Source organism: Equus przewalskii, chromosome 8 (assembly GCF_037783145.1).
Source record: "Equus przewalskii isolate Varuska chromosome 8, EquPr2, whole genome shotgun sequence".
Lineage (NCBI taxonomy): Eukaryota > Metazoa > Chordata > Mammalia > Perissodactyla > Equidae > Equus > Equus przewalskii.
The window spans coordinates 37277944-37422122 of NC_091838.1; the positions used below are offsets into that span (position 1 = coordinate 37277944).

A 144179-nucleotide genomic window follows, 5' to 3' on the forward strand; every position below is an offset into this window, starting at 1 on the left:
CTGTTACTTCATTATTAGAATATAGAAATGCTACTGATTTATGCAAATTGATTTTATACCCTGCAACTTTGCTGTAGTTGTTGATTACTTCTAAGAGCTTTCCAATGCATTCTTTGAGGTTTTCTATATATAAGATCATGTCATCTGCAAACAGCGAGAGTTTCACTTCTTCCCTCCCTATTTGGATTCCTTTTATTCCTTTTTCTTGCCTGATTGCTCTGGCCAGGACCTCCAGTACTATGTTAAATAAGAGTGATGATATAAGGCATCCTTGTCTCATTCCTGTTTTCAGGGGGATGGTGCTCAGTTTTTGCCCATTGTGTGTGATGTTGGCTGTGGGTTTGTCATGTATGGTCTTTATTATGTTGAGGTAGTTCCCTTCTATCCCCATTTTGTTCAGAGTTTTTATCATAAATGGCTGTTGGATATTGTCAAATGCTTTCTCTGCATCTATTGGGATGATCACGTGGTTTTTACTCCTCAGTTCGTTGATGTGGTGTATCACATTGATTTGTGGATGTTGAACCATCCCTGTGTCCCTGGTATGAATCCCACTTGATCATAATGTATGATCCTTTTGATGAATTGCTGAATTCTGGTTGCCAAAATTTGGTATAGAATTTTTGCATCTATGTTCATCAGTGATATTTGCCTGTAGTTCTCTTTTTTCGTGGTGTCCGTGTCAGGCTTTGGTGTCAGAGTGATGTTGGCCTCAGAGAATGCGTTAGGAAGTCTTCCATCCTCCCTAATTTTTTGGAATAGCTTGAAAAGGATAGGTATTAAATCCTCTCTGAAAGGTTGGTAGAATTCCCCAGGGAAGCCATCTGGTCCTGGGGTTTTATTCTTTGGGATGTTTTTGATTGCTGTTTCAATCTCTTTCCTTGTGATTGGTCTGTTCAAATTGTCTGCCTCTTCTTGAGTGAGCTTTGGGAGATTGTAGGAGTCCAAGAATTTATCCATTTCCTCTAGGTTATCCATTCTGTTAGCATAGAGTTTTTCATAGTATTCTCTTATACTTCATTGTATTTCTGCAGAGTCTGTTGTAATTACTCCTCTTTCATTTCTGATTTTGTTTATTTGATCTTTCTCCCCTTTTTTTCTTTGTAAGTCTGGCCAGGGGTTTGTCAATTTTATTTATCTTCTCAAAGAACCAGCTCTTTGTGTCATTGATACTTTCTACCACCTTTTTCATTTCAATAGCATTTATTTCTGCTCTGATTTTTATTATTTCTCTCCTTCTGCTGCCTTCGGGCTTTATTTGTTCTTCTTTCTCTAGTTCAGTTAGGTGTAGTTTAAGATTGCTTATTTGGGATTTTTCTTGTTTGTTAAGATGTGCCTGTATTGTGATGGATTTTCCTCTTAATACAGCTTTGGCTGTATCCCATATGAGTTGGTATGGCATGTTATCATTTTCATTCATTTCCAGGTATTTTTTTATTTCTTCTTTAATTTCTTCAATGATCCATTGCTTGTTCAGTAGTGTGTTGTTTAGTCTCCACATCTTTGTGCCTTTCTCAGCTTTTTTCTTGGAATTAACTTCTAGCCTTATAGCACTATGATCTGAGAAGATGCTTGTTATTATTTCAATTTTTTTAAATTTGTAGAGGGTTGCCTTGTTTCCCAACATATGGTCCATCCTTGAGAATGTTCCATGTGCACTTGAGAAGAATGTGTATTCTGCTGCTTCAGGATGAAGTTATCTATATATGTCTATTAAGTACAATTGTTTTAGTTTTTCGTTTAGCTCCACTGTTTCCTTGGTGATTTTCTGTCTGGATGATCTGTCCATTGATGTGAGTGGGGTGTTGAGGTCCCCTGCTATTATTGTGTTGTTTTTAACATCTTCCTTTAGGTTTGTTAATAGTTGCTTTATCAAACTTGGTGCTCCTATGTTGGGTGCATAGATATTTATAAGCACTATTTCTTCTTGATGAAGTGTCCCTTTGATAATTTTATATTGTGCCTCTGTGTCTCTCTTTACCTGTCTTATTTTGAAATCCACTTTGTCTGATATAAGAATTGCAACACTTTTTTTTTTCTTGCTATTAGCTTGAAGTATTGTCCTCCACCCCTTCACCCTGAGTCTGTGTTTGTCCTTGGGGCTGAGGTGTGTTTCCTGGAGGCAACAAATTGTTGGATCTTGTTTTTTAATCCATTTTGACACTCTGTGTATTTTATTGGAGAGTTCAATCCGTTTACATTGAGAGTGATTATTAATGCATGTGGACTTAATGCTGTCAATCTGTTCCTCATTATCTGGCTTTCCTGCTTTTCTCTTCCTGTGTGCTTTAGCCTACCCATTTGATACTGCAATTTCTTATGCTGGGTTTCTTAGATTTTTGCTTATTTATGTTTTGTGGCTCTGTTCTGTTTGTTAGTTTAGTGGCTACCATGAAGTTTGTATTTAGAATCTCGTGTATAATATAGTCTATTCTCTGGTGGTCTCTTACTTACCTGGTTTAGACTGATTTAGTCCCTTTGCTCTTTCCCTCCTAAATTATTATTTTCATCTCTTATTCCAACTCGTGTTATGAGTTTGTAGTTAGAGTGATAAGATCATCTTTGCTTTGGTAGTTTCCTTACATTTAGCCTAATGCCATAGTTGAATATTTGCTATCCTATTCTGGTTCTCTTTATCTGTCTCCCTACTCTGTGGTTTGTGACCCCTTTCTCCCTTTCTTCTTTTTTCAGGTATGAGAGCCTTCTTGAGGATTTCTTGTAATGGAGGTCTTGTGACTACAAAGTCCCTTAGTTTTTGTTTGTCTGGAAAAGATTTAATTTCTCCCTCATATCTGAAGGATATTCTTGCTGGATAGAGTATTCTTGGCTGAAGATTTTTATCTTTTAAAGTTTTGAATATGTCACTCCATTCTCTCCTAGCTTGTAAGGTTTCTGTAGAGAAATCCACTGAAAGTCTGATAGGAGTTCCTTTGTAGGTTATTTCCTTCTGTATTGCTGCCCTGATTATTCTTTCTTTGTCTTTCGTTTTTGCCATTTGTACTACTATATGCCTTGCAGTAGGTCTTTTAACATTGACAAATCTAGAAGATCTGAAAGCTTCCGCTACACACATTTCTCCCTCAACCCCTAGATTTGGGACGTTCTCTTCTATAATTTCATTAAGCACACCTTCTGCTCCATTTACCTTTTCCACGTTCTCGGGAATTTCTACGATCCTTAAATTCTTTCTCCTCATTGAATCTGCTATCTGTCTAATACTTTCCTCATTCCTTTTAATCCTTACTTCTCTTTCTTTCTCTATCTGGAGGCATTCAGCCTATCTTCAATTATGCTAATTTTCTCTTCTATGGTGTCTACCCGGGCATTCAGGGAATCCATATTCTGTTTTATCTGGTCTATTGTGTTTTTCATCTCTAGCAATTCTGTTGGATTCTTCTTTATAATTTCAATCTCTTTTGTGAAGTAACTCCAGAACTCCTTGGCTTGTTTCTCTATCTTTCTCTCTACCTCATTGAGTTTTTTTACTATAGCTGCTCTGAACTCATTTTCACTTAGTTTACCTATTTCCAAGTCCTCAGGACTTAATTCTGTGTTTTTATTGTTTCCTTCTGGTCTGGGGCTTTTGCAAATTGCTGGATGGTAGAGGAGGGGTTTTTTCGCATGGTGGTAGAATTCGTTTGCAGTTACAGCCTATTGCCACTAGATGGGGGTCGAGAACTGTGGGTTCTGAGCTCTCCGCCTTCGGGCAAGATGGCAGTGCCCAGCCCAATTTGCCAGGGGAAGGGGCAGTTTTTCTCGCTCACCGATCTGGATTCAGATCAGTTCTGTTCTCTGGTCTCCCAGGGCCCTGGGTTTCTGGGGTCCCCGCTCACGGAAGCTTTCACCCGTCAGCGGGTTTCCACTGTACCGGTGGCGGGAGTCCTAGATGATCCCCCGGTCATGTGGCCCCTCCCCTGCTTCTTCTCACACCCGCAGCAGCAATCCCAGACTCTAGGGGAGGGAGCGAAGTTCTCTCCTAACCTGTTCCAGCTCCTCCGAGGCCAGCAGCAGGGTCTCCATCCTCCATCTTTTGATACTGTAGGTCTCTGAGTGCTGGCATTAGGTTTATTAGCTGAAATTCAGGGGTTTTTTTCCAGTCCTTTGTTGTAGTTTGGAGGGGAGAGAGTCCCGGGTCAGCTCACCCTGCCATATTGCTCCGCCCCTGATCTTTTTAATGTATTGTTGGATTTGATTTGCTAGTGTTTTGTTGAGGACTTTTTCATTGATGTTCACCAGTGATATTGGCCTGTAATTTTGTGTGTGTGTGTTGTCCTTCTCTGGTTTTTTATCAGTGTAATGTTGGCTTTGCAGAATGAGATAGGAAGCTTCCCCTCCTCATCAAACTTTTGGAAAAGTGTGAGAAGGATAGGTATTAAGTCGTCTTTGAATGTTTGTTACAATTTACCAGGGAAGCCATCTGGTCCTGGACTTTTATTTTGGGGGAGGTTTTTGATTACTCTTTTGATCTCCTTACTGGTGATTGGTCTATTTAAATTATCTGTTTCTTCTTGATTCAGTTTTGGAGGGTTGTATGATTCTAAGAATTTATCCATTTCTTCTAGATTATCCAATTTGTCGGCATACAGTTTTTCATAGTATTCTCTTAAAATCTTTTGTATTTCTGAGGGGTCGATTGTAATTTCTACGCTCTCATTTCTGATTTTATTTACTTGAGCCTTCTTTCTTTTTTTCTTGTTGAGTCTAGCTAAAGGTTTGGCCATTTTATTTATCTTCTCAAAGAACCAGCTCTTAGTTTCGTTGATTTTTTCTATTGTTCTTTAGTCTCTATTTCATTTATTTATGCTCCGATTTTCATTATTTCCTTCTTCATATTGATTTTGGGCTTTGTTCTTATTTTTCCAGTTCCTTTAGATGCACTGTTAGATTGTTTACTTGAGATTTTTCTTGTTTGTTGAGGCAGGCCTGTATTGCTATAAACTTCCCTCTTAGAACCACTTTTGCTATATCCCATCGATTTTGGCATGTCATATTTTCATTTTCACTTATCTCCCCGTATCTTCTGATTTCTCCTTTGATTTCTACATTGACCCAATCATTGTTCAGTACCATTTTGTTTGATCTCCACATTTTTGTGGCTTTTCTGGTTTTCTTTCTGTAATTGATTTCTAGTTTCATACCTTTGTGGTCAGAAAAAATGCTTGGTGTCATTTCAATCTTCTTAAATTTATTGAGACTTGTTTTGTGGCCTACTGTGGGATCAATCTTGGAGAATGTCCCATGTGCATTTGAAAAGAATGTGTATTCTGCAGTTTTTAGATGGAATGTTCTGTATATATCTACTAAGTCCATCTGGTCTAATGTGTCCTTTAAGGCAAGTGTTTCCTTATTGATATTCTATGTGAAGGATCTTTCCATTGGTTTAAGTGGCATGTCAAAACCCCCTACTAGTATTGTGTTACTGTATATTTCTCCTTTTACGTCTGTTAATAATTGCTTTATATATTTACATGCTTCTATGTTGGGTGCATAGATATTGACAAGTGTTATATCCTCTTGTTGGATTGTTCCCTTTACCATTATGTAGTGCCCTTCTTTGTCTCTTGTTACGCTTTTTCTTTTAAAGTCTATTTTGTCTGATATAAGTATTGCTACTCCAACTTTCTTTTCATTGCCATTTGCTTGAAGTATGTTTTTACAATCTTTCACTTTCAGTTTGCGTTCTAGGTCTGAAGTGTCTCTTGTATACAGCATACACATGAGTCTTGTATTTTTTTCCAATTGGCCACCCTATGCCTTTTGATTGGACCATTTAGTCCATTGATATTTAAAGTATTTAGTCCATTGATATTTAAAGTAGCTATTCTAAGTATGTACTTATTGCCATTTTGTTACTTTTTTTCTGGTGTTTTTGTCGTTCTTCCTTCTAGCCTGTAAGGTTTCTGCTGAGAAGTCATCTTATAGCCTTATGGAGTTTTCTTTGTATGTAATTTGTTGCCTTTCTCTTGCAGCTTTTAGGATTCTCTCTTTATCTTTAATTTTTGACATTCTAACAATAACGCATCTTGATGTGGGCCTCTTTGGGTTTATCTTGTGTGGCATTCTCTGTGCTTCCTGTACATGGATGTCTGTTTCCTTCCTTAGATTAGGAATGTTTTCAGTTATTCTCTCTTCAATTAGATTCTCTGCCCCTTTGTCTCTCTCTTCTCCTTTGGGACACCTATAATACAAATATTAGTGTGCTTGATGTTGTCCCAGAGTTCCCTTAGACTGTTCTCATTCTTCTTAATTCTTTATTCTTTTATCTGTTTAGTGAATTTTTCATTTCCAGTATTGTATTCTTCATTTCTGATTGGCTCTTCTTCATATTTTTCAGTTCTTTGTTGATGTTCTTACTGAGTTCATCCATTCTCCCAAGATCAGTGAGCATCCTTATGACTTTTTGTTTGAACTCTTTGTCAGGTAGATTGTTTATTTCTGTTACACTTAATTCTTTTTCTGGGCCACTGTTCTGTTCCCTCACTTGGAACACATTCATTTGCCTCCTCATTTTGTTTTTCCTTTGTGCTTCTATCTATGTATTAGGTGGGTCAGCTACATTTTCTGATCTTTGAGAGGTGGACTTATGTAAGAGATTCCTTATGAGGCCCAGCACTGTGCTTCCCTCTTGTCACCAGTTCCAAATATTCCAGGAGTGACCCTTGCATGGGCTACGTGTCCTTCTGCTGTAGCAGTGTTGCTTTTTCCATGGGGGCCCAGGGAGTCTAGGCTGTCCCCCTGGCTGACTGGTTGTAATGCTTAGCTGAAAGTGGCTGCTATGGACCCTACAGTCACTTTATTGAGTGTGGGGAGCCCCAGCACAGTTGGCTTCAAGGTCTAATAGCACATTCCTATTGTAGTTTTTCTGTTAGGTGAATAGGTCCCCAGCATGGCTAGTTGCCAGGCTCAGGGGTTTACAATTGCTGTAGGCCTCTGGCCAGCAAGGCTCTTGTCAGCTCTCTCAGGATTGCAGCTGAGTGTGGTTCACCCCAGGTACAGCAGCACCCAATTGTTTCAGGCTGTGGAAGGTGGGGCTGATCCCCTATGAGGCTGTTTGAGAAGCACAAGTCTTCTGCAGCTGACAAGTCTGTCAGCCCACTGGGCCACACACACTATCAACATAGTCCTACCCTGTGCACGCATCCTGACCCCCTGAAGCAGACCCAGTCACCCCACTGCAGAGGCTGCAGACACTCCACCATACCCCACACACTCCATCCACTCCTCATGCCCACCCTGCTCCACAGAAGCAGACCCATTCACCCAGCTGAAGAGGATACAGGCTCCTCACTTTTGCAGGCCCATAGGTTGCCTGAGGGCTTGCTGTTGAGTGGGGCCAGTCCCTAGGGCAGGCTATCTGCCCTGACTGAGCTGGATTGAATCAGCACTCTAGTGTGTGGGGCAGACCTGGGGTAACAGGCCAGGGGAAGAACTCCAATGTTATCTGCCAGTGTCTATGTCAGCAGCCTGTAATAGGTCACTACAATGGCTGCTGCCAATGTCTCAGTCCCTGGAGAGGTCTCACCTCTCACCAAGATGCACCCAGAGCCTATCAGGTGAGTCTCTTTTCACCAATGGACTGTGCACTTTTCTTTCTGGTGATTTTAGCTTGCTTTCCAAAATGAGTGAATTTGTGTATGGGCCCTTTAAGAGCTGTCTTTTTGTCCCTTATATCCGATACCTTTTCTGAGGGTATTTCCCATTGTTGTTAGTAGCCAGCAAAGCCAGATGTTATAAGACTAGTCTCGGTTGTGCTGAGTCCAAAGGATGCTTATAGCAGTAACAGTCCCCTCCTCAGGTCCCCTACTCCCCCAGGGAAGGCTGTGTACCTTAGGTTTGCTCCCGGCCAGCCATGAAGTGCTGCAGCTTGCAAAAGTGGCTTTTCTTCTCTCCAGAAAGGAATTTTTGCCTCTCCCACCTCAGTCAGGGTTGTCCCTTGTTGTGGGGGTTCTTTTTATCCAATTTTCAGTTCTCTCTCAGGGTAGTTGTAAATTGGTTGTGTCCGTGGGAGGAGGTGAGTTCAGAGTGTGCCTATACCACCATCTTGACCAGAAACTATATTAACAGAAGAGCATCCAAGGGTGGAATAATCCTAAGCCTCTAAAGACTGTTCTCTCTTCTCTGGGAACTCCAGGAAGGCAGGAAATACCCTACATGTTTCTACATGTGCCTAGCACAGCATTTTCCCTCAAAAGACACTAAACTAGAAAAAAGAAAATCTTAGAGCAGAGGCATGATTCAGAACTAAAATTAATTAATGCATCACAGTTCATGAAGCACTTCCACAAGTATTATCTCATCATTCCTCTCATAACACCTATGAATGAATAAAGCAAGTTTCAGCAAGGATAGGCAATACGAGTGCTAAAATAGAGACTGGGCTTGAAACCAAGCACTATGCTCTTAACATGTTCTTATATATGTGATGAAGGCTAGGCACACATATTTTTAGAAACTTTGCCCATCCACCCACAAATTATAAATATTATAAACTCATATTATGGTACTCAACTCTTAAAACATTTTATTCCCTCAGAGTGTAGTGGGGTACAGGCTTGACTCACCATGGTTATTGTTCTCTTGCAGCATGCAGGCCCACCAATGGTCCTGAAAGACATAGTTCTCATCTTGGACTTTGTAGCCCTCTCTAAAATTACCAAAAAGTCTCTGGGAACAACTTTTCTTCTATCTATAATGTCAAAATTAGTCCTCTTCTTTGAATTGCACCTTCAAATTACCTCTTTCCATAAGGTTTACCAATCATTTATACTCTGCAGAATAATAGCAATGCAATTCCTCATTCACTACCTCTCTAATAACTGCCACACTTTAGCATGAATATTACTGAATCTCTTTACAGTGTTTCTGTTAAACATTTGTGTGTGTATACATATGTACACTCTGCTATGTCTCCAATATAAGCTTTAATGACTGAGGTATCTCAGGCATTTCATTCAGAAGTATGCATCATTTAAGTACCTAGTAAACAGAAATATACACAATGCATTTATTCTATAGAGTTCATCACCTCATCATAAAGCAAATATAAAGAAAGCTGCAAATTTATGATATTTGGCTCTGACTTTTACATGTATAGGTCCTAGTTTTACTGTAACTCTAGGATACTATACCATGGACTTAGTTAACAAGGGTTCTCTGATGCAATAAACTTGAATTAGACTATCTGGTTTACTCCCAGTTCTATCACCTTCTACTTTAAAACTTGAGGCTAGTCACTCTACTCTTAGATTCAATTTTCCCATCTCTAAAATGGGAATTGTTGAGAACACTTGCCACCATCCCCTCATTCAGGTATTTCCTTCCAGGAGGAGAGTTCCTTCATTGGAACAACACACCCAGCCTGTCAATCCACCATCCATTCCCCCTCCCCGACCAGCCCCAGTACTCCTTCCTAGCAGACAAGGAGTATCTTACCTGACTTGTGAATTTGGGAACATAGTAGCTCATCCCCTTTCTCTTCCCTTTCTCTTTGGAACATTCTCCCCTTCGGAGAGAACATATTCTGCCTTACTCCTCCATGAAATACACTTGACAGGGGCAGGCCTCCATGGGGGCAGGTCTGGGTTTGTCCTTCCTATGATTAAGTGGGTATAGGATTAGTAAGCCCACTTGAACAACACCTCTAAATCATGTTCTCCAAATTTCAGTACAAAGTTGACATTTTGGTCTCAATCTCCACTGCTGTTTTGCTTACTTCTCAGTTCATTCTGAACTTTGATGAAGAATATCATTTATTAGCCCCATCATATCTCAACAGAAATAACAGTTACAACACAACATTGTCTTAATGATATTGTATTTGGTAGAATGTAAAACATTTTTTATGTATAAGGAGTTAGTATTTCAATTTTAACACTTCTTGCATCTATTTCATATTAAATTTTTAAGGAGATTCATTCAATCAGATGACTGAGTTTTGACTAAATCCACAAAGAGGAATAAACAATATCTAATTATGCTTGAAATAAAATATCTTCTTTTCAATGTTTTCAGTTGTATATGGCTTTTAAATATTTAATAACATTAATTTTCTAAATAGGTGATAGAAAATACTACTGCATTGGATACACTCTAAAGTTTAGAGAATTATTGTAATATTGGCTGCAAAGATTTTTTTAAAATCTAATTCTTTTTTCATAACTTTACCTCTGTGAGCTACATTGATTTTTAAACACGAACTTGTAACTTTGAAAAAACAGCAACTTGAAATGAGCACGCCAGATAATCCTGCATGCTTTTAATTCAAGAATTGCAGTCTTCAATTGGCTATCACAACACCCTTCAGAGCCTAAAGCAACAGTAGGTGGATTATTATCACTTTCATTCATTGTCCTAGGCACTGGTGAACAAAACAGATATGGCCCTTGTCTTCATGGTGCTCACATTTGAAACAAGACCATGGATACACAGTTTTCAAATCACTTTTCAATATTTCATAAGCCCATCTTGACAATCATCCCACAAAGTTGATAATTCTCACTTAAACTTAAATTGGCAAGGCCCCAAATGCTTTATTTTGGGAAAAGAAACCAATATTTATTGGGTTTAACCTTGGCACATAATCCTGTTTAATTCTCATAATAGCCTTAAGAAAGGTATTATTATCACTATTTAATAGATGAAGGAAATGAGGCTCACTGAGATTACATAATACCAAAGAGGGCATGTACACTGGTTAATGAAGGAGGAGACTTTTAACTCCATCTGATTCCAAAGACCCCTATTTTTTCCGCTAGAATGGATCAGTTAATGTCAATTATATCCCAAGTCAAAGTTATTATTATAATGAGAAAGATTTTTAAGGAATAAAAATGGTGTATATATAAAGTCTTAAGTCATCGCCTTTGTAGGCAGCAATGTGAGAGAGCTTATTTATCCTTGTGTTTTCTATATCATACACCAAAGAGCCATTCACATCTTAGACATTCAAACATTGGATTAAATTGTTAATATGTATAAGTAAAAGCAAATTACAGTCAATGGAAATTGTTCCATATAGTTTAAGTTATTCTTATCAGTAAACTATTATTAAAGAGACTCACCAACACTTTAAGATTGCTAGACTGAACTTCTTTAAAAGATATACTTGCTCACATACAAAATAACTCTTCATATAGTAGCGTGTTGACCTATATCAATTCATTCACACTCCATCTCTCAGTAGTCTAATACCACTTCACGAACACAGTTGAACAATATAATTTTCTTGGTTCAAATCCTGGCTCTGCCACTTAACAACTGTGGGACCTTACATGAGTAACTAACATCTCTGTGCCTCAGTTTCTACATTTGTAAAGTGAGAATGACCATAGCATCTAGTGCACAATGTTGTTGTATTAAATGAATTATTATATGTAGATTGTTTAGAAGAATGCCTGACACATAGAAAGCATTAAATAAAAGTTAGCTATTAGTGCTATTGTTGTTGTTGTTTTAGAAATTCAGTACTGTATGTCCATATCCCCATAATCCACAAAGAACTTGAAGGATGAGATTATGGCCAGCCAGAATCTCTTCCTCAGGAGTTCTTGGCTCTGAAATAGCACCAACATCACAGACAAACCCCTAGAGTAGTCAGAGGAGCCAACTCTCTGGCTGAGATACAGATAGTAAGAGCTCCTGGCTGGGTAATAGCTGCTCTAAAAACTTGTCAATGTCAAAGACCACCAGGAACTCATCTGCAGTTCTATAAAGCTGAGTTTATTGACTCATGGCAAGGAGAAGAAATGTATACCATGGGGAACCATGGGGCATCTCAGTAAGACATTAGAAAGAACTCATTATAGGACTTGGGTTTGTGTTAGCTAATTTGGGGGAGTAATCAAGGAAAGGGGATCTTCCCTGCATTGCATGCTGTCCAGAAACAGAGACAATTCTCTGATTAGGTATCTTAATAATTCTTATCTATACAGTGAGAGAAACGAAGTTGAGCTAAAGTTGTAATTGGTAAAGCAGCAGCAGTCACTCATTATCTGCCAGGAAAGGGGAATGTTTTCTCATGTTCGCAATTTAGTCAATGTCCTTATTTCTCTCTGTTCAGACATGATCATGAAGTGGTCTTGTTTTTTTCTTGCTCCATTATAGTCACAAAATGGTCTTGTCTGACGTTGGTCTACTATGTGTTTATATTCATCAGGAGAACTTCATAGATTCACTGTGAGCGCCAGGCCAGCTCCCAGCTAACAGGTGCTGCTTTTTGCTTTCTTAAACTAGATAAGAATGTTTTGCTTAAAGGGCAGAGCTGGTCAGAAAAATAAAACTATTATTGTTGTCATTTACACATATTGACAATTTTATAGTCTATAAAGTCCTTTTATATTCATTGTATAACTTGAACCTCTCAGAACAATCCTGGGAGACAAATAGACCATAGGGCACTCACATTTCACAACTCCAGAAACCCCATTCATAGCATATCCCATGTGAATGGCACCTCCCCAATGTGAATAGTGGCCCCCGGAATTGTGCAACAAGGCTGCCTGGCAGGGCAGACATTTCTATTCCTTTTTACAATTATGAAAATTGAGCCAAAGAAACCTTCTGAGTGTTCCCTATTTCCCAATAAACCCTAGCGCTCTCTCTGGCAACCTGTTCAGCTGCTGACACTGGATCCTTGATTCAGTCATAGTTTCCACTTCTAGACAATTGTACCACCCTGCCCTGTTTTAATGTAGACTACATCAACTACTACAATAAGGAAAGCTTTAATTTCTTCCACAACTTTGTCTGCGCCTGCCCAAAACAGGACGCTAAAAAGGGTAGTGAACTTATAACCTCTTTCACACAGTCACTTGCGAAAGCAAAGTTGTGTGCGTGTGTCTGTGTGTATATTGCCTAAAACATTAATATACGTTAGCATATGTTGCTTGTAATCTGGGAGCGACAGATGAAGAAAATGATTTTGAGTTCTGAAGAAATTTTAAAAAGCAAAATATTCCTGCTAAATTCAGGAGCCAAAATTTTTAAATGCTGACTGAGCTACTAGTAACATATTCCACATTCTTGGAAACCTGCCAAGTAAAATGTCAAAGGAAAATGGAATCTCCCATGAAATATTAAATTTTTGTCCAGCATTGTTTTTTTGCAGCTGGGAAATTCCCTCTTGCTACTAAATTTCTCTCCTGAGACATTACACAAAGTAAAAGTGAAAATGGAATACCCCACTGATACATGAAGCAGTTCCCGGAAAGAATATAGGCTTTCATTCAAACAGATTTGTTCAAGAATCCTGTCTCAGTAATTTACAAACTCTGTGACTTTGGGCAATTCAACTAACCTCTCTTTTAGTAAGTTACTATGCATGCTTCTCTCCTCTGTTATCTGAGAGTACCCTGCACTTTCCTACCAGAAATTTATCACACTCCATGTTCAGGTTTCTATCTCCCTTAGAGTACTAAGACCATTGTGAGGGTAGGGGAACATGTGTATTTTGTTATCCTTCTATTTCCAGCACCTAGCATTACGGCATAGAAAGTATTTGTTGCCTTAGGGGAGGTGGGCTGGCGATTCGGAGCATCAGGCAGACTTACTTTTCATTTACATACCTTTTTGTAAGTCTTGAATGTTTTACCATGCCAATTTGATAAATGTATTTCTTTATAATTAAAAATAATATTTACATGAAAAGAAGAAAAGGGAGAATGTGTTTCTTGCACATAAGTAAGTAAATAAATATTTGGTAATGGAATAGTAGGCACTCAATACTGTTCAGCTTCCTTTCTTCTTCAAGCTTGGGGTCAAAGTAGGTGATTTTAAGGCAAATTATTTTCTCCATCTTCTTCTACATAATAAACCACTTGTATAATTTGAGGACTAATTTTTCTTTTATTGTGAAAAAGTGATAGTTCAGCCAGCTCTATCTTAAATCCACAACATTCCAGTTTGAGGTCAGATGGAGGAGGGCAGTGAAGGGCAGGATTCCTTGGGCCTTTTGCCTAGTGATCTAGTCAGCTAATCAGAGCTTTAAAAACATGCTACTACTTTCCCTTCTTTTGCCAAATTCTTGATGTGTATAGCTCTATCAGGGCACCTCATGAAACAAAATGGCTGGAGACTGAGGAATGATGTAGTTACTCCTCAGTCCCTCGTCCAAATGCCATCAAACAGCACCAAAACCCCTAACCCCATCCACTAGCAATTTGCACTTTTTAGCAAACAAGCTTCCCTGCAGGGAACACCTCCAAAGACTTTAGTTGCTGATCATCTTACTCTGAATGGCCACAATAAATCCTTCAGTCTTTCCAAAGGACTTCCGTTTTTTTTAGCTACATAATTCAGATCATGCCGATGTGGAAAGATGTGAGTCAGAATTTATATACAAACTGAATGTTTTCTCCCAGATTATGCTCTATATTTCCAATTTTAAAGGTTTGACAAAAAATAAAATAAAATAAAGCCTTAACGATACAATCTGTTTCAATGAGAAAATAAAGCAAGCATTTTGCCCAGGCTATAATCTAAAAGGTAAAGGAATAATTTCCTAAAGTTTCACAATCTAAGTGAAAAATATTTTCTAGATACTAATTTATCTGGTTAATTGATGAAGAGAGGTCTCTAGTAGTTGTCTCTAGAATATGAACTAGTTTTTTTCTTGTCCACATTTTTGTTCAGTTGAAAATACAGCAGGGAAAGAACACAGCATCTACTGAGTGTATGCCACATACTAAACACTTTCCATACATTATCTTATTTCATATTTAGTAATTAAAGGAAGAGAATACACTTTCCATACATTATCTTATTTCATATTTAGTAATTAAAGGAAGAGAATAAGGCTCAAAGAAGTTAAGCAGGCTGCCCAAAGTTACACAATTCACAAACGATGAAGCAGAACACTGAAGTCAGGTATGTATAATTCCAAACATTGTGCTCCCTGGAAAAGACAGTCCACATAGAAAAACACAGATTTAAGAGAATCATGAAAGGCTAGAAGAATGGACCTACACGGACCTACAAAGATATAATAAAACTTAATGTGATTAAGTTAAAAAATGAACATGGGTCTACAAATGAGCTATTACTACATAGTTTTAGATAGGTAAAATAAAAAATAGTGACAATACCAAACGTTGGTAAGGATGCAAAGAAATGGAATATCTCATATATTGCTGGTGTGAATGTAAAATGGCACAGTCAGCCTGAAAAATAGTGTGGTACTTTCTTAGAAACACTAAACATGCCCTTACCTTATGATCCAGCAATTACACCCCTGGACATTTATCTTAGAAAAATGAAAATATCCACACAAAAACCTGTACACAAGTGTTCACAGCAGCTTTATTTGTAACAGCTAAAACCTGGAAAGAACAAAAATGTCCTTCACTAGGTAAATGGTTAAACAACTTTGGTATCCCCATACCATGGAATACTATTCAGCAATAAAAAAAGAACCAACTATTGATACAAGAAACAACTTGGATAGATCTCCAAGGGATTATGCTGAGCAAACAAAGCCAATCTCAAAACACCACATATTTTCACTAACATAAAATTCTTGAAATGACAAAATTTTAGAAATGGAAAACAGATTAGTAGTTGCCAGGGATTAAGGTTGTGGGGGTGGTGGCAGTGGTGAGTGTGGCTGTAAAGAAGTAGTATGAGGGATATGTTTGTGGTGATGGAATAGTTCTGTATCTTGATTAAGGTGGTGGTACAGGAATCTACACATATGATAAAATGACACAGAGCAATGTACATACATTGGATGAATGCTAAATTATTGGGTTTGATGTTGTATTAAAATTATTTAAGATGTAACCATGGGGAGAAACTGAGTGAAAGGACCTCTCTATATTATCTTTGCAACTCCATCTGAGTCTATTATTATCTCCAAATAAGAAGTTTTAAAAAATTATACCTGAGTGTATTAGTTTCCCAGAGCTGCCATAACAAAGAACCATAAATTTGGTGGCTCAACCACAGAAATGTATTGTCTCACAGTTTCAGAGGCTAGAAGTCCAAAATCAAGATGTTTACAGAGTTGGTGCCTTCTGCGGGCCATGAGAGAGACTGTTCTATTCCTCTCTCCTGGTTTCTGGTAGCCTCAGGCATTCCTTTGCTTGTAGATAGCTTTCTCTCTGTGTCCCTAAAATACCTTCCCTTTATGTGTGCCTGTCTGTGTGTCCAAATTTCCCCTTCTTATAAGGACACAAGTCATATTGGAGTAGGGCCCATCCTAATGACCTCACCTTAACTTGAGAGGCTACAAAGACTCTGTTTCCAAATATGGTGACATTCACAGGTATTCACAGGTAGGACTTCAACACCATTTGGGGTTACAGCATTCAACCCATTAACACTGGGTCAAAAGAATCAACTGCACAAGTATAGGAGAGAAAACCTGATTTAAAGGTAGTTTATATTAAAAACAAAAAAAAGAAACAAGTTAACAAACAAAAATCTCCAGTTTTAGTTGACCACAGGCTCAACCTAAATTAATAGTTTAACAAGACTGCTTAAAAAAATAAATACTGTCTTTCATTGCACTAATAGATTCAGATCAGAGACAGACATAGCCACTCTCCCTCTCACCTATCAAATTTCATACGGAATTGTCTAATCGCTTAGACATAGGGGAATACTGATGAAGTAAAGCAGATTAACAAGAGAACCACCGTGAGTCTAAAACCCAAGTTGAAGTAAATGAGATAAATTAAGATGCCAAAAACTAAAGATAACATAACTTTTCAAAGTATTCATCTTTTAAATCTCTCATACTACCTTAAGTGGTATCCCCTTTCTGTTTGTTGAAGGAATCACAAAGCTTAAATTGTCTAGATAGAAGAATTAGGTTTATTCAATATAGGACAAGCAGGTAATATTAACACCAGAATAACTTCCTAAAATTTAGAATGTTAGAGAATTTTAACAATAGATATCTCTAACCAATGGAAATGGCTTAAAAGCTCAAAATGTTGCAAATTGCCTATTGCCAGGAAATGCTCAAAAGAAGCTCGGCACCCCTTTGCTAGATACACATTTTTATCCTGTTTGTTTGTTTGTTTGTTTCGGTGGTATGAAAGTCACTTTTATTTGGCAGAATGACAAATTAATTTTCAATTTAGTTTTTTGTTTATATTAACATGTCCAAAATATAGAAAGAACTCATACAACTCAGTAACAAAAAAATGAACAACCTGATCAAAAACTGGGCTAGGCATTCCTTAGATGGGAGATTGTACTAGCTTGGTGTCTTCCAGTCTTTCTTTTTTACTTTTCAGCAATTTCATAGGAAGATAAGTTAATTTAACCTTCTTAGGAATTATTTTTAAATAATTTCACCTTTTTCTGAATGCTACATAGTAAAGATGGAACTTTAGATTGAAAAATGTTTGAGAAAAGTGTTATAAAATACTGTATTAAAAGTTGATTTTAATGTTCTTTACTAATAATTCTACTATGAGAAATGTTTACTTTTTAATGTTTAACCTAGCTGAATTATCAGAAAAAGCATCATTTTATCAATTTTAAAATGACTTCATGTTCTTTTAGGGTTGAACACAATTAGAATGGTTAAACGAGAAACATTATTATTCTCATTAACTGTAAAAATGTGTACTTCTCTGCCTCCTCATAGTAGACTGTACGTCATCAGATATATCAGGTATTTTTTGAGATTTTGGGGGGAGAAACAGCACCAAATGTACCCCAAATGTTTTCCCATGCAGATCATTCATTGTTATGTAATTATAGACTTTTGCAACATCTGTGTTTTTAAAACACATTATGTGCTTTTACACTGAAAAATTAAAATATGAGATGTTTGAAATTCTTAGATTTGTAACTTTTAAGTGGTTTCTTTTTCAATTTTTCTGTTTTGTTTCTAATTGAAGAGATATGAGAGATTTCAAGCTGCTGTTTCCTAAAATAGCACATGCAGGTATAAATAACCTTTATTTTCAGTAAATGGAAAGACCAAATCTTAACGTGATTTTAGAAAATTTTCAACAGATGAATTCGACATACAGATATGATGCTTGTGTCTTGGCCTAATTGGTGTAATTACTCTCATTTTTTGTTTATCATTTAGCTGATGTAGTTCAACACCAGTATTCTTTAAGCTTTCTGTCTTTAGCCAATTCGTTACGGGAATTAATTAAACTATACATATATATGTATAGTTTACACATGGTTACATGGGGTTGTGATAAATAAATTGAAGCCAAATATTTAAAAGGTTTGCAATAAAAAGAATCTTATCATTTAATTGAGTTTAGAAGCACTGAACTCCAGGAATCAGTAGACCAACATTGCACTACCTATCTCAAAAGGAAAAGAAAGTAAGCATGAGGAGGCACAGGTATTCTTATTGTCTGCAGAAAAAAATTGGTACAATCTCAGTGAAGAGCAATTTGACAATATAAACCAAAATTACAAATCAACATAACTCTTTGCTTCAGCAATTCACTTTCTAGGAATTACTTATGTATATATACTTGCATATGTATGAAATGACAAATGTAAAGATTATTTATTGCAGCATTATTTATAATAGCAAATATGTGGAAACAATCTAAGTGTCCATCAATGAGGGATAAATTATGGTATACCCCTCAGCCATTATAAAAAAAGCATGAGGAAGTTTCATATGGAAAGATATTCAACATACATTGTTAAACGAAAAACAAGCAAGGTGAACAGGTATATAGTGTGATACTAACTACATGAGAAACATAATATATATACACATATATTTATTTAATATATAAACCTAATATATTTTTATTGAAGTATAATATATACAGAAAGTGCACATTAACTTCAAAGAATTTTCAGAAACTAAACATACTTGTGTACCTGGCACCTAGGGTCTAGGTCCTAGATCAAGAAACCTAACATTACTATCACCCCAGAAGTCTCATCATGTCCCTTTTAGTCACTACTTCCACCTTACAAGAGTAGCCACTATGGGCCCAGCCTGGTGGCGCAGTGGTTAAGTGCGCACCTTCCGCTTTGGCAGCCAGGGGCTCGCCGGTTTGGAACCCAGGTGTGGACATGGCACCGCTTGACAAGCCATGCTGCGGCAGGTGTCCCACATATAAAGTAGAGGAAGATGGGCATGGCTGTTAGCTCAGGGCCAGGCTTCCTCAGCAAAAAGAGGATTGGCAGCAGTTAGCTCAGGGCTAATCTTCCTCAAAAAAAAAAAGTGGAAAAAGAGTAGCCACTATCATGGTTTCTAAAAGCATAGGTCAGTTTTCTTTACTTTTATACTTAATAGAAACAGACTCATACAATATATACTCTTCAGTGTCTGCCTTTTGTCATCCAACATTGTATTTGTGTGAGTCATCAATATTGTCATACACTCTTCAATCTCATTGATGTTCAGTATTCCATTGTGTAAATGTGCCACAATTTATTTACCCTTTCTACTCTTTATGCGTATTTGGGTAATTTCCAGTTTGAAGCTACTATAAACAGCACAGCTATGAACATTCTAGCATATGCATACACATGTCCACATACCTAGGTGAGAAACTGCTGAGTCATAAGATCTGCACAATGGGCAATTTTAATAGCTTACTGCCATACAGTTTACAAAAAGATTGTACCACTTGACACTCCCATCAGCACTGTACAACAGCTCCAACTGCTACAAATCCTCACCCATACTTGGGATCTGTCTTTTCAATTTTAATTATTCTTGCATTTGTGTAGTGATCTTACATTGTGGTTTTAACTTGATAGCTTTAACCCTGATGACTAATGATGCTGAACACATTTTCACCTTCATTTGCTACTTAGATATCTTTTGTGAGGTGTCCAGGTCTTCTCCCCAATTTTCTATTGTATTGTCTGTCTTCCACACTTTTAAATTTTGAAATGTGAATATATTACTTATTTTTTAAAAAGTAAATTTAAAAGTAATGTAATTAAAAATATAAATACATTTTTTTTTTTTAAGATTTTATTTTTTCCTTTTTCTCCCCAAAGCCCCCCGGTACATAGTTGTATATTCTTCGCTGTGTGTCCATCCAGTTGTGGCATGTGGGACGCCGCCCCAGCGTGGCTTGATGAGCAGTGTCATGTCCGCGCCCAGGATTCGAACCAACGAAACACTGGGCCGCCCGCAGTGGAGCGCGCGAACTTAACCGCTCGGCCACGGGGCCAGCCCCAAAATATAAATACATTTTATAGAGTTCTATGCTGCCTGCTCTCTCCTTCTTAGAGATTTACAATATACCAGTATTTTAAAAGCTCTGAAAAGTCTTAAATTTTCACCACCACAGAATCATTTGGAGAAATGCTGTTCCCATTCTTGCATAATTTTTATTTTTCAAGGAATTAATAATAATTGCTTCTTTTCACTTGCTTAGATTTTTTAAGTTCTCTCTCCACATATTTCCTTATATATATCAAACACCTATCAATATAATTTCCCAAATACTCAAAATTAGACAATTTACAAATTCAATTATTTTAATTAGAGTCTCTCTTCTTGGAGTCTGCCATCTTCCTGCTCCAACGAAAATAAGTTGTTCTCTAATTCTGCCACGTATCTTTCATCCTGGGGTTTCCCTTCCCATTTTCCTGGTCCTGTTTGCTGGATCTCATGTCTCTCTCTTTCTCGACTTACTCCTATATTTTGTTGGAGCACATCCTCTAGTAGCTTTCTTAAATTAAAAAAAAAAAAGTGGATGGATGGAAAGTAAATGTTTACATCCTTATATACAGGAAAATGTTTTTATTCTGCTCTTATACTTGATGGGTAGTTTGATCAACTATAGAATTCTAGTTTGGAAGTTCTTGTCCTTCAAGACTTTAAAGAAATTTCACTTAAGTGTTTTAGCATAAAAGTGTTATTATTGAGAAATCCTATGTCATTCTAATTCTCACCCCTTTATTCTCCTTTCTTCCCTCTGAAAACTTTTAGAATCTTCTCTCTATTCTTAGTGTTCTGACTTTTTTAATAATGTGCTTTAATATAGGTCTTTTTTCATCCACTGTGTGTACCTGTTGGGCCTTTTCAATATGGAGACCCCTGTACTTCTGTCCTGGCAAAATTTCTTGAATTACTATTTGCGTCATTCCCTCCCTGCTTACTTTTTGTTCTCTTTTTCTGGAACTCTTAGTTTGTTAACTGAGTGCCTAAAGGAATTAAGGGGAAATGGGATACAAAGTATCCAACCATATCTTAAAAACTATAGCCATTTTATTTAAAACGATCAAAATTTTTAAAAACACTATTTCATTACAAGTTCCCGTTACATATTACAAAATGTAACATTGCTACTCTCATTTCAGGCAATATAAAAATACAGGAAGCATTCATTCTCTGTAAGCAGAAAATCTCCACTCAAGTCAGGCATTCCTTATTACTGTTGCCTTAGAATTCATTAAATGCCTAGTATGGACTTGGTATTGTATATAATATTTTCAGTCACACTCTACAAAATAGTCATCTAAGTAGAAAGATGTTTACAGTAAAAAGCTGGAAATATGTTTGCAGTCTTTTTTTGGTTGGCATTAAACACTGATTGTATTCCTCCCAGACCTATGAGAAATTTTTGCAGTCTTACCTGGAGTCAGAGGGACGGAGTCTCTCAAGGTTATATAATCATGCACATAAGATGGAAGAGGAGAGAGAAAAGTCAATCCCTAGTAGAGGAGCATGTAACAGGAGCTAAACACCTGAACTTGTTGACAGGGTCGAACTCCGACAGCGTTTATCATTTACCCTTCACTCCTTGAAGTAGCTGAAAATGAGGGACAACTGGGGTTGAGGTAGACAGGTGATTTACACCCTACCTGACTCGCCGGCCTCATTAAGCGTGCAGACGACAGAAGTCACCACACTCTCTCCGAGAGCCTCCTGCGCAGGCGCGTAGCCGGGACCTGGCGCTCACCCCCTCGGGGCCCCGCCTTCCCCTCTGGGGTTTGACGATTTCCCGAAGATGCGCGGTCCAGATCCCCGAGTGTTAAGGCCCGCTGACCAATCGCACAGCAGCCAGTAGGCTGCTGAGAGGAACCTTCCCAAAAAGGAAAGTTTACCAAACCTGGGGAGCGGGGTGGGGAGAGAAGACGAGAAGAGCGCTCCCGGCTCCCTTCCCCACCCCTAGAACTCAGTCCGGGCTCCGCTGGGGTCGCACAGATAGTCAGGGCCGCGGCTCGCGACAACGATCTCGGGCCTCCGGCTAGGCGGGCTGGGAGCCCGTCTCCCCGCTTCACTGTCCGCCGCTGACGTCGCTGGAGAAGTTTGGGGAGGGAGGAGCTCCGACGGCCGCGCTCGGGTGGCGGGGCCCGCCGGGGAGGGCCTGGGCCGGGAGAGGAAGCTCCTCCCCGCCGCGCCGCCGCAGTTGACCTCAGTCTCCGGGAAAGCAGACTCCGCTCTGGCTCCGGAAAAACAGCTGCTGGCGTGGGCCGTGCGGGGAATGGGCGGCCTCGTGACCTAGTGTCGGGCAGCAGGGAGAGCCTGGTCAGCCTGCTCGCGCAGGGGCGGATATAGGCGGCCGAGGAGCCGCAGGAACAACTGGACCCGGCCAGCGGCCTGAGCGTCCGCGCCGCCCGCCGCCATGAACGGGGAAGCCATCTGCAGCGCCCTGCCCACCATTCCCTACCACAAGCTCGCAGACCTGCGCTACCTGAGCCGCGGCGCGTCGGGCACCGTGTCGTCAGCCCGCCACGCAGATTGGCGCGTTCAGGTGGCGGTGAAGCACCTGCACATCCACACCCCGCTGTTGGACAGGTAGGGCGCTCCCGCGGTTCCCCGGCCGAGCCCGAACTCTGCTGCCTTTCACTCCCGCCGACACCAGCCCCGGGCAGGCTGGCTCTAAAACCCAAAAGTTGGTGGCCACTTGGGGTCGGCTCCACCCCTCGTCACCTCTAGGCAGTCCTTCAAGGCTTGAGGCTGGCATGGTGGGGAGAGCCGGGTTTTCTGGAGATGCAACAATCGCATTCTTCCCCTCATCTCTTTCCGCTGCCGTCTCCCTCTTACTCTCCTGAGCCTTCTCTCTCCGTACACCAAAAATCAGCAATCACAGCCCAACTCTAAACGTCCTCTTTATTGAAATTGATGTGTGTTTATATAGTGAGTGTGGGTTCTGTTTGCTTTGTGTTTTTTCCTTTCTTTTTTTTTGAAAACGGGCTTTAGGGCTGCACTGTCTGGTAGGTAGCTGTTAGCCACAGGTGGCTATTGAGCGCTTGAAATGAGGCCCTCTGAACCGAAGTGTGCCGTTAGTGTAAAATACAAACCAGATTTCGAGCGCTTAGTACTAAAAAGAAAAAGAATTTATAATATTTCATTAAAACTTTTCTGTCAATAGCATGCTGAGATTTTTTATATATTGGGTTAAATATATTGTTAAAATTCGTTTCACGTGGTTTTTCTTTAATGTTGCCACTGGAAAATTTAAAATTATATGTGTGGATCACATATTTTTATTGAACAGTGCTGCTCTAGAGTCTGGGATGTTTTGGTTTAGGCTTTTGTTGTTGTTTTTGTCTGGTTTGTGGTTTATCATGGGTAGTCATCTAAGTTTAGATATCAAATTCAACTTAGCCGTTTAGTTTCTCCTTTCACTCTCACAGGAAAGTCTGTCCCCAGAGGAAATGTGTATTATTTTTGTTAACAATAGACTGAATCAGAAAACTGTTAAATGACCAAAAATTTTGCTTCTCTCTCACATCCTGGAACAATTTTAGTGCGCTGTACAGGTTTAAAGGGAAGGCTAGTATTAGTTTCTATTTCCAGAAAAACATTTCGATCATATGCCATGGACCTGTGAGTGTATGTATTAGTCGGTGGGACTAGTCACTAGTCTTGTGTATTTTCTTTCCAGTAGGGATTTAACTAGACCCTACATTCACTTCTTAGTGAGTTAACATCCATGATTGCAACATTATCCTCTCCTTGCCCATGTCTAATGTGAAAATACATCATGCTAGGTGCCTAATTGACCAGAGACTGTTAGTATCCGATATCAGACAAATTCCTCAGCTTCAGCCCTGCCAAGGTTAATTGGACTTTCATCTGCCTGTGGCTTTTCTTTGCTGTCTCCTGCTATCAAGCTTGGATGAACTAGATCTCACAGTAGATTTGGAACACCTTTAGGGATTGGTCCCACTTTTTGTATACCACAGTCCAGATCTCGTGACCGGTATACAGGGTGTGGTGTCTGTTTACCCTGGGCCTTGAATTCTGTGGAGCAAGTGCTGGGCAAGTGTGTGTATATATGTATGTAATCGATTTTAAAGAGTGGTGGTTGGTTAGAGAGGGTGGATATATTTTATACTTAAATACAAATATATAGAAAGCCAGCACTGTAGGACCTTTTAGATATTCTAAAGCAAATTGATCCTCCCATTTTGGCTACTGCTTCTCAAAATTTTAATTTGTCTAAGTTTTGTGCCATTTGGGAGCCAAGGAATGAAGGAGTTCCCTTACCATACTCATTGGCAATTTTCATAATCAAAAATTCTTCACTAAATTGGGTGAAGGAAATTAATTCTGTTGTCAAGGAAGCCATAAAAAGCAGTGAAACACTCTAGCATTACTGCGTCACATTCTTTTCTCCCACTTGTTACCTAAGATGTCAACATTAGCACTGTTTATGTAGACTGAGCATACTGAGCATAGGACTGAGCTATGCAGCTGACTCACATAGTGTCTATTTCCTCACTTATAAAGTGGAAATGGTAAATACATGTACTTCTTGGGCTCTGGTGCAGATAATGTTTGCATTGTTCTTTGAGATCACCTGAAAGAAACATAAGTTTATGTGTTGTTACATCTTAAAAATAATTTGTGATTGATGACTTCTGCCCAGTGAGTGGACCTTCCCCAACAATCTCCCAACTCCTTGGGTAGATGAGTCTGATTGGGTGTTCAAACACCCTGTAGATGAAACTCTTTCTTGATTGAAATTTTGAGTTGCGTAATTTTGGTGATATGTCTGCAGAAGCTATAGTTTACATTTTTATTTTTAAAAATTCTTATTTTAAAAAATATAAAAAGTATTTTAAAAATATTTCACATTTTTGCTTTTAAAAATAAAGTCCTATGCTTTAAAATATGCTATATTTTAAAAATATAAAGTGTTTTGGCTTTTTCTGTCTTTCCAGAATCTTTCAGTCTTCCCAAAATCTGACTTCAAGAACTAACTTTCTTCTCTGGTTAAGCAGTGGAATGGAAACAACACAGGTTTCAGAGTCCCACAATTGCAATTCAAATGACTCCAGTTACAACTTATTATTGGCGTGACCATTAGAAAATTAATTTGAGCCCTCTTGTATAAAGTGGGGATAATGAAACCAACTTTAGAGGGCTGATCTTAGAATGATAGTGTATGTAAAGCGGCTGACACATAATAGGACCACAGTAAAAGGAAGAATGCCTCATACTGTTAATGTAAGGAGGAAAGAGTGTGGTATTAAGTATCTCTGAGACTTCCTCAGCATCCCTTCTCTATGGTTCTTTCTCAGAGGATCCAGGAATCTTCAGGTCCATCCTGTCTCCCTGTGAGGGGGCTACACAATAACTGTCTTGTTGACCTACATCTCTTCATGCAAGTACAGAATTATTTCAACTTAAGGAATATAAATTTAATTAAAACAAGTCTCATAAACTGATATAATTGGTTGCCCCACAGTTGAGTATTAAGTGGCTGAATAACAGGGAGAAGGAGAGCAGCTTTCACTTGATGCCCTCTTTTAACTCTTGAATTTTGAAACATATAAGTTTATTACCTATTCAAAACAAAAATGACTAAGATTTTTTGCTTTATTTTGCTTTTTGTTTGTTTTTAAAGCAGGCCTCATAGTCTGGTCTGGAGTGTCTGTTGCTTTCCTTATTTCAACAGCCATTCATCCAGAGCTTGGTGGTTTAAGAGCCAACTAATCATCATCATTCACTAATAGGCTTCACCTGGAGGCGTTTCTATTTCTGTTATTGCTGCTACCAACACCCATTCATCCAGAGTAAAAACTGATGACGTCTTCAATTCTCTTCCATTGCTTTTTTAGTCCCCCTTAGTCGGTCAGTGACCACAGCCTGGGGAGTCTATTCAGCTAGTGTATGTCTTTCCATTTCTACTGCAACCTTTATAGCTTCAGGCTCTCGGTCTTCACATCGTAACTAGTGTTGTACCTCACTTTGAAACTCTTAACTCTTTCTGCTGATCCTACATCCTACTGCCAAGTTAATCCTCCTAAAAGTTTGTTCTGCTCATGTCATTCCTCTGCTTAAAAACCTGCAATCACAACTCAGAGACTACCAAATAAAGTTTAAACACCCTCACCTGGCTTTAAGGCTCTCCTACCCTGATCACCTTCGGTCCTTTTACATACTCAGTTACATAACCTGATTCATATTAAACAATTTGCCATTTTCTAAACATAGCTTTCATTTTAATTTCCTTGAATACATTTAATACATCCCTTTTAGACGTCAGCTATGTGCCAGGCACTGTTCCAGGTCCTGAGGGTACAAAGATGAAAAAGAAAGGCAAGATCCCTCTCCTCTTGGAGGCCACATCCATCTTGTATGCCCTTTTTCCAGTGGTTGAGATTCTATCCATCCTTCAACGATAGTTGAAATCCCAGCTCTGTAAAGACTGGTGACTCCCCTAGCCCAAAGTTTACTCTTTTCTCTGAGCTCTCCATTTATTCTCTATTTATTTACTTACTTATTCTTTTTTTGGTGGTATTTATCACTATTTGCCTTATATTTTAAGTATTATTTTCTTTCCTTTTTTGTTTGCTTTCTTTATTTTTTTACTTTATTGAGAAAAAATTGGCAGATATAATTGTATATATTTAAAGTGCACAATATGATGATTTGATATACATATTTATCGTGAAATGATTACCAAACTCAAGATAACTAACATATCCAAAGAACACATACAAACGGCCAACAGATATGTGAAAAAGTGTTGGCATCACTAATCATCAGGGAAATGCAAATCAAAACCACAATGAGTATTTTTCTTAAAAGATTTCTGGGAGGGGCTGGCCGGGTGGTGCAGTGATTAAGTTCACACATTCCACTTCAGTAGCCTGGGGTTCGCCAGTTCAGATCCCAGGTGCGAACATGGCACCACTTGGCAAGCCATGCTGTGGTAGGCGTCCCACATATAAAGTAGAGGAAGATGGGCATGAATGTTAGCTCAGGGCCAGTCTTCCTCAGCAAAAAGAGGTGGATTGGTAGCAGATGTTAGCTCAAGACTAATCTTCTGAAAAAAAAAAAAGAAAAGAAAGATTTCTGGGGAACTTGAGGACATAGACTATGTTTTTTCATCTTTATATTCTCCATAATGCTGAGCACAGTTTATTCATAATAAAAGTTCAATATTTATTTGTTTTATGTACGAATAAGCAAATGAACCTGGAATCCAAAGTCACCCCAGCAATCTGTTATAAGCATTTACTTATTCTCAGTGTTCTTTTTCTGAATGCCAGTGTGTAATTTCTAAGCGTTTTTGACTCTTATGCAACTGTTATCATCTAGTCATTTAAACCTACAATATTTAGATATTTTAATATTCAGAATATTTGGAAAAATTTTATAAAGTATTAAACCATAAAATTTAATATAATATTCTAATCAAATCTAGTCACTTTAAAACTACATAAACTTAATAATTTAACTAGTTCATGCACCAATCATTCTAATATAGATGGACTTTATAAACTTAAACATTGTGTTCTCTTTCCTAGAAAAGTACAATAATAATAACTTGTGTGTAGCACTTTTTTCTATCAGTGGCTTATAGAAGTTATTTTGGTCTCTAAATAGACTTGTGGAATATATAGGGTAGACATTATCCCTACTTTAAATATGATGAAACTAAAGGACAGAGAAGTTGCATAATTTACATGAAGTCAAAAGCTAATGAGTGAAAAAGTCCAGGCGTAATTAGTACTATGGACATGATAATTGTGTATTTTTCATTTCTTTGAAATAATTATGATTTTCTTTCTTTAGTGAAAGAAATGATGTCTTAAGAGAAGCTGAAATTTTACACAAAGCTAGATTTAGTTACATTCTTCCAATTTTGGGAATTTGCAATGAGCCTGAATTTTTGGGAATAGTTACTGAATACATGCCAAATGGATCATTAAATGAACTCTTACATAGGGTAAGTATTGTATATTTTCAGGGGCTATAATTCTGTTATTCAAGCTATATAATGCTTTGGTTTTACATATGATCGGATTATTTGGGGATATATAGATGAATCAAAATAAGAATAATGAAAAACAATATCAGTGGTAAAGTTTCACCATATGTGGCTTCTTTTGTGTTGTTGAAAATACTGTCGAGTCAGGCCCGGTATTCTCAGGGACCTAGATTATTTTGCTTAGGTTACTGTTCCTGAGTTTTACACTGAATTCCAATATCCACATGTATATATACTCAGGCATAGGAGAGAGAAAAGATAAACTCTGCATACCTACAATTCACTCTTAGGCCAAATTTTATTTTATGTTAAAGACAATTTAGGATTCATATTAAATGTTAATAATACCAGTGCATAAAGTTCTGAGTTAATGGGCCAAATAAATCTATCTCTGAGTACTAAATACATTAGCCTTTCCAATAATAGACAGTGGCATGAGCCATTTGATTTTTTTGTCAAGGTACCTGTTACTCTGGCTTTGACTATGAATCCCATTAGTAAACAAAGTTGGGGATCATCATTCTCAGAATATGTGTATTCATCTATTGTTATTTGCTTGAGCTTATATTATTAATGTTATCTCCAACCTACAGTTTCTCTTGAGAAATCTTTTTAAACCACTCAGTTTATTTAGTGAGGGTTGGGTTAGTTAAAACTGGGTAATATCTGTACAAACCAATTGCTGGATGCATCTAAATTCTGATACATCACAGTGTTCTGTAAGTGATCAAGGGAGAGTGGATACATCACATTCTATTTATTATGTGACCATCTGAAGCAAAGATGGAGTAAAGTAACTAGTGTCAATGTATAAGATTTGTGTAATCACCACAGCAATCAAGATACAAATATTAATTAAGCATAGTTTGGTTTTTTTTTTTGAAAAATGAATATAATAGAAATTATAACATTTTCTTCCCATACTCCAGCACTCCGGTAGGTACGCTGGCACCCAAATTTGCAGCCCAGCAGAAGTTTTAGAGCCTGCTTCAGGGGAATTGCTAACTCCTAGAAGTAATTATAAAATATAGAGTGGGCACTTCTTTACCTTCGTCAAAAACTTCCAAGTAATACTCTACTGCAGAGAGGCCTCATTACCCCTTTAAATTACATAATTTTCAGAAAAAGTTACCTTTTTACAGATGGACGGGGGTCTGTATATACCAGAGGAAGTAATGGTCAAAATTAGTGTTATGTGTTTCCTTTGGTTTCCTGTATTGCATTATTAGGGTGGGATTTATCTTGTAGCACCCTCTTTCAACCTCACAAAAGATTGTTGGAAAAAATCAAAATACAATGTAAACACAAAGTATTTTGAGCCACTCCCTTGCTGGATTGATCACTGAACTATAAGCTGATCCATTTGCAGAAAAAATTCTCAAGAACAGTTGTGAGCTTTCATTAGAAGCATACTTTTTCATATCATATGGAAAAAGGTATCCAGTGACATGGTGCCTTGATGATTGGCTGTCAGATCTTCCCAGATTATCTTATTGTTCTGAGAATATTCATTCTCCTGGGAAGCTGCATTAACTTTTATGTTCAGAAAACCTTTATTTTACAAAAGTTCAGATGACTATCACTTGTAAGTACTAAGAAATATAAAACATGGGGCCGGCCTGGTGGTGTAGTGGTTAAGTTCACGTGCTCCACCTCAGCGGCCTGGGGTTCATGAGTTCACATCCCAGGCACTGACTACACACCACTCGTCAAGCCATGCTGTGGCAGCGTCCCCTATGCAAAATAGAGGAAGATTGGCACAGATGTTAGCTCAGGGATAATCTTCCTCACCAAAAATATATACATATAAAACATCATGTTTTATATATGTCTATATTATATACACTTTCGAAATGAAGTTGATCTTTGTCTCCTTCACAAAAACAAAACCCCCAAAGGCTAATTTTTCCAGCTGGAATGTAAGTAAATTAAGTATATGGTTAAAAGTACAAGATATTAATGCTTACTCAATAAATATAATGGTCATAATTTTTAATTGATGCAATGATTATTATAAGAAAGTGGGGTATTAACAGGAAAATTAAAATATAAATTTTGAATGAATGGTTTGGTATGTACTAGAAGCAAATTGTGTGTGTGTATGTGTACGCACAAGTTTCTGGATATGAGCCGTAGAACGGGGAGATGGATATGAGTATAGGTATATGTGTCTGGGTATTATACAGATGAAAAATAATGGAAAACTCGGTCAACTGAAGAAAAAAAACTCAACACCATGTAGTTGCATTGCCAGTATAAACTAAAAGGAAATATCAGTACTATAAAGTTATTATTTCTTCTAAAAAGTGAAGAAAATAAGATAGAAGGATGTTAATATCAAATTGATAACTGTAATAAAAATGAGCTTGTGTTTTGACCTTAGTTTCTACTGTATTTCCTCTTGGAATATTTAATTTCCTAAGTGGAAATTTAATGAAATTTGGCCACTGATTTCGGGTTTGTTTATTTCCATATGTATAAAGAAAACTGAATATCCTGATGTTGCTTGGCCGTTGAGATTTCGCATCCTACATGAAATTGCACTGGGTGTAAATTACCTGCACAATATGAATCCTCCTTTACTTCATCATGATTTGAAGACTCAAAATATCTTATTGGATAATGAATTTCATGTTAAGGTAATTACTTTAAAAACAAAGTTTATTTGCTTCCTTGTGATTAATAGCTTTAAAAAGACTGTTTAGTTATTTCTTCCACCTAGCCAACTTAATATCTCCCCCTTTTCCGTAGCCCGTAATTCTTGTTTTCAGTGTCCCTTCTTCGTGCTGCAGTGGCTTAGCTATTCCCGGACCTCAAGACCAAGAATTTGACATTGATACAATGCATGTATGTAGTTCTGTGTCACTTTATCACATGTATAAATTTATGTAACCACCACAGCAATCAAGATACAGCACTACTCTATCATCACAAAGATATCACTCATGCTACTCCTTTATGGTCACAACTGCTTCTTCCCTTCCACCATCCCTGATCTCTGAAAATCACTAATCTGTTTTCCATCTCTGTAATGTCATTTTAAGAATTCTGCGTTGTAAATGGAATCATACAGTATGTGATATTTGAGATTGGCTTTGTTCACTTGGCATACTGCCTTTGAGATCCCTCCAAGTTGTTGCTTGCATCAATAATTGGTTCCTTTTTCTATTGCTGAATAATATTCCATGCTATGGGTGTGCCCCAGTTGTTTAACCATTCACCCATGTTGAGGAACATTTTGATTATTTCTAGTCTTTGGCCATTACAATAAAGCTTTTATGAACAAACCCATGCAACTTTTTGAATAAACTTAAGTTTTCGTTACTCTGGGATAAATACCGAAGAGTGCAATGCTAGGTTAAATGATAAGGGTATGTTTAGTTTTTTAAGAAACTACCCACCTATTTTCCAGAGTGGCTATACTGTTTTTATATTCCACCAGCAGTGTATGATAGACCCAGCTTTTGCACATCCTCACCATGTTTTGTATTATCACAGTTTTTTATTTTAACTGTTCTAATAAATGTATAATATCATCTCATCATGGTCTTACTTTACGTTTTCCTAATGGCTAATGTTTTTGAACACCTCATGTGCTCCCATTTGCCATCTATATATCCTTTTCGGTGAAATGGCTCTTCATGTCTTAAGCCCATGTTCTAATTGGATTCTTTGAGTTTTTTATTGTTGGAGTTAGAGAGTTGTATATATTTTATAGATATGAGTCCTTCCTCAGACATGTAGTTTTCAAATATTTTCTCCCAGTCCTTAGTTTGCTCTTTTCATATTTTTAACAGGGTTTTTCACAGAACAGAAGTTTTTTTTTGTTTTTTTTTTTTTAAAGATAGGCACCTAAGCTAAGAACTGTTGCCAGTCTTCTTTTTTTTTTTCTTTCTGCTTTTCTCCCCAAGTCCTCCCAGTATATAGTTGTATATTTTAATTGTGGGTCCTTCTAGTTGTAGTACGTGGGACACCACCTCAGCGTGGCCTGATGAGTGGTGCCATGTCTGCGCCCAGGATCCAAACCAGAGAAACCCTGGGCCATCGTAGCGGAGCACGCGAAGTTAACCATTCGGCCACAAGGCCCACCCCAAAACAAAAGTTTTAATTTTGATGAAATGCAACTTTTTTTCTTTTATGATCATACTTTAGCTGTCATGTCTAAGAACTGTTTACCAAGCCATCAATATTGAAAATTTTCTTCTAAAGGTTTTATAGTTTTATGTTTTTAATTTTATTATTTTATTGTTTTTAATTGTATTATTTTGAATTAATTTTTATATAAAATATAAGATGTAGGTACCTAAAGGCACCAGATGTAGTAGTGATTTCACAATTCCCCTATATCTAACTGATGACAGGAAATAAAAAGTAAAAATAAAAAGTAATTAATACTAAATGCAACTCACTCAATTTTTATATATTATTTTGCTACACTTACTATAATAATATACATAATTATTATAAATATCAAAAAATGTTCAAATAAGTAATAGGGAAGTGGAACAATAGATAAATTAATACCAAAAAATATGAGAGAAGTTCAATGAAAAAATGAATCTTTATTGAAGACTCTTCCTCTCCCTAGAGTAAAATGGGAGAGGAAGAGAGATGGAAGCAAGCTGCTGCTTCAGTATTAATAAAAAGAGACACTCATCTATAACATCAATTAGAGAACCATACAAGTAGCAGTACCTTAATGGAGAGCTAGTCCCCTCAATCCTCACTGCAACTATCCCCCGTCTCCCAGGGCAGTTATCCTATGACAGGGGAGTCTTAACATCCATACTTAAATGACTGTGACACTTTCTTAATGTGATCAGTTAAAAATCCTTCCGTGTTGCTTCCACCCGTTTGTCCTCGGTCTTTTCTTCGTGATAAACTAAGTCCAATTTTACTTCCACGTGACAGCCCTTTCAATATTAGAAGATAGCCAAAATCCCCCTGCCCCTCACGTACACTTGTGTTTTGTTCTTTTCCCTGCTAAACATCCTTAGTTCCTTCAGCTAATTTCCTTATTACATGGGTTTTATTCCCAGGTGCTATCTAGATGCATCTGTGTTTAAGTCTCTTTTAAATTTTTTTTTTTTTTTTTTAAGATTGGCACCTGAGCTAACCTCTGTTGCCAATCTTTTTTTTATTTATTTTTATTTTTTCTTCTCCCCAAAGCCCCCCAGTACATCGTTGTATATTCTAGTTGTGAGTGCCTCTGGTTGCAGCATGCGGGATGCCGCCTCAGCATGGCCTGGTGAGCGGTGTCATGTCCACCTCCAGGATCTGAACCAGCGAAACCCTGGGCCACCAAAGCAGAGCATGGACATTTAACCACTCTTCCACGGGGCCAACCCTCTTTTAAATTTTGATCCTCAAAACTGAATAAAATATTCTTGATATGGTCTGATAAATGTAGAATTCAATGGTCCTAAATACCTTTCTTAATATTTCCTTGATAATTCATCAACTTTTGGGGGGCAGCCATATCACAACATTCAAATGGGGCTAGTGTCAACAAAAAGCCCTGAGAGGGGTTTTTTTCATGTATTGTTGCTTAAGCCACATCTCCTTATCATGTACTTTACAGAATACTTTCTGGACATCAGCAAATGTTATCTTGTTAGATTTGGTTGATCACTTCAGCCTCTTAACACCGTTTTGAACGTTATTTCTGTAGTCCAAGGTTGTAACTTTCTCTTCTAGCCTTGTGTCATCCTAAAATTTAAACAGCTAGTTTTTTGTATTTTCAAGTCATGATTAAATGTTAACCAGTAGAGAGCTCAGATCACAGCTGCCACGTGGTGCTGAGAACCTCTCTCCAGGTCACTATCAGTCCTTTTGTTCATCAGCAGTATTGGAGAATAATCATACAGTTTGCTTTGAATACTTCTAAAAGAATATTACTTCCATTTTGTCCATAAGAATATATGAGAGTCCTTGCTTGGCTGCTTTCCCAGATATCCTCACAGCTTACTTTCCTCACCTTCTTCAGTCTCATTATCAGAGTGGCTTTCCGTGACCACCCACCCAGTTCTTCTTTATCCTCATACTTTGATGTATGCTTCTTCATAGTATTTTTCACCATAACACATGACATTGTTTTATTAATATGTTTGTTGACCATCTCCCCCAGTTAGCATATAAGCTCCATGAAGACAGAAATTTAGTCTAGTTTATTAACTGCCACATGCTCAGCACATGCCATGTGGAAGCATTCAATAAATATTTGTTGAATGAACAAATAAATGAATTCCAGATCTTCTATATATACCAGATAGACCTGTTGTCTTTATAGTCAAGTATGTTATTATTAAAGTACTGCAAAATGTTTTATAATATGCAAACTGTTTTTACATTTACTCTTTTGCAATAGTAATTAACTGTCAAAAAAGAAATGAAGTCAGTCATTCCTTTATTCAGTAAGTATTTGTGGAACAATTATGGTGTGCTAGGCATTGTGCTTGGGATATAGCACATGAGGTCTGAAATTGACCACTGATCTAATATAATTTGTTTTTCATCAATTCTTGCTGGTTCTTTCATTATTTACTCATAAAGTATCCCTTCTATAAAATTTTCTAAATTTTTTTAACCAGGAATTAAGGATAATCTCCTACCAGTATATAGATTTTCAAAATCAACATTTCTTTTTCTTTTTAAAAATAAGAATGACATTTACTTTTCTGATATCCTATAGTACCTCTCCATTCTATCCCACAAAGAACACTCATAGCACCAAGAAGGTATTTGCAAGTATTCTCAATAACCTGAAATACATATAAAATAACCTGAGACTGACACTTTATAAACCTTTTAACCTCATTTTCTTTATCTCAGTCCAGAAATTATTATTGATAAAGAAAACAGAAGCAAAGTAATAGGTGATGATCCCTACTTTCTCTTTTTCATTTGTCAACAGGGTACCCTTGGTCTTTCTTTTATATCAATAGAATTTAAAATAGCCTGGTTTTGTGTATTTTTTGTAATTCTTATTAATTTTAGCACATACAGGTACTATTCTTATAAATTAGCAGTACTCTTTTATATGCATCCCATGTATCTCCCCTTTTTACTTTATAAATGTCCCTTAAAAGTCAAAGTTCAGCATGCCCAGGCAGCAGCCCTAAATCTCTGCTATCATATATTTTGGATACTCCTATGCCTTTGTGGTTGATATGCCTTTCAAGCCAGCAGCAGAATGACTGTTCCAGCAGTACATGCACAAACCACAAATTAAAGCTTCGTTATTATTTTTAAATCAATTTGCTTTATCACAATTTATTTCAGGAATGCTTTTGTCAGGAAAATAAAAGGAAGAACTATTAGTTTCTTTAACTATAATTTTAACTGTTGTAAAATTTGGGGTGGCTGTTTTTAAAACTTTAAATTTGTTGTTATCTGTGTAAACAAAGGTTATTTTCAATTGTAATGATAAATTATTTGAAGAAATTATCCTTAAAAGTCATGCCTAGGAATTGTGTGTACATTTAACCAGAGAATAAAAACTAATGTTCATGGGGGGGACAAAAAAGTCAAAGTTCAGGCTGGCCCTGTGGCTGAGTGGTTAAAGTTCTGCATGCTCCACTTCAGCAGCCTGGGTTCACAGGTTCAGATCCCAGGTGCAGACCTACTCCACTCATCAGCCATGCTGTGGAGGCATCCCACATACAAAGTAGAGGAAGGTTGGCATAAATATTAGCTCAAGGCTAATCTTCCTCAACCAAACAAAAGAGGAGGATTGACAAGGGATGTTACCTCAGGGCAGATCTTCCTCACCAAAAAAGAAAAGTCAGAGTTTATCAGTGATGCATGAAAAAGTAAGGATTATTTGATCTACCTGTCTTCTTGGAAGGTTCTTTAAATAAAGCACAAAACATCCTTAAAAATACTTAATGAAATTAAATGGAAATTCACACCTTGCTACAGGTTTTTGAAGTAATTTTTCTTGCTGGAATGCTAACCAGAAACATAGTATCTAAACGAAAAATATTTACTACCAATTAAAGATCATTTGAGACTTTTCTCCTTTAGAAAGAATACATTCAATTTGGTTATTTGTCAATCAAGTGTCCATTAGTGCATCTTAGATACAAATGAACCTGTGATAAACTTCTTGGAAAATATTTTTATGTACCATATTTACTTTCTCTGCTATTGTCAGTTTTGTGAGAAAACCAGAATATTTAGAGGTTACTCTTCTTAGCTTTTTCCTGATGATAACTGGATAGTTTTACAGTATGGATAATACATGTAAATGAAAGTAGCTATTCTAGTAGGGTGATAGGATTATGGATGTCTTTGATGAGTAGTGCATTTTAATTTCCTCTGATTTTTTTTACCATCTTTTTTATTAAAAAGAAAGCTTTTACCTTTAAAATGCATGTTAAGATCTTGTCTAGAATGGAAAAGTTCCTATCCTCTTGTCTTTATTGTTGAATGATAAATTTATCAAGATCCTCAAGAAATCATGGAATTCTTATTCCTCCCCTCATGTTCTTCACTTTTTTCCTTCTATTGAAGATACAGATTTAATGAATCATGTCTTTTGTATATGATATTGTTTTTAATAGAAGAAGGGGAGAAGTATGGTTCCACATAAAAGCCAAATTATATCATCAAATAGAGGAAATTGTGGTTAAGGTGTTTAGGCTAGGTTTGAAAATGCAAAGATGAAGATCTTAGGTGAAGTAAGAGGAGCACATAAGGAAGCAAGCTCAGGAATACGTTTTCTCCAACAGTAAATTGTGGTTCAGGCATAAGATGAGATCACACCCCAAGTTTTTTTTAGGATTTTTCACTGTGGGACAAGAATAAACTTTATTTATTATACTAATGCTTATTATCCTGGCACATGTGCAACCAGAATACTGATTTTGCTTTTAGAGGGTGGGTGGGAGGAATAGAGCTTTCAATGCCAAGTAGGAGTAAGTGGGATATGCAGTCTCTAGAGTCTTACTACCACCCAAAAGTGATCAAGGCCCTGAAACTTCACACTGTCCTTGTTGGTATTGTATGAATAAGAGCAACCTTTAGAGATTTATTCCTGTATACAAAACATTAATAATAGTGACACATCTAGATCACTTATTATGTACCAGATGCTCTGAGTGCTTTGCTTAGAATAACTCATTTAATTTTCTCAATACAGCCCTATGATATAAATACTGTTATTATCCCCACTTTACAGATGGTCAGTCTGAGGCACAGAGAAATTTAAAAACTTGCTCAAGGTCACACAGCTAATTAAGTGGTAGAATTGGAAGATGAATCTAAATAATCTAGGCTCCAGAACCCATGTTCTGAACCACATGCTGTATTGCCTTTTAAAGTCAATCCAGCTTAGCTCTTCATGTCCTGGCACCATGTTTTCTGTTGGTCTTTTCTAATTTTTTTTACTTAGATGTACCTTTTTATTATAATAATGTATGAAAGATTCATATAGTCCACTCCCTCCCTTTTTGGAGTGGGGCCATAATTTTTTTTATCTCAAATTCATCTATACACTAAACAAATTTCTTCTGTTAAAACTAGTAAAGATATGAGAGTTAAATAATTGAAATACACGTAGTGTACTATATGGAACTCATTCCACTCTGTTGACTTAGAAATTATACAGTGTAAAGGTCCAAGTAATTTAAATTAAATGTCTTTAAAGTTTTCCAATACTCTTTTGTCCACTAAATATTATTCTATTCTTACATTTTATCTTCTGTTTTTTTTTAAATAAGGAACCTTTTGAATATTTAGAGAGTTAAAATATTGTATAACATCTGCACAAGATTTACAAGTGAAGTAAAACTATAAAGGACATATCAAAAGTACAGGATGTTTGTCACTGATAATTCTTTAGGCCCTCATTGTTATGGATGTAAATAGACTTTATATACTAACTATACTGTTGCCAACAGATATGATGCTTTTAGTGGTAGACATAAACGATATAATAATGAGCTTACTATATTGGGATTTTGCTTATTTCAGAATTTAAGGATTCTATTTTTAGGGCATTATAAATAAGAACATTTAACCTGAGTTGTTTGGCCAGCCCTGATGATGGCCTGGTGGTTAAAGTTCAGCACTCTTTGCTTTGGCAGCCCAGGTAGAGCCACACCTCTCATCTCTCCTGGGTGCAGAACCACACCACTCATCTGTCAGTAGCCATGCTGTGGCGGTGGCTCACATAGAAGAACTAGAAGGACCTACAGCTAGAATATACAGCTATGTACTGTGGCTTTGGGGAGAGGGGAAAAAAGAGAGAAAGGAAGATTGGCAACAGATGTTACCTCAGGGTGAATCTTTCCAAGCAACAAAAACACCTGAGTTTTAAACAATACTCAGTGACAATCATAAGAGATATGAGTAGTTTAGCAGTTCTGTGAGGTGTAGGTGAATTTGAAGAGCACATGCTATACAGCTGCTGGTCATATAAAGTAGTGTTCAGTGTATACACTCATTCAAATTATAAGGCAAAAAATACCCCTCTTTAATTTTTCGAAATTTAGTCTCCCTTTTAAAATTTGTAATAACATGCTAAACTTTAAATCAGTATGTATTGCTTCTAGAGTTATTCGCTCAACACTATGGAATCCAATTTGTTAAGAAACTGGTGGAATATAGAGAGATAAAGTATTAATATATATGATATATCCTCTGGTCTCAAATACAACGCGTATAAAAAAGACAGTCAATTCTTGGATTTTTTTAAAGAGAATATTTTTAAATTCAATTATTTATTCTTTTCCTTTATAGATTGCAGATTTTGGTTTATCAAAATGGCGCATGATGTCCCTCTCACAGTCACGAAGTAGTAAATCTGCGCCAGAAGGAGGGACAATTATCTATATGCCACCTGAAAACTATGAACCTGGACAAAAATCAAGGGCCAGTGTCAAGCATGATATATATAGGTATAGTATGTTACCTTTGCTCAGAGTTAACTTGTCTGAAAAAACAAGATTAATCAATCAGAATTTTGAAGCTACATTTTAAAATGTGATTTTTATTCTTCTCTCATAAGTATGGTGAAAATAAAGACCAGAGTGACTAATATTTTTCAAATTAAAGATGCCTTACTCTAAGCCACTGTTATATCCTTGAAGAAATTTATAGTGTAATACTTAGAGTTTTTATCATATGTGACTTTGATGGAGGGAGGGAAACAGTGTGCCTAACACATAATACTACCAAAGGCGGTAGTACTCACACCAGAAAAAATTCAGTAGAATAGGGCTACGTAAGACAATTTTTTTTATTGCTCTTTATTTATTTATTGTGAAGAATAAAATTATGTCATTAGAGGGCACAGCTTATCTAAGTCTCCAAGAGTGATTAAATTATCCTCAACAAGTTGGCCTTGCATATAACTTCTTCTTCTTCTTCTTTTTTTTTTTTTTTTGAGGAAGATTAGCCCTGAGCTAACTACTGCCAGTCCTCCTCTTTTTGCTGAGGAAGCCTGGCCCTGAGCTAACATTTATGCCCATCTTCCTCTACTTGATGTGTGGGACGCCTACCACAGCATGGTGTGCCAAGCAGTGCCATGTTGGCACCCAGGATCCAAACCAGCAAACCCCAGGCCGCCGAGAAGCAGAACGTGCAAACTTAACCACTGCGCCACCAGGCTGGCCCCTAACTTCATTTTTATTGCAGTAATTTCTATTTTTTCAATTTAGGGTTAATTCCCTTTCAAAACAAAACTGTATATGAACATTCATCATCTTGGCTGTATATGGTGATTCTTTATACAGCATTCCACTACCTTAACACTTTCAAAAATGGTGTCTCCAGGGGCCAGCCCCATGGCCAAGTGGTTAAAGTTCCGCAGACTCCACTTCGGCAGCCCAAGTTCGTGAGTTCGGATCTCGGGTGTGTATCTACTCCACTCATCAGCCATGTTGTGGAGGCATCTCACATACAAAATAGAGGAAGATTGACACAGATGCTAGCTCAGGACTAATCTTACTCCAGCAAAAAAAAAGAAAAAACAAGGAAGATTGGCAATGGATGTTAGCTTAGGGCGAATATTCCTTACCAGAAACAAAAAATGGTGTCTCCACAGTCAGCTCTTAAATTTAGTGCTATTTTAGATTATTATTCAAGTTAGTTTATAATGTACTATATATATATTTTTTTATCTTAAACAGCTATGCAGTTATCACATGGGAAGTCTTATCCAGAAAACAGCCTTTTGAAGGTAAGTGTACTTTGATTTCCTTATTCTAGATAACATCATGTTGGTAGGCCACACTCAGAACTATCTAAAGCTCATCTTATTTTAAATCTGCCTACCATTCATTTTGTGGCAAACACACTGTAAAACCAACAGTTTATCAATTGTGAATCCACTGTATCTTGGAAAGTGTACTTGATTAAGGATCATAAAGATGTAGATTCTAATTCTTACTCTGACAGTAATTAGTTCTATGATCAAGCCTCTAAATCTTGAGTCCTCATCTTTTGCATCTGTAAAATGAGAATTTTGAATGCTATTTCTGAGATTCATTCCAGCTATGAAACTCTTTATATGAAATTTTAATTAGTTCTCCTTCCAAAATGACTGACAAACAAGAATAATTTTTAAATTTTCTGATAACATTATTTTAAGGTTTGCGTTACTCAGTTTGCTGTGTAACAAAAAACCTCAATAGCTTACAAAAGAAACATTTGTTTCTTATTAACATTAGATATTAGTTGCTATGGCCCTTCTGGCTCTGCTAAGTTCTGCTCAGCTCTGCTCTACTCACATTCCATTAACAAAATCAAATCACTTGGCTAAGCCAAAATTAATAAGATGAGGATATAAACTCCTCCCACAGGAAGCAGACAGATCTGGCAGTGGCTGGGATATATATATTCCTTTAACAAAAGGGGGGTAATGAATTATTTCTAAGATTCCTTCATTTTCATTTGGGTGGGTTTAGACTGTATTTAATATATTGAATCATAAAATATTTCTAATGAAGGAAATATATTTGTTTTGACAGAAGTCACCAATCCTTTGCAGATTATGTATAGTGTGTCACAAGGACATCGACCTGACACTAATGAAGAAAGTTTGCCATTTGATATACCTCATCGAGCACTTATGATCTCTCTGATAGAAAGTGGATGGGCACAAAATCCAGATGAAAGACCATCATTCTTAAGTGAGTGTACAATTTTAATCTGGACTTTTTGAATTACAAAAATAGTGTGTATACTGTGAATAAAATATTCCTTGAAAGATTACACAAGTTAGATGAGAGACTCGAAGTTGTTTTTTTAATTCTCTTCACTCTTGTCATTCATAGCATTTATAAGAGGGTAACTGCTTCTAGAGCAGATTTGAGAATTCCTAACAGAAAAGAGAAATCATCTGATATGAGTAATAATTCCATTCATGTATTCAACAAGTATTTATTGAACACCTACCATGTGCTACATACTGTGGGGAGCACGGGGAACAGAGTAGTGAACAAGACAGTCTAAGTTGCTAAATTCCTGGAGCTCACGTTCAAGTTGAGAAGACAGGGAAAAAACAAATAAATGAACAAGTTATAAATTGTGGAAGTCCTTTAAGGAAATAAGCAAGATAATAGAGTAGTTAAAGGAGGGGAGGAAAGCCCTTTACTTAGAAACAAATGTTTGAGCTGAAATTTTAAGCTTGAAAAGGAGCCAGCCATTCAAAAAGTAAAGGAGTATTTCAGGCAGAGAAAACAGCAAGGGAAAGACCCTGAAGCTAGAAGAGGAAAGTTTGGTATTTGCAACACACAAAAAGAAGTCCTGTGAGCTGGGATATAGTGAGCAAGGAAGAGAATAATATGAGGTGAGACTGGAGAGGTAGAAGAGGCTGTTGGCTATTATAAAAGGTTTGATTTTTATTCCAAGTACAATGGAAAGCCATTAAATTGTGTTTTGCAGGGAAATGCCATGATCTAATTTAAGTTTAGGAGAAATCACTCTTGCTGCTATGTGGAAAATTGTTTGGAGCAAGAGTGGAAGCAAAGAGACCAGCTAGGAGACTCTTGGCAGGAGTTTTCTAGTTAAGGTGGTAATCCTAGAGTAGAAGAATTAGAAATTAAGATTTATTTCAGAGGTAGAACGGATCATCATCTCAATGCAAAATAGGAGAAAATCTTCATGACCTTGGGGTAGGCAGAGAGTTCATAGATATGACATCAGAAACAAGATCCTTAAAAAAATTGATAATTGGGTGCAGCATGGCCTGGCGTGGAGGAGCACAGTGACCCCGAGCCCACCCCAAGCTGCAGCAGTCTGGGCTTAGGCAGCGGTGGCAGCAGTGCCCACTCATGGGCCCCCGAAGATGCCTGGATGGGCACCCACCCTAAGTATTTAGAAATAATGGAATTAGATATAGGAGATGCCACCCAAGTTTATATAGCATTCTTGATTTACCTGGGCCTCATGGAGAGTAAAAGTTGGCATGAAGTAAACTGTGTGGGATTACCAGATCTCCAGCTCATCTGCCTTGTCAGTACTGAGATAGAAGGAGAAGGGTTACAGACTGTGGTGCCCACAGCCATCAGTGCTTCCCTCAGCCATAACAGGATAAGGGAGATCTTGAAGGCATCTCGAAAATTGTAAGAATATTTCTCTTAGAAGATGACACCTATACTTCCTGATGCTTGCTTTATTCATTCAAGATTGGATTTGAGACCTATGAGCCTGCTTCATCTTTTATCTCAGAGATAGTCAGGGTTGACTCAGCTGGTCATAATCCGTAAGTTTTCTTTTTGAAGAATAAAGTTTTCCAAGATAGAAAAATGTTTTTCTGTTAAAAAATTTAGGGTAGTTGCTCTAGAAATTTCTTATCTAGAGACAGTTTAATTACAGTTGTATACAAGGTTCTGCCTAGGATGTGTTCAGAGGGATGGAGCACGTGTGTTTCTTCTGTCATCCTGCACCCACAGCTGCCTCATTGTTCACTGCTGCCACTACTAGACTGTTGAGACTGCCACCTCCTTCCCTTACTCAGCCCTCCCATTGCATTATGGCCACTACAGCTAGCCTGGAATGGCATTGCATACACCTTGACACCTGGAGAGTTTACTTCAGTCTGCTTTTTCAGCCCCAGTAGAAAGTAAAAGATTTCTTTCAATTGGTTTTCATGTTGCAATTACTGTTACTTCCCTTTTTGGTTAACTTTAAATCAAAACTAAAAATATGCTCATCCAGAGTGTAAAAATACATATCTAGATTAATAGGGACCAGAGAAGTGCTACCTACAGGAGTACTGGGCCATCCTTTCCATTCTTATTACCACCACTCTTATTATATCATAGCTAGAATGTTAGAAGAGAGACAGTGGGGGACAGTGTCAGCCTTGAAAACATCTTTATTAAGTAGACTCAGTTATTCTACTTTTGTTAATACCTCCCAATTAAGTTGCCTAAAGTACAAAAAATTATATGCACAAAGATGTTCCAAGTGGCATTACTTGTAATAGCCCGAATTATAAATCACTTAAAAGTTTAAGTCAGGGATCTGCAAACTTTTTCTGTAAAGGGCCAGAAAGGAAATATTTTAGGCTTTGCAGGCCCTAGTCTCTCTCACACCTTTTCGACTCTGCAGTTTGTAGTATAAAAATAACCATGTAAATAAATGGGCATGGCTGTGTTCCAATAAAACTTTACTTACAAATGCAGAGCCATAGTTTGCCTGGTCTGGAAATAGTAAACAGATATATATAGCCAATGAATGGTACATTATGTATTCATTAAAAATTAGTAATGGATATAATGAAAAACATGAGAAAATATTTAGTAAAAAAGCAAGGTACAAAAATGTCTAAATGGGTATGATCATAGCTGTAAATAATATACCAAGCATATAAATAAAAAGATGGCAAACTACTGTAGTTATAATAGGATGGCAGGGCAGTAAATGGATGACTTTGTCTTTCTTCAATATTTCAGTTTTTGTTTATTTGTATTACTTATATAATAAAAGTGTTTTAAAATTTAAAAAACTTGATAGTTGGACTTCAAAAAAATTGAAAACTTTTGCATGTCGAAAGCTACTATTAAGAAAAAATAAGACAAGCCACAGACCGGGAATCTTCATTTCAACTAAAAAAATGAGGAAATATATTTTCCATTCAAAATTTATGTCCTATACTCATCAGCATTATATTTAAAAAATCAAAAGTTGCTAAAATAGTGGATTCACATTTTATCTATTTCCCATAACCATGTGGGAGGGTATATATTTTCTTTGTCTCCAATGCCCCTTCCAAATAGTTTCTTCTTCTCCATTCTCTAAAATTTCTAGCTCTTTTAAAGATCATGCCATTAGGCAATACTTGCTTCCCTACAAGCTTAATGGTTTTTCCCTATTGTTCATTGAAGACTTTGGCCTTTGGCTTACTGACTTCTCCACCCTCCATTGATGAGTGCTGCTGAATACTTGAGAGGAACCCTCTGCGGATCTCTAGAGTTCTCCCTCTGTACACCTCTCTCCTCTCTGGTACTCTGTCCGATGAAGTCTCCCTGCCTTTGTCTACTCACACTCTCAGCCCCGTCTCCTCAACTCTGAGTGTCCACCAGGCTCTACCTCACTTCCTTCTCTCTGTGGGAAACTGTAGAATGCTAGAAACTCTCAAGGCAGTGAGCCTGGGCAGTCGTAAGGCTCACCTCGTTTGTTTCCCGTCTCAATGATTGCTGTCCTTTGTTCCCTGATATCCAGTGTCTTGAAAACCACTGTTGCATATATTTTGTCTGGCTTTTTTGGTTGTTTCAGGCAGGAGGATAAATCGGTCATTGTTAACTGCATCTTGGCCAGAAGTGGAAGTCACTGGTTTCTCTTTAAATTAATGGCCAAAACTGGCACTAAATACTACTTAGCAATTCTATTATGCTTCTCAGATACATCTATTGTTCCATTCTGATAGATCAACTGTTCTTAAGGTGTGGGGTGGGGTTGGGGGATTGGTCCCTGAGACTCTTATAAGAGGTTCACAAAATCAAAATTGTTTTCAAAATAATAAATATTATTTTCCCTTTTTACCATCATCCTCTCAAGAGTATATAGTGGATTTTTCCAGAGGCTAAATAAGGTGTGATGATATCATTGTTCCAACAAATAATGGAATTCGTTCTCATATACTCTTATGTTTTAAATTTTTCTCAGTTTTAATTTCTAATGTAGTAAATATCAATAGCTATGATCCACATATACAAAAGCTCTTTGGGGTACTCAATAATTTTGAAGAGTGCTGAGACCTAAAAGTTTGAGAATTGCTGTCTTAGATGATCATCTTGTACTGCTGGAGGAGGCATGCAAGTCCCATTTTTCATGTTTCCAAAGCAAAGATGAAATTCCATTTCAATCCCCAAGAAGGAATGTATCAGAGGAATGTTTCCAGCTTCTATCTGTTCCTCAGTCATTTCTCCTCAGACTTACCTCGTTTGTTAATTTTGGAGAAAAACTGAGCATGCTTATCTGGTCCCCTCTCAGTTTTCTTCTTCCTTTAGAAGTCAGCCTGTCTAAAGGATGCAGACATTTTATACTCCCCCATGTGGAAGCTGGGTGCGGCCTGTGACTCAGTGAATATAGCTGTCAACTTGCAGGAGTAAAGCATTATCAAGCCCAGTGGCTCCAGATCTGAAGGTACATTCTCAGTTAGCTTTATCAGTAACAGAGGTGACATTTTGATCACCATCTATCTTTATTCTATGGCTTTTCTTAAAAGATTCTGAACTTAGCAAGAGAAGACTGAGGTAATGCACATTATACTTTATCCTCTCTTCCTAAATCTCCTACACCCCATGCTCTATCTTTCCTTTGAGCTGATCACCGTTCTCACACTACATGAAGAAAATAGAAACCATGAGAGGGAACTCCCTCCTGGTTCTACTACCAGATCTACGGATCCAGTTGTGCTTGTATCCATGTTTCCTGCCTTATCTCTTTTACAGTAGAAAAAATGTCCACATACATATACAAATGTAAACAGTGTCAGTCGTGTTCTGGATACCATTCTCCTCTCCAGCATTCTGTTCCTTATATTCTCTCTCAGCCCTTGCATTGCCAATCTCTGCCTGTCTACTGGATCATTCTACTATCATACAGATATGTTCTATTATTATCTCCTACCTTTATCTAGGAAAAAAATCTTGACTCCATAACATCCTTCAGCGACTGCCTCATTTTTCTGCTCCCATTCAGAGCTAAATACCTTGTAGGAATTGTCCATACTTGTGGTCTCTATTTCTTTCCCTGTAATTCATTTTTTAGCATACTTACGTCAGTCTTCTGTTTTCATATCTCCACTGAAACTACATTTGTTCTGGTTACCAGTAATGATGATGGTGGAAGGTCCTGCTTATCTTACTTGACCTCCTGGCAGATTAGACATGACTGGCAATTCCTTCCTTAGAACTTTCCCTTTGATGGCTTCCAAGACACAAGAGACTACTATCCTCTCTCCCTCAATCTCTTTCTCTCTTCCTCTAATCAATTTCTGACTGTTTCAATGCCTCAGAGCTCTAATATGGGTCCTTAACTTTGCTGTGTATACACTCTTCCCAGATGATCCAGTCCAAACTGTGGTTTTACATACCATCTGTATGTTAGTGACACTCACTTTTATCTCTGGAGCCCTGGCATCTTCCTTGAACAACAAGTTCATTTATTGTTGTAGTAGTGGTAGTATTTATGATTGTTTCTACTTGTTGGCTATTATGAATAATGCTGCTATGACTGTTCATATGCAAGTCTTTATGTGAACACATGTTTTCATTTTTCTTAGGTAACTACCTATGAGTGGAATTGCTGGGTTATATGGTAAATTTATCTTTCATTTCTAAGAAACTGCCAACCTGTTTTCCGAAGTGGTTGCATCATGTTACATTCCTACCAACAATGCATGAGGTTTTCAATTTCTCAATGTCACTGTCAATACTTGTTATTGTCTGTTTTTTTAATTATAGCCATTTTAGTGAGTATGGAGTGATATCTCATTGTAGTATTAATGTGCATTTACTAATGACTAATGATGTTAAACATGTTTTCATGTGCTTTTTAGCCATTTGTATATCTCCTTTGGTAAAATTCAGTCTTTTGCCCTTTTTTTAATTGGGTTATTTGTCTTCTTATTATGTTGTCAGAGTTCTTTATATATTCTACATATAAGTCCTTTAGAAGTTACATGATATGCAAAAATGTTCTCCCAGTCTGTGGCTTGTCTTCATTTTTCTTAATAGCCTCTTTTGAAGTGCAGAAGTTTTCAGTTTTTTTGAAGTCCAATTATCAAGTTTTTTTTTTTTTAATGGATCCTGTTTGTGATGTCATATCTAAGAATTCTTTGCCTAACCCAAGGCATGAAGACTTTTTCCTATATTTACATTTAGGTGTATGATCTATTTCGAGTTAATTCTGTTTGTGATGTGAGGGTAAGAGTCTAAATTTATCTGTTGCCATGTGAATATCCACTTCTTTCCCCATTGAATTGCCTTAGCAAATTTGTCAAAAAGCAGTTGACCATAATTGTAAGGGTTTATTTTTAGACTCTCAATTCTATTCCATTGTCTATATGTCTATCTTTGTGCCTGTAATAAAGGCTCTTAAGACAGCTGAATGTCATCATTTTGGGGGAAAATTGACTTAGGGCCTTATCAGTTAAATATTAGCACTTAGATTTTTCAATTTAATGATTAGAAACAATATGAGCTCAAATTGTATTTTTTTCTTATGTAGAATGTTTAATAGAACTTGAACCAGTTCTGAGAACATTTGAAGAGATAACCTTTCTTGAAGCTGTTATTCAACTAAAGAAAACAAAGGTAAATTGCTAAATGAAATGCTAGAAATTAGAACTTCAAACAATTATATATTAGTCATGGAGATTTTTAGTTTAATTTAGTTTTTATCTATATACTTTTCACAGATGTAGGCTATAGTATTGGAGCAGGGGCGTTTACCAGAGACTATGAATACTGTCTGTCCTTTGTCACCAAAGAACTTTTCCATTTCATTCAAATGGCCACCTCCAGATTTCAAAGAACTCCCGTGTAGCAAATGTAAATTTAAAATGTGTAACAAATGCCAATTGTGTACAATTGAATGCCCTAAATCACTAGGGGTTTTTTTAATCTACATTTATTTCCCTAAAGTTTTAATTTATACTGAGTAATAGATGTCAGGGCTCTTGCACTTCTCTTTATTCAGTGTACTTGGGCTTTTCTGAGATTTATTGCCAAGTTAAGTTGTAGAATTTTTATTAATAATTGAGACCAAAACGTGTATTTTTTTATTTTTTCATTTTCCCACTCAATCTCTCAATGTTGCATAAAGCAAAGTAGGAGTTGATATGAATTACTTAAAACAGTTGTCTTGTTTACTCATTCTGGCTCTTGTAGATCAGAACAATTGAAGGGACTTATTACTGCAAGGTTTTCTTAATATCATCAAAAGTTGTTTATGAAGCACCTACAGTCCTTTAGGGGCAAAGTAAGCATAGTTTAGCACTTGCTGGGTTTCATTAAATTGCATTTGAGATGTGATAATAAAAATCATTAGTTATTATGCAAACTCTTGGATAGTAAACAGGCATAAGCTACAGTTACTTATCACTAAATAGCATTGCTACTGGCCTGTTGTGGTTTATTGGATCTATTGACATACCTTTGCTTTAAAAGGGAAGCACATAAAGGAAACAACTACCCTTTACCAAAGTAAAAATTGATGGTGGCAATATTAGTGCCTGAGTTTTTTAAGGAACTAAAAACTGTGTTTCACTTCTTTTGATAACTTATCACTAACTTCCTTACTTCTGAGTAGGTACAGTGTTTTCCAGAACTTTCCAATTTCTCTACTTCTTAGTAGATACAACCTTCTGATAACATTTCTTTTTGCTTTATCTTTTCAGTTCCCTTTCTCTCCTCACAGTGTTCTCTTCTTCTGAGCAAAAGTGGGTAGAAAAATTTGCTTTGTTGGTTATAAAATGGAAGAGAACCATACCATTTAATAATAGCATTACTTTCTTTGGTGTTTTTAAGTTGCTATTGTTTTCACTTAGAGTTGTTGTAGTTCCTTTTTTCTCTTTTTAAATCCTTATATAAATTCTTTGAAACTAGTAGGTAAAGAATATCATCCCCATTTTATACATGACGTAGAGTATAGATGATATAGATTACATACACAGATGATAAGTAGTTTTTTCCTCCTAAATTTCTTACCCTTGTAATGGAGCAGACAGTCATAAGTATGGGTTCTGGAGGGCTGGGTGTGGAACCCACCAATTTCTAAAGTTCCACAGAGCAGTTAGCATTATGTTGGTTTGGGAAAGAACAGCAGACTGATAGGTTTGTTTTTAAATCACTCAATAGTGATGGTAACTAATCCAAACATGCTTTATAGACAGGAGTAAATCACTTAATGGTTTTAATACAAAAGTGTAGCATTTAAGTAAATCATCTGCTTAACAGCTAAAATTTATTGAATGCTTACTAAATAATCTTAGGGCCTTTGAGTATATAGTACTTCTAATCATCCTTACAATAATCCTGCAAAATAGATATTCTTTTTTTTTTTTTTTAAAGATTGGCACCTGAGCTAACAACTGTTGCCAATCTTTTTTTTTAATTGCTTTTTCTCCCCAAATCCCCCCAGTACCTAGTTGTATATTTTAGTTGGGGTCCTTCTCGTTGTGGCATGTGGGCCACCACCTCAACATGGCCTGATGAGCAGTGACATGTCCGCGCCCAGGATCCTAACTGGCAAAACCCTGGGCCACCGAAGCAGAGCATGCAAACTTAACCACTCGATCACGGGGCTAGCCCCCAAAATAGGTATTCGTATCCCCAGTTTATAGACAAGTAAGTTGAGATTGTCTCACACCCAAGGTCAACAGTTAGGTATCCTATGATTCTAACCCAGATCTGATTGGCTCCATGACCCTCATCATTCCGTTAGGGCACCTTGCCTCCTTTACTTAGTCCAGCCCTGGTTTCCTATCTATAAAATGAAGATAATACTAGTACTTATTATTAAGCACAGTGCCTAAAATATAACAAATGCTTAATAATTATGGATAGACACACACACACCCCCAAAATTTATTAAGTACCTAGTTTGTACCAAATACTTTATATTTATTATCTCACTTAATTACTAGAACAATCCTGCATGTAGGTATTGATCTGTTTTTAAAGATGAAGACTTGGTAGATCAATAATTTGCTCGAGGTAGCAAATTGATATGAGGTGGGTTTCAAAGTCTGTGTCTCTAAAGTTATTGTCCCTGTTCTACACCGTCTCTATCTGTAAATTATATACTATATCATCAAACTGATTACATTCTCTTTCCATTGACTTTGCATAAATAAAAAAAATGTTAAGTAGACTGTATTTTACTCATAATTTCCTGATCACCTCCAATTAAAGTTCATATATGTATTCATTCCAGTTACAGAGTGCTTCGAGTACTGTTCACTTATGTGACAAGAAGAAAATGGAGTTATCTCTGAACCTGTCTGTAAATCATGGTCCACAGGAGGTAAAACAAATTATATTGATAAACTGAAAATGTGAGAAAATATGAAAAATCATTTAGTCTAACTCCTTTTATAGATGGGAAACTAAAGTTCAGGGGGTTCTAGGATTTGTTAGGTAGCCCATGGCAATCTCCAACTTGAAATCCAGCTCTCCTGATTCTCAGTTCATTGTTCATCTCATCAAATCACAGTCCTTGCTTCTTTGTTTGGCATTGACTTCTATACCTGTCATTGTTTTATATGATGAATGGTGTTACAGGGTAGTACTAAATAAATCATTGATTACAGTTCTGCCACAATATTTGTGTCTTCTTATCCAAATATAAAACAGCTATAATATCTGCCTTGTTCTTATTTCTTACAGTGATTAATAAAAGGAAAATGCTATTTTTGTGGCTCTCCAGAAAGAATGATTTCTTTAGTAGCATTCTTTCAGACTTATGTCATATTAGTCATTTCTTTTAAGAATATATATGTTCATGTATATATATTCATTATTTATATGTTCATCTGAACATATTCATATGTTCAGTAATAATATGTTCAAAATGAACCTTAAAGCACAGAACATAGTTTTTGAATCACCTTTATATACACTGTTTCATTGGATCTTTGAGCCCATACATGCACATTGTTAGACACTACAGAAAAGGAACTTGAGAGCCAGAGAGTTTAAATGCCTTGTCGAAAGTTAGTCAATAATTCCATGACAGAGCTAGAAGTGGAGCCAAGGTCTATATTACTTTTTTCATGGATTCCTGCCCCTTCATGTTGAAGGAACCTGAGGCATTGAGAATAGGCATTTGCTCTAAATCAATAGGTAACCAGAGTTTCAGATTTCAAATTTCCCATCCACTAGGCAGAGCCTCTGAGATAATGTAGAAAATATTGAAAAAATAATGATTTCCAAAGTATTTAATTATTGCCCTCTCTCTCCAATTAGAGTTGATAAATAAAGTTCATTTTTGTTAGTTATTTTATATATGTGTTTCTTTAATTTAGATATAATTTGTAGTAGTTTTGATTCTTCATTTATCATAAGCCAAAAGCAAGAACTATTTAGAAATTAAAGCTGTATGACTTTTTTTTAAATTATGCTTTTTGGTGAGGAAGCCTGGCCCTGAGCTAACATCTGTTGCCAATCTTCCTCTTTTTTTTTTCCCTCCCCAAAGCCCCAGTAAATAGTTGTATATCCTAGTTGTTATTCGTCTTCTGTGTGGGATTCTGCCACAGGATGTCTTGTTGAGCAATGTGTAGGTCTGCACCCAGAACCAGCAAACCCCGGGCCAATGAAGCAGAGTCCATGACCATAACCACTACACCACCAGGCTGGCCCCAAAGTTGTATAACCTATTAAATGATTTTCCATTAACCTAAATCATTTATCCTCTCTTTATTTTAGGAATCGTGTGGATCCTCTCAACTCCATAAAAGTAGTAGTTCTCTCAGAACCTCAAAGTCCCTCTCAGCTCAAGACAATGATTTTTTATCTAGTACGTAAATTTTTCAATCAGCATTACTCGCAAGTTTTCCATTTTGTTTCAAGACCATATTCTTGGCAAGCAATCATGGTTTGTATGGAACATGTCTGTCATTTGCATTCATAACTCATTTTTAAAAATTGACAGTCTAAAGATGTACAAGTAGTAGTGGGATGTTCAACAAATACATTTAAGTATTAAAGGCATTATGTTAGACACTGTGGAAAGATACAAAAAAACCTCTTCTAAGAAAGGGGAGAACTGTTTCTAAGTAATCATAGTTTTAGATAGAAAATGATGCATTGTAAGAGATATGGATATAAAGCTAAAGCATTACAGTGGAAGTGTAACATTTTTTACAAAGTACTTTCCCAGCAACCTTGTGAGGGAGATTTCATCATTTTAAAGACTTAAGATCCAGACTTCTGGCTCATATAGCTAGTAGCTGGCAAATCCAAGACTTGAAGCCAGGTCTTTTGATAAATATTTTCATGTCACTCCACTATACCATGTTGTCATCCTGAAGAAATTATTTCTGGCTGGCTGGAGGTCGGATATAGTTATAAAGGATGGTCATTCCAGGCCAAGGAACAACATAGAGGCACAGAAGCAACATGAGAACAGCAAGTAATTGGATTGAGCTGGTAAAGAGATTAAATGAAAAGAGAGAGAAGATCAGGAGGGTGGAGTCATACCATCGTGAATTCTAACAAACACCAGGCTAAGCTATTTGGGTTTTTTTACTTGGGTAGGGAGCAAACTATTGCAAGTTTTTAAGCAATGGTATGACATGATAAAATTTTTTGCTTTAGGAAGATTCATCCTGGCTGGAATATGCAGCATATTTTAGAAGGAAAAGGAGACTCAAGGTGGGGAGAACTATTGGTCTATTACTGTAGTATAGGTCAGAGATTATGAGACCTGATCCAGAGTACCAGAGGAAAGAGTGGTATGAGTGATGTTGTGGAGGACACACTGAAAGGACGTTATAACTTTTCACTTGTAGGACTAAAGAGAAAAGATAAAACCAAACAAGTTGTTAAGCCTGGTGACTGGGGGAACATTGGTGCTATTAACAGAAATAGGAGTTGAAACAAATTTTAGAGTTAAGATGAATAATTAAGTTTTTAATGTTTTTTTAATCTGAGGTGCTTAGCCGCACATATTAGGGTGATGTCCAGTGGGCTGTTGAACATGTAAGATTAAGATTCAATGAAGAGAATTTAATTACATGGATTTGGGAAGAGGTAGTAATTGAGGCCCGGAGGTTAAAAAGGATTGCCAAAAGAGAGTGTAGAAAGAAAGACATACATAGATTTAGAGGACACATTTGAAGTGCAGGAGGAAGATGACACAGAAGAAGAAATAATGGGATTATGTGAAGAAGTAAAATTCTATGATTTATAATTTACATAGGACAAGACAGAAGTATGGTAAAAACATTCAGTATAAACCCTTTTTTGTTCTAAAAAATATTTACTTACAGAATTCGGTTTATGAACCAGCTTTTTAATAACAGTGAAAAATTAAAGACATTGAGTAGTATCCTCTGTGTGACCCAGATGTTGATGTCTTAGCTAATAGGAATATCTAAGGAATATTCTACTTCTAATGAATATGTTGTGTTTTATAGGAAAAACTGAAGACTATTCTGTGCTGCATCACTGTCCAGTAAATCACAGTTGTGATAGTAACATTCCTGCAGCTCAGAGAGCAACATTCTGTGATCACAAGACCACCCCATGCGCTTTAGCAATAATAAATTCACTCTCAGCTGAGGGAAATTCAGGTAAATATTTACTATGAGACACTTTATAAATGCGGTCATTTACCTCACATCTATGTGTTCAGAAGATTTGCCATACAGTAAGTTTTATTTGTCTTTATTTCCTCAATATAATAAATAGATACCTTCTTAGGTAGGAAAGCACTTCCAATCCCAGAAGGTATGACTGCTGACGTGTGATAATAGGCCCAAATGGTATTCTATGAACATTTGACTAGAAAGGAGTGCTGAGAGGAGATGTGACTTAATATGTTACTAAAGGTAAAATTATTTTTGTTTATTTAACAAATGTGCAGATATCCTTTATATTAAAAAAGAAACGAAAAATAAAAATAAAATAGTTTTTGCTCCATGATTTATAGCATATAAAAAGGCAGTGCTTTTTCTGAGAGGGGAGGGGAAGAGGTAACCCAAATGTCTGAATGTTTCCTGAAAATTAAGAGCATGGCCCAAAATACTGGTATTACATATTGACACAATCATAGGAAAATTAGGTTTTATGCAGTATTTTTTTAATGTAATTTTACTCATAGCTGTATATCTGTCCTCACCTTTTTAATTGTCATCCCTTACTCTTCTGTAGAGCGATTACAACCTGGTATAGCCCAACAGTGGATCCAGAGTAAGAGAGAAGACATTGTGAACCAGATGACTGAAGCCTGCCTTAACCAATCGCTAGATGCCCTTCTGTCCAGGGATTTGATCATGAAGGAGGACTATGAACTCGTTAGTACCAAACCTACAAGGACCTCAAAAGTCAGACAATTACTGGACACCACTGACATCCAAGGAGAAGAATTTGCCAAAGTTATAGTACAGAAGTTGAAAGATAACAAGCAAATGGGTCTTCAGCCATACCCAGAAATATTTATGGCTTCTCGATCACCATCTTTAAATTTATTTCAAAATAAAAGCTTATAGGTGACTCTTTTTCAAGAGGAAAAGTGAGTCTATGAAAGGGTACTGTTCAAGGTATTTCAAGAGGAAAAGTGAGTTTATGAAAGGGTACTGATCAAGGTATTTCTGTTGCCTTGATCATATTGTTTTTATAAAATCCTTATGAGAACTGGAAGCTTAAAGAAGTTTCTTCTTCAGGTAAATACTAGTTTCCTTCCATGACGTTACAGGTTTTTTTTAATTAATATAAGTAGAAACTGGCATTTTGCTACATAGTTCAATTTTTTGTCTCTTTGGTTAATTGAAACTATTTTTTAAAGTGTAATAATTATATTCTTCTTATACATAACAATGCCTTAAGGTATCATGTGTTTCTGATGGAAGCCGTTATCACATTCACTTTCTTTGTGGATTATTACTCGTCTGAGACATAGTTTGGCTTTTCCCCCTTTCTCTCTATATATTATAAAAAAATAATTCTTTTGAATCTTGGTGGCTTCAGAATGACTTTTATATCAATTTGATGGTGTGGTAGATCTGGATGGGTAAAGTGAACACTACCCTGTCTTTTCCACTTTCTGCTTAGATCTAAACTCACAGCTCTCCAACCAGTCTGTATGCTTATGGCTGTGTGCATTCCAGTCACTTTCTCCCGTGATTTAATATGAGGGAGGCACACGTAGGCATCATCATTACAACTCTGCAAACTTTTTCTGTACAAATGATAACAATGTGATGAGAATAAAATATTGGTGTCAGGGATCAAGATGAATCTGCAGTAAGCCTCATCCCCAAGAGAACTGTTACAATCTCAGCAGCCAATTTTCATTATAACCCGTATTTAATAACACAGGGATGTTTAGGGGAAGGTGCAACAGAGTATGACCAATCAGTATAGAACAGGGCCTGGCACTGAGCAGATACTTTCTAAATCTCTCTCTAATCGGTAGTCCAGTGGAATGGAAGCTGGAGAAGGAAGGAACAAGTTTCCTTTAAATCAAGTTTCCCAGGAGGTAGTGCAAGTATAGCTAGTAATAGATGGGATTGTTTTAAGTATATTTTAGTTCAGCACTAAATAACATTTGAGTCATATAATAAGGAAGTCCTTTTCAGTTCTTCAGCCTTCTAATTAAGTAAAGGAGAACGTCACAATTGTGCTTTCATCTTTTAATCCCCCTGGTTAACAAAAAGAATAGGCTTCAGGCTCAAAACTTCAGGAACCATATTTAGCAAGAATTTTAGAATTTTTTAAATTCATTTGAAATGACATTCTAGATATGACAAGTGGTACTAGTTTTCTGTTTATAATATATAAAGTTTCACTTTATAATAATAAAAAGAATTAGAAGTACTAAATTATAGATAGTACATGAATGACAACAATTATACAAGTAGTAGGAGAATGACAGATTAAGATTCAGTCACTCTAGGAAGGGACCTAATAATCTGTAATAATATGTTTTTTCACTGGATAGTACTAGATAATGCTAAAGAAGGCCTTCTTTGCAGTGTTTTTTAAGACAGTGCTACCCAGAAGTGAGTGTAGTCCACAGAGCAGCTGCCTCAGCATCAACTGGCAGTTGTTAGAAAAGCAAATCCATGGCCCCAGTCTCACACCTTCTGAATAGATCTCTGGTGAGGTCCAGGAATCTGTTTTAACAAACCCTCCAGGCCATTATGTATGCTGAAGTCTGAGGCCCTTTGTTTTAAGAAACATGATAGAATTGTACATAAAATAATGTCTCTTGAGGTTCACAGATCTGTTTTCCTTATGTCTGATTGCCACACTCGTCTTCAGAATGTACAGTCTCAGAACTGAGATTTGATTAGAAAATTTTACTTCTTTTTGCATCTAACTTGAATTCCTAGAACAGTTTTAGTCATGTTTTGCATTGTGGAAAGATCACTTCACTTAAACATGATAATAAGATCAGTAGATTAGAATCTAGAACTCAGCTCTTTAAGGAAGAGCTTCAGATGGGACAAACAGTTGAATTATAACAGCAGAGCTGTTATATATAAAAGCAGAGCTGATACGGGACAAGAAGCAAGACTAAATTGTCCGTAAAGTTACGCTGTACTAAAGAAAGGGGCACAACTTGGAAAGACTGGGGTGTTGCAGCAGCAGTATCAAGCTGTGGGGGCTGGGTTTTGTTTCCCTCCTTTGTCATTAATCCTCTGCCCACCCTCACCCCCTTCAGTCAAATACTCAGTTCCCTAATTTATGAAGAAAAATTATGACCAGGTAGGAGAAAAGCAAAGTCAGTAAGCTTTCATGTTTAGCCATTCTCACAAACATCTCATTAGTTTCAGAAATATGTTTCTCCGCTAAAATTGTACCTCCCATCTCCCGAAGAGACTAGTTCCCAAACTGCCTCCTGCTTTATCTCTTCTTCTCCAATGAGTCATTTTTGCCATATTTTCTTTGAAAACAATCTTCCTTTGATGTGTCTATCCATTCTAGTCCTTGTCCTGGAAAATTTTTCTACACTGCCTCTACTCTTGTTACTAATTTCGTTCTTAATCATGTAATTTAATGTCATAGAATTAACAAATCTTTAGGTTGAAAGGGGCAGTTATGCACTGGATGCCTCAAATTCCTTACAATAAAGACGTTAAATAAGGCAATATCTCATGATCAAAAACTTCCATTGATGAGGAGGAAACTTATTACCTATTCAGGCAATGTACTTCACCTCTAAACAGTTCTATCAGATAGTTCTTTCTGTCTATGAAAATAATCCATAACCAATCTATAAATGAAAATTTGGGGTGAATTTATTCTTAGCTAAAATGTGAGGACCATGGCCCGGGGCTTTCTTCCTAAAGGAAGAAGGGGCACCAAAGAAGTGGGGTGTACAGAGTAGTTATATACCCCCAAACAGGATGTTTCACATCTGATTGAAATGTCCTTTTACAATAGTCACGAGACTGCTCTGTTGGCACAGCCACTGATGGACACAGCAGGTAGATCTGCTGTCTTGGTGAACACAGCAGGGTGGCAGGTCTGTTGTCTCGTCTCAAGCTGCATGGTCACAGGTGAGCTGGGTGATCAAGGGCGAGCACAGCAATCAGTTCCTAGCCTAAGGAAAGATGCTTATCCTTAAGGAAATGCCAGTGTGGGGGAAGTTGCACCTTTATCTTAAGGCCATTTGTTCTTGCCATAGTAAATGTTTAAAGCAGATATACAGTACATGCTCAATGGCTATGTCAGGCCCTTTTGGAAAAACAAAGTCAGGCCAAATTAGGTTTACACCAAATGGCTTCCTCATATACTCCAATATATTCTATTGCTTGCCATTTCTATTTGTCATTTCGTAAATTGATTTAAAATCTATTTCCCTATAGTATGTATCTATTGGTCTTTGTTCCAAACCTTAGAATAATATGTAGAGTAAATCTAGTCCCTCTTCCATATGACAGCCCTTTATAATATTTCCAGACAGCTCTTCTGTTCTTGATGACTTTTTTTTTTTCTGCTTTGGAGTAATCCCTTCTTCCTTCAATGGCTATTTAAGAGGCATGATCTTTATTCCTCTTAAATTATGGTACCCATAACTGTACATGATGTTCCTAGTTAGGTCTTACCAGCATAGTTGGGCTATTTCCTCCTTTATAATTAATATACTAAAAGCCCATTTTTGCCAGTCACATGTCACTGTTGAATTGATACTTAACTATCAGCTAAAGATCCTGTCTTTTACATCTATGCTGTTTTGTCTTATTTCTCTATTTTTATACTCACAGTGTTTGAGGCCTATACAGAACACTTTGCTGTTGTCTCTTAAATAAATTTTTCTAAAATCAACCCTAGTTCCAGTCATTCAATATAGTTTTGATGCCTAAAAATGGAATCTCCCAGCTTATCACCCACAAATTTGACAAAGTTGCCTTTTGTAATTTCATCCAAATTACTAAATAAAATGTTGACTGGTACTAGGCCAAGGATAATGTCTGTAAAATGCCACAGGCTTCCTCCTTCAACTTGACAAAGGTCAATTAATCATCACTATTTAGGTACAATTATTTACCTAGTCACTAGTGAATATAATTGAAATACTTTTAAAGTATTTACTTACTATTTATCATAAAAGAATATGGAATCTACAAGTTTAATCAAAATGATCTCTATTTCCAGGTCAGTTTTAAATGTCTTGTTTTTTCATCTAAAATGTGTAAGTGTAAGCATACTTTTTTTTTTGCGAGTATATTAAAATAGTTAAAGGGGCTGTCTCCTGTCCTTAACATAGAAACAATATGCTATTGTTCAGGCTCTACTTATGAAATCTAGGTGCAAGGCACGGTGCCCACCAAAATCTCATGATTTAAGGATACCAACTTTAAAAAGAATCCCCAAATTCAACATCTGAAGGAAAAAACCTAAGAAAATTATAGACTAAACAGAAGACAACTGTAAAATAAGTATAAATAATATCCTTGGAGAGATTTGAGTGAATCTATCTTTAAAACTAAATATTACTGTGAAATAGAAACAACTATAGATGTAGAACAATTTTAAACTGTTGGCGGTGTTCAGGGCAGACCATCCCAAGATGAGCCAGTCTGCTATGCAGATTATTTCGAGCTAAAAACAACCAAGGCTCAGAAGATGCAGGAAGAACCTTTGACCTTCCCCCAAACTGCCTAAAAGAATTTAAGATAGAAGGCCTGTCCCAGGAAGAAACTATCACCATAATAACTCTAGTATAATGTGAAGTAGGTGTGGTAGACAGGCAGAAACCAGCAAGACTTATTTGATCAAAGTTCTCTCTTGGATCCCATTGTCTTCACAAGGCATGGCAAACATTTGTTTACCAAATATTAACTCTTTTCACCTCCTGTAAGTTGCTTTCACCCCCTTTGAAGTCTCAGACCTCTATCTCCTTCTTCTTGGTTCAGAAAGACTTATATACTTCATTTTGCCTGACTGTCTTTTAAATGCTTCGTGCTTATGTGAATTCCCCATGGGCAGTGTCAACAAAACTCTCTGGAATACAAGAATTTAGTAGGAAAGCTTTACTGCTCATACAGTTTCAAACCCAGAAGACGTGGCCTTAGGCAGCAAACCAAAAGTATGCGCCAGGAGAACAAAGGAAGAGGGCTGTCTCAAAAAAAATTTGCCATCGAGTTTCCCACTCAGGTCTGCTTATGCAAATGAGGGATGCAAGCCTCTTAGTGATGATTGGTTGTCGCAGGTCACCGTTTTATTGGTTAGGCCCAGGGGGCTGTTTGGGGCTTTTGTAAAATAGGAACTTTGGCAGCGTCAAAGCTTAAGAACGCATTCTGTGGTTTTCCTGAGAACAGAGTATGTGACTGCATCCCAGTCCCATCATGGCCACTTGACTCAATTTTGATTTTAGGTTCTGGTTAGCCACATAGAATCCATCTAGTTCTCAGGAGTTGTTTTAATTTCATTTTATTCCACAGCACATATTAAACTTTGTTTTATTTTCTCCTATTAACCTGCCTTATGTCATTTTAATTTTTCAACCTGCCATAAGAACCAGAAGGGGAAAGGGGGGGAATTCTACCCTCCTCACACTATGGCCCTCAAAATAACAACCTAGAAACTGTTCATTCTTGAAAAAAATGTGCCACTTCTCATTCAACTACTGGGAGTTCACTATAGTAGATAACCAGTCCAAAGCTCCAACTTCCATAATCTTTGGTTGATTCCTTTTTGAGGATATTTTGAAACCTTGAGCAAACAGGGACACTACCAAGAAAATCGCTGCAAGTACTTTTCATTTCGTTTGAAGCCTCTTCCTCTTACTAAAGTCATACAGTGCTGAGCTCTCACCTTCTCCCTCCCTCCCTCACCTTTATTTCTGACACATTCTCCAAGTAGTTTTCAACACTGAATGAAAAATGTTGAAGAGAAAAAGACGTGCTCATTAAGACTCTGGGCTGGCAGGATAGCCACCACCCCTGCTTCCACATCTGCCCCTTAGCAGAATGGTACAAAGTTTAAAGCATCAGGAAAATTTTTAAAAGATTGAAAAATTAACTCTTTCTAGTTTTAGGGGCATAACCTTATCACAAGCAAATGAGAGATATTTCACCCAGGCCTCCCACAAAGATTACAAGGACTCAAAATTCTAAATTTCTTTTACTCACAGAGATGAGTTAATAGTTTTAGAATTTTAGGCTCCTTGTGGGCCATGGAGCTGAATCTCCCCTAAGGGAGGAAGCTGAAAAGTAGTACTGGGAGGCTGGCCCACTTGTCTGTTAAACACTGTAGGCACAGAGCCTGGGGCCCATGAAAATGTTTTAAGTTTAATTTCTCTTAAAATTAGAAGGAAAAAAATGAATATAACAACAACAAATACAGCTAGGATTATAGCAGTCTTTATAAGAATGCAGTTGTAAGATATGATTTTTAAATGTGTTTTATGGAGGAAGGAGACCACCAAAGTCCTAATGCAGCCCTGACTGAGAAGCAGCTTTCCTGATGCTCTAAGGGTGGACGGTGGTTTTGGAGGTCTTCATTGGTAGTGAACACTGGACTCAAGAAGGCATAGCACTCCACAGGTGCCAGGATGGGGGTCAGAGGCAGGAGGAGTGGATAGCAGCAAGTTGGGCTTGTCCACTTCAGGCAGGACCAGCATCCAACAGCACCTGCATGTAGCAGAAGGAGCAAGCAGAATGACAGTACCGCAAGTTAAAGGTGTGGTCCTTGGAGTATGAGACTTCTCCACATTCCACCTGCCAGGTTGGGTATAACCCTCAGGACCCTGAAGAAAGAGCGAGATTCAGACTTCCCACCAACTCTATCAGGTAAGAGCCTGAGCCAATTTAATTAACTTAGAAACATAAATAGATGCATCTTGTTCCTGAGCATTATAGGAAAAATCATTCCTGAAATACAGGCTTATTGGAGAAAAGTTTTCTTTTAAAGAATAACGTTTCATCTTTTATGTCAGTAAGAGACAGTTTTAAAAGTAAATAGAATTCCTGGGGAAGAAACATCTCTCTTGCAAGTTCTTTGTAGTCTTTGACAGCATAATCTCAGGAAGTGGTTTTCCCTCTAACGATATTGTATTTAGAGGGGAAAAAATAGTTTTGCAATTCTAAGCCTGCAGGAAATGCGGACTTCAGAGGCTTCTAGTTTTAGTCTGATAGGGTTCAGGACACACTACTACAAAATATAACATCTTGGCATATTGAATATCTTAAGCTGAAGGAGTTTGAGAAAACAGCAGAAGCAGGAAGATCACTGACCTCTGCCTATCCCTGAAACAGGTCATAAAAACTCCCAGAAGAAAGGTACCCTCCCTGTACCAGGAGGAAGGAAGACATTCTTCTCACCAGAGACCAGGAATTTGCAGCCAAGATATCTGTATAAACAAACCTTATTAAACTAACCTTTATCGTCTTAGTTACTAATTCATCATTTACTACCCCTAGGCCAAACCCCTCTGTCTTGTCAATTCTTCACAAATGTATTATTTTTTTGTCTAAAAGGTGTAAAAGCTCCCCATTCTGGTCACTTTTTCAGGTCTTCATTCTCTTGTGAAGGCTCCCATGTACGTGTAAAAATTCAATAAAATGTGTATGCTTTTCTTCTGTTAATCTGTCTTAGTTTAATGTTCAGACCCAGCCAGGGACCCTAAGAGGGTCAAGGAAGACTTTTTCCTTCCCTATAAGACATTGATTGCAAAGTTCAATGAGATCTCCCAGTTACTTTTTTTTATAAATTAATGGCTATCTGAAGGACACTATTTCTTAAGCATTGATCAACATAAAACTTTTTTTTAATTACTTCTCTTTTTCTCCATTATAGGTCATATTGATGCAGGGTTGGCGAGCTGAAGAGTCAAAAGAAAGTTTTCTTAGACTCAAGGTCTGGCAGCAGTGCTCTTTTATTCAGAGAATAGTGTGGAATAGCATGGGGACGGGACCCATGAGCAGTCAGAGCTGCTGCTGCATGGGGACAGGACCCATTGGCAGTGAAGAGCTACTGCAAACCTGGGTTGAAGGTAGGGCTAAATTTAAGGCATAGGTATGTGAGTTATCTCTTTACAAGACAAACGAAAGAATATGGAAAAAAAGTTGTTAAAATGGTATCAGTGCAGGTGGGTTCTGGTTATTGGGTGGTCCTATAGCTTTAGATAAGAATCAGACCAGATTAAGTCAGGATGTCCTATGCTTCCCAGAGGATGTTGGTGGTGGGAGGAGTCAGCTACGTGAGGTTACCAGACAAGCACAATAAACAAGACTTAAGTCCTTGCGGTCCCCATTAAGAGTTTCTAGAGATAAGGTCATCCCCTCTTCCTCCTGGTGCAGAGAGGGAGACACCCTCACAGATGGAGACTTCCTTCACAAATGCAAATGTCTCTTAACAAAGGGTAAGTAAATTCTACTCCTCAGAGCTTCCTTCCTGTCTGCAGTTTTTAAATTTTCTTTTAAAGCTGTAGTATACAGTACATATTGACACAAATGATTTTATTTTTTCTTTTTCTCCCAAAGCCCCCCAGTACATAGTTGTGTATTTTGAGTTGTGGGTCCTTCTAGTTGTGGTATGTGGGATGCCACCTCAGCATGGCCCGATAAGTGGTGCCATGTTCGTGCCCAGGATTCAAACTGGCGAAACCCTGGGCCGCCAAAGCAGAGTGCGCGAACCTAACCACTCAGCCACGGGGCCAGCCCCCCGTCTGCAGTTTTTAAAAGTAACCAGCCTAAAATAACCCTCATCAATATTATCATTCTTGCCACAGTCATTGTGTAAAGAAAATTACACTGAATTAAAAGAAGAAACTTGGGGCCGGCCTGGTGGCGCAGTGGTTAAGTTCACACATTCCACTTCTCTGCGTCCTGGGGTTCGCCGGTTCCGATCCCGGGAGCAGACATGGTACCGCTTGTCAAGCCACGCTGAAGCAAGGGTCCCACATAAAATAGAGGAAGATGGGCACGGATGTTAGCTCAGGGCCAGTCTTCCTCAGCAAAAAGAGGAGGATTGGCAGCAGTTAGCTCAGGGCTAATCTTCCTCAAAACAAAAAGACTAAAAAGACAAACAATAACTTAGTCCTCAAGTAAGAGGACTTGACAGCTTTGTTTGTCATACATATTTCATCCTAGATTCACCTGGTAATTGGGGTAACCATCTGTGTTAGCTGATTGCCTTTATCCAAAGGACAAATAAACTTTTCATATCTTTATGACACAAGGTAGTTTTGCAACTTGGAGCTAGATCCCCCACCTCGCTGCCCCCCTAAGTTAGCCTTCTACCAGGATCCCATAGAAACCAGGAGATGGCTATATTCCTTGATGATTACATTTCAAAGAGATGGCTCCCAGGTCTTGAGAAAGACATTTCTGTGCTATAAAGTTGACCAAAGTCCTGTCTAGTCTCCAAAAGGATTTATGTACATTCCAAAGAGATGAGAAAGTACTTACAATTAAAGATTTTCTAAAGGAAATGTTCTGAGGAGAATATCTTCAACAGGGAGAAGTAACCCCCTCATTTTTTATTTGTATTTGTCTTTACACTGATTACACAAAATTAGGCTTTTTGAAAGCCTAGAAACTGGGCTAGTTGTTTCACGATGTGCACATAACTTTTTCTTTGTATATTATCATTTTGAGGAGGACTCTATCCTCAAGGAAATTACTTTTTCATGGCTAAGTAAAACAATGATCCAGTAAACAAACAAAAAAAGAAGGTAACTAAATGAACAAGGTCTCGTGACAGAGAATTTGTATGTGAAGTGGAAAGAATTAATTTGCTTGGGGTGGTAGGAAACACCTCTCTTAGCAAGTGACTTGACAATGCAAGATTATGGAGGATAAGGAGGCAGCCATGCTGAGGGGTGGGAGGAGAACTTTCCAGGCAAGAATAAGAGGTGGGGGGCCAGCCTGGTGGTTCAGCAGTTAAGTGCACACGGCAGCCCAGGGTTCACCGGTTCAGATCCCGGGTGTGGACATGGCACTGCTTGGCAAGCCATGCTGTGGCAGGCGTCCCACATATAAAGTAGAGGAAGATGGGCACGATGTTAGCTCAGGGCCAGTCTTCCTCAGCAAAAAGAAGAGGAGGATTGTAAGCAGGTGTTAGCTCAGAGCTAATCTTCCTCAAAAGAAAAGAAGAAGAAGAAGAAGAAGAGCCAGGGGCAATACAGCTAGAAGATGATGGAGGAGGATGGTGTGAGATGGTCGGAGAGATAAATACAGTCCAGAACTTCAAGTGTATTTAGCGGTTTAATTTTATTCTAAACATGATGGAAAATAGCTGAAAAGTTTTAAGGAGAAATTTATACCCACTGATGGCGCTGTGAAAAATAGATATTGCTGAGGGGAGAGGCAAGAGTAAGACTCCACTTAGAAGGCCTGCGCTAGAGTGGAGCAGTTTAGACAGAGAGAGGAACAGATTCAATATGCGTTTTAGAGTTAGAGCCAACACAATTTGGTAATAGATTAGATAAGAGGGAAGGGAAGGATTAAGGATAACTTCGAGGTTTTGGACCTGAGTAATTTAGTGGATAGGAAAGAGAGTAGAAACAAGTTTTGTTTTGATTCGGTTTGGTTTTGGTTAATGTTTGTTTTGGGGGAGTGGAAAAAGGAGATCCGTTTTGGATGTAATAAATTTGAGAAAACTTTTAGACATCCAATTGGAGATATCCCATAGGCAGCTGCCTGGAGATCATGAAAGGGCACCAGACCAGAGATTTAAATGTGTGAGTCATTAGCAGAGAGATGATTTTTAAAACTGGAATTGGTTAATAATAATACAGTAGCTAACATTTTTTGAATGCTTACTCTCTACGAGGCTTACCCTGTCAAGTTGTTTTGCAAATTTCACTAATTCTGAAAACATTATTATCCCTACCATATAGACGAGGAAACTGAGCTTAGGAGAGTTTATTGAGGTGTGATTTTCTCTAGGTCACCCAGCTGGTAATTTGCAGAGTCTAGGAAGAACACTGCTGATTCTAACGGCATTGCTTTAACCACCCTGACCTTCTTAATCAGCTCTTGAACTCTTTCTATTACTCAATTGGTTCTTCCTCTTTCATTTGCCAAATTCCTGATGACACATTTGAACAGCTGCTATAATGAAACCCGACATTGTATTCTTTTACACCAAAAGAAACGTCATCCCAACCAAAAGGGGGAAAACCAGCTATGAGCAAGGCTCACAGATAAATCAGTCATGGATAATATCAGAATTAATCTGTCTTTATTAGGCCCCTTGTGTAGAAGTTTCTGTGTTGGGTCTATGTAGCCTAGAAAGAATTATGATGTGGTCCTATGTTCTCAAGTTGCCTAAATTCTTGTTGTAGAGGAAAGTGTATACATACAGGACAGTTTAAAAGGATAGATATGGGGCTGGCCCAGTAGTGTATGGTTATGTTTGTACATTCCACTTTGTAGGCCTGGGGTTCACAGGTTTGGATGATCCCAGACACAGACGTACACACCACTCATCAAGCCATGCTGTCGTGATGTCCCACATACAATATAGAGGAAGATTGGCACAGATGTTAGCTCAGGGACAATCTTCCTCACCAAAAAATAAAAATAAATGATAGATAGATGTAGGTAGATATATATATGTATATGCCAAAGAGTGTATATATATATATGTGTCTATGTATGTGTGTATATATATATACACACACGTATATATGCCAAATATATATATATATATATATATATATATATATATATCTATCTTTCCCAAAGATAGATATATATATATATATATGCCAAAGAGTGGCAGAGACGAATCATGGATTTACTAAACAAAATTTCCTGAAATCCTCTGTATGCCAGGCACTGTTCAAGGACTCGGTATACACTACATCAGGAAGCAAAACAGACACATGCACACATCTCTTTAGTCTTTTTAACCTCTGGCAGCCCACTCACCCCTCCAAGGTCTTTTACATGCAAATCACACAGCTGTGTGATCTCAATTTCAGAATAGTCTTCACAGGCAAAGAAATTGGCTGGCAAAGTACAGTCAGAAAAGAGGGCCCTTGGGCTGGCCCAGTGGCGCAGCAGTTAAACTCGCATGTTCTTCAGCATGCAATTCCGGGCTGAAGCGGCCCAAGGTTTGCTGGTTCGGATCCTGGGTGCAGACCTACACACTGCTTGTCAAACCATTCTGTGGCAGGTGTCCCACATATAAAGTAGAGGAAGATGGGCACAGATGTTAGCTCAGGGCCAGTCTTCCTCAGCAAAAAGGGGAGGATTGGTGGCAGATGTTAGCTCAGGGCTAATCGTCCTCAAAAAGAAAAAAAAAAAGAAAGGAGGACCCAGATTATATCTTCTAAAACCAAAATTACTTTTGCATTATTCTCCAGTTTTTGACTGGCATGATCTTGTTTTATTATTAATGCTCCACAAAATGTGTCAAACAGTGGCCTTAAAAAAAGATATGTTGAAGTCCTAACTCCTGGAACCTATGAATATGACCTTATTTGGGGGGGGGGGGGCAATCTTTGCAGATGTCATTAAATTAAAGAAGTCAAGATGAGGTCATCATGGATTACGTGGGTGGTCCCTAAATCCAATGACAAGTGTCTTTATAAGAGACAGAAGAGGAGACGACACAGATGGAAGAGGAGAAGTTCCATGTGAAGACAGAGGCAAAAATTGGAGTGATGCAGCCTTAAGCCAAGGATTGCCAGGAGCCACCAGAAACTGAGAGATGCAAACACGGATTCTCTACCATAGCCTTCAGGGGGACCATGGCCCTGTGGACTTCTGGCCTCCAGACCAATGGAGAATAAATTTCTGTTCTCTTCCTAAATTACCAAGGTCATGGTAATTTGTTAATGGCAACCCTAGGACACTAATGCACTCCATTTTTAAAAATAGACTTTATCTTTTAGAACAGCTCATGATTGCTAGAAAAATTGAGAAGCTAGTACATAGAATTCCCATATACTCTGTACTCAGTTTTCCCTATTATTAACATTTTACATTAGTATGGTACATTTACTACAATTAATGAACCAATATTGATATGTTATTATTAATTAAAGCCCATAGTTGATTCAAATTCCCTTAGTTTTTACCTAATGTCCTTTTTCTGATCTGAGATCTCATCCAGAATACCACATTACACTTTGTCCTGTCTCCTTAGCCTTTTGCATATTTTTTGATTCAGCAATTCAACATCCAAGAATTTACTCTAAGGTAATAATCATAGGTGTATGTAAAGATTAATCCACAATGATTTTTACTTTGGCATTACTTAAAAATTATTGAGGAAAACAGTATGGAGATTCCTCAAAAAATTAAAAATAGAAATACCTTATGACCCAGCCATCCCACTACTGGGTATCTATCCAAAGAACTTGAAATCAGCAATTCCAAAAGTCCCACGCACCCCTATGTTCATTGCAGCATTATTTATAATAGCCAAGATGTGGAAGCAACCTAAATGCCCATCAACTGATTGGATAAAGAAGATATGGTATATATATACAATGGAATACTACTCAGCCATAAAAAAGACAAAATCGTCCCATTCACACCAACATGGATGGACCTTGAAGGTATTATGTTAAGTGAAATAAACCAGACAGAGAAAGACGAACTCTGTATGACTCCACTCATAGGTGGAAGTTAAACATAGAGACAAAGCGAATTGATTGGTGGTTACCAGGGGAAATGGGGGGTGGGGGGAGGGCACAAAGGGTGAAGTGGTGCACCTACAACATGACTAACAATAATGTACAAATGAAATTTCACAAGGTTGTAAACTATCATAATCTTAATAAAAAGTTAAAAAAAAAATACACCCAATTAAAATGTATGATTCAATCACCACAAAAAAAAAAAATTATTGAGGAGCCAAAGAGCTTTTGCTTATGTGGGTTATATCTATCTGTATTTGCCACTAGAAATTAATTTAATTAATTTAATTAAATAATAGATACACCATTTTTTATTATAGAGATGTACTAATATCTATTTCCTATTGAAGAACTTTTTTTTAATCTTTTTCCCAAAGCCCCCCATTACAGTTGTTGTCTCCAGTAGTTGTTGGTCCTTTTAGTTCTGCTATGTGGGATCCCACCTCAGCATGGCTTGATGAGCGTGCCAGGTCCATGCCCAGGATCTGAACTAGTGAAACCCTGGGCCGCCTAAGCAGAGTGAGTAAACTTAACCACTCTGCCACAGGGCTGGCACCTGAAGAACATTTTAATTTTCCAGATTTCTGCTGTTAGAAACAATGTGAAAAGGCACATATATTTCTGCATACTTTTTAAGTATTATAGCACATGTCTAGAAATTGAACTACTTGGATCAAAGAGTACAAATGTTTTAAATGTTAGTGCGTAATGGTCAAGTTCCTCCTAAGAGTTTGTACCCATTGATACTCCCACCAATAGCTTAACAACGTTATGGCCAGACTTCTTGAAAGAGCTGTCTATAGCAGTTCTCACTTTTGCACCTCCCTAGTTAACTTCTAGTCACTCCTCAGCCCATTTACTCTGGCTTCTGTCTGAACCACTCCTCTGAAATTGCTCTGGCCAAAAATGACTAACACAACCTCTAGTTTCTAAATCCAGGGGAAGTTTTCCTTCTTCTGTTTCATGTGGCTGACCATGCTCTCACTTTCTCTCCTTTTCCAATGGTTGTCTTCCGTTTTGTCACACCACACATCCCCGTTTTTTCTTCTACATTTGGTCCTCTCCTGGTCAAGCATCTTAGTCCAGGTTCAGTTCAGTCTGCATCTTCTTATCTTCTTATTCTATACCCTTTCTCTGATCTACCTCATCCCCCTCCATGGTCTTGATGTCGTCTAGACATCAATGACTCCCAAAATTAGCTGTCTCTCCTGAACTCCACGTTCACTTCATACTAAACCTGCCCACTTGAATATTCCACAGGAAACTCCACATTCCAAACTCACCTTTTCATTCCTCACCACCATGCTCACTCTAAACTTGCTTTCCTCGTTGTGTTTCATATCTCAGCAAATAATACCACCACCTATCCAGATAAGCTTGACCCTCTCTCCCTTGTGTCCTCCTCCCTCTACTCTCAAACTTCCCACCATTCATTTCTAATTAATCACAAGTCCTGTCAATTGTATCTCCAAAGATATATTTTCAATCTGAAAACCTTTTCCACTCCATTGCTCTATCACACTTCAGATCAATAGCATCCCTTTACACATTCACCTGGTATTTAAAAAATAAACTCAGCCCAGTCACCCTCTGGCTTAAAACACTTCAGTGATGTCTCATGCGTAGAAAAAAATCTACAAGGTCTGACTCTGCTGATCTCTCTGATCTCATGTCACACCACTCTTCCTCCTGGCTCCCCTGCAGTCACTGGCATTCTTTTTTTTTTTGGTGAGGAAGCTTTGCCATGAGCTAACATCCTTGCCAATCTTCCTGTTTTTTGTTTTTGCTTGTGGAAGATTAGCCGTGAGCTAACAGCTGTGCCAGTCTTCCTGTATTTTTTATGTGGGATGCCTCCACGGTATGGCTGATGAGTGGAGCAGGTCCATGCCTGGGTTCTGAACCTGTGAACCCAGGCCACCAAAGCAGAGTCATGGAACTTTAACCTCTCGACCAAGGGACCGGCCCCCTGGCATTCTATCTCTTCCTTTCACAAGTAGTATCTTCCTTGATAGGAATCTTCTCCTGGCTTCTTCTCATTCTTCAAATCTCAGCTGAGATCTCATTTCCTCCGAAAGTTCTTCCCTGAACATCATATCTAAAGTAGGGTCCTCAGTTATTCTTCCTCACATCACCCCATGTATTCCTTTTATACCATTTCTCAAACTGTAAATAATTGGTTTGATTATTTAATGTCTATTTGCTTTATTCCAAGTAAAATAAATTCCAAATGGGTCGGTGGAAACCATACTTATTTTAAGTACTTTTATTTATTTATTTTTTTATGTACTTGAATTTTTTGAAGAAGAAGAAGAAGATTAGCCCTGAGCTAACTACTACCAGTCCTCCTCTTTTTTGCTGAGGAAGCCTGGCTTTGAGCTAACATCCATGCCCATCTTCCTCTACTTTATATGTGGGACGCCTGCCACAGCATGGCGTGCCAAGTGGTGCCACGTCTGCACCCAGGATCCAAACCAGAGAACCCCAGGCTGCAGAGAAGCGAAACGTGTGAACTTAACCGCTGCACCACCCGGCCGACCCCTTTAAGTACTTTTAAGGCCTAGCATTTCCTAATAGTTTGAAAAAATATTTGTTGAATATTGAATGAACAAATGATTGCTACTTTCCTCAGTATATTTTCCACACTGAACCAGCATTACCTTTCTAGAGCACAAAATGAATCTGTCCCTCCCTCTTTTAAAACCCTCTAATGGTTTTCCATTACCCTAGGACATAAGCCCTTCAAATTCTAGCTTCTGCTTGCCTTTCTTTCTTCTAACCGCCCCAAATTCTTCTTGTTCAACTTGATCTACCTAAGCTATCAGCAGGCCCATAAACCCCAGCTGTCCTCAGCTTTCTCTGGTTCCTTCTACTTTAATAAGACCATTCTTCTCTTTTTCTTTACTGGCTAATCTACATTTTTCTGAAAGGTCTCACCTTTGACATTTACAGCTGCACTCAGCCTACCTTGACTCCTAGGTATGGGTCTCTTCCCATGGGCTCCCCAAGCTATCTTTACCCACTGCTAAATTAGTAGCTGCCAAAGATTTCCAGATTCTAATCCATGTGTGAATATTACATTATATGACAGAAAGGACTTTGCAGATATGATTAAGTTGAAGATCTTGAGATGGAGAGATTATCCTGGATTTTTGGAGTGGACCTTAAATGTAATCACAAGTGTCTTTAAAGAAAGAGGGAGAGGGAGAAGAAAGAAAGCATGCAACCAAGGAAGCAGCGAGAGATTTGAAGATGCTATGCTGCTAAATTTAAAATGGAGGAAGGAGCCACCAGCCAAGGAATGCAAAGAATGCAGCTCTAGAAGCTGGAAAAGGCAAGAAAATAGATTCTCCCTTCAGAACCTTCAGAAGGAACCAACTCTGCTGATACCTTGACTTTTAGCCCAGTGAAACTGATTTCAGACTTGTAGCTTCCAGACCTGGAAGAGAATACATTTGCATTGTTATAGCAGCAAAAGGGAACTAATAAACCCACCCCTGTCACAGTTTTAGCTCCCTTCCTTGCAAGTGCCTGGCTCTTGGTCTGTATTCACCACGAGACTGTAAACTCTTTGAGGACAAGCATTATGTCTTATTCACAATGACTTTCAATGAGTCTAGCAGAATGCCTGCCACGAATGTGCTCAATTGATATTTCTTGAATATTGTTAAATAAATTATGGCATATTTTCATAATAGAACATGTATATACCATTAACATGGACCTGTAGAAAAATATTTAATGTCATTACAAAGTGAGAATATATCTCGTGAAAATTGTGTTTCTTAAAAATATATATGCTATGATTCAAAATTTATAAACTATATATGTACTTATGTGTAGAATAGTCATAAAGATTAAGGACACAGATCTCTAGGTGTTGGGATTATGATTATTTTATTTTAACCATCTAAACTATCTGTATTTAAATATTTTTCCACAATAAACATATTTATTTGTAATAAAAAAATATGATGCTTTAAGAAGAAAGATCTCTAATGATATTTAAGCTGGCCATGAGTCAGTAACATAGTGTTGCTACTAAAAGGTAAACTCTTGCACAGGATATGAAATTAGGAGCATACTGTATGTTCAAACTCAAAATAGTATTACTCATTAGACAATAGTGCTAATTAAACGTCCTTTATTCAGGTACCAGGAAATCTTTTCTGGACAATATCACATGTTCCTTGGTTCCATAATCAAAAGAGATGACTATGCATTGCTTATATAAGCACAGCATGGTGAAAATGTGCAGATGTTGGAAAATTCAGACCAAAATTACTATGCTGAAAAATCAGACCAAATAATACAAGATTTTGATGTGAAGTGGGGTTGCTAGTATTATTTCTTAAGAGAGGTTTATTGAGTGCCTGTTACTTATTAGTAGGTCCTATAGTTGTGATGGTAGTAAGGAGGCATCTCTGTCCTTAGAGAGCTTATATTATAGTGGGGCAAATAGACAATAAACAAAATAAATATATTAAATAATTACAGATTGTTATTAGAGCTTTGATGACTAAAAGGAAGCAATAGTAGTGAATAACAGGGGAGACTTACACTAGGGTAATTAATAAAAAGGTGTCATTGAAGTTGAATCCTAAATGAAAAGCAGGCTGGGGGCTGGCCTGGTGGCACAGCAGTTAAGTTCACACATTCCACTTCTCGGTGGCCCCGGGTTCTCAGGTTCGGATCCCGGGTACAGACATGGCACTGCTTGCCTCACCATGCTGTGGTAGGTGTCCCACATATAAAAAGTAGAGGAAGATGGGCATGGATGTTAGCTCAGGGCCAGGCTTCCTCAGCAAAAAGGGGAGGACCGGCAGTAGTTAGCTCAGGGCTAATTTTCCTCAAAAAAAACAGAGGGGGCCAGCCCCGTGGCTGAGTGGTTAAGTTCACGTGCTCCGCTGCAGGCGGCCCAGGGTTTCGTCAGTTTGAATCCTGGGTGCAGACATGGCACCGCTCATCGAGCCACGCTGAGGTGGCGTCCCACATACCACAACTAGAAGGACCCACAACTAAAAATACACAAGTATGTACCTGGGGGCTTTGGGGAGAAAAGAAAAGGAAAAAAAGAAAAAAGAAAGAAAAGCAGGAACCAGCCTTACAAGGACATGACCATTTAGTCTGAGAGAACAAGAAATGCAAAATCTCTGGGATGGAAAAAGCATAGCTTTCTCTGAGCGATGGAGAGGAGGCCAGTGCGACTGAAACAGTGAACAGGAGGGGGTAGGGAAGAGCGAGATCATACAGGCCACAGGAAAGAGTGTGTGTGTATAATCCCAAGTGCAAAGAGAACATTATGGAGGGTTTCTGGAAGAGTAGTCCTGTGATGACTTGCAGTTTTAAAAATCACACAGGCTACTACATGCAAATATGAATTTTAGGAACTCAAGAGTAGAGAAGGGAAGACCAGTCAGGTGGGAGATTGTGTGACTTGGACGAGGGTCTTGGCAGTGGAGATGGAGATAAGTGGCAGAATCAAGATATATTTTGCAAAAAGAACTTGCCCACGTATTGGCTATGGAAATATGGGGATGGGGGAAAAGAAGAGTCAAGACAACACCCAAGGTTTAAGCTTTAAAATGTGGTTGAATAATATTATCAGTTTCTGAAATAGAAAAAACTGAGAACAACCAGATTTGGGATGAAAAATACCGAAGTTCAGTTTGGGGTATGTTAAGTTTGAGATTGCAATGAGAAGTCTAAAATATCAAGCACCAGTCTGTGATCAGAGAAATATGAACTGGATAAATAAATTTTGGAGTCATCAATAAATAGAGAGCATATAGACGTTATTTAAAATCATGAAAATTGATGAGATCATCAGAAACAAGAAAAGAGAAGACTGGATAAGTAAAACTTTGCTGAAATACAGTAAATAGATGGTGACTATCAAAAGGATAATAAATGGAAGAACCTTAAAAATTTTTAAGTTAGTAATGATTCTGGAACTATATCAAGAAATTTAAAAAGTAGAATGATGTTATTTCTAACAATTACTCTTCATAAGAAAAAAAATCTATGTAAATGAGGAGACATTAATTTCCAGTGGGAAAAAAGGAGATGAATTTTGAAAAGCTCAATTTTTTTTCAGTTCTCTTTCAAATACTTTGCATGGTCATGGGTGATGGGCAATGAATGAACACATCCTTACTAAGATAATTTAACAATTCTACCAAATGAAGATCAAGTAGACACGGTAGTTTCTTCATGGTGAAAAATGACCAATGCCTATTATTTCTAACCCTTTCAGATTAACTCTTTAAGAATTAGTATCCCTTTAGCAGGAGGGAAAAAGAAATCTCTTCAACTGAAGTTATTTAAAGAGTCTTCCTCTTTGCTCATATCTCTTTTATCTTGTGCATATATAACATAAATAGTCATTAGGGAACAGAACTAGTCCACTTCAGAGTAAAATGCCCTTGAGCAATAATAGTCATGTTTAACAGCCACTAAAGGAGCTTGGCTTCTAGAAGTCAAGGTAGTGGGACTAAGACTGAGCTAAAGCTCCAGAAAGACAACAAGGAAGTCAGTGCACTGTCTGTCAGGTAAGGAAAGAAGATTTAGATTTCCAAGGAAATGATCTGACAAGTGCTCTTCTCCTCACGGGTAAGATCCTTCCCTAACCAAACAGTTTCCGTAGGGAAAAATCATATGTTCTTTCTTGCTTTCTTACTTCCTGTCCCAAATCACAACCACCTTCTCTCACCTTGTCTCCTAAGTATAAATGCAAGAATCCAAAGCTCTGTTTTATTAAGACACTATGGAGCAACAGGATACAAAGCTCTGGACTTTTCCTACAACATCATGGGCAGAACCTGTATTTTTCTCAGGTCAAGTGTGAGAAGACATCTCCACTTTAGTTAATTGGAGAACTTTCCTGTTGACACATGACTGCTATCTGACTCTGCTAATGGAATTCTCAAACTACAAGGGGCACGAGGGGCAAGGCTGGATTTTCCCAGGAGAAGGAAGTTTGACTGTTTCTATCAGTTACCAGTCACAGCAACATAACTCTTTGATGGCTTGAACAGAAAGGAAAGTACAAGGGGTTATACCTTGTCTTTCTGGAATTTCTAATAGCTTTTCTTAAAAACCAAGTGGCACGTCCAATGTATTTGCTCTGTGAAACCTTCATTTTTCTTTTAAATACATGGTTCTTTATCGATTTATGATGTGGTTAGAGTGAGAGTGTGACTTACATGACCAGATGTTGTGATTGTTCAGAAAGGAAACAAATGGATTGGATGGACTATGGATTTATTTTCCTGCACCTTACCAATCAGAAATTAAGTTCCATCCTGTGGACCCTGTGTTCTTATTAAGATAAAATCAAGTAACCTCATGCTCTGAATTTTCCTATCATACCACCAGAGAACCTGTGCTTTGCATAGGCTATCAAACTTTAATTTTTCTCTTTTCCCCACATATTTATTGGGTTTTTTTTCTTTTTCTTTTTTTTTCTGATGAGAACACTTAAATTTTACTCTTCACAAATTTCAATTATACAATACAGTTTTATCAACTATAATCATCATGTTATATATTAGATCCTCGGGCCTTATTCATCCTATAGCTGAAAATTTGCACCCTTTTACTAACATTTTCCTATTCCCCCACCCCCTAGCTCCTGGCAACCACTTTTCTCTTCTCTCTGTTTCAATGAGTTTGATGGTTTTTTGTAGATTCCACATATAAGTATTCGTACCACAAATACCACGCAGTATTCGCCTTTCTGCATCTGGCTTACTTCACTTAGCATAATGCTCTCCAGGTTCATCCATGTTGTTGCAAATTGACAGGATTTCCTTTTTTATCATGGCTCAATAATATTCCATTGTTTATACATACCACATCTTCTTTTTTTTTTTTTTTTTTTTTTTTTAAGATTTTTATTTTTTCCTTTTTCTCCCCAAAGCCCCCCGGTACATAGTTGTATATTCTTCGTTGTGGGTCCTTCTAGTTGTGGCATGTGGGACGCTGCCTCAGCGTGGCCCGATGAGCAGTGCCATGTCCGCGCCCAGGATTCGAACCAATGAAACACTGGGCCGCCTGCAGCGGAGCGCGCAAACTTAACCACTCGGCCACGGGGCCAGCCCCATACCACATCTTCTTTATCCATTCATCCACTGAGAGATACTTGGGTCATTTCCATATCTTGGCTATTGTGAATAAAATTTTTCTGTAAATAAAATACAATAAGAACTATGCCATTTTCTGTATCATTTCTATGCCATTTCTATACAGTTTTGAAAATCTTTTTACTGCTGTGATTTGCTTCCCGCTATCTTTCAGTTCAGTGAGTTTCCAATGACTCATGGCATGTCTGGTCTGGATGAAAGCATTTTAGAGCCTAATTCACACAGATCTTTTTCAAGGACTCAGAGAAAACCTTTCATATTTTTGCTTCCAGAAAAACTCAGATTTTGGCATAGTTATACTTCAGTTAAATGACAGACAATTAAAAACATTTCCTTAAATATTCTTTGAATTTCAGAAATAATAAAATGTTTAGTGTGTTAATATGGAAGAAATACAATATCAGTGAATGAATTGTAGTGAATATAGTCCCATTGAAGGGAAAATGTCCTTTCCAATGTAGCTACTAAATACTCTACAATTCCTATCAAAAGCCAACTTATCCTTTGAGATTATAAAAGTTTTTCACTGGAAAACAGTGCAGAAACCCCCAGTGGGTTAGTAGAAGGAGAAAAGATTTACAAGTAGTGGCTTAGCTGACATCCTGGGCACATTCTGCTAAGAAAAAAAAACACAATTGTCTAAGATAGCATCATCCACATTGTTAGATTTCTTGACATCTTGCTGATGTACCCTCTCCCTGACAAGGAATTTAACGGTGAAATTACTATTCATTCATTCTAGAAATCACTAGCGAACACTGACCACATGTTGGAGAGTAGAGATGCAATGAGAAAGATAAAATCTCTGTCCTCAAGGGATTTATATTCTAGTAGAAGAGGAAGGCAATACACAAACAAGGAAGAATTACACAAATTTATTTAAGTGAATAAGATCATATCATGTTATTGTGAAGAAAATAAATGATAGTGGGTTTCAGAGGGATCGAGGAGAAGGACCTACTTTAGATAAAAAATGGTTAGGGTACTTTTTTAAAAAAGCAAGCTTTGAGAGATTTCTGCCAGTGAAGAGGAGGGGCATGTCGGATGAAGATCTGGAGGAAGAGTGCGGCCAGTGTTATTGGAGGGTGGTGAATAAGGAGAAGAGAGCTGTGAGCTGAAGCCACAGTGGTAGGCAGAGGCCAGAATAACATAGGGTTTTTGGTAAAGAGTTTGGAAATCATGTTATGTGTAATGGAAGCCATTGGATAAATTTAAACTGAGAAATGATATGATAACCTGTGATTTGTATGTTTGAAGATTACTTACCGAGGCTGTGTAGAGGATGACTGGAGAGGAGCAAGAACACGGAGAGCCATTTCAGAGACTGTCCTATGGTTGATGCCTTCAACTGTGATAGGATGTGATAAATTTCTTAAATTACTTTAGGGAAATGCCGTCATTCCATGCTAGATTTCTTTCATCTTTCTGAAGCAGACCCTATCTTGCTGCATCTGTTTAATCTTTGAAGGTCCCCAAATATCCACAGGATAGAGGGCAATCTCCTTATGGCAAGAAAACTTTTGAAGTTTGCAGTTATGTACTTTAGGCTCTGCTGCTAGCACCACCCTTTCTATACCTTAAACTTCAGCTGTGCCAAACTACCCAGTCTCTCTCTTTTCTTTTTTTTTTAGGAAGATTAGCCCTGAGCTAACATCTACTGCCAATCCTCCTCTTTTTTGCTGAGGAAAACTGGCCCTGAGCTAACATCCATGCCCATCTTCCTCTATTTTATGTGGGACACCTGCCACAGCATGGCTTGACAAGCAGTGCATAGGTCCACACCGGGGATTCAAACCAGCAAACCCTGGGCCACCCAAGCGAACGTGCGCACTTAACTGCTACGCCACTGGGCCTGCCCCATTGGTCTCTCTTTTGTCATTGTCTTGCACATGCTGTGAACCTTACTTATTCCTCCTGTCATGCACCTAGGAACTCTGAGTCATCATTCCGATCCCAAAGGACACTTCCACAATCCCAGAGACAAGTTAATTGCTGCTTCTTCCAGAGCTCATTGCAGCATGAGTGATCTTTTACATTATGTTCTAATTTTTCTCATCAGACTGAGATCATGGGCAGAGATTATGCTTTATCATTTGTATTCCTAGAACCTCTGTCTCCTGAGTTCTTTACCTTCGCATGGAAATGAATAAATGAATGGGTGGATCATGTTAAAAATAAAGTCATTCGGTATATTCATTCAGTGACAGCATTTCAGAAACTTCTCCTGAGTATTCTTTAAACATTCTTCACATTTACTGTTGGCTTGAGAGTTGCCAAGAATTGTTTTTTCCATCTTCTTGTATCATCTTATGAATAGCATCTTTTTTCCCTCTCATCCACCCACAGGTGTGATTCCAGCACAAGATGGCTGATTCTTTTTCTATATGCTGTAGTAAACATGTCACACACAGTAATGGAGAACTAGCAGAAGATAAGCAAGACAAGCAAGACAACCTTCTTGGACCAAGAAGGAAAAATCTGAATGAAGCAGAACATAACCTTACTGAATGGCATCTCTCTCACAGTAGAGCGTATAATTAGCTCAGGCATATTTGTATCCCCCAAGGGAGTTCTGATGCATAGTTCCTCTTCTAGGCTTTCTCTGATTATCTGGGCCATTGTTGGACATTTTTTTACTGTTTGGGGCTTTATGTCATGCAGAACTTGGAACCTTCATTCCAGAAGTGAGGGGCAAGCTGTGCATACATCTTGGAAGCATTTGGTGGATTTACTGCTTTCATCTGACTTTGGTCATCTTTATTCCTCATTGAACCACAGAACAGGCCACAGAGGCAATCACATTTACAAAACATGTTATTGCATCTCTTTGGCCAAACTGTGAGCCCGCATATGAGGCAGGGAAATAGATCTTGGCTCCCTGCATATGTAAGTATTCTACTTTGCCCTTCAGACTCTTAGAATCTAACTTTAATCAAGGAGACTTCATAGGCTATTTTTAAAGCCCTATCAACCTAATATTTCAAATTTAGCTGAGGGCTGGTCTATTTTGGGGAGGTAGCCATTTGAATTTCTAATACTCAATTTTTAAACTTAGGACCTTTTATCTATCTGAAAGTTGCATTCATTTATTTCATATTGATTTTACTTACAAATTTTATTAAAAAAATAATTGGTAATTTCGTGTTTATCACTCAAGAACAGTTTATTGTTTGTGGATGATGAACCTAGAATAGGGATCTAAGTCTTTATAGTTTAATTCTGTTCCATTCCACTCAGTTATGAATCTTCTATATGTTAGAAACCTGTGGGGACATAGAATAAAGTCTTGCTCAATTAGCTTATACTCTATAGAGAGTATAAAACACATATAAATAATGGCATAGGCAAAAATGATATTCCAGGGCCAGTCCAGTGGTGTGATGGTTAAGTTTTTGCACTCTGCTTTGGTGGTCCAGGGTTCACAGGTTTGGATCCCAGGCATGGACCTAGCACTGCTCATCAAGCCACACTGTGGCAGCAACCCACATAAAATAGAGGAAGATTGGCACACGTGTTAGCTCAGAGACAATTTTCCTCAAGCAAAGAGAAGAAGATTGGCAACAGATGTTAGCTCAGGGCCAACCTTCCTCATACACAAAGATATTCCATCAGAAATGTATAAACAAATATTATAATAGTTCAAAGGTGAGAGAAATTATATTTGAATTGGGGATCAGAAAAAGTTTCTTAGAGAAGGTGACTATCAAGATAGACTCTGAAAGACTGGATTTTGACAAACAGAAATATAAGGGAATATACAGTAGAACATTCCATGTGTAGAGAATAGCATGAGCCAAGATATGACCACAGGAAAATAAGAGATGTACTCTATGTGAATGGTGTCCCTGGATTTGTGCCACAGGGTGGACTTAGTTTTCTCTACATAAGTCCGAGAGATGTCTGGTGAGATCCAGCTCAGGCATTTGGAACTAACTGTACTTTAGGATCGCTTTCAGAACTCATCAAGCCACTCTAATCATAGCGTGAGGAAGGGTAGAAAAAATAAAAGCAGATGAAGCTTAAGAACTACTACACAAAATTTGTTTCTTTTTCAAATATAAAGTGGTTTCATTTTCTTAAATGTAAGATTTCTATTTTTTAAACAATGGACTTTCATCCTATTGCAAGTTCTTCCTGAACACTGGCTCTTGCAAGAACCTATTCTTGTGATATAATTAGCATAATGCTGTATTTTGCTTACCATATTCATTTTCTCTACAGGCGCCTTAACATTAGTTAAATGCATGAGTGTAAAGTGGGGAACCACATACTCTCATCTTAATTATATCCATGGGTGACCGTTTCATTTTTAAAGGTAAGACCAAAAGCTGGGCATATGTAGGTAAATAAACAAAAAATACCCATGGAGTAGTTAAATTAACATTAACTACTACATTACATGAATATTAATCTGTAATATAATTCCTAAAGACTAAGCTAGACAGTTTAGTAGGCTCTAAGTTAGTTAATATCACAGTTTAAAGAAAATTTTATGGAGTCTCAGATATAGCCATTATTAAATGTTCTAACCATGAAAAATTAAATCTATCTGGCTTTTCAGTTTTTAGTAGCTTTCTCCGCACAATTATTTCACTTAATCCTAAAAACCAACCTGTGTTACCTAATGGCTATTTTAGGAAATCCAAAGATAGTTTATTCATAAAAGACATTTTAACAGTTTTTAAAAAAAATTTTGACTATGGGGTCAGAATTTGGGATAGGCAAAATGAAGAATAGTTATTTAGGAAGACAAGATATAAATATTGAAAGATAAGAAATATTTACAGCAAACATTGTTAAAATACACAGCAATAAACAACAATGGTTATTAGAAACTTTCTTTTCAAGAGTAAGGAATCTTTTTTTAATTGAGAAGTAATTGACTTATAAAATTATATTAGTTTTAGGTGTACAACATAATGATTTGATATTTGTATTTATTGCAAAATGATCATCACAGTAAGTCTAGTTAACATCCATCACCAGACATAGTTACAAATTTCTTTTCTTGCAATGAGAACTTTTAAGATGTACTCTCTTAGCAACTTTCAAATATACAATACAGTATTATTAATGATAGTCACTATGTTGTACATTACATTCTTAGGACTTATGTAATTTACAACTAGAAGTTGGTACCCTTTGACCCACTTCATCCGTTTTGCCCACTCTTCATCTCTCACCCCCTACCACTGGCAACCACCAATCTGTTCTCTGTATCTATGAGTTAAGTTTGTTTGTTTGTTTGTTTTAGATTCCACATATAAGTGACATCAGATGGCATTTGTCTTTCTCTGTCTGACTTACTTCACTCAGCATAATGCCCTCAAGGTCCATCCATGTTATTGCAAATGGCAAGATTTTGTTCTTTTTTGTGGATTAATAAATATACTATTGCCTATATATATATATACACTACATTGTCTTTATCCATTCATCCACATCAATGGATACTTAGGTTCCTTCCATGTCTTGGCTATTGTAAATAATTCTGCAATGAACAGGGTTGCAGATTCTTTTTGAGTTAGTGTTTTTGTTTTCTTCAGCTAAATACCCCAAAGTGGAACTGCTGGATCATACGGTAGTCCTATTTTTAATTTTTTGAGGACCCTCTGCTTTTCATAGTAGCTGCACAAATTTACATTCCCACCAACAGAACACAAGGGTTTTCTTTTCTCTGCATCCTCACCAACACTTGTTATTTCTTGTCTTTTTGATAATATCCATTCTAACAGATGTGAGGTGATATCTCACTGTGGTTTTGATTTGCATTTCCCTGATGATTAGTGATGCTGAGCACCTTTTCATGTACCTGTTGGCCATCTATCTGTCTTCTTTGTAAAAGTAGGGAAGGTTTTAAAATATGATTTGAGAGTATGTCAAAAAGCACCAACAGTTGTGTGTTACCAAAAGGAATTTCTACTATTGGGGGCGTAAAATAAGTTAGTCATTTTACAGAAAAAAAAAAGGCTCAAGTCAATTTTCAATTTTTATCAACCGTTAAATGAGAGTGGCGCTGCGTTGGAATTCCTAAGGACCTGTCAGTATCAAAAATTCAATGAAATGTAGAGCATTAAGAGTTGGTACTTAAAGGTGCTCTGTCAAAATTTATACTATCACGTGATGAACATACCTTTTCTTATGAGCTTGCTACTTTTGTAAGATAATCACTTTTTAAAAACATTCTGATAATAGTAGTTGTTTTATTTATTATTAATGTACTTTTATGCCCTACAAATTAGTGCCACCCAAAGTTCATATACCTCAAATTAAATCCAAACCTTCACAAAATTATTTTTTCAACAACCATGTATAGAATTCTTAGAGGAGAAAAAAATGAAAAAGCAGCATTGTTGCCCTTAAGGAGGTCAGATTAGGGACAAAAGGAGAAAACCAAAATATAAACAACTATCCATAACATCCATGTGTACTAAAAATAGTCAGGCCTTTGGTGGGCTGGAAAATCTTCACTATAACACAATATGGAAATGAGAAAGAAAACGACACAGTTGAAGTGAGAGTATAGCCAGGAGAAGGCTAGTTGGCCATTTTCTAAGATACCTGACAGGGTGTTTTTCTCTGACCCTTTGCCAACTATTATAATTGGTTCATTCCTTATATATGAACTAATATATGAGCAAACTTGCTCTTTTTCTTTTTCTTTTTTTTTTTTTTTTGAGGAAGATTAGCCCTGAGCTAACTGCTACCAATCCTCCTCTTTTTGCTAAGGAAGACTGGCCCTGAGCTAACATCTGTGCCCATCTTCCTCTATTTTATACGTGGGACACCTGCCACAGCATGGCTTGACAAGTGGTGCCATGTCAGCACCCGGAATCCCAACTGGCAAACCCCAGCGCCACCAAAGCGGAATGTGAACCATCGGGCTGGCCCCTTTGCTCTTTTTCAAATTGTGAAATATCTCAAATGTACAGAATATAACAAAGATTCCATGTATCACACATACTAGGTACTATATTTGTTTATGACTTTTTTTAAAGAAATAAAACACTATCAATAGAACTGAGGCTTCATCCTTTTATCTTCCTCCCATCATCACCACATTTTTCTTCCCAGAATATATTATTACCCTGCGGTAAAGAGAAATCATCCCCATGCACTTCTTAAAAATCTTGTACATATGAATATATCCACAGTAGTGTCATTTCATCAATGATACTACACTATACATATCCATTAGCAATTTAGGGTTTTCTCTAAAGATACTTTTTTTTTTTAAGATTTTATTTTTCCTTTTTTTCCCAAAGTCCCCTGGTACATAGTTGTGTATTTTTAGTTGTGGATCCTTCTAGTTGTGGCATGTGGGATGCCACCTCAGCGTGGCTTGAGCGGTGCCATGTCTGCACCCAGGATTCAAACTGGCAAAACCCTGGGCTGCTGAACCACTCGGCCATAGGACCAGCCCCTCTAAACATACTTTTTTGAGATATAACCAGATTGATATATGTAGCACTGCATTTGGCATAGCACACCATAGGAGAAAGTGGACTTATTTATTTTATTACATATTTTATTTCTCTACCTATTAATGTAAGTACTTATTTATTTGTTGTATGTTTGTAGGTCAGAAGTCTGACACAGATCTCACTGGGCTAGAATCTAGGTGTGACCAGATCTGCATTTCCTTCTAGAGGTTCTAGGGGAGAATCTATTTTCTTGCTCATTCAGATGATTGCCAGAATTCTGTGTCTTGCAGTTGTAGGACTAAGGTCCCTGTTTCATGCTGCTGTCAGCTGAGGGTTGTTCCAAGGTTCTAAGGGCTACCCACATTCCTTGGCTCACAATCCCCTTCTTCCATGTTCAAAGCCCCCAGGATGAGTAGAATCCCTCTTTACACCTTCCATCTCTCCTGCCTCTCCTCCAAATAATCCAGGGTAATCTCTTTATTTTAAAGTCATCTGATTAGCAACTTTAATTCCATCTGCAACCTTAATTCTCTTTTGCCATCTATGCAACATATTCACAGGCATAACATTGGATTTAGAGCATATGGGCCAAATATCCTGCCTGCCACACCATTAACGCCTCAGAATTTCATCTTTCATCACCTGCAAGGATAAGGGAATGCATTTTCTGCAATGGGAAGCTTAATGACTCTCCTGTAGCTATAAATATGCTTGTAAGGAGAATGTATATAATTGATTTTTTCAAAACAAAGACCACATAAGTTTATTTATTTCAGGATGACAGTTTCTTAATAAATTAGAAAGAGAGAAAGAAAGATGTCTTGGAGAAACTGCTCTAAACTCTGAGGAGAATCACCATCTCTGGTCACAAGAAAATTTTCCATTTGGATGCAATTCTTGTGTTCTTGGGTTCCTTTCCAAATGTTCAAACAGTAAAATATCTACTGCATTTCTCTTCTTAGGAATCTACCATTGGCCATTTCTGTGTCCATGCCCATTGCGTCTGTTATTTATTTGTTGACTAATGTGGCTTATTATGTCATCCTAGATATGCCTCCTCTCCTGGCTAGTGATGCTGTTGCTATGGTGAGTTTGAAATGATCCACTGCTCTTTGCCCCCATTGAGACTTTTTTTCATAAGGGGAAAATATGAGCAATTTGCACCTCTCTGCGCCACATTCATTGTTGAAAAAAATTAGGAAAATAATATGGAAGCATTGTGAAAATCAAATGACTTAATCCATGTAAAGCTTACAACAAAGCTTGGTGTAGTAATTAAAGCTCACTCTCCACTATTCTTGTTATTGCACTATGTTCAGATCAGAAATATCAACTAAATGTAAAAGTTATCAACTAAAGACCACAGTATGCATACCAGCTGCATCAGGATTTGTTGTTCTGATTCCCCATGGCAAGTTAAGACAGACCCACAAAAATAGACATGGAATTCCATAGTCTAACCTGCTCTCAGCCAAGGTGGTGAACACTGACCAAATGGGAATTTCCATCATGTTTATGTTACTATATCCATGACCTGAGTGATTTTCAAGGGGCTTGAGTTAACTCATCCAGTGTGCTGCCCAATGAGCTAAGACTGTGTCTATAACAAATTCATATGAGTAGGTTGGTTGATAAGACTTGTGTCAGGAATTGATTGTTTCCACAATGTCCTAATATATAGTCTGACTTCACTCCTTTTCTTTTTAACCTTTTAGTGCCACATTTGGAAACACTCCTGGATAGATATCCCTAGGTATGATTCCCAATTTGTCACATTTTTATGAATAGATATATACCTTTTTGTAAAATCAAGAAAAAAAGAGGGAAGAAAAATATTTTAAGGCCTAATATGACAGTACAGTTTGGCCTAATATGCCTTTATAAATTTAGCATTAGGTAGTTGAGGGGAACTGAATCTAGAGAAATGTTTGTAAACATGGATCAGGCATGTATCAACTATTTTTATTTTAGGTTAATTGACTTAGAGGTCATTGATACTTCCCTACACAGACCATAAGGATCGTCATCACAGGATGAGTTTTGATATAATTTCTACAGTTTATCAGTTTCTTAAATAGCCACGAGGCCATGCCATTTTATTCCAAATCTCTGTACCGTGAGATTAGTGTTAAAAATAAACTGTAAATGCCCAGTAATGAGGTTTTTTTTACTAATCATTTTCTTTTCTTATTCCCCACCCCTAGTTATTTGGTAATAAGTTCTTTGACCATGTTCAGGGACTAATTCCTATTAGAGTGACCATGTCTTGTTTGAGCGGACTGAACTCAGTAATCATTATAGCATCCAGGTCAGAAAATCAAATGTGCCATGGGCTATTGATGTTTTCAAAGCTCAGCTAAGGGAAATCGATAGCTTCTTATGTCCAGTGGCTCTAATGAACAATAAATAGCCAAGCTTTCTGATTACCTCTTGGTCTTCTATTTGTCATAAACCTATTTCAGGGATTTCAAGTGCTAAAATAGTACTCTGGTTATCTTTGTTTCACTAGTTACGCATGAATATGGCCCATTTAAAATGGACTTTAAAAAGAGCCATGTCTTTTGCAGGACGTGGGAAAACAGGCTTCGCAGTCATACAGCTCAGTAATGTCACATACTGCACATAGTTATTGGTGAGGATAATTGCAAAGCACAGTACAAATACGGGGAAGTGTCGAGTGAATGAATACAAAGGGAAAGGAGCCAAATCATGAGCACAGCAAAACAGGCTATGAAAAAATCAATACCGGGGCCAGCCGGTGGCTGGGTGATTAAGTTCCTGTGCTCCACTTCGGCGACCCAGGGTTCGGATCCTGGGTGTGGACGTGACACCGCTCATTAAGCCATGTCGAGGCGGCATCCCACATGCCACAACTAGAAGGACCCACAACTGAAAATATACAACTATGTACTGGGGGGATTTGGGGAGGAAAAAAGAGAAAGAAGATTGGCAACAGTTGTTAGCTCAGGTGTCAATCTTAAAAGAAAAAAAAAATCAATACCAATACACACCCGCTTCCCCAATGTGCTTAAAGTTCTCTCCCATCTACCTCAGATATCCTGAGCTGCCCTACAGCTGGCTAGAATAATGGTGGACAATCAGAAAAGGACCAGCAAACTAATTACAGAGAGAGAAGAGGAGATTAGGATGTGGGTGCGCTTGGAAGAAGATTTTAGGGAATTGTTTCTAATTTGGGATGGTGACTGGTAAGGATGGAGCAGTTCCCAAGAACATTTGAGGCTAGCCTATTTTTATGGAAATGATAATAAATTAGTTTTGCTAATCTTATCTCATTTACTAAAACAAACCCTGTGAAACTGTTGCTGACGATGGTATCAATATCTTCGAGTTGAGCAAACCAGCTCATTCAAAGTGACCTAATGGATTTATCCAGGATCCTATGCCAGTAAGTAGCAGAACTCAGAACTAAAATGTTTTCTAGCCCCAGCCTCCTCCACTTCACCATGCCTCCTCTTGCCAGGGGTGACTGAGGTCTACTTCTGCCCAGTGAGAGAAACGATTTGGCTAGAGTTTTCATTTTCTCTTGGTTATGTTGTTCAGTGGTTGCACTAAATCTGAACTGGCAGCACCTGGTTCTGTTTTCCAGTATCTCACCCTTCTCCCTACTCCTCATAAGTGACTGAACAAAATGGCAAGTACAAGGGGCTTTCCAGTCCTACTGTCTTGTTTCTGTGTGGGCTTTGATTTTTCTGGAGTAATCAGAAAAAAAACACATCATTACATGTGCCATCTGAATTTTTCTCTCTTTCTTGCCATGCATATTTACATTAGAAATACCTGTTGCTGTGTTTGCAGAGCATCTAGCTGATTACAGCTAAAGCCTCTCAGTCTTCACACTCATTTTCCAGCCTCTTTTATGTAGGCTCAAGAGAAGGGCACTTCCACTGCAGTTTAAGCATGAACCATGTGGAATAATTCACACTGGTCCCTGCATTTCTCTTCAATGTAAGTAAATCTGATGTGTATCTTACAGAAACTGTTATTAGCAAGAACTCCTCTCTTGTCCCAGTCATTTTCTATAGTCATTTATTTGAGAATATTCACAGATCTTCACTCAGCTTTAAAATAAGGAGTGCAGGGGCCTATGTCTTGCTGAGTCCCAAGAAAGCATCTTAAAGCATCTTAATCTATGAGGGGGCTCTAAGATCCTGGGCCAGAGACTGACCAGAGACAGGCAGGATGTGGATTCTGAACCAACACATGCCTTCCTCAGGTCGCTGCCCTCCTACACCTTTGATGGGACAGTTAGGAAGCACAATCACCTCTGTCCTTCTCGAGCTCTTATTAGGATTTTAAGAGTTTTGAGTTTGTAACCTTAATTATAGTATGGCCATGCCAGCATTAATTTTTCTCCAGTAAATAACTGTGAGTGAAAATCCTTGTCTTCCCCTGCCTGTGAACCCATTACAGTAGCACTATCTGTTCTGGTTATACTTGCTTTTTTGTTGCTTTAGGAATTTTAGAGTGGGGGAAGGGAAGTGGGTATAAGGATGCTGATCTCTCCTCTATGCCCAGAAAACCATTCACCTTGCTCTTTTCTAACCACAAAAGGGGACAATGCAGACGTTCATTTGGCTGAATTCCTAACTTCCCATATGGCTGTCCATGTATTCAAAAACAAAAATTAAAAAGTGTGTGAACATCCTAACCTTCATTTCAGTCTCTTTGGCCTTTCTTGCACTTCCAGATTTTAGGGACGGATCATCTACTGCAGCTAGGGAAACTCATCTCTACCTTTTTACGTTTGCACACCATCACCCAAATCACTGCCAACCAAGTAAAAGAGAGATTGCTCTTAGCAACTGTTAAAAAGAGGCTATTGGGGTTTTGGTTTTTTTTTAATGTATAGGACTAAAGTTTCTGCCTTATCCAGTTTTTCACATATAAAGACTTATTTCTATGGATCATTGCAAAGATAAAAATATACTTTCTGATTGAAAATTATTCGTTCTTTGGAAACACTATAAATGGAGGATTTAATATCTTTTCTACTAATGTAGCTTGTCTTTATGGAAAACATGCTTTAAGCATCTCAGACTCATAATAATTTCCCTTTTTCAGTATTTTCTATGTGCCAGACATGGTGGTAGGGACCAGGATTTTAGAAATAAGTAAGACACAATTCAGTCCTCAAAGAACTCATGCTTAATGATAAAAACAGGTTTAATGTGGAAGTAGTTGGAAGCCAATTGTTAGTGCAAAATAAGAATTATCTGGAATGAACCTATAATACTGTGAAGGGGGTGCAGAGTTGTTTTGGGATGATTCAGGGAGGTTTTCTAGAAAGGTCATCCTCTCTTGAGTTGGCTTTAAAGTTGGGTAAAAGTGATGAAATACACTGACAGTTAAAGGCAGTTTAGGTGGAACAGAATATGTGCAGATCATCTAACATAGTACCTGAAGATTAAGTGAGAATAAGAAACAGACCTTGCTAAGCACTGTCTGGAAGGAGAGACATAACTTAACCCACAAGTGCAATAAGGCATGACCAGTATTACAACAGAGTGAGCACAAAGTCCAAAAGCTGCATAGAGGAGGGCGCTTCACTCAGCTCTGCAGTTTAGGAAGTTTTCCCAGAGCAGTAATGCTTTAGCTGAGTTTTAATGAATAGGAATTTCCAAGGCTGTCAGGTAACTGGGAAAAAGGGACAGTTAAGAAGGAGAGACTATATAAGAGAAGATACTGGACATAAAATGGATAATTTGTACTTAGTTGTTCAGTGTTTAATGCGTGCCAGACACTGGATGTCATCATGAGATGAGATAGAGATTGACCTCCAACAAGACATATATCAGCCAGATGGTCTTTTAAAAAAGTAAATCACATCATTTCACTCTCCTATCCAAACTCCTTAACATGACCCACTGTGCCCAACATGATCAGGCCCTGACAATTTCTACAAGCTCATCTCCTGTCACATCTACTATACTCCAAGTCCCTCTGGCCCTCCTTCTGTTTTATAGGACAAACGTTTTGCTTCCCCATGGTATTTGCATATATACTGCTCCATGGACTACTCATTCCTCAGCTTTTAGGTCTTAGCTCAAATACTTGGATAATTCTGTCATTACCATCCTACAATAGTAGCCCTCTTTCCCCACTCTACTGCCCTAGACTATCTCTGTCCCTTCTCCCTGTTTCACTCTCTCATGGTATTTATTACAACCTAAAAATGTCTATTTGCTTTGTATTATCTGCCTCCTTCAACAATACTGTAAACTCTTTGAAAACAAAGATCTTATCTGTCACTTAGACACTGCTCTATTCTCAGCATCTAAAAGACTTAGCAATTGATAAATTAATGAATAACGATCATGAGAGTGGGTAAGTTGAGGAATGTTCAAGATCAGAAGAAATGAGATTAGTTTAACAGGCTTTACTGAGTAGGGTTTTCCAGAGCAGAAAATTTAAAAGTTGAGTTGATGAAGACATAAATAATAACCCATGAGGAACTGTATTATAAAGGGTTCTTTTAAGAAGGGATCTTAACATAGTAAGCATGACTGTATTTACTGTGGATGTATTCATTGTGAAATCCTGGAAATTTATACCAATGAATTTAAAATTTCATCTGTATAACACTATAAATACATTCTTTGTTTTGGTAGGGTGTGGCAGCTATGATGTATCTTCTGGTGGAAGACATCTTTCAACTTCAGCTACTGGTTTTGTCAGGCTCTCGATTATAAGATTAAGGCACTTACGGAAAATGTAGCCTGAAAGACCAAGGGCCAATCAGAATAAGTGAAATATACACTATCTGGAAATGCCTCACGATGTTGCTCAAGAATTTTCCAACTAGTTTATATTTATGCATTATTTCTATGGTTTCTTGTTAAAATTTTTTAAATAAAAGAAATAACCTATAAGAAGCAAAGACAACTTTTTTGTGTGTGAGGAAGATTCACCCTGAGCTAACATCCATTACCAATCCTCTTTTCTCTGCGTGAGGAAGATCAGCCCTGAGCAAGTGTCTGTGCCAATCCTCCTCTACTTTGTATGTGGGATTCCTCAACAGTGTGGCTGATGAGTGGAGTAGGTCCACACCTGGGATCCCAACCCACAAACCCTGGGTCACCGAAGTGGAGCACGTAGAACTTTAACCACTCAGCCATGGGGCTGGCCCCACAAAGACAACTTTTTAAAAAATTCTTATTTACTCAACACTTAACATATCTAGGAATTTATCCTGAGGGTAAAATTTAACAGAAATAGAAAAATATGTATGACAATGTCAACTATACCTTTATTCGTAAGAGCAAAAACAAACAACAGCAAAAGAAAATATTCATCAACTTGATGGAGAATTGTATAGCTAGTAACAATGATATCCATATAAAACACAGAGAAATATTTATGGCAAAATATTTAAATGAAAATAACAATACAATATAGCACTAGTAGTACAGTATGTTGGGTCACAAACAGACTTTGGAATATGACAATGCTGATTCAAATCACATTTAGTTATTAATGAAACCACATGACCTTGGGAATTTCCTTTAATCTTGCTAAGCTTCTGTTTTATCATTTGTAAACTAGAAATACCAATTGCACCAATTCTGTCTCCTGAAAACAATTTTTTATTAACTGGAATTCACTTAGTATGAAAATTTTATTGAAATTTCCCCATTAAAAATACTGATGTACGGGGCCAGCCTGGTGGCGTAGTGGTTAACTTCATACACTCTGTTTTGGCAGCCCAGGGTTCGCGGGTTTGGATCCTGGGCCTGGACTCACATGCCACTCATCAAACCATGCTGTGGCAGCATCCCACATACAAAATAGAGGAAGATTGGCACAGGTGTTAGCTCAGGGACAATCTTCCTCACCAAAAAAAACTATATATATATTCATGTGAAAGTCAGTTGCTCTCAAAAATCATCACCTTCTTTGCAAAACACTTTACATTTTAGCTTTATCTTTTACATCTCATCACTGAAATAACCAACAGAACCTGCTGCTGTGTTGTAAAGTGTTTTGCAGGACTTAATACCCATACCATCTTCCAGGTGAGTGATACATAAAAATTAAGAACTAAGACCAAGCAACAGAAATAAAGTGCTAATCACTTAGAGAAGTTATAGCTCTCATGTTTTTTTCTTGCATATCATTATTATTTACCATCATCAGCCATTTTTCTTAAAAAGAAAGTATAATGAAGTTTCATTTAGAAACTTAAAAGAGGTTGAACTATTAATAGAGTATGAAAAAGAAAATAATAAACCACATAGAAGAGGAAAAGAAAGCAAAATGAATAAAGAGTTTTTGTAAAGAGAACAGACGAAATGGCCTGATGAAATGGAATAATAAATCTGTGTATAATTTTCACAGATGGCTGTGATTCCAGTGATGCGATATGATATTTATGAGCAGCATATAATACACTCAGTGGTTTCTTTTCAATTCGGCAATTCTAAATCAGTAACATTTAGAAACGCTGAGATATGGCTTGCTGTTTCTGGCTCACAGATTTGCACTGGAGGCTGTGATAGAACATACTATACCAAGCTTAGTACATTGCCCCCTTACTCTGGTGATAGAAGACTGTGGATGATACCACATTTGGCTACAAATACTAACTAGCTTTTCTGTTCCTGCATCATTGGCAGCACTCAATGAATATTATAAATACCAACAGTCATTTTTATTGTCTCTTCTGTAAGTTTATTGGGAGATTTATGCTCTGCTAACTAAAGATTTTTTTTTAAATAATTGGTGTTATAAATTTGAAAACTTGCAGTAATATATCCCAATCTATTTCAATCCAGATAATTGAGGGTGGGAGTGAACGTGTTTCTTTTTTTAAAGGAACCATTTTGAAATATCCCTGAGTATTATTTTCTTTTTGTTTTTCTTCTTCTTCTTCTTTTTTAACGTATGCTTTTTTGGTGAGGAAGATCAGCCCTGAACAAACATCTGTTGTCAATCTTCCTCTTTTTTTTCCTCCCCAGAACCCCAGTGTGTAGTTATATAGCCCAATTGCAAGTCATTCTAGTTCTTCTATGTCGGATGCCACCCAGCATGACTTGATGAGCAGTGAGTAGGTCCACACCCAGGATCTGAACCAGTGAACCCCAGGCCACCGAAGTGGAGTGCACAAAATTAACCACTCAGCCATGGGGCCAGCCCCGTGAATGTGTTTCTTAAATGTAAGGCACAGATAAAATAATTTTGGTTTTCCGTTCTCTTGATGCTTTTCATGAGCAAATGAAGATTGGGCTACAGATCTCCATGTTGGGGAATTCCCATAGACAGTCAAAAGTCATGTCTTCACATGGCCCAGTTTTCCTGAATTTAGGGTCATCTTAAATGTCACAATCAGCTCTGAGTTTATCACTACATAAGCAAAGCTAAATCTATAATTCTGGACCCACTGCCTTCATCACTGATGTGAGGTGCAGCCATGCAGTGCAGCAGAACAAGGGACACCACCTGGAGCAGTTGGAAGCATTTTACTTGGAAAGTAGAGCTGGTGGAATAAGAGCAAGTGTCAGAGAGAACAGGCCAACTGGTAGCTCCTATATTTACATGATCATTTATTTTTGTTTCCTTTTATCCCTAGCTAAGTCTCTTCTTTCCTGCCATTTATCACTTGGGTACATTCTCCTACTGATATTCCCTCTCTACACTGATACAATCAACTCCTTAATTGAAATTGGAATTTTTCTGTCTGGGATTCCTGCATATTTCTTAGGAATCTATTTACCAGTAAAAAATTGAGCTTCAAGTTTACAAAGACTCTATGGTAAGAAATCCAAACTCAATTTTCTTCCCATTGTACTGTTTGACTTACAGTGCTAACCAGGCAAATGGAGTAAATGCTTGTATGTGTAAAATGCAAGGACATTCCTCGTTCACTTCCTTCCAAAACCCATGCAGCCATACACATCTGAAAGCATTTTTCAATGTGTCCACCACAAAATGGGCACTTATGAATGTTACTTTCCCTTTCTTTTGTGTAGGACTGTGTGTTAGCCACCAAACATTGTTTTAGAAAATTAGTGGGTAAAGCAAAAGGCAGAAAGAAAATAGCTCAGTGGTTAGAAATATGAGGTTTGGTGTCAGACCTGGTTTTAAATTCTGGCTTCACCATTTAGCAGCTTTCTATCCTTAGGAAAATTACTTAAATTCTGATTCTCAGTTTCCTCATGTGCAAATAAGGATAATACCATTTACTCCATAGGATGGTTGTTAAAAGTAATGAGCCATTGTGAGTAAAGCACTTAACACAGTGCCTAGCACATAATATACATTCAATTATAAAAATAAAACATTTTAAATAAAGAAAGGACATACTCACTAATCATTAGAGAAATGCAAAACAAAACCACAATGAGCCATTAGGATAGCCACTTTCAAAAAAACAGAAAATAGTAAGTATTGGCAAAAATGTAGAAAAATTGAACCCTTGTGCACTGCTAGTGGGAATGTAAAACGTTGCAGCCACTATGGAAAACAGTATGGAGGTTCCTTAAGAAACTAAAAATATGGTCTAGCAATCCCACTTCTAGGTATATATCCAAAAGAATTTAAAGCAGGATCTCGAAAAGATATTTACACACCCACGTACATTGCAGCATTATTCTCAATAGCCAAGAGGTGGAAGCAGCTGAAAGTCCATTGATAGATAAATAGAAATATGTCTTGTATACATACAATGGGATATTATTTCACCTTAAACAGAAAGAAATTTTATCACATGCTACAACATGGATGAAACTTGAGGACATTATGCTGAGTGAAATAAGCAAGACACAAAAGCACAAATATTGTATGACTTCACTTACATGAGATGTCTAAAGTGGTCAAAACCATGGAAATAGAAAGTTGAAGGGTAGCTGCCAGGGACTGGGGGAGGGTGAAATGGGAAGTTGTTTAATGAGGATAGGGTTTCAGTTTTGCAAGAAGAAAAAGTTCTAGAGATCTGTTACACAACAATGTGAATATAGTTAACACTACTGTACACTTAAAAGTGGTTAAGAGACTACATTTTATGTTATTTTTTTTTTTTACCAAAGTCGAAAAAAAATTTAAATAGGTCATACTAGCAAAAGAGTGTTTTGTAAGGACATGCTCTCCAGTCCTTTTCTAATACTAGAATAGAGAAAGGGGAGGAGAGATGAAGGTGAAGAAAGAAAAGAATGGCTTTCAGCTATTAAAGTCTGTTTGTGGTGTTCCTTCAGCTTATGGGAAGAGGAAGGGCTGGATCACATAGAAAAGGCTGATCAGAAGAATCCTTTCTCCCTCAGCCTTGAGGATACTTAAAAGAGGAGACTAGAAACAACCTATCATGGATAAGCAAGTATCTGTGAATGTATTTGTATAAATGCTTTGCCTCAGAATTGGAAATGAGAAGTGTTGAGAGGAAGGAAACAAAACTTGAAAAGGAGGGAAGGAAGAAGGCATTGTAGAAAAAGCCTGTAGTTTGGAGTCAAGATGATGAGTTGACTCATCTTGCTTATCTTTCCTGGGAATCAATTTATTCATCAGTAAAAATAGGGATGATTATGCTTTTCTAACAAGAGTGTTGTGAGAGTTAACCCCAGATATTGTGTTGGAAACATTCTTTTTATCCCATGAAACACAATGCACATTTCACTTGTGATTTTTACAGATAAGCAAACTCTACTATAATGACCACAACAGGGAAAAACAGTAAATAATTTCTACATGCCTATTCATGGGGCTAATTATTTATTATTCTGATATCTACTGTTAGTCTTGTTTATGAATGTCAATATTAATTCAGTACAGGCAAGTGTGGGACAATTCTTATAATCAAAGTGAAAATGTGACAACTTACTCCTGTGCATTACAATAAACCAGAGGCTCTTACTTAAAACAAGGAAATAGTTTAATGTACTTTAAGGGCAAATGATTGTCTTGAACCGTGGCTCAAGAAAGTGATTCCATTCATTGTTCTCCCTTTCTATAAAGATAATTTTAAATTTTTACTAAAGGTAATATCCAGATTCTTTCTACTTCCAATGAGAAAGAAGGAAATTTCACCATGTAAGGTGGGAGATGAAAGAACTTTTGTACAATAAAGTTAATGTGATAATGGATTTTTTCCCCCGAAGGGAAATAATGGAATCTTTTCCTTCATATTTTAATTAAAAGTCTCCCATATCTTAAAGTATGATGGGGAGAACATCCACTGATATACCTGTTGGAGCCATAGTTCATGATATTTAGAGTTAATATTTCCCCTAATTGTGTTTCATCAGTGTGATTTCCCATGTTTTGTTTTTTTATGTAAGTTGTCTTCACCACAAAATACATTCAGTTGCTGTGCTACTCCTCCCTAAGGGATTTGGATGATGAACAAGGAAAAACCAAAGAAAAATCTAAGTAGAACTCAATGGGTACTTACAACCCTGTGCCATTTTCTAAAATGGCTTGGATTTTCCGTAGCCTAATTTCTTTATCAGTTTCTTTTTTTATATTATGATAACCCTTTCTTTGCTGGAGTTGGTTTACTTACTGCTGGAATTTTTTAAGTATTTCATTAAATATTTTGGATCTATATCTGTTTTGCTTTATTTTTGCATGAAAATTCTCTCGATATGTACAACTTGGGCAGGAAGATGCATACCTAATATCAAGGACATAGACTTATGATTTTAAGGAATTCACTAACAAAAGTTAGTAAGTAGTATTACAGTGGTAAAAGTAAATAAGTAAATAAAAGTATAGCTCTACCCTGAGTAGTCATTGCTTTCAGTAGCTCACAGTGAACCAACGTCAGGTGTTTTTGCTAACATTTTCTGAATAATAATAGTAATGACATTGTTCCACTGGTTTCCATTCACTGCTCTACTCAATTCACATCGACTGTGACTCTTTCCACTTAGATATCTCTTTGAACTTCCTCTCAACATATCCTGTTTCTGTGCAGACACTAGGGAGAGAGGAACTTGCATGTATATATGGGCAGAAATAGAAAGATGAAGAAATAAAAGGTTTTCAGGAAAGTAAAAATTTCTATGAAAATCCCCAGCGCATTTTTTTAAAAAAATACTACCAACAAGCTTTGTGAATCATCCAATCTGACTGTTAGCCGTCATACAGCAAATTCTTTAAAATGAGGAACATTTAAATAAAACTAAATGACATGTACTTTGTCAAGTTTCCTTACTTTTCTTTTTTTTTATAAACTTTTTTTTTTTGAGGAAGATTAGCCCTGAGCTAACATCTGCTGCCAATCCTCCTCTTTTTGCTGAGGAAGACTGGCCCTGAGCTAACATCCGTGCCCATCTTCCTCTACTTTATATGTGGGATGTCTGCCACAGCATGGCTTGATGAGCGTGTCATGTCCACACCCGGGATCCGAACCAGCAGACACCAGGCCGCTGAAGCGGAACGTGCACACTTAAGTGCTGCACCATGCCCCTCCTTACTTTTCTAAGTAAACCAAGAGTCTGCCATGGAGATTGTTTTTCAATTAGGCTTCACACCCATAGCATTATGATTTAGAGGAATAGCACTAGAACTGGAGTCTGGATTCTAGACCTAACTTTGTCCAGTGATGTGACCTTGGGCACTTTTCCTTAACTCATAGGCTCTACTTACTCTCTGAAGCTGCCTAAAATTTCCACCATTAGGAATTGGGGAATATTGCATTTAACGAGAATTCAAAAGTCCCAACATCATCTAGATGGAAAAGAAAAAAACATGCTCGCTCTGGGCTCTCATATGAAGATATCAGTTTGACTTGCCTTTATTGGATCAGGAAGACACAGGAAGTTTTGCTGGGAGGTGTGGAAACAAAGAACAGATACAGTTGGTTGAGGTTGAGCGTATCATGAAAGGAGAGATGCTGGTGTCCTTATGCTCTCCTCTTTTCCCCAAGGTCACATATGTCTGAGAGAACTGGGAGTAACTGGCTTGAAGACAGGTTTTTGAGGAATGGAAGGAGGACAATCGCCCAAAAAGTGTCACCAGGAAGCTAGGAGAAAGACACAGCCCTGATATAATACGTGCACATTGTGGAAAAGCTAAAAGGTATGGATAATCACAAAATAAGCTCACTATGTATAAGAGCAAAAATAAGTACTATTAGCATTTTGCTGTATATCATTCCAGGCTTTTTATATATAAATCTATACATAAATATATACCTTTTAAAAATAGGCATATTCAAAAGTGCCATCAAATTTTAGGTTCAGTAGAAATTGCATTATGTTGATAAGAGGTTTGTTTGCTTTTCAAGATACACAATAGACTTTAAATTTAGGAGCCTCTATGTCATTCAAATGTGTACTTCTGTACATGTGAAAAGTATCAGATTCTACTATCTGTAGGTTGTGCTTGCTATACAAGTCTTAAGTTGTGTATTTTTAAAATCAAGGCTGTATAATTTCTTGTAGATCATTGTAAAAGGGTCAAGAAATGATGACAGTTGTTTCTCTAATTTCCATTTAAAATCTATTATTTTCATGTTAGTAGAACCATTAAGTTGTTACCAAGAAAAACAGTATTTAAAACAAAATTTAACACTATTTATGGCCTATATATATATATATTTAATCCTGGTTGGAGATAAAGCTTAATAATGCTGTTTAATTCATCACATTAACCAGCTGTAAAACACAGACCTTTATCTATAGCAGGCAAAGCATTTCAGGATTTATATACAAATAGCCTATAAAGTTATGTAGTTTGAAAAGTGTGTTTCATTGTGAAGAACTCTCAAGTTGCTTGTAAGGCTAATCCAATCAAAAGGACATATAAATATTCTTGAAAAAATGTCCTCTTCTCTACGAGGCCTAACCATCCTTTTTAATTTTGCCTGACCTTTCCCCCTTTGCTAAACTCTTGATCTCCTTTATACTCCTCTCTACTATTTTTCCACAGCACCTATCACCTTCTAACATACAGTATAATTTATTTATTTCTTATATTTACTGTCTACCTCTTCTCACTACAGTGTAAGCTTCAGGAAAGCAAGATTCTCTTTCAATTTTGTTCATTGATGTGTCCCAAGTGCCTAGAACAGTGTGTGGCCCATAATAAATATTCAAAAATATTTGTTGAATGAATAGAAGTGGGAAAGGAAATGACTCACCACCAGGGATAGATGCAGATTTTATGAGATCTGAAGCTTATAAAATTTGGGAGGGCTCTCTTTAAGAAAAAATTAAAATATCTTATGTCTGCAAATTTTACAAAAACATATGAACAGGTTACGACATTCACAGCCTGTCCCAGGGTGTGTGAGTGGCCCTTAAGATTAAGTTTCATTAGTTTCATGATAATGAAAGCTAGAGTTTTGAGGATTATCGATTTTTTTATGTTGTAGATGCTTATTAATATCAAAGGATATTAATAATATTATTAAGTGAATATTATGTGAATTTAACAATATTAATATGTGAAAGAAACAGATTAAAAATAGAATTATAACATGATACCATTTGGTGCAAAATGAATGGAAGGATATACAAAGGATATCTCTGGGTGATGGGATTACAAGTGTTTCTTTCTTTCATTTGCTTGTCTGTATTTTCTAAAATAAATGAATATGGATTGCTTTCATCCTGAGAAAAAAGTTGCAGTTTTGAAGTATAAAAACATAACCAATTGCAATTAGAAGGATGTGTTCCAATTCTTTTTAAAGTATTGATATAGGGTTCACTAAGTTATTTATACTATTTTCCCTTTTTCTGCTGAAAAAATGACGTATTTTTTTAAAGAACTGGTTAAGATTTGAGAACAGGCTGTAACTACAACCACTGCTGCCCTAACCCTTCCTCCAATCCACGCACACATCTCTGTTCCCATCTCCTATGCCTACACTTGCTCTAAAAAGTTAAGCAGATTAGCTAAGTGGCCCATGGGGTGAAAACAATAAAATTCATTTCAAATGAAATTTTAAAAGAGTTAAAATATATACAGATATTAGATCTGACCCTTTTATGTTAATTTTAAGATGGACATACAAGACTTCGGGGGAGATAATGGTCTACTATTTGCGTATATCCAGGTAGTTCTTCACATTTCCAATTAGACTCCCTAATTTTATTTACAAATGGTTGTTATTATTCTGAATTGTATTCGCTAATTAAATATAACAAAAACGTTTTAAAATACAATTAGAAGTAGGTTTTAACAGATTTTAAATGGATTAGTAAAAGCACCAGAGCATTTCTGCTATTTACTAAGAAACCACTATGATTTTGGAATTCTTTTTTTTTGTTTGTTTTTGAGGAAGATTAGCCCTGAGCTAACTACTGCCAGTCCTCCCCTTTTTTGCTGAGGAAGCCTGGCCCTGAGCTAATATCTGTGCCCATCTTCCTCTACTTTATGTGTGGGACGTCTACCATGGCATGGTGTGCCAACCGGTGCCATGTCCACACCCAGGATCCAAACCAGCGAACCCCAGGCCGCCGAGAAGCAGAACATGCGAACTTAACCGCTGCGCCACCAGGCCGGACGATTTTGGAATTCTGAAGGACTACCTCAGCACATTTTTAATCCATCAGGCCTTTGGTTACTTTTCTTTCTTTTCCAATTCCAGTTTTCATTTTGAATAACCTAAAAGTAAACTGTTTCTCAGATGGTAAAAAGAACATTCTAGTTAAGTTCCGTAAAAAATATCATTTTGGACGTTGCAAGCTTTTTGCCTTTTCAAAAGGATTACAGTTTTTAATGGATGAAAAGAAGTGGAGGCAGCAAAGGAGATTGAGAAGGGCCAGAAAGGTCAGAGGAAACTCAAGCCAAGGAAAGTTTCAAAGGGAGAAAGAGTGGCCACAGAAAAAGAACCAGGATGGAGGATATTTGCTTCATGTTCCCATCTGATGACTTCACCTCCTCCTCTCCCAACTCCTTCCTCTTGCCTGAATGTATAGTCAGTTCTTCCCTGGCTACTAGCTCCCTCCTTCCTTTCAAAGGACTGTTACGAGAATGGAAAGGAAATTGAAGTGCAACAGCATATATGGAAGAACTTTGTAATCTGTAAAACACTGTGCACATGATGAAAGTCAGATGAAAATCTGCTGTCTAGATGACTCACACACATCTTGTCAACCGAAAAGAGTTATTACAACACAGGTCAGAGGTGACTGATGGAATCCACCACCTCAGCAGGGGCTGTTATATGCGAGGTATTTCACCAGATATTTCACGATATCTTCAGAATTTGCTATTCACACTGCCTGTATTTCATCACCAATGATTCACCCCTCATTCTCTGACCTTTAGTTTCTCCCTCTACCCTAATGCCCCTAAACCACTAACATGGTGCAGGGAGTTATTTCAAACATTCAGACTTTAAAAGGACAGGTACAGTAGCAGAGGTATAAAATCAAGAGAAAATTTAGAGTTTTGGCTAGATCTCTATGAATATGCCAGGAATGCCTGAGCTTAAATGAGTTTTGCCCTGAGAAAAAAAATTAAAGGTCAGAGAGAATAAAAACAAAAGAGCTTCCTTATCCTCAGTGAGAGTGGTGTAATGTTCAGCAGGCAGGGAAAAAATTGTAGAACTATGCAACTTCTGTCTGACTTTCTTCTTTCCTATCAAGAAAAAGATCTTCAATGAGGGTTCCAACACTTGAAAAGACAAATAAAGCACATTTAAGAAGGAACTGAAGTCCTTTTGATAGGTGAGGAATGATAAGACCATCTAGTTATTTTCTTTTTTTTCTTTTTTTGAGGAAGATTAGCCCTGAGTTAACATCTGCTACCAATCCTCCTCTTTTTGCTGAGGAAGACTGGCCCTGAGCTAACATCCATTCCCATCTTCCTCCACTTTCTATGTAGAACGCCTGCCACAGCATGGCTTGCCAAATGGTGCCATGTCTGCACCCGGGATCCAAACCAGCGAATCCCAGGCTGCCAAAGCAGAATGTGTGAACTTTACTGCTGCACCACCAGGCCGGCCCCTATTTAGTTATTTTAAATGTTCAAATGAAATATTTTCCAGAGTACAAAAATGAGTTGTCAATGCCAGCAAAGAACCACTCAGTAATCTTTGAAAAATTGCAGAGAATGGGAGAGATGCGAGAGAAATAGATATAGTCATGACCTAATTTAAGAACAGAAAGGGCCATCCTTGGTGGCCTAGTGGTTCAGTTCAGCATGCTCCACTTCAGTGGCCCTGGCCCAGTTTCCAGGAGCCGACCTACATCACTCGCCTGTCACTGGCCATGCTGTGGAAGTGGTTCACAGACAAAAACAGGAAGGTTGGCAGTGGATCTTAGCTCAGGGTGAATCTTCCTCAGCAAATAAAATAAAATAATTAAAGAACAGAGAAAAAATTTTGTCTTCTAGAAACCGTATGCTGGGCAAGTTGGCTGTGATTCCCAGTAGAACTTTCTAATAACTGGTTACCATAGAAAGGGGTGGGTGGCTTCCCACCAAAGCTGGCTGACTGTATACGTGCATTTACTTCTCTTTCCAAATGCCATAGAAATGTCAGAGCAGTAAAATTAAATAAAAATAAGTCTAAATAAGTTTTAGAAAATTCAGAAGGGTGTTACTAATAGACAACCTGAATAGTAAGAGATTTATGCAATATATTGATGCTGAAATGTAACAGAGCTAGGTAACCCACAAGTCCAGACTCATGAAAGAGGACTCCAAAAATAAGTTTCCTCAGCAGAATTCTGCAAAAGTCTTCTAATCAAAATAAGCAGAAGCTTCCTGAAAGAAGTGAGCCCTAGACAAGGGCCAGGTAAATAGCAAAGGCAGTGCTGGTCCTAGTGCCACCTAAGAGCTGGTGCCGATGTGTGCCCCAGGCTGTGTATAGTGAAAGTTTTTACATAAAAGACTCTGAAAATGGAGACCAGATCCAGAGAATCAGGATCTTGTCATAGGCAAAGGAGAGCTGCGTATCCTTAAAACAAACCATACTCACATCTTAACAGAAAGCCCACCCTCCCTCTGCCATGTATAGTCACTTGAGTCAGAGCTGATTTAATCCAAACTTGAGCTGCTAGCCAGGAAAACAAGAATTCTTACCCTGTCCAGATACCAATACTGTACAAATTAAGACCATGCCTACAAATATGAACAAACAACAGGGATAAGGGGAACTAATCCCTGAGAAAACACAATATAGGGCACAAAATGAAATGCTAAAATAAGCATATTTAATGTCTTCAGAGAGATTCTAGGGAGTTCTGAACCTATGAAAAATGAAATACACATGGCTACTAAACATTTAAGAAGAAATTTAAGACTACTTGAACTAGAATAAAATAAGAAAGACGGGGATGGGGTCGGCCCCAGTGGTGCAGCAGTTGAGTTCGCATATTCCGCTTCTCGTTGGCCTGAGGTTCGCTAGTTGGGATTCCAGGTGCAGACATGGCACTGCTTGGCAAAAGCCATGCTGTGGCAGGCGTCCCACATATAAAGTAGAGGAAGATGGGCATGGATGTTAGCTAAGGGCCAGTCTTCCTCAGTAAAAAGAGGAGGATTGGCAGTAGTAAGCTCAGGGCTAATCTTCCTCAAAAAAAAAAAAAAAAGACAGGGGGGAAAAGGGAAGCAGTGATCACTCCAAGTCAGCATGAACTCATGAAATGCAAGTCATGCCTTAATCACTTCATTTCCTTTTTGGAAGCTCATCAGACTGGTAGACTGGGGAATGCCAGTGACATGGTGTGTTGGTCTGGACTCTAGCAAGCCATTAAATAAATTGTTTCATAATACGATAGCCAGGAAACAAATTATATCCCACCAGTGATTGATGGTACAACAAGCTAATAGAAGTTTGTACCACCTATTAAGGAAATTTCTTTCTTTTTTTTTTTTTGAGGAAGATTAGCCCTGAGTTAACATGTGCCACCAATCCTCCTCTTTTTGCTGTGGAAGACTGGCCCTGAGCTAACATCCATACCCATTTTCCTCTACTTTATATGTGGGATGCCTACCACAGCATGGCTTGCCAAGCAGTGCCATGTCTGCACCCGGAATCCAAACCGGCGAACCCCAGGCCACTGAAGCAGAACATGGGAACTTAACCACCACACCACTGGGCCAGCCCCAGGGAAATTTCTAATTTAATGGTCTTTTACTCTAGACTGTAAACTTTTTTTTTTGTTAAAGATTGGCACCTAGGCTAACAACTGCTGCCAATCTTCTTTTTTTTTTTTAAGGATTGGCACCTGGGCTAACAACTGTTGCCAATCTTTTTTTTTTCTGCTTTATTTCCCAAACCCTCCCCCCCAGTACATAGTTGTATATCTTAGTTTCAGGTCCTTCTAGCTGTGGGATGTGGGATGCCACCTCAACGTGGCCTGATGAGTGGTGCCATGTCTGCGCCCAGGATCTGAACCCTGGGCTGCCACAGTGGAGCATGTGAACTTAACCACTTGGCCACGGAGCCGGCCCCTAGATTGTAAACTCTTGAAGGAACCATTTTTCATTATTTTATTCTCCCTATCCTCATTGTCTAGGGGCTATTTAGCAAATGACAGATTCTCAAGAAATGTTTATCGAATAATAATTAAGTTTAATAGTAATTGACTCAAAATCAGTGTTTAAAAGTATGTATGGGATCTCATCAAGATGGCAGGGTAGGCAGATTCTGAACTCACCTCCTCCCATGAACATAACCAGGTTGCAACTATTCTTGAAAAAATTACCCTGGAGAGACAACTGAAAACTGGATAAAAAGAACTCCCACAACAAGGGACAGTCCTGACAGAGGCAGAAGAGGCAGAAATTCCTTCTTGAGAGAAAAAAACCACCTTCATGAGCTGTGGAGCTTCACAGCTGAGCAGGAGCCACCCTAAGGTATGCAGACTTCCTTGGAGAAGTGGGGACCTTAGTGGGGGCACATTACTGCTATAAGCATCCTTCAGACTCAGCACATCCTTCAGACTGAGACAAGCATTGTGATATCTTGCTTTGCTGGCTATTAACTAAAACAGTGAATACTCCCAGAAAAGCTATCCAACATAAGTTGAAAAAAGCCGGCTCTTACAGGTCCTACACACACATTCACCCATCTCAGAGAGGAACCTAAAATCACCAGAAAGGAAGATGCACAGTCCTGTGGTGAAAAGACACTCACCTGGTAGGCTCTGGGTGCATCTCAGGGAGGTGAGACCTCTCCAGAGACTGAGACATTGGCAGCAGCCACTGTTGTGACCTGGTACAGGCATGCTGACACAGATACTGGTAGATGCCATTGGAGTTCTTCCCCTGGCCTGTTAGCCCAGGGGTCTGCCACACCCACTAGAGAAAAGATTTAGTTAAGTTAAGCCAGGGCAGGCAGCCACCCTAGGGAATGGCCACACCCAACAGCAAGCCCTCAGCCTTATGTTGCCTGCATAGACTGGGCTTCTCGACCCTCTACAGGCAGGCAAGTGTGTCTGCCTCTGTGGGGTAGGGCCTGTGTGAGGAGCAGGTGAACTGTGGGGGGCATTGGTGGAGAGTGTGGGGGCCTGTGCAGTGGGGCGACTGGGTACACTCCAAGGGGTCAGGAAATGTGCATGGACCAGGACTGTGTTGATGGTGTGTGTGGACCTGTGAGGGGTGGGGCTTATCAGTGGCCGAAGACCTGTGCTTCACAAACAGCCACAAAGGGAATTGGCCGGCCTGCCAAAGCCTGAAACAATTGGGTGCTCCCATGCCTGAGGCCAATCCCACTCAGTTGCAATCCTGAGAGAGCTGACAACAGTCTTGCAGGCCTGAGGCCTATAGCCATTGTAAGCCCCTGAGCCTAGCAACCAGCCACACTGGGTGCCTACTCAATTAACAGAAAAACTGCAACAGGAGTGTGCTATTAGACCTTGCAGCCAGTGGTGCTGGAGCTCCCCAAACCCAATTTGCAAACAGCTGGCCAAGGAGAGAAAACCTAGGTTCCCTGGGTACCTGCAGTTAGAGCAACCCTGCCACAGCAGAAGGACATGCAGCCCACACAGGTGTTACTCCTGGGACATTTGAACTGGTGATGAGAGAGCGGCACACTGCTGGACTTCAAAAGGTATCTCTTACACAAGGCCACCTTTCCAAGATCAGGAAACATAGGTCACTCACCTATTACATAGATATAAGCACAGAGAAAGAGGCAAAATGAAGAAGCAAATGAATATGTTCCAAGCAAGAGAACAGGACAAGACTCCAGAAAAAGAACTAAATGAAACAGAAATAAGCAATCTACCTGACAAAGAGTTAAAAAAAAAAACCTCATAATTATGCTCACGGATCTTGGGAGAAGACTGGATGAACACAGTGAGAACATCAACAAAGAATTGGAAAGTATAAAAAAGAACCAATCAGAAATGAAGAACACAATAATGGAAATGACAAATTCACTAGAGGGACTCAATAGCAGAATAGGTGAGACAGAAGAATGGATCAGCAAGCCGGACAAATGACTAGCGGAAATCACCCAACCTGAACAGAAAAACGAATTGAAAAGAACAAAAACAGTCTTAAGGGAACTCTGGGACAATGTCAAGTGCACTAACTTTCATATTATACGTGTCCCAGAAGGAGAAGAGAGAGACAATGTGGCAGAGACTCTAACTGAAGAAATAATAGCCGAAAACTTTCCTAACCTAAGAAAGGAAACAGACATCTGAGTACAGGAACCACAGAGAGCACCAAGCAAGATAAACCCAAAGAGGCCCACACCAAGACACATTATAATAAAAATGTCCAAAATTAAAGATAAAGAGAGAATTCTAAAAGCTGCAAGAGAAAGGCAACAAGTGGCATACAAAGGAAAGCCCATAAGGCTATCAGCGGACTTCTCAGCCAAAACCCTACAGGCTAGAAGGGAGTGGCATGACATATTTAAAGTTCCAAAAGGAAAAAACCTATGGCCAAGAATACTCTATCTGGCAAGGTTATCATTCAGAATGGAACGAGAGAGAAAGAGTTTACCAGACAAGCTAAAACTAAAGAATTTTATCACCAAGAAACTAGTTTTACAAGAAATGCTGAAGGGACTTATTTAGGTGGGAAAGAGAATACCACAGATAGGGATAGAAAATTATCAAAAACACGACAAAAACAAAAATAGGCAATCAAATCACTGGTAAACACAAAAACACAGTAAAGGTAGCAGATCAACCACCTATGAAGATAATATGAAGGTTTTAACTTTAAGATCTTTAACTTGAAGACTAAAGTACTAAAATTGCCTATTTCAATGATAAGAAGGTAAGGGATAGACTCACACGAAATAAGAAATTAGATATATCAAAAACATACAATGTGGGAGGAGGGGAGTAACAGAGTAGAGCTTTTAGAAAGAGGTCAAACTAAAAAGATCAACTTAATATACATTGCTATATACATAAAACATTATATTTGAACCTCATGGTATTCACAAACCAGAACATTCTCCAGGATTGATCACAGATTAGTTCATAAAATAAGTTTCAATAGTTAAAGAAGATTGAAATAATACCACACATCTTTTCTGACCACAAAGGTATGAAACTAGAAATCAATTACAGGAAGAAAATCAGAAAAGCCACAAAAATGTGGAGATTAAACAAAATGCTACTGAACAATGATTGGGTTAATGAAGAAATCAAAGGAGAAATCAAAAAATACCTGAAGACAAACGAAAATGAAAATATGACATGCCACAATCTATGGGATACAGCAAAAGCGGGTCTATGAGGGAAGTCTATAGTAATTCAGGCCTACCTCAACAAACAAGAAAAATCCCAAATAAACAATCTAACAGTGCACCTAAAGGAACTGGAAAAAGAAGAACAAACAAGCCCCAAATCAGCAGAAGGAATGAGATAATAAAAATCAGAGCAGAAATAAACGAAATAGAAACTAAAAAAAATAGAAAAATCAACGAAACCAAGAGCTGGGTCTTTGAAAAGATAAACAAAATTGACAAACCCGTAGCTAGACTCACCAAAAAAAAAAAAAAGAGAGAAGGCTCAAATAAATAAAATCAGAAATGAAAGAGGAGAAATTATAAAGGATACCTCAGAAATGAAAAGATTATAAGAGAATACTACGAAAAGCTATACACCAACAAATTAGATAATCTAGAAGAAATAGATAAATTCTTAGAATCTTACAACCTTCCAAAACTGAATCAAGAAGTAGAGAATTTGAATAGAATAATCACCAGTAAGGAGATCAAAACAGCAATTAAAACCTCCCAAAAAATAAAGCCCAGGACCAATGGCTTCCCTGGTGAATTCTACCAAACATTTGATGACTTAATACCTATCAGTCTCAAACTCTTCCAAAAAATTGAAGGGGAGGGGAAGCTTCCTAATTCATTCTGTGAAACCAACGTTATCCTGATACCAAAACCTACAAGAACAACACAGAAAGAGAAACTTACAGGCTGATATCACTGCTAAACATTGATGCAAAAATCCTCAACAAAATACTAGCAAATCAAATACAACAATACATGAAAAAGATCATACATTACAATCAAGTGGGATTTATTCCAGGGGTGCAGGGATGGTTCAACATCCATGAATCAATAAATGTGATACACCACATTAAGAAAATGAAGAATAAAAATCACATGATCATCTCAATAGATGCAGAAAAAGCATATGACAAGATACAGCATCCATTTATGATAAAAACTTTAAATAAAATGAGTACAGAAGGAAAACACCTCAACATAATAAATGCCGTATATTTATTGCATAGCTAATATCATTCTAAATGGAGAAAAACTGAAAGCTATCCCTCTAAAAACAGGAATCAGGCAAAGATGCCCAGTTTCACCACTCTTATTTAACATAGTATTGGAAGTCCTAGCCAGAGCAATCCCGCAAGAAAAAGAAATAAATGAATCCAAATTGGAAAGAAGAGAAATTGTCATTATTTGCAGATGAAATTATTATATATATAGAAAACTCTAAGGAATCTACTAAAAAACTTTTAGAAATAATAAGTGAATACAGTCAAGTATGCAAAATCAACATAGAAAACTGAATTGCATTTCTATACATAAACAATGAAGTAGCAGAAAGAGAAATTAATACTACAATCCCATTAACAATTGCAACAAAAAGAATAAAATACCTAGGAATAAACTTAACCAAAGAGGTGAAAGATCTGTATACCAAAGCTGGAGGTATCATACTCCCTGATTTCAAACTATACTACAAAGCTGTAGTAACCAAAACAGCATGGTACTGGCACAAAAACAGACACACAGATCAATGGAACAACATCAAGAGACCAGAAATAAACCCACACATCTATGGACCACTGATTTTCGACAAAGGAGCCAAGAGCATACAATGTAGAAAGGAGAGTCTCTTCAATCAATGGTGTTGGGAATACTGGACTGCCTCGTGCAAAAGAATGAAAGTAGACCATTATCTTACACCATGCACAAAAATCAACTCAAAATGGATTAAAGATTTCAATGTAAGATCTGAAACCATGAAACTTCTAGAAGAAAACATAGGCAGTACGCTTTGACATTGGTCTTAGCAGCATTTTTTCAAATACTATGTCTGACTGGGCAAGGAAGACAATAGAAAAAATAAACAAATGGTACTACATCAAACTAAAAAGCTTGTGCACAGCAAAGGAAACCATTAACAAAACGAAAAGACAACCTAACAACTGGGAGAATATATCTGCAAACCATATATCAGATAATGGATTAATATCGAAAATATACAAAGAACTCATACATCTCAACAACAAAAAAACCAACAACCCAATTAAAAAATGGGCAAAAGATCCAAAAAGAGATTTCTCCAGAAAAGATATACAGATGGCAACAGGCACATGAAAAGATGTTCAACATCATTAACTATCAGAGAAATGCAAATCAAAACTACAATGAGATATCACCTTACTCCCGTCAGAATGGCTATAATTAACAAGACAGGAAACAATAAGTGTTGGAGAGGATGTGGAGAGAAGGGAACCCTCATACTCTGCTGGTGGGAGTGCAAACTGGTGCAGCCACTATTGAAAACAGTATGGAGTTTTCTCAGAAAATTAAGAATAGATCTACCATATGATCCAGCTATTCCACAGCTGGGTATTTATGCAAAGAACTTGAAAACACAAATGCATAAAGATACATGCACCCCATGTTCATCACAGTGTTATTTACAATAGCCAAGACTTGGAAGCAATGTAGGTGCCCATCAAGGGATGAATGGATAAAGAAGATGTGGTATAAATATACAATAGAATACTACTCAGCCATAAGAAACGATGAAATTTGACCATTTGTGACAACATGGATGGACCTTGAGGGTATTATGCTAAGTGAAACAAGTCAGAGGGCGAAAGTCAAATACCACATGATCTCACTCATAAGTAGAAGATAAAAACAACAACAAATAAACACATAGCAACAGGGATTGGATTGGTGGTTACCAGAGGGTAAGGGGGGAGGGGGAGGGCAAAAGAGGTGATTAGGCACATGTGTGTGGTGATTGATTGTAATTAGTCTTTGGGTGGTGAACATGATGTAATCTACACAGAATTCGAAATATATTATGATGTACACCTGAAAGTTATATAATGTTATAATCCAATGCTACTGCAATAAAAAAAATTAATTAAAAGTACGTATAAGACGAAAGAGAAGAGCTAGCTTCTCAGTTCATTTGGAAATGTAGGTGTTTTTGTTGATTGCTTGCTTAATGTTGTCAACATTGTGACATGTCTGATAAAAGAGCTACAGAGAAAAGGCTATAGTAATGGACAAATAGTGAGGAACTCAGAAGAGTTTAGCTGGTTGTATTTTCCAAAGATGACCATAACAATATTTCTCATTCCATATGCTCTTTTTTTACAATGTGACTTGCACTTTTGACACTCTTCCCATTGAGTGGTGGGGAGTATGTTCCCTCCCCTTGAATCTCAGTGAGTTTTTTACTATGGCGAAATACCACCATGTGACTTCCTAGGCTAGGTCATAAAAGGCAATACAGTTTCTGCCTAGTTCTCTTGGGACACTCACTCTTGAAACACACTCCCAATCTGTGGACATAACAAAGTAGTTTTCTACTAAGTAGTTTAACTACTAAGTTTGGGATGGTTTGTTACATAGCCATCAACAACTGTAAAAAGAAGAAAATGGGCATGCAAGTTGTGATTTATTTACTCAATGGAATATTATGATGCCACAATAAGAAGCTTTCCTGGGGCCAGCCCGGTGGCACAGTGGTTAAGTGTGCACGTTCCGCTTCTCGGCAGCCCAGGGTTCACTGGTTCGGATCCCGGGTGCGGACATTGCACCGCTTGGCAAAAGCCATGCTATGGTAGGCGTCCCACACATAAAGTAGAGGAAGATGGGCATGGATGTTAGCTCAGGGCCAGTCTTCCTCAGCAAAAAGAGGAGAATTGGCAGTAGTTATTTCAGGGCTAATCTTCCTCAAAAAAAGAAGCTTTCCTATTGAAATAGAAATAAATGTTTATTATCGTTCATTTACTCATTCAAGAAATTTTTTTTTTTTTTTGAGGAAGATTAGCCCTGAGCTAACATCTGCTGCCAATCCTCCTCTTTTTGCTGAGGAAGACTGGCCCTGAGCTAACATCCGTGCCCATCTTCCTTGACTTTATATGTGGGATGTCTACCACAGCATGTCTTGCCAAGCAGTGCCACGTCCGCACCCGGGATCTGAAGCGGTGAACCCCAGGCCACTGAAGCGGAATGTGCACACTTAACTGCTGCGCCACTGGGCCAGCCCTCAAGAAACATTTTTGAGCCTACTATGTACTGGGCGCTGTTCTGAGGATGCAACACTAAACAAAACAAAGTCTTTACTCAAAGTCCTCTGCCTGGCCTGTGTAATTTGGTGTCAGTCATTGTTTAGTCTTTAGTTCTCTTGGTCTGAACCACTGATGATGTCCAGAATTCTATCTTCAACTCTATCTCTATCTTGAGCTCCAGACTTACATGTTAAATGCTTACCTGCTCTCTTGAACTGGATATCCCACAGGTATCTCGAACTTCTAATTAATACCATAATACCTACACATAGTCCTGAGCCAGAACTTGGGAATCATTGGGGATTTCTCTCTCTCGCTGCACCTCCCACCACTTGACAACTCTACCTCTACAGTCACAGAGGTCGCTGAGTGTACCTCCATATCATCTGAATCCATCCCTTTTTTCCATCCCACCACCACTGCCTGGTTCATGTCATCATCATTTCTTCCCTAGGTTCTTTGGTCTTCCTGACACTATATTACCTCAAATTCAAACTATATAATACTGGGTTTTTTCATAATGTACAAATATGATTATGTTACCTTCTTAAAATCTTTCACTCTTCAGAATAATGTCCAAGATTCTTATCGTTGATATAAATGGAGGGAAGTTACAGAACAACGTGTGTAGTGTGATCCTATTTATATAAATGTATGTACATGTATTCATATGTTTATATACCTACAGAAAGACCCTAGATAGTCAATAAAATGCAACAATTGTAATCTTAGAGTGAGGAGAGTACAGGTGATTTTTACTTTCTTCTTTGTACTTTCATGTATTGTTATAATACATATAATATCAGAATTCTTTTAAAAAATTAAACACATTTCATCTTTACAGAAACAATAAAACACTGAAAATGTTAAATAAGGAGACTCTTCATTATCTAGCCTTGGCCTATCTAGCTTTGTCATTTCTCCTCTCTCTCCTGGTCCTTACCCTAGCCCCTGCCTCAAGCTATGCAATTACTTGCATTCTCTCAGCACACAATGCTCTTTCCAGCCTCCAAGCATTCACACATCCAGTTTCCTTTGCCCAGAAGGCATTTTCCTGCCTCTTTGCCTATCTGATCCCTACTTATTAGGGCTCAGGTCAGGTATTGACTCTTACAAGAGGCTTTTCCTAACCAACCCCTTCACCAAGCTCCTATGTTAACTTCTTCTACCACATATTACACTGCCACATAGTCCTCTGTTGGCCTCCATCTTTGAGGTGTCCTACACACCAGATATCCACAGAGCCCATACAAGGCTGTCACACTGAAAGCATTTAATACAATGTTTTCCAGGTCTGAACCTGAGAAAATTCCAAAAGCGCGGTTTGGGGAGACAAGAGAGGTTAGGGGCTAAGTTTTGGTATTCTGCTCCATGGGTTCAAATTTCCAGTTCTGTCACTTGCCAGCTGTGGAAATTTAGACAAATTACTTAGCCTTTCCGTACCTTAGTTGCCATATCTATAAAGTGAAAATAATACTAACCACATCCTATGATGTTTGTTAGTTGTTGCAATTGTTTGTTGCAACAATTACGTAATGTCAAGTATAAACAAGTCCCACACAAGGGTAAGCATTTAAAAAATGGCTATTATTATTATTTTCTGTCCTCTATTGAGACAAGCTCTTTGAGAGCAGGGGTGTGTTCTTTATGACTGCATCCCCAGAATCTGGTACATAATAGATGTTTAATTAAAGTTTGATGAAACTTATATGAACCGGTATATTCTTGAATCTTCTGAAAAATATCTTTCCCTTATTTAATAATTACTTCATGATTATTTTCTCCCTGAAATCAATTCTCTACTAGAGCAGCAGGAGAGAGCATGCAGTGCTGGAAGAACTGTCTCTTTCCTAAGGTTATACAAGGCCCAAGATACCTATACCCAGCTTTGAGGATGGCTGACTGTGTACTTCCCTTTCCTTCCTTCAGAATGTCCTTTGTTTTCACACTTTCTGGTGTGTATTATATTTTCCTGAATCTGGAGACCTGTTTCCCTGCCTTCCTATGTTTTTCCTCCTCTGCCCATACCCTGCATCTTTGATGATAGTTGTTGAACAATAGCAAAAGGAGTCATACAGGAAGGTGCAGAGATATCGAATCTAGTCCTGGGTTCCTGAAATAAGACCTTCCTTAGACCTTTCAAGGTAAATAATGATTCACATAGAGCCCGATGAAAGGATCTCTATTCAGTGGCTCACTTGTACCCACAGAAAGGAGAAAGCTAAGTATGCTTCTCTACTTCTCATTCCTGGTCACTTAAAGTCTATTTGAAAAATAATTCCTGCAAGTTTATCGGGAATATAAAATGAGATCACATATGTGGAAGGGCTTTAAAAAGTTAAAAGGTGTAAATTATCATATTAAATTATGGGGATAAACTCTCCATTTTGTGTATTCAGTAACAAAATTGGCAATTTTTACCAATCTTAATTTAAATTTTTTATTTATTTATTTATTTATTTATTTTGAGGAAGATTAGCCCTGAGCTAACATCTGCTGCCAATCCTCCCCTTTTTGCTGAGGAAGACTGGCCCTGAGCTAACATCCATGCCCATCTTCCTCTACTTTATATGTGGGATGACTACCACAGCATGGCTTGCCAAGCAGTGCCATGTCCGCACCTGGGATCTGAACCAGCAAACCCCAGGCCGCCGAAATGAAATGTGCGAACTTAACCACTGCACCACCTGGCTGGCCCCCAATCTTAATTTTAAATGCTAAATTTTCCTAAATTAAACATGAGAAAATTTAAAAATGTTTCCTTGTGTCATATTCTTAGAACCATTAGGGCCTATTAATTTTGGCAAAATCAGAGACCTGGGAAATATTTACAATAGCCAGGCAACCTCTGTTGATCAGTGAGCCTCAGCGTCCCTTCTTCACCACAGGAGCAACCACAAGGGTGAGAGAGCTAGAATACTTCTGCTCTCCATTCAGTGGCAAGCCCATAAGCGTGTTCTGCCGAAGATACCCCAAACCTTGTGCATCACAATATTTTTAAGTTACTTACTGAAGGATGCATATAATATACTTTATACTCTACAATAATTTTCCTGAGCTAAATGTCTGCTAAGGAAGTGATGTTTGAGTTAATCCTTAAAGATAGTGATAGGGAGGTTTGGAATGCATGCCCATCTAGAAAGGAAAGAAAGGAGGGAAAGTAGGAAGGAAGGAAGGAAAGAGGATAGAAAGGAAGGAAAGAGGATAGAAAGGAAGGACGGAATAAAGGAAGAAGAGAGACAAAAGAGAGAAGGGTATGTGTGAGGAGAGTGCATAAACCAGTTTGGTAACAGTGAGGAATTTATATTCAAAATAGCAGGGTGTTAAGTTTGTAAAAGTGGGTCTCAGAAAGATTGTTGAGAGATTTTTGCCATGTGCAAAAGAATTTAGACTCTACTGAGCCAGCAGGATGAGGTAGGAAAAAACATGACTTTTGCTATTGAGGAGACCCTAACAAGCCTCATTCTTCAAATAGAAAAATACTATTTGAGAAAGCCTGGTGATGAGAGACCTGTGTAAAACAAGCAGGCCAGGAACTAGCCTCTGTCTTCTTTATCAGAGAGTATAATATATTGGGTGCACTTTTCTATATGTCAGGGGCTTATTTAATCCTATGAGGTAGGTACTGTTACTATTTATCTTCATTTTGCAGACAAAGTTAAACAACTTGCCCAAGATCACCCAGCTAGCAAGGGTCAGAGCTAAGACTTGAATCTCAGCAGTGCGATTCCAGGTCCCAAGCTCCTATCACTGCACTGTGCCTCCTCCTTCAGGACTGAAGAACATTAAGTAGGACAGTAACAGGATCAGATTGGGGCTTTTGAAAGTCACTCTGGCACTAAGGTAGGGGAGGGACCGGAGGGAAACAGCAAGTGTACATCAGATGTTTCAGTTCCAGTAACTATTTTGGCTTCAATTTTCTTATATTATTAATACAAAGTTTGAAAATAGTTCATATGTAAGATGAGCTGTTTTGGTCTAGAAAAGCAAAACTTACAACCAGTACCATGTTGATCTCTTTGAACTTTTAAAAATATATTAAAAAGCCACGAACATAGCCCTAATGGTTCATCAGTAAGACACGCTCACATGCTCTCTGTTTCATTTTTCCAGTAGTAGTAACCAGTTATTCCCTCCATATTCATGGAGCAACCCTCATCTTACCCTCAGCATGTAAATGAAGAAGACCCCTATCCAACAAATGGGGAAGGTGTTGGGCATCAAGGTGTGTGTATATTGGAACAGAGCTGGTGTGCACATGTGGGTGTTGTGAGGTGGGGTTTATCTTATACAAACAAACTGAGCTGAAATATTGTCTTTTTCACACTATGCTATAATCACAAGAAACATTTTTGGTTATCATGATTTCCATTTTCAGTGATGTTTTCAAATTATAGTTTTATGAAATGTTTCCTTAACAAATTTCAGACTCAAGAAATATCTGTTGTTGTATAAAATAAAGTGGAATGGAAAGTAATTGAATTGAATGGGATTAAAAATAATTGAATTGAATTGCAAAATATGTACAAGTATCACAGTTCTTAAACACATCTATGTTATTGTCACTAGAGGGAGCTCAGCACTTAATTTGTATTCTGAAAGAGTCCAGCACTTTGGCAATCACAACATCACAAGTGCAGTTTGCATCCCATTGCTCTGTGTGTGAAAGGGCTTTCAAATAAATAAACACCATTATTTTTGCAAGAAAAGGAAAGAGACTGAAAGCATTACCTCTCATGCTTTTCATGGTATTTGGAGCAAGTATAAATGCTTTCATCTCTGTGGCGCCACTGTCAAAATAACACATACACTTCATTGAATGCCCTTCTGAAATGGCTCATGGTCTTTGCAATGGTCCAAAATGGAATGGATGAGTAAAGATTGTAATATGATGCATGAAATGCGCTTCAGCACATTGTCTCAGGAGGAGAGTCTATGCGGGGTAGTCAGCACGATAGCCACAGGAACAAGATGTGGACCTCAGATGATGCTCCACCTTTAAATCTGCATTGTTATATGTGAACTGCCCTTGCTCACATCATTAAATGTGAACTGCTCTTGTTCACATCACTTCTTGTGATGGATGCATTTTTTAAAAACAAGGGACACTTCTATTATGTCACCATCATTTATGGGCAAAAGCCACTGAACTTTGGACTCAAGCTGTTTAAAAAAAAGATTGGGTGTGACTTTTAGAAGACAATAAACATTTACTAAGTCCTGCAGCTGAGGGATTTTGAACAAAAATAAAAGACAACTCTAGGCCTCATAGAAATAATTGAATTGAATAAGCCTTGTAGATGAGAATGAAAAAATCACTTATTTTTTCACAAGCCTGCTTTCTAGTGAAGAAATACAACATAATAAAAATAAGAGATCCAGGCAAAAGCCAGTAAATATGAGCCTGAAGTCACTCAGGACATGGTTATTTTCACATCCTGGGGGAAATGCTGAAGTTCATAAAATCACAGATGCTTAAATTTGGAAGGAACTCAGTCTACCTCTTACCTCCACAGAAATCCTTTTGCTTCCTCTAGTCCTTTGTGGTGCTCAGGAGTGGGGAGGAGAGCCCACCACATGTTAAGGCAGCCTCATCTCTTATTGGATGGCTCTAATTCTGTAAAAGAAACCCTTCTGTCTTCAGAACTTCAATTTTCTACTGTATAACATCATACTCTTATTCTGATTCTGCCCTTCAGCTGAAAATAAAAAGTCTTTTTTCTTGTTCTAAGGAAAGGCATTGAATCTAAATATGGATATCATTTCCTCTAACGGCTGCTTTCTTCTTCCCCAGCCCCATGTCCCCTCCCATCAAGACTTTTTATATCAAGCCCAAATATTACAAGCTTGTTTACATCTTTATTAAAATGCACTTTTATCATTCTTCCCTTGAGATAAAACTTTGTAGAAGTGTTAGAAGATTCAGACATGCCAGATGAAGAAAATAACCTTACTGCTCAGAAATGATCAATTTTTCTGTCAACATATAATTCTTCATGAAATGTCTTCACAAAAAATAGGATATCATTCATTTTGTTTAGTAAACTTTTTTCCATGTAACCAACTAATAAATCATCTACAACAGCATTTTTAAAATTGAATAGTTCTCCATTGTGTTTGTGCCATATTTATTCAAATAATTCACTATTGTTGGATATTTAGGTAGTTTTGCATTTTGGCTATGTGGGGGACTAGAATTGGCCACCCCAAGATATGTCTCTTTGGCATATGGATTATTTTGGGCTGGTTACTTTTAAAAACTGCAGACATGAGAGAAACTCTGAAAAGCAGAATTTACTTACTGTTTGTTAAGAGACATTTACATTTGTAAAGGAAATCTCCATCTGTAAAGATGTCTCCCTCTCTGCACCAGGAAGAAGGGGGGATAACCTTATCTCTAGAAACTCTTAATCAATGCGGAAGGCAAGGACTCAAGTCTGCATAATAACCCTGCCCTTGTTTACTGTGCTTTTCTTGTAATCTCCCATAACTGACTCCCCCACCTCCAACATCCTCCTTTGTCTGTAGCTGAGGGTAGTATTTAAGGTAAGAGCTTCCCCCATTTTCGTGAGTTACTCAGTTTTTCTGGGTCTCTCTCATGTATACACGTTATAAAGCTTTGTTTAATTTTCTCCTGTTATTCCGTCTCATGTGAATTTAATTCGTTGTCTGGCCAGAAGGACCCAGAGTGGGTAGAGGAAATGTCTTCCTCCCCTACAGCTATTAGAACAATCACTATAAAATTCTTGCCTATTAATTTTTGGCAAGACGCTTGTATTATTTTCTGAAATTTTATTTTCTTATTTTTTAGAAATTAAGAATTTTTAATTCTTTTAAAATTTATTACTTCAAAAGTAAAATATGCTCTTTACTTCCTCAATAACTTCTTATGAAACACTGTCCAAATTCATCATCATTCCCACCAATCTCAAAATAGAGAAATTTACTTCCCTCTGAACATTTTTTTCTGAAAAGCTGCTCCCTTCTCCCAATGTCATTTTTGTCTAGGAGAGTTCATGAGCCTCTGGTCTAGGTTAGGTCTCTGTTATAATGTCTCATCATACATTTTACTTGTCCTTCATAGTATTTTTCATGATTGTAATTATATAGTTGATTGTATGATGATTTGTTTAACTCTGCTGACCTGTTAGAGTCACAAGGAGAGAAACTCTGTCTGCTAATTCAGCACAGTGTCTATGGTAACTGACTGACTAACACAGTGCCTAACAAAAAACATGTACTCAAAATACTTCTTGAATAAATGGAAAGATTTGTAGATTTTCGGTGACTGTGGACCAACAAAGTCCACCATTTCAAGTGGGCAAGAAATATGATTTACTTTTCTATATTCTGAGTCCTTTTTCTACAAGGCTGGAAGAAAACTTATCTCAGTCATATTGAGGGGTTTCTATATCTGGCCCACCTCACCACCTGCTGAGCCATAGTTACTGAGTTAGACAGGCCAAGGCATTGGTCATCTGTCCAGACGTTATCTGCCCACTGTTCCTCTCTGCATGGCTTCTTTAGGTCTGTGGCTCTTCTCAGATTCTGTGCCATGTCTAGGACATGTGAACTTTCTCATGAGGCTGCCTGCACAAAGGTCTGCATCCACACTCAGCCATTACTCTTTAGTCCTCGCCACCTTCACAGATAGTGACACCAGCTCAACAGAAGGTTGACATAAGGGAAGCCGTATTGTAGAAAATAAACCACATTGTAACTTTGGATAACCTCTGATAAGCTAACTCAGACATGCTCTGTAGAATTTATGGCCCCTCCCAGCTGCTATAAGTTGATAACTTTGTTCTTTTGAGCTCCTTAGGAATGTGATGACCCCCAGGCAAAGAGTCTGTGCTGATGGCCATCATCAATGACAACTGAAAGATCAGGGTATAGGGCATTGCTCCAGTCTCTGATGCATGGATATTACTAAAACAAAAAGACTATCAGGAACTGAGACCAGATGTCTGCCCCTACCTGGAGATCAGATGGAGGCTGCACTGGGATTAGTTCTATTTTTCAGGGACTGTTAAAATTTGGGTTGTCTATACTTCTTATCCTTCTAGTTGGACACTTGATTATAAAATGTGCTTTTAGATGTTCCAAAATTGTTGAGCAAGATACAAAATTTAATAATACAAAAATGTCAACCTGAAGCTGGAACAAGAGAATATTTCCAAATGAGTGCTAAACAGTTTCATTCGTCTAACCCAGATCTATGCCCCAATTCAGCAGGAATTAGCTAGATTGGTTGTCACCCAAAATCCCTCAAGAATGATAAATACCAAAGAATAGGAGGGATTGAAACCAGCAGAGAGTTAGCCATTGATGATTAAGTAGCTAGGAACTAAAGGTTATTTTCCTTTTTGCAATTACTGATTATAGCTTTTAGCTGTTTACCCACCCATTGTTAATTGTGCTGTTTAGGCAATGTGCTATCTGACTCCCACTAGGCTTCTATAGATAACATCTCCCTGGAGTGTGGGGCACCATGGTAATGGGTGGGAGCTGTTTTTCAGGAATTTGAACTCCTTGTCCAATTCAGGCCAGTTGAGACCACCAACTCTTCAACCGGGCCTGCGCAGATGTTTGATAGGTGACCTTTTGACATCAAGAGACTAAAAACTCCACCCTCAGGTCATGCTAACACTGTCATTTTGTGAACATGGGTCCTATAAAGAGGCATGAAGTCTGACTACACTTGTGCACATCATCAATTACCTCACCTCTCCTCACCTGCAATCACCTATCTCCACATTTCAGACCACCTTGCCCCCTATCCCATAAATATCTCTGAGTCCCTATGATAGGGGAAGCAAATTTGAGGCTCATGCTCTTGCTTCCTCACATGGCTGCCTTGTGATTAAACTCTGTCTCTGCTGCAGTCTTATTGTCTTGGTGTTTGGCTTTCTGGGTGGCAGGCAAAAACGAACCTGGTTCAGTAACAACAGTGCTGGTAACAGTGGATTCCCTCTGCACAGCTAACTCACAGTCATCTCTTTATCTCTTTTCCCGTACCAGCCCATGGAAACTTATTTCCTGCCCAACTAAAAGCTCAATAGAAAAATGGTCAAAAGTTCTGAGAACTGTTTACACATACCCATAAAAGGAAATACAAATGGTTCTTAAACATATGAAAAAATGTTAAGACTCATTCATATTAAGATAAAGGCAATAAAAATTAGAGGATACCATCTTTCACTTATCAAAATGGCAGAGATCTGATGGAAGAGACTACATCACTGGTGAGGATGTAGATTGGTCTTACTTTAGGGTAGGTAAAAGATGGCTGGAAATTCTTTGCCCCCAGCCCCCAGCCCCAAGCTGTTCCAGTCCTGCTAGCCCAGGTGCCAGACATGTAGTGAAGAGGCCTTCAGACGTCTCTGCCCTCAGCAGCCATCTAACTGCAAGTATATGGGAAACCCAAGCAGAAGTACCCAGCTGAGCCCTTCAATCCCCAGGACAGTGAGCGATAATAATAAATGGTTGTTTTAAGTCACCAATTTTGGGATGGTTTCATATATAGTGATAGATAACTAGAATACATCTCTTGGGAAATATAATTTGACAATATTTATCAAATATTCAAATCAATACATACTATGACCCAGAAATTTCATATATTTATCCTACAGATACACTGGAACACATACAAAATAACATGTAACAAGATATGCATTGCAGCTTTGTTTATAATAACAAAAGACTGGAAACAATCTAAATATCTCCATATGGAAAAGTTTAAATACCTTCTAGTACATTGAAACAGTGGAATATGCTGCTAATAAAAAGAAAGAGTCACAGTATGTACTAATATAAAACCACATAGAATAATCCTCAAGTTATTTAATTTCACAGCAAGGTGCAGGACAGTGTGTTTAATATGCTATTGTTTGTATGATAAAAAAGAACATACATATGTATAGTTTTGTAAATGCATAGAATGTCTCTAGAAGGATGCACAAGAAAATGGGTAGCCATAATTGCTTCTGGGAAGAGGATTTGGACACCTGAAGGACAAGAAGTGAGAAAAAGACTTTTCACTGCAAACTTTTTAAATTCTGTACCATAAGCATGTATATATTAACTTATTCAAATAACTTTTTAATAATATTTATATGCTCCAGCCCCACTAGTACAATATCCTCATATTAAAGATGAGCTCAGAAAGCTGAGCTGATTTGTTCAGCATCTGAAAGCTTTCCAGTGACAAAACAAGGTCTGGAAATGACTCCTCACATGGAGTTCTTTTCCTTGGATAGAATTCCTGAGTTTATCCCTTTTTAGTAAGCCCTTTCTCTTAGCATCTCCAAGAAGTACACTTTTTTCTTTCCCGTTTCAGCCTTTTTCTACTTCTGGACTAAATTCTTCAGGACTAAATCTATGTGTGTTATATAAGTTTTCTATTACTGCTGTAACAAACTACCACAAATTTACACAAATTTACACAAATGTGTCTTGAAACAACACAAATTTATTATCTTACATTTCTGGAGGCCAGAAGTCCAAAATGAGTCTTATGGGTATAAAATCAAAGTGTTGGCAGGGCTGCATTCCTTCTGGAGGCTCCAAGGGAGAATCCATTTCCTTGTTTTTTCCAATTTCAATAGATGGCCCACATTCCTTGGCTCACAGACCTCTTCCTCCATCTTTGAAGTGCATTATCCAGCTTCTGTTTCCATTGTGTTCCATTCTGTTTCTCCTTCTTCTGCTTTTGATCCTCCTGCCTGCCTCTATTAAGAATCTTGTGATTATATGGGGCCTGCCTGGCTAGTCCAGGATAATCTCTCCAACTCAAGATCCTTAACTTAATCGGCATATGTAAAGTCTCTTTTACAGCATAAGGTAACAGCTATAGATTCTGGAGATTAGGACATGAACGTCTTTGGAAGGCCATTATTCAGCCTACCACTTTAGCTCTAAATTTGAGGCAAATTTCCTAAACTTTTTCTGTCTCAGTTTCTCCATCTATAAAATAAGAATAACAACACTACCTACATTGCACGGCTATTGTGCAGATTATATAAATTATTGTATTTAAAGAGCATGGAACACTGCCTGACACATTGTAAGCACCAGCTATATGTTATATATAATATATTGAAAAATACTTTATTTTCTGTGAACTGACTAAAAGCCCCAAAAGAGGCAGAAATGTAATAATAATAATTTGATAAATAATCTCTAGGTTGAATGAACTCAAACCATGCAACTACATCTCCTTACATCTATATGCAAGAATCTGGCAATGAGAGAGCAAGTGGGGAGAAGGGGGGCCGCTTTTCCTTTTCCATTTCCTTCCTTCAATCAGATACAGATAAAGCAAGCAACACTTTGTCTGAGGTACACAGTCCCAGGAAGATGTGAAGCCCAAGAAGTCAGAAACGGTTAGTGTCTCAATAATTTTTTCATGGTGCCCCAGGCTAAAGGAAACACCTAATTGTTGGGTTTATTTAGTAGTTAGGTCCAAACAGTTTGATAAATGTTTAGTCCTATCAATGTAGTGGCTGTTTGAAAAAACAATACACATAAATTAAAAGAAAAAGTAATATTATAACTATGCTCCTAAAGGACCACAATTACTAATGCTACATGTGTGCTTGTTGGGCACTGTAGAACTTCTCAAACCTTGGAGTCAGATTGGACACTACTGCCCTCATTTCCTGGCTACACATTGATTTCCTTGGGGTAATTGCTTTTTAACCACAGCAATGGCTGAAAATCCAATTTTGTAAAGATATTATCTAACAGAAAGGAAGGTAGCATGTTTTACTGTTGAAACTGTGCAATGTCTCAAGCTAGGAATTTGCACTGATATCACTGTGATCGCCTTGAAAAATTAAAATATTCTACTGAAACCCTGTGAGTTTGAGGGCACTGAAGCACATAGTTTGAGAGCTGTGATGGCCCCAACATTAAGCTATGGAAGTTGAACTCTCAGAAAAGTAAGTCAAGTGGAACTCTTCCACTTGCTAAATGTTTGTTCAGTTGCCCTAAGGAGACCTGTTGTGGAGGGACACGAGAAAAGGAAGGAGTAGCCAAGTGCTCAGGCCCACCTGTGCTGTTCTCTCAGCCTGTTCCTTAGGGAATTCACCACTTTCCAGAATCTTTCTTCCATTGTCTCAGAACAGAAACACCAACCCCTTCCACTGTCTGTCACTGATGTGGCTATTTTGAAAATACAGTTACTGTCTCCCACTAAAAAAAATAATAGGACGTCTCATTCATATAATCCTTTCATATAAGAAACAACTTGATGTTCTGGAAAGAGAACTAGATTTATTGGATTACAATTGGATTAGGGCCCTGTCTCCATCACATAAGAAGTAACCTTGGGCCAGTTATTTAATGTTTCCAAACTTTAGTTCTGAAGATAATCCCGGCCATGTGCAATGCAATATTTTAATAGTAACTACAACTCATCTGAATAAAGCAAAGTTTCTCAAACTCAATGTGCATAAAAATCACTTGAGGGCCATTATTAAAAGGTAGAGCACCAGGGCTCCACTCTCAGACATTCTAATACAGCAGGTCTAGGGGAGAGCCCAGGAATCTGCCCTTTTGATAAGTAATCCCACCCCCCCCAACCAAGTGACGTAAATTCAAGTAGATCACAAGTTAAGAAACTTTAGTAAAAGATGTCTTTTTAAATACTTGCAGACATATAACATTTAACAGTAACATTTTAAAGTAAGTAGCACTGGTATTGTCTTCATTTTATAGATGAAGAAACTGAGAGTTTGAAAGATGACAGTGGCAGCTCCAGATTTTCTATACTATAGGTAGGCCCTGTAATGATGAGAGAGATTGAATTTATCTTATACATAAAATATGTATATGTTCACCCACTGAACTGTATATTCCTGAGGACAGCAAATCTTATTCATTTTTGTATCTCCAGTACTTAATGAAGCACCTTAATAAACGTTTAATAAAGAAACTAATTTTTGAATTTGTTGAATATATAGAAATATCTAATATTTCCAAACAAAGCATAGTTTGAAACATTTTTTATTTTTCTCAATCAACAAAAGTTCCGCAAAAAAACCCAAAACAAAACCAAACCAAAAACCTCAAGCTACAGTTTTCACAAAACATAAACCTTCCTTTGTTTCCTAATAGCTGAGCTAAAAGTAACTTTCTCACAGTTGGGGAAGGATCATGAGGTCACCCAGTTCCACCCTGGAATGGAATGCCCACTTGCTGCTTGTTCAGGGAACTGATGATGCCAACAATCCTTTGTCTTTGATATAATCAGACTCTGAAATTCATCCAGGCTTCTCGGTTCAGGCTGCCAATGCTGGCAGCATCACTTCCAGATAACTGATCTTGTTCTGCTGACTCAAAAAGTCAACTCCCAGAGTCAGACAGGGCCCCTGTTCATATGGGACCAGTTTCTTGACCTTTTTTTTTTTTTTTTTTTTTGCAGGCAACGGGGAATTGTGAAATCCTTAGAAATAAAAGCAGATTCATATGAACCTTGAAGCCAATGTCAATGGACACTTAAAATAAGATTTTTCTTTTTAAAGATTGGCACCTGAGCTAACAACTGTTGCCAATCTTGTTTTTTTCCTTTCTGCGTTTTCTCCCCAAATCCCCCCAGTACATAGTCGTATATTTTAGTTGCTGGTCCTTCTAGTTGTGGCATGTGGGACGCTGCCTCAGCGTGGCCTGATGAGCGGTGTCATGTCTGCACTCAGGATCTGAACCAGCGAAACCCTGGGCCTCTGCAGCGGAGACTGCGAACTTAACCACTTGGCCATGGGGCCGGCCCCTAAATAAGATTTTAAAACTATTTTGCAAAACCAAATATGTTATTTTCTCCCTTATAAAGTATTTTCTACTGGGAATGAATTGACTTGGGTATCGTATGGCTTTAAGTGGCTTATCTAATAAACTGAGAGACAACAGAGTGATTTTTGACAATTATTATGATCCAAATCATAGTTTATTCAGCAGTAGCTTCTTCAAGGCTATTCTTTTCATTCTACTGTTGACAGTAGAACATTTGGGAAACGCTGGTATTTCCATCAAAGGTAAACACAGGTTAGAATAGAAAGAAATTTGGTCTGGAAGCATGTATAATGACAGTAGTAATTGCAAAGAAAACTGCACAAGATAATTTTATTTCCACTGACACAAGCTATCATAAATTTCATAAAGAAGCTCAATGCATACAATGTTAATTATCAAGGGGTTATAATCTCTTCTCATACATTTAAAGGCAACAAGACATGTTGAATTATGGAATAAGCAGAACCTCTCCCCACCTGCTCCTACTGTCAGGACAACGCCCTAACTGATGCGGGGTCGGTGAGCCAAGGAGTCGAAAGAAAGATTTCTTAGACTCTTAAGATCTGGCAGTAGTGCTCTTTTATTTAGAGAATAGTGTAGAATAGCATGGGGACAGGACCCATGGGCAGGCAGAGCTGGTGCGTGGGGACAGGACCCACGGGCAGTCAGAGCTCCTGCTGCTGCCCCGAATTGAGGGTTAGGGCTAAATTTAAGGCATAGGTATGTGAGTCATCTCTTTACAAGACAAAGAATATGTAAAAAAGTTAAAATGGTATCAGTGCCCGTATGGTCTGGCCATTTGGCGGTCCCACAACTTTTAGATAAGAATCAAACCGGATTGAGTAAATGGCAGAAGTCACCGCTTGAATTTTATCCTCGGCTAAAGACAAAGGAGGATTTGTGGGGGGGGGGGGGGGGGCGGGGTCAGTTACATGAGGTTGCCAAACAGTAACCAACTTAAGTTCTTGCCTCTGGCATTGATTAAGAGCTTCTAGAGATAAGACCATCCCCCCTTCTTCCTGGCACAGAGAGTGAGGCATCTTCACAGATAGAGGTTTCCCTTAGAAATGTAAATGTTTCCCAACAAAGGGGCAAACAAATTCCACTCCTTGGAGCCTGAATCTCATCTGTAGTTTTAAAACTAACCAGCCTAAAAATCCTCATCATAAGCCATTTTAAAATTAAGCAGCCTAAAAATCCTCATCATAACCACCGTATTTACAAGGGTTTTTGACTTTACAATATCTACAACTACAACAGCACAGAGTGTCCCCAAGCACTTACTTGGCAAAACCAGTTTGGAAACTTTTATCTTACTCATAAGGCATGTTTCTCTTTTGTAATATAGCACCCTATGAAGATTCACAAGGCCATGAAGGATTGTGCCCTACGTGGAATTTCTAGATCAGAGGTGGAATAACAAAGGACTGGTGGGACCGTAAAGACAAGGTGTTTTATCAAGCTATTATTGAGGCACATTATAGTGATCCACCCAGAGGCCTACTATTTTCTCTGGTAAATATTATCGTTTTATCCATTTTACAACTGGGCAAACTAGGCTTTAGAGAATTTAAATAACCTCTCCAATATCTCTTAACCAGGGGTGAGAAAACAAACTCTGCCACATGACTCCATATCCTAATACCACACTGACTCCAACATACTTTCCTTAACTGAATGTATGTGAAAAATACTATTGTTTAGCTAATAAAGATACTATGGGAAACAACATCAGTATGAATAATACAGAGTGTGAATAAACAAATTTTTTCTTAAACTTTGGAATATGTTTCCATACATATGTTTGGATATGGGTATTGCTAATGTCGACGAAAATAATCCATATCCAATCTATAAATGAAAATTTGGGTGAGTTTATTCTGAGCTTAAATCTGAGGATTATAACCCGGGAGAGTCTTTCCACAAAGGAACAGAGCACTCCAAAGAAGTCGGGGTATAAGGGTGGTTATATACCCTCAAAGAGGATGTTTCACATAGGATTGAAATGTCCCTTTTACAATAGTCGCGAGACTGCTCTGTCGGCACAGCGATTGATGGAAATAGCAGGTAGGTCTGCTGTCTCGGTGAACACAGCAGGGTGGCAGTCTGTTGTCTCCAGCTGGGTGGTCACAGGTGAGCTGGGCGGTGAGTGCAGCAATCAATTCCTAGCCTAAGGAAAAATGCTTATCCCTAAGGAAATGCTAATGTGGGGGAAAGTTGCACCTTTATCTCAAGGGCCTTTGTTCTGGCCATAGGAAATGTCTAAGTAGATATGCAATGAGTGCTCAATAGCCACAGTCAGGCCCTTTTGAAAAAAAGAATCAGGCCGAATTAGTTTTATACCAAATGGCTTCCTCATATACTCCAATATATCCTAATGCTTGCCATTTTTATTTGTCACTAATGTTATGAAAATGCATAAAACTGTCTTGTTCTCCAAAGCTAGGATAAGGAATTAACTACGATGCAGGGTCGGTGAGCCAAGGAGTCAAAAGAAAGATTTCTTAGACTCTCAAGATCTGGCAGTAGTGCTCTTTTATTTAGAGAATAGTGTGGAATAGCATGGGGACAGGACCCATGGGCAGGCAGAGCTGGTGCATGGGGACAGGACCCACGGGCAGTCAGAGCTCCTGCTGCTGCCCGCGCTGGCATGGGGACAGGACCCATGGGCAGGCAGAGCTGGTGCGTGGGGACAGGACCCACGGGCAGTCAGAGCTCCTGCTGCTGCCCCGAGTTGAGGGTTAGGGCTAATTTTATAACGCATGGGTACGTGACTTATTTTTACTGGAGAAAAGAAAAGATGATGTAAAAAGTCATTAAATGATTTCAGTGCAGATGGGGTCTGGTTATTGTGCGGTCATATAATTTTAGATACGAATCTGGCCATATAGATCGGCATGTAGGTGAGGATGCCCTGGGCTTCTCTCCCTGGGGTGGTCCTAATTCATACCATAAAAAAAGTCCACTGGGTTGTATAGTTTGGCATGTAGGCCAGGTCACCTTGGGCTTCTCTAGCTGGGGCAGCCTTAATCCACATCAACTATCTGGATTTTGAAGCAAACCTTATACCTCTTTGCTTTTCAATGACTTTTGGATTTGAAATTTTCAAACCACAAAAGGAGATGAATGTACTCAGGGGGGTTAAAGAACAGATTTGAAATAAGCATTGTCTGAAATATATGGTTGCTGTTTTTGTAGTTTATAACTTAGAGGTATAAACAGGAAAGGCGATAATGATAATAGAGGAGCAATTAGAACTGAGCAGACGAAAATGTCATAGGAAAGTTAAAAGCAGGATGTATTTGGTATAAGGCTGTATTATTCATGCATTCATGGGACTAGGCAGGTGATCCGCTAGTGACAACATGTTTGCTATTTCTAGATCACTGAGGAGATGGAAAAATGCTTGGAACTAAAGGCAGCTGAACTAATTAATTTGCAATGGTGCTTTCAGACTGAAATGTTATATTCTAAGTTTCTGAAAGAATTATACTTTGTGGTCAGCTAAAGATCTTGGAAAGGAATAGACATATTAAACATTCTGACAAATATTTTTCTATTTACAGGGTTTTAAAATCATTAAAATGCCTGCAGTATGTGAGAATCTAAATAGTTAAACCTGTTTTATATAATATTGGGTTGTGATTTTCATTAATAATAGAACATCAAATAATGTTAAATCAACAATGAAAATAGTATGTACTTTTAGAAAATTTAAAAGAAATTCTAAAAAGAAAATTTAAGAATTCAATATATTGAAAAATAAACAGTAAAAACAAACCCCAAACCATTCAAACATAATTAATAACAACATTTTAAAAAATTTAATTTACTGATAACATTTTGATATATTTTCTTCCTATCTTTTTTCCAAACATAAATTTTGGGCATTTTTTTATATATAGAATTGAAATCCTACTGCATACCTGTTCTGCATTCTGTATGAACTTACCATATTTTATTTAACTATTTCTCTGTAGCCAGAAATAAAGAATATTTTAATGTTTACAAATATAAATAATATTGTTGGGAACATCTTTGTATACAGACTTTTCTGAATTCATTGTTATTTATTCTAGATTCCTAGCAACAGAATTGTTATTTATGGTTTTACCTATTTCACTTAGTGTCAATATTTATATATTTTATTGTAAACACATTTGATTATATGTTATATAAACGTTTGATTATAGGGTGCTGCCTCAGATCCTGATGAGATTATTTGTGCATGATAAAAGGCATATGTTTAAAAACAATGTCTGGAATACACATGATCCCAAGAGTTTCATATATAGGATTGAGCACCTGTATGAATATATTTTATTTGATTTAGCAGCAGAAAATTTACATTCTGTATTTTTAATTCATTTATTTATTTTGGTGAGGAAGATTAGCCCTGAGCTAACATCCATTGCCAGTCCTCCTCTTTTTCCTGAGGAAGACTGGCCCTAAGCTAACATCTGTGCCCATCTTCCTCTATTTCATATGCGGAATGCCTCCACAACATGGCTTGATGAGTGGTGAGTAGGTCTGCATCAGGATCTGAACCAGCGAACTTTGACCGCTGAAGCAGAATGTGTGAATTTAACCACTACTTGGCGGGGCGGCCCTTAAATCCATTTATTACTTTACTTACTTTGCCCTTGGTGGTCTTCTCTCTGTCGATTTAATAAAATGGAATACAGTATAAAGCAAATAAGCAAAATTTATTCATATGGCTGAGGACCACAGAAGCAGAGAGAATTATGTTTACAGTTAAAAATACTAGATCTTCAAATAGAACTCAGCTAACTCATGACAGGTTTTTTTCCTTTGGAATTAAACTTATTTTCTCCAAAATAGAATCAAATGCTAAAAGCTTGCATATATTATTAGTGCCATTTATGTCTGGAAATAGTAACTGATTGATAAAATAACTAAACACCCCCAAACTGGAGATTTTAATCATTTGGGTTACTCCCCAAGCTCTCCCTGATTTCATTATCTGTTACACTCCCCAAGGTCCACAGCCTCTGTGCCAAATAGTATAAATGGAATGTTTACAGCTAAAGTAAACAAAGTGAAACACATTTTGTCTTTTAGAAAAAAAAGGACCAGTCCTACAGGAAGTTTCCAAAGCAGAAACAGTATGTCTTTCTCACATTTGACTGTTGCAAATGTTCTATTTGTATCATCTGAAAAAGTCTCATCTGTCCAATGTAATCTCCAACAGTCCACAAGACCAAAACCACAGTGAATGACAAAAGTAAAGTCACAGCAATAAGCACGTGAATAGCAGAAGAATCATTTAAAATTTGTTTAACGATTAGTATAACACTAAAAATAACAAAAATTAAAGAGTAATTGTTGAAGCCAGAATATTGGGTTTCTGCTTTTTCTTAGATGTTTAAAAATCAACTCTAGGCCTTAATAAGAATTACATAAATTATAGAGTTGTATTCATCGAGCTATCTAAAAGTAGATAATCTTATCATCAGAATGTTAATCAAAAGTTTTAAATTCTAAGACCAATTGAAAAATGTAAACCTATAAGGTTTTATCTTTTCTTTTGGCTGTCAGGAAGTCTGGTTATTATTTTATGACAATTAACTTCCCCTCTTAGAACTATTGCAATAACTGAAAAGACATCGGACTAGGAAGGGAAGATAATTTTCCCTCTTTTTTGTCTAGCCTAATATTCTGGTTTAAACACGTATTCCTCAATTTTTGTTTATTTTTAGAGTTATACTAGTTGTTAATTTTTAAGTGATTTTTCTATGATTCAGATGTTTACGGCTGTGATTTTACTTTTTACTGGGCGAGTTAACCGTAGTTGAGAGCAGGAAAAGTTGTATCACACTGCCTCTAGCCCCACTTTACAGTGTGGTACTCCGCACCTCCCTCATCCTCACAACTGAAGGGTCTCTCCCCATCATTAGGCCCTAGCCGGTGGCACAGCAGAGTAAAGGCAAGTCTATGACACTTACAGGTTCCCCAGGGAAATGTGGTAGCGCCATCAATTTAAAAAGAACCAGGAGAAGGAGAGCATAGGACAGTACTAAGCCAGCCACCAAAGCATAACCCAACTCCTCGTGACTGCTGCAGGACCATCAGTCACTTTCCTTTCAGTTCCACCGTCAGCAGACCCACACTGTATGGGATAGCCAGCTCAGGGTCACCTCCCAAGTCTCATCTTAAAGTATACACTCTAAAGCAGGCTGCAAAGAGAGTGAGCACTAGGAGTTCCATCAGTAGTGAAAGGAAGGATATAGCATCATGTTTAAAGGGAGATCTCACAACTGGTAGAGTTTTACACTTAAAACAATGAAAAACAATACCTTGTAGTGTTATTTATACAGTCATATACTTTATATCATTTTTCACTCAATAACTTTCTGAGGCAAGTAAACCAAGGAAACGAAAATGGAGATACTGAGAAATGCTCTGAGTTGACCAAGCATCATACACAACTGGAATAGAGAATAGTGGGTGAGAGTGTGCGCTGGGGATCAAGACTTCAGAGGTTGTAATCGTGGCTTCACCATTTCTGTAACAGCAGTCAGGGTCTGTAAGTGTTTCCTTATATTCAGTCCCCATGTAACAGCATTTTCTAATCTCCTAATTTGTTTTTAAGCAAAAGGAAAAAACATTTTTGCTTCTAGTTGATACTTATTTAACCTTTAAGCCAATAACATTCTAAAATAGGGGAATAACCTGGAAGAAGCGGCTGTCCTTAGGGGGGCACTAAATGTAGCGGGTAAAAAGGTAATCACTCATCAGTGATAACTTGTCGGAGGCCAAAAAGCCACTCGCTCTAAGAATGTAAAGGAGCAGTCTGGTAACTTTGTGAGCTGTTCAGGCCACATCCTCCCATTCCCCTTAAGCAGCCATCTACTCATCCTTTTTGAACTATTTTTTACACTCTCCTCTGTTGCCTGTATGTAACTCAGGAATTAGACCCTTCACTGCTTTATTTATGTCCAATGCCTGATATGCCAAAATGATTTATTATAATGTAATTAGAAATAAAATACATTTTATAATGAAAAAATTTCTTTGGTGTTAAGAGGTTTACATAGATTAATATGTATAATGTTCTTTGAAGTGCCTGACAAGTATTCTGTAAGCGTTAATTATTACGTGCCCCTTCCTTATTCTCACCCACTGAGCCCTTAGACTCAGGCCAGTCTTCTGCATTGCTTACAGCTTCTTTTGCCAAATTAACGTAATATCTGAGGGCCAGCAGCATCCAAAGACATAGTTCCATTGGTCTCCCAAATTATCCCAGGTCTCATTAAAGGTTCACCTGAGGGAGAAGTCTTGGAGAGAATCTTAGCTCTGCAGTCTCCAGGCCCAGGTATGGCACATTTGAGTTATTTGGAAGTGGCTGCAGGTTCTTGGCGTAAACCTAGTCTTTGTCCTAATGGTAGAAGCCTCCTCTAATTTCAATGAGGAAAGAAGAGGACATGCTGAGGGCTTTGGAAAGGGAGGGTTGTGAGCCTTCTGCCTCGCTCCACCTTCCTCTCCCATCCAGCCGTCCATGCTCCCATAACCAACCATGTTTCTAAGGTTCATTTGGATTGTTTTGTTTCTAACCTAGCTTAGCTAGCCATTAAGCTTTGTCTTATCTACACAATTACGAGGTTGCTTTTTCCAAAAATATAAGGGAAATATGGTTCTTTAAATTTTTCCTTTTCAATTTTTTCCAGGTCATGTTTCTGTGTCTATATTTTCAGATCAAACTAGGTTTTCTTAAAACACCCTCTGCAGAAAGCACAACATTGCACCCTCAAGTTCTTTAATTTATTTCAAGATTGTTCAGTTCCAGATAATGAAGTTTTTCTGGAAGAAATTATCTTAAATGAGCTTCCTTCTTAAAGCAGGGACTAGACTGATTTCTAATATAATCTGTGACCATGTGGCATCCATTAGAACACAGCATGGTTTGCTTTCCTTTCTTCTTTGTAAGTATTCCTTGTCAGAGCATTTTTGGAGAGAAGGAAGAGAATTGTGATAGAGATAGGGCCACTATGATCTAACTTTCTGCAGACAAATGGACTTTGACAAAAAGACCTCAACTCCCTGAGCCAACCCAAACTTACATGCACTGGGGGATAAAAACACACGCAAGAGTTCAGAATAGAATTTACCTGGTTTAGATGTTTATGTAAGCTACAGGTTTTACACCTAAATTTTCATCAGGAGGGAATATGGTTAAATATGTTAAGATATAAAATATATACTTTACTATTAGGAAACTTTTAAAGTAATATTTTTAAAGAATGTTTAATGAAAGCAAGATTTTAAAAGTGAATATGTATACATTTATCATGTATTTATATAAGTACATATATGTATGTATACTATAGAAAGGAATACACAAAAATAGTAATAGTGGTTATATTTAGTGGTAGGATTCTTATAATTCTCATTTTCTTCTTTTTTCAGAAATGAATACCCATTTTCTTAACTTTCTGTAATGACCACGTATTACTTGTAAAGTATAAATTCAAATATATTTTTTAAAGCAAGGCGTTGTTAGTTCAAACATGTTTGAAACTTATGTAAATATAAATGCTTTTAAAACATTCCAGACACTTGATAAACCCCAAAACATCTATTCCTAATAATATTTATTTTAAAAAAATTACTAAACTGTATATATCTGAAATATCCTATTTTCCCCCCTGAAATATCCTATTTTCCCCCCTGAATATTTGTCCATTGTCTTTAGGTATAATAAAAATTTATACTTTTATAAATTTATTCATTTTATTAATTATATCATTCATTTAGCTTCTGCTTTTATTTGTTGCTTGATTACTGACTATATAGCAGCCTATCAGCATAAGAACATTAGGAAAAGTATCAGTGGCCCTGGAAATCTTTACTTCCAAGAATTCCAGAATGTGAGCTCTGTGCCCACAATTTCAATCCATGCCTTATCTTTAACAAAGATCACTTCAGCTCAGTGTTCCTAAAAGTGACTAAGCTGAATTCTACTTGCTATTCACTAATACTGTTTTGAAGGAGGTGGTAGAAATTAAATGAACAGTTTTCACAATTAGAATACTTAAAATATCTCACTACCTTTTGTTTTACACCATGCCCCTGCTTCCTATGGTACTGATGTAGTACATTGCCAAGAGACCAGAAAAAGCATACAGTGAGTTGATAATAGCAAAGATACAGAGGCTTCTACATTAATTATTCTGCTTTGTTAGAAAGTTTCCTTGTGCTGAACCAAAATTTCCTTCCTTGGAATTCTCCCCAACATTAATGCAAATCACTCTCCCAACCACTAAGAATTCCATTATGTTTCAGCTTCAACTCCTTTGACACAGACTTTTAGAAGGAAATTAATTAATCAAATTCTTCAGGAGGTTAAGAAGAAACCAGCAAGACACTATAACGTATCTGTTTAGATTGGGTTCTGCTGTTAGGTAGAGAAACCCAAAATACCCATTGTTTAAATGAGATAAGTCATCTAGGGTTGGTAGCATGCCTTCACAAACTATTGCACTACGTTTATTGCAGCAGGGAATACTAAGAGAAAGTATTATATAAAGAACTTCTATCTGATAAAGAATTTGTATTCAGAATCTAAATAAGCACATAAAAAATGCTCAACAGTGTTAAACATTCATGAAAAGCAAACTGAAACCAAAATGAGATGCTACTACATACCAAAGAATACCTAAAATTAAAAAGGCTGACAGCACCAAGTGTTGTTGAGGATACTGAGTAATGGAAATTTTCATATATTGCTGATGGGAATGCAAAGTAATACAGCCACTTTGGAAAACAGTTCTGAAGTTTCTTCTAAAGGTCAGGATACTCTTGCCATATAACTCAGCAATTCCACTCTTAGGTATTTCCCAAAATGAAATGAAAACATACATCTATATGAAGACATGTATGCAAACGTTTACAGCAATTTTATTTTTAAATTTTACCCATGATAGCCCCAAATTGGAAATAACTCCAATGTCCATCAACTGGTAAAGAAGTTGTAGTTGTTTATATAAAGGAATATGACTCAGTAATAAGAAAGAGGACATTCCAGGGAAAAAGGAAAGCTGGCAAAAGGCTTAAGACAAGAAATATCTTGCTATATTGCTGTAACTACTAGGATTTGGAGGTCCCTGGAAAGTTAAGTATAAGAGGCTAAGCAGCAGTTAAAATAGACCACATACCTTGTATGCTATGCTAAGGCCTAAGATTTATATTTTTGGTGAAGGAATCACTCCTACAATTCGATTTGGGCAGGATACGGCAAACAGGCAGGTATTGAGATAAAATAAATAGAAAAGAAAATATTTGTTCAACAAAGCATGCATTGACTTATTGTAAAGGAATTTTAACCTGTGCAAGTAGGCTAGGGAGTCAAAGACAGGGAAGAGAACAGTGGCATCCATTTAGATTTTCCAGAGTGTGTGATTTAAATACATAGGATAGGTCAGATACAAAGGTGTGTTTCTATGTCGTCTCTGCGTGCTTGCATTAGACATATGATTTCTCTTTCAATGTTCAGGTTAACACATTATTAAAGTCAGAGAAGTAGTGACTGTATTGACACTATTAGAAATATGATACTTTTTCAAGTAATTAAAAGACTATCTATAGAGGGAGGAAGAAACATGGGGTAAATAAAGTTTTAACTCTGTTTTACTCCAGGTGTTGGCTCTAATATATACCTTCATAAAATGAAGCCAAGAAGTTTAACACATCAATGAATTACACGGAGTTTACAGACCACACCTCAACGGAAGAAAGTAAAAAGCTTTGTTGAACAAAGCCTACCAGGATGAGTTGGTGATAGGAGTGCCCCAGATAGAAATAAAGTAAGAAGAAAAGCTGCATTATGGTCACCAGGGAAAAGGTGGCACCAAAGAAGTGAAGAGGTAAGGGAGGCAGTTACCAGAGTTGTAATAAAGCCAAGTTATATTAGGGAGGCTTATTGCCAACTGCTGCCTTTGCACCAAGATTCTCCTTGGCTGTCCTGAGAGCTCTGCCTGGGCCTGAAGAGTCCTAAGGAGGTAATCAGATGATCATTTTGGAAGGAAAGGATGTATGTCTAAAGGAATGAACAACAAAGATGGGCCTGAAGGGTAAGTGTGACACAATGAATCAGCTCCAACAGGTTATAACCTCTTCTCCAAGAGCTCATGACCCACTTGGCCTCATTTAATTTGCGCTGTGCCACGTATGTCTAAACTTAGCACAGTGTGGACTCTCGCTGACGTGTTCAGCTCGTCCACCTTGTGCCCTAATCTGGTAACTAGGCTTCTACTGCTAGCCAAAACTCTTGTGCCAATTTTGACTTAATTCAAATTAAAAAACAGGCCTGTTTGTTTCATGTAACATTGTCATTTTCTGTTAGTTTTCTTGGTATTTCAGTCTATTCAGAGCTTTCTTGGCTTTGGCTAGTCCCACTCTCACAGAATGGAATCCTGACTCTGAGTAAATTCTACTGCCAAAGTAGTCTTCCTGGCTATAATTAGATATTAAGTATTGTGCATATCAACAGTAAATTCAAGTTCAAAGTACTGGTTTAATTCTTTTGAAAGAAAGAAAAAAATGATTTTACTTTACCCTAGAAATGATGAACATTCAGAAACCATATAATTTTAGACAAAATTCAGTCAACTATTTCAAAGGAGAAAGATGTGTAAAATTCTTTACTTATCATCTTTGTATCTATGATTCAAGTATAATGATAAGGAAATAATTAATAACCCCATGCGGAACTCACAAGAAGTAGTGAAACAATGAAGGATTAGGAAGACTTGCATATATTACAGAAATTCATAAATTTTAAGTTAACATATGAGAACAAGTTGATATTAGAAGGACCCTTTCATCCTAAGGGAACACATGGATCAAATATAACACTGGATATCTCAAAACATATTAAGAATAAATTATATAATGGTGGAAACTCAGCTTTTCTTTCCAAATAATCTGATCTGTGATGTATTTGACATTATAGTTTTTTCTTTCGAATCTGCAGGAAATAAATGCAAAATAGCAGTGGTTGTTCAATGAGTGAGAATCTTCAAATAAATTAGTCAGTTGTTAAGTACCTCTTAAGACTGAGAAACATGTCAAGAAGTAATTTAACAGTGAATATACATACAAAAGAACTGGTATATCATAAAACACTTATATTAACTGGGGAGGCCAAATAGTCTTTTAAAACTAAAAGAATAAAGTTAGGAGCAAAATAACAAAAATACACTTTAAAGTGAAAAAATAATGTCAGTGTCCCTATGAAATTATCCCATCTGGTGGCATAAATTGAAATTCTGAAGCCGCTAGAGAGAAATGTAGGAAATGGATCCCTTTCCAAAAGTAACTTTGCCAGGCATCTTAGAATTTTCTATGATTTAATGGGCAAATAAGCTTTGAAGAGGATGATTAGTTAGAAAGGACATCCATAATTATATTTGTTCTATGACTTTTTTGTGGATAAAATGGATTGAGGGAAGGTAATGCACCTTGCAAGATGCTGTTTGGATAAGTTTATACCAACAAAGTATCAATATTTAAATCAAATAAACTTGGATCTATTAAAAAAAACTAAAACAATCCGTTTTTTCTCCAGTTAGTATTCTTGATGACTTTGTTAATAAGGCTAAGCCACTATCATCATCCAAATAGAATCTCACCCTGGCACTAAACTGACCACTTAATTGGAACAAACTCTAAAACTACTATATCAATGTAAATTAATGAACTAAGTTAATTAAATTGTCCCCACATTTAATATTATCCTGACATATTAAAGAGCCTAATTCTATGAAAGAAATGAAAATTTTACTGTTTTCTTATGAACTTGAGAGACTGAATATGAAAACAGACCACATACAAAATAGAACTTTAATCCACAACCTGCAGCAACCGGCCCAGGGAGCCAACACCTTTATCCACAGTAACCAGATCAGGAAGCCAGATGGTTATGTCAGAACTGCAGGAAGCCAGATTGCTCTCTCTAATGATAATCCAGGAAGCTAAATAATAAGCTCTGTAACAATCAGCCCCAAATATCCAGGACTTGATAAATAATTGACAGCTTCCCTATTTTTTGTCTCTGCTTCTACTTAGTACCAAGCAGAGAAAGCCAAATATGACCCTCAACCAATCACATGGGATGCCTTGCTTCTAGTTAGTCCGCCTATAGCTTCCCCTTGCCAACAGCTTCCAACCAGGGCATACCTGAAGACTTCCCTTTTTTCCACTAAAAGCTTTCCTATTTGTTTGCTTTCCTTTGAGTTTCTGCCAAAATGCAAGTGACAGTGGCCAACTCCATTTCTATAGTAAGCTCAGAATAAATAGCCTTTGCTTTTCTCATCTCCTTGGTCTTCATTTATTTCCACAACCAATGCAACAAAAAGTATTGCTAAGATTAATATTTCACAAAAAGTTAATTGCTAACAATTGTTGAGCCCTTGTCATGAACCATGTACTGTATTAAATGTTCGTACATAGATTATCTAATTTACTTTCACAGTAAATATAACAATGACTTCTGAAATTGGTACTATTACTATATTCATTTTACAGAAGAGGGAACTGAGGCTGAGAGACGATGAATAACTTATTTAATACATAGGCAATGAGTAGTCAAGCAAGGGTTAAAATAAAGACAATCTGATTCTAAAGAGGATAACTTTCTTTTTGAGGAAGATTAGCCCTGAGCTAACATTTGCTGCCAATCTTCCTCTTTTTTGCTGAGGAAGACTAACTACGGGTTAGGCACTGTTCGACACACTTAAGTTTCATTAGTGAACAAAATAAAAATACCTATCTTATTGGTTTACATTCTATTGGGAGAAAACAAGCATTACAGAGTAGATACATCAAGTAGGCAAATTATATAATATGTTAGAAAGTAATAAGTGCTACGATAAAAATAAAAGCAGAACAGAGTAAGATTGGGAGTACCGGTTTGGGACAAGGAGGGCAGGTTGCAATCCTAAACAGGGTAACCAGGATCAGCCTCATTGAGAAGGTTATGATATCTGAGGAGTTGAGACAGTTAGCCACATGGATATGGTGGGAAGAGTGTTCCAGGTAGAGGGAACAGCCATTGCAAAATCCTGAGAGGAGATAGCCTGCTATATTTGAAGAGAACAACATGAGGGACACTGAGAATAAAAAGTGAGATTAGAACTGTAAACTGGGACGTATGTGTGTGTAGGAGGCTTTTGATCATTGAATTAACTTTATCAATGAAAATAAGCTACATATTTTCTATTTACACTATAACTATATATTATAAGGTCAAAGAAGTGAATGTAGTTCTTTTTCAGACTTTACCTGTATTATGAATATCAGAATGAAAAGTGGTTTGAAGCTCTAATTTGTTTTGTCAATTCAATCAATTGTGCAAAAATTGCACGTGAATTGTATGTTAATGATTTGAAGCACGTGCCTGTGGTCCCTTCATCAGAGACTTTTAATTTAATCAGTAGTGATGAGGGTGGGATAGGACGGGGTTGTACCTGGGCATTGGGTTTTTTAAGTGCTCCCTGGTGATTCTAATATTCAGCCATGGTTGAGAAGCATGTGGAAAAGAGAAGGCTTTTTCATTCCTGCTCCCAAGCAGTCTGCTTTGTATGCTCATCATCCTTGCTGCTGCAGCTCACTTCAGTGTCATCACTACCTGGAAGTCCAAAACCACGCATCCCCTCCACAGAAATCCTGGAACCTCTCCAGGCCACCCCATTGGAGGGGAAAGGTAGGACAAGCCAATTTCTCCTTTGCTGCCCCATTCATGAGTTCCCCATAACACCAACAAACAAGAATGGATGTGGGTGTCAGATGACTGAAAACTTTGTGTTAGAAAATGACAAAGTAAGAGGAAGGGTAAGAGAAGAGGGGAACAACATGGTTAGCATCAATTGCCTAATAAATTTTTAAGAACAAGGCTGTCTAATACTGAATTTCAAATTTTGGCATTGTTTCAGTAGAAAATATCTTGTCTCTCCAAATCTTCTGTTTCACTTATGTGTGCATGGTACATTTCTGGCAAACAACAAATATTTCTTATATGAATGAATGAATTCAAATGGGATGAACACAAAAAGCAACAAGCCCATCCTTTCCTCCCATCTTGTTCCCCAGAGGCAATCACATTTACCTCATTGCTATTCTCCTATCTCTAAATAATACACTTATGCTGTTAATTCTGGATGTATCAATGTTAGATTTTGCATACTTACTTTCTGCCAAGATAGATAAGGATTTTACTAAATTAACCACCCCAAATTTTCTCTAACTGTAACATCTAATAAATTATATCACTATTGCTACCTTTTCCATTAATTACATATATACTTAAACTTGTATTTCCTGGTTCAACTATAAACAGTCTCTCTTCACTTTGTCAAATAAGAATATTGTATCCCATACCCCTCTCTTCATCTCTCTTGTTCTCTTTTACATTGTCATGGTTAACATTTACAATCTGTTCTGTAATCATAGTTAAGGGGTTCTTGCTTTGCCTACAGGTGAACTGTAAATTTGAAAATCAGTAGACGATGTTTATGTTATAGTCACATAAACATTGTTTACTGCCCAGGCAAGTTGTATTCTATATTGGTGTTTTGTATTTTTTTTAATTTTTTTTTGAGGAAGATTAGTCCTGAGCTAATTACTGCCAGTCCTCCTCTTTTTGCTGAGGAAGCCTGGCCCTGAGCTAACATCCGTGCCCATCATCCTCTACTTTATATGTGGGACGCCCACCACAGCATGGTGTGCAAAGTGGTGCCATGTCTGCACCTGGGATCCGGCCGGCGAACCCCAGGCCGCCGAGAAGCAGAACGTGCGAACTTAACCGCTGCGCCACCAGGCCGGCTCCTGTTTTTTGTATGTTTTTGTCATATAACCCACCCCTACGAGACTTCTGATTGCCTTTTTACTTTTGTCTTGAATTGTCTACTTTTATGGCATCATTAGAATAGGTTCTCCCACATTTCCAGGATACCGTCACATCTAGGGACTGTTTTGTTTTCTACAGGAAGTTCTCTTACCGCCTTGCAGTCTCCTTTCAGTTTGGATGTGTGGCTCTCAGGCCTGGTGCACAGTTTTTATCCTGGGACTTGCCTTCATTGCTTGTCTGAACTAGTTCTATTGTTCATAGATCCAACTTGCTCCAATTTCCTAGATAATTCCCTTGTTTTGCCAGCCCACATTCTCAGGTAACATCCTAAAAAAGAGTATTTGGGAGCTTTCTCAGTTTACGCTTAATTTTCTTTTTCATTCTACCCCCGTATTTTATCCATAGTTTCGCTTGGTATAAAATTGCAAGGTCAAAGTCATTTCTCTGTGGAACTTTCAGGGATTGCTTATCTCCTTATATCCAGTCCCGTTGATGAGAGGTCTATTACCAGCCTAATTCTCATTCCTTTATGGAGGACTTGTATTTGCTCTCTGGAAGCTTTTAGAATCATCTCTTTATTTTTGCTATTCTTAAATTTTATGATATGCCTACGTGTAGGCTTTTTTCTTTTTCTCGCTCAGTACTCAGTATGTCTTAGACATTTGTAGACTCGTGTCTCCCTTTAGTTCTGAATAATTTTTTTTCTTGTTTAATCCAACAATTTTCTCTTCTCTCTGGAACTTTTATTCTGAAGTTGAAAACCTCGATTAATTCTGTATGAATATTTTTTCTGTCCTATTTTCTGTCTCTGACTACTGTTTTCTACTTTTCACATTTTCTCTACTCTTGTAGTAATACAAACAGAGCCCACAAGATGACCTTACAGGAAATGAGACAGACAAATGAGTCATAATTCATGTTTCTCCCTTCCAGTTAGTTAAAGGCTTATCCAGCATCAGCCCTGATGGGTCACTGGGTGAGTGTTACCTATGATGGTTTGTGTTCACTCCCACTTTATTATTGATTTGAAAATACTACAAGAGAACTCAAAGTGAAAACCAAGCCATAAAGGGAAAGTTATACAAAGTACTTATAAACATTCTTGTAGTTATAAACATTATTTCAATTCTCTGGATTGACACAGCTTTCAAGAATTTAGGTTCTTTAAAAGGATAATGTTATGAATATTGACAGAAAACTTGATGCTTCATTTTTCAAACAACATTCAAGTAAAATGAATGTGTCAAACGGTCAATAATTCAAAGAACAGAAAAACAGAAATTTTGAAGCAGGCTGAGTCCTACAATTTTCCTTTAAGCTCCACAGAATCTAAAATACCTGCTAAGCGCAAGTCTGTTCAATGACAGCATTCAGCAAAACTTGAGAACTTTTAAATAAAACTGTTTAAAAACAGAAACTTACGTATCTTATATTTTACCTGCAAAAATGATTGGAGATTTTTTGGGAGGAGAGATAGAAAGCCATCTCTGTTCAACAAGATATGCAATCAATCACTTCTAGGTTTTTTTTCCCCCTCCCCTTTACTTTTTAACACCACCAAATAGGTGTGCTCATTACTCATAACTTTTCTAACTTTTTTGACACCACGATCACCTGGAAGGATTTAACAAACGCATGTTCCTGTCCTTTCCTCCTTCTCGAAACGGACTTGGTCAATCTGGGGGAGGGGCTGAGCACCTAGATTGCTAACCAGCGATACAGGTGAGTCTCACAATCGCGGAAGTTTGCGAGCCGCTTAATTAAAGAAAAGAGGGTGACCCATTCGAGAAGCCAGACTTCCACAATCCGAACTGTTGGCGGTGGGGCGCGGGCACCTGAGGTTTGGTGAGTTCCCCCAGGCAACGGTGATGCAGGGTCAAGAGCGAGAAGCGCGCGGGAGCACCAGGCGCCAGCGCCCGGGCCAAGCGCTGAGAAAGACGCTAAGGAGTGTTTCCGGGGCGGGTATCGGCCTTTCCCGGGCCTCCTCGGCAGGAGGCCCCCGCGGACCGACTCCGGCGACACCGCGAGGCTCGGATGGCAGAGGCCGCACGTTACGCAGGGATTTCCCCTGCGCCGTCCGGCTACCGGGGTCGGCAACTTTTTCTCTTCCTCTCGTCACCCGGCCCTCTCGATGAGCATCCGCCCAGCCCCGCCAAGCCCCCACGCCGCATGTCGGGCGCACGAGGAGGGGACGCTGGACAAGGCCCGCGTTTGGGCTGCCGCTGCCGAACCCGTACGGTCGGCGGGCGAACCTCGGCCTCTGGCCCGCGCAGCCGCCGCTCAGTCAGGCCCAGCCCCTCGCCCCGACCGCGGCTCCACCAATCGCCGGCCTCGCCCCGCGCCGCACCTGCGAGGAGGAGCCCGCGCGCCGCCGTCGCAGCGTCCCGCCCCGCTCCGCCCCGCCCCCACCGCGGCGCCCCGAGATCGTCCGCTGCCGGCTTCTGGTTCCCCGCGGGCGAGGAGCGGAAGCTGCTAGCCTCAGGGGGTCTTGGGCGCGCCAGAGCCCGGCGGGCTGCTGAACCGCAGCTTCCGGGCAGCCGCGGCAACGGCGAGGCGCGGGTGTCGCGCAGATTCCTCTACCCCGAGCGAGCGGGCGGGCGCCGCGAACCGGCAGCCCCGCTGGGGGCGGCGGCCGTGGCGTTCGCGCTCATACGCCCTGTGCGCCGCGTTCCATGCCGGTGTGGTGTTGTCGCTGCTCCCTGGCTGGTCATTTCAGGTGACTTCCCCGCAGCCGGGGCCGGGGTGGGCAGAGGGCAGGCGGGGTCGGGACGGGTCCGGGTGGAGGGCGAGCGCCCGGGTCTGCAGCGGCCTCCCGTCGCGCCCCGCCTTGCCGCCGCTTCCTGCGGGTTCCTACCTAGTCGGGGTTCCCGCCCCTGCTGGGTGGGCTGCTCGCTCCGGGAACTCTCCTCCCTTGTCCCCTTTTCCT

At 37.9% G+C, this 144179-nt stretch overlaps 2 protein-coding genes, 1 long non-coding RNA gene and 1 pseudogene across 3 annotated transcripts in view; all 4 read left to right on the forward strand.

Annotated features, from left to right (window-relative positions):
* The first annotated feature begins 19912 nt into the window (after nucleotides 1-19912).
* RIPK2 (receptor interacting serine/threonine kinase 2) lies at nucleotides 19913-55270 on the forward strand. The gene is made up of 11 exons (XM_008539681.2): nucleotides 19913-22702; nucleotides 27941-28094; nucleotides 30620-30775; nucleotides 38880-39037; nucleotides 40271-40320; nucleotides 41111-41272; nucleotides 47823-47908; nucleotides 50532-50621; nucleotides 52022-52112; nucleotides 53734-53889; nucleotides 54470-55270. Exons 1-11 carry the CDS (start codon nucleotides 22530-22532, stop codon nucleotides 54805-54807), a joined length of 1614 nt encoding a protein of 537 aa, XP_008537903.1. The 5' UTR covers nucleotides 19913-22529; the 3' UTR covers nucleotides 54808-55270.
* Nucleotides 42315-42855, forward strand: LOC139085343 (tRNA-splicing endonuclease subunit Sen15 pseudogene; annotated as a pseudogene).
* A 2268-nt stretch (nucleotides 55271-57538) lies between the features above and the next one.
* On the forward strand, nucleotides 57539-62355 carry LOC139085239 (uncharacterized). Its single transcript, XR_011543436.1, has 2 exons — nucleotides 57539-61560; nucleotides 62026-62355. It is a non-coding gene; the product is annotated as an uncharacterized lncRNA (long non-coding RNA).
* An 80906-nt stretch (nucleotides 62356-143261) lies between these two features.
* Nucleotides 143262-144179, forward strand: part of OSGIN2 (oxidative stress induced growth inhibitor family member 2) — a 23525-nt gene continuing 22607 nt past the window's right edge. Inside the window, exon 1 of the mRNA XM_008539682.2 lies at nucleotides 143262-143969. Within this exon, the coding sequence (XP_008537904.1) occupies nucleotides 143926-143969 (44 nt within the window). The 5' untranslated portion in view covers nucleotides 143262-143925. The remainder of the gene's footprint in view (nucleotides 143970-144179) is intronic.

What these genes read in the sequence shown, in the direction of transcription:
- RIPK2 (XM_008539681.2), top strand. Translation starts at nt 22,530, where the DNA reads ATGAACGGGGAAGCCATCTGCAGCGCCCTGCCCACCATTCCCTACCAC. An exon ending in TAAATGAACTCTTACATAGG is followed by an intron (nt 28,095 to 30,619) that starts GTAAGTATTGTA and finishes ATATGTATAAAG; the next exon opens with AAAACTGAATATCCTGATGT. An exon ending in GTCAAGCATGATATATATAG is followed by an intron (nt 39,038 to 40,270) that starts GTATAGTATGTT and finishes TATCTTAAACAG; the next exon opens with CTATGCAGTTATCACATGGG.